This window comes from Sciurus vulgaris (genome assembly GCF_902686455.1).
Source record: "Sciurus vulgaris genome assembly, chromosome: 7".
Classification (NCBI taxonomy): Eukaryota; Metazoa; Chordata; class Mammalia; order Rodentia; family Sciuridae; genus Sciurus; species Sciurus vulgaris.
The window spans coordinates 120,051,767-120,163,140 of NC_136467.1; the positions used below are offsets into that span (position 1 = coordinate 120,051,767).

Here is a 111,374-nt window from a genome sequence, read left to right on the forward strand (position 1 = left end):
AGGCTGGGCCTGCCACCCAGGCGCCCAGAAGGGGAGTCAGCTGCAGAGGAGCTGGAAGGAGAGCTCTCAGCCCCTCCTGGCTTCTCTCTCTGCTGTTCCTTACCAAGCTCCATGCCAGGAAGCAGGACAGGCAGCCACAAACACGAGCCCCCTGAGCCTCTGAGCCCTGCCACAGGCCGCTTTCAGGCCCTGGCTCCCCTTCAGGCCCCAGCTGTGGTGGCCCAGGCTGGAACCTGGGGGAATGCGCTGGTAGAGAAGGGGACGCGTGCCTGCTCCCTCGTCCTTGGGGACCTCAGAACTGGCTGTGGCTGGCTCTTCAGCTTCCAGCCCTGTAGCTTCAGGCAGCTTCCCGCGTTGCTCTGGGCCACCACTGTGTCCTCATCTGGAAAATGGCAGTAAATGCACCCCCCCCCCCCCCCCCAGGGCTCTTGGAGGAGCACATGCAACAGCAGTGTGAAAGCAGATGTCCCTCACCAGAGGAAACAGAGGATGGTGGGCAAGTGCCACTATCCGGGAAACTCAAAAGGAAAACTTGTCTTGAAATGTGTCTGGTGGAAACGACAAGACCTTCCCCTCGCTGTCAGGGCTTCCCAAGGGGCTCCGTGGGCCTCTGCCCACGTGCAACTGGCAGGCAGACAGGTGGCTGCAGATGGGACAAGGGAGACGGGAGGCTGCCACCAGGCAGCCCTCATTCTCTGGCTGCAGGAAACAGTGCAGTGTGCAGAAATTCCCAGAAAGGGACACAGGACCGGAGGCAGGGAGTGTGGCTGCGCAGGACTAGAAGGTCAGAATTCCAGGAGGGAGTGTTATGGGCTAGTAGGGGGTGTCCCCCAAATGGTCACGTGTGAGGTAATGCAGGACAGTTTAGAGGTGAAATGACTGGGCGTGAGAGCCTTAGGCTACCCGTGCATTGGTCCCGTTTAGGGGTGAACCGGGTGGCAACTGTAGGCAGGTAGGTTGCTGCTGGAGGAGGTGGGTGGCTGGGGCTCGCCTTTGGGGTTTAAATGTTATTCCTGGTGAGTGGAGCGCTCTCTCTCTCTCTCTCTCTCTCTCTCTCTCTCTCTCTCTCTCTCTCTCTCTCTCTCTGCTTCCTGACTGCCTGACCCTGGGCGCTTTCCTCAGACACACCCTTCTGCCATGATTCTGGGCCAAGGAGAGGTTCTGCCTAACCTTAGGCCCTGAGCAATGGACTCAGGTCTTTCAGTCACAGCAATGAAAAAGCTGACTAAAATGGGGTGATTCAGATAAAAGGGGGAGCCTGGGATAGGAATCTCACCCGGGAGGGGGCCAGGCTTCTCTGTGCTGGGGAGAGCTGGTGGGAAGGGCTGGCTTGGATCATAGAGTCGGGCTTTTTTTTTTTTGTACCGGGGATTGAACCCAGGGGCACTTAACCACTGAGTCACATCCCCAGCTGTTTTTTGTATTTTATTTTATCTCGCGGAGTTGCTTAGGGCCTCACTACTTTGCTGAGGCTGGCTTTGAACTTGTGATCCTCCTGTTCCAGCCTCCCAGCTATTGGGATTACAAGTGTGGGCCCACCACCGCACCCAGAAGAGCCGTGCTCTTAAACACCATGGTATCTTGCTAAGCATGGACATGGAGACCGTACCCCCGGGAGCCCCTTGGAGCCTTGCCCCTCTAGTGGACTCTCTTTTCCCTGCTGAGCACAACCCCATGCCTGAACCAGCCTGGCCACCTGCTCTTCTTCTCTAGGCTACTGAGATCAGTGAGAGAAAAATGACAGTTTCCTGTTGAGTCTGGTGTGCCTACAAATTCATTCATTCATTCAACAAATACTTAGTGAACATTTACTATTCTCATCCGCTAGCCTAGGCCCTGGGGATACATCAGTGAATGAAGTGGAGCTACATTCTAGTACAGGGAGACAATAAACAAATAAGCAAAATATATTGTAAATGCTGTTGAGGAAAGGAAGGAGGATAAGGGAAGTTCAGGGGGGATTCAATTTAAAGAGAGAGCGGCTCTGAAGAAGGCAGCTTTTAAGTAAAGGAGATGAGGGAGGGAGTCAGGTAGGCATACGAAGGGAGAGTAGGCCCAGATGCGGGGGCCCTGAAGTGGGAGAGAGCCTGGCTTGTCTGAGCAGCAGCCAAAGATCAGCATAGCTGGTGGAGGGAGCAAGGGAGGGCAATGGAGGGTGACAACAGAGATGAAGAAGGGGACCTGGTTGGGCAGGGCCTCACAGGCTATAGGTTCTAATCCTTAACAGGGCCCTAAACACTGCATTTGGTTTCTCTCTTTCAAGTCACATTTTAATTATTTCAAAAGTTCAACTCATTAGAGTGCTTTCGGCTATAACCAAAAAACCAATTAGTCATAGCCTAAACCAGAAGGACATATATTATGTATTGGACAAATGTCCAAATGTAGTGGGTCTCAGAGTAAGTTTAACAGGTCACCAAAATCATCAAGGGCCTGGGCTCTTCCTGTCTTTTAATTCCACCATCTTCAGTGTGTCTCCTCACGGTGACAATATGGTTGCCGCAGCTCCAACCAAGCTTTATACCCCTTCCCAACTGCTTCCCAAGTAGAAATGAAGGGATCAGGAAGAAAAAAACGTGTGGGCAGAATAAGGAAATGGGAAGAATTTCTCCTCACATGTCTCTCTTATGGAGGAAAGACCTTCCCATAAGACCCAGCAGATTATCTCTATGTATTGTTGTCCGGAATGGGGCCCCATGTCTGCTCCCAAGCCCATCACTGGCAGAGCGAATGGATCAGTATAAGTGACTTGTACCAATGGTTCATCTTGGGGTTGAGTACATTGACCCCTGAAGGAAACCAGAGCTCTCCTGGCAAGGGAGAAGGAATGTCTCGGGGTATAAAATGCACAGTGTCTGCCACACTCCTCCCCTTCTGGAGCACGCATACCTTCAGGACAGAGCTCTCTAAACTGCATTCCCACCCACCTACCTTCCCATCCCATCTCTGCTGACTCCAGATGCAGCTGGAACCCTCGTTCAGATTGTCTTCTACAGCGTAACAAACCAGCCACCCTTAGCACAAAGCAACAGCCATTGCATTGCTCACAGAGTTGAGGAGGTTCCAGCAAAGATGACTGTTTTCTGCTCCACAGCGCCAGGGTCTTCAGTTCAGAAGACTAGACAGTCTGGAAGTGACTCGAATGGTCAGGCCCGGAGTCTGCTGGAGGCTTCCTCTTCCCCACGTTGGATGTCTAAGCAGAGAGATCTCAAAGGCCGTGCTCACTGGGATCGGCACCCAAGTGCCCCCTCATGGCCCGTCCGCTGGCTTGGTTTTCGCAGCCTGGCACCGGGGCTCCAGGAAGTGCCCTGAGACCAAGCCCCTGGTGGAGGGACCCCAGGGATCCAGGAGAAAGCCAGATGGCTCTTTCCAGCCCAGCAGAAAGGCCTCACTTCGTCACCTTCTATCATCTCCAAGTGGGTCATAAACCTGGACAAAGCTGGGGGAGGGGACTCAGGTGCCTCCTCTACCTAAGGAAAAGGGGACATCACATTGGAAGGACAAGTGGGATGGGAGATTAATCTTGCAGCTACTCTCAAAAAAATGCAAATTGCTTACCTCTGTAGACCATGCCTTCAGCCTCTCTCTTTATTACCATCTCCTCCTCAACAGGAAACCAAATTAAATCTTTCCTGCTCAGATCCCTCTGTACCTGAAGCCCTTCTCAGACTCACGCATGCCCCTGAGCAATGGTCTTCTCGCTTTCATTTCTTTCAGGGCCAGACTTCAGAGCCAGACTCCTGGAACAAATGGTTCGTGCTTGCAACCAGCATTTCTTTCCCTGCCTCCGGGCCTCTGGCTCCCTCCTCTCGGTGGCTGATCTTGCCCCCGCCCCTGGAGTCCTCCTCCTTGGGGTCAAGATGCCTGGGCCTGGTACAGCTCTGACTCCCGGGACGTCTGCTGCAGATGACCCTGGCCACCACTGCCTTCCTAGAACTCTGAGCTGTGGGTTTCCCAGAGCTTCTGGTTGCCCTCCCAGCTCTCTGGCTCCTCCAACACCCTCCTGCTGGGATCCAGCGAGCCTGCAGCCAGCCACCACTCACCTGCAGCAGGAAGCTGGGCGGCTTTCTAGATGCTTCCTCTCCTCCCGAATCACCTCTGCATCCCTGAAGCCACCCCCTCCTTTTCATACCCACTGTGCCAGCTCAGCTCCAGCCCTGGACCAATGCCTCAGCCTCTTAACCTGGTCTCTGCCTCAGGTTCACCTGCTTTCCTACCAGGGCTGGGAGGAGGGTGACCTCCAGGGACAAATTTAGGAGGTATCCTCTCTTGGGCTCTGGTTTCAGTCCTTCTCCCCACCATCCGGCCTGCTGCAGCGAGTCTGGCCCTCCTGAAACACACAGCTAATCACAAATCTGGCCACCTGAGCTCAGGCCTTGCAGGGGCTCCCCCTGTCCCCGCCCCACCTTCATATAAACCAAACTCCTCAGAATGTTCCACAGACCCCACTTGTCACCCGGCCTCTTCCCATCTCTCCCTCCATCCACCTCTCATGCCTCAGCCATTCTAGTCCACCAAGGCTGCGCTTGCCCGTGCCTCCATTCATGCCTGGGGACACCTGGGCCCACCTCCTTGCCCTATCTTATTATTTTTCTATCATGAAATATTTAGGACCCGCCTAAAAGATATAAATTTGCAGTGAAATCAACACCCATGGACCAGCACCATCCATCCCACCCAAGAATTAAAATCCTACCTATGTGGAAGAAGCTGCCGGGCACCTGACCCCAGTCACATCCATCTCCCCAGTTACTGACCTCGATGCTGTCCTGTTTCTCGTGTGGACCCCTCCCACACCAGATGTTGGAGTAGCGCGGCAGGTTCTGATATTGCTCCCAGTATTTTGAATGTTCTCAAATTTTAGGTAAATGACGTCATCCCGTTCACCTTTCTCTACAGCTTGTTTTTCATGCAACATTATGTTTCTGAGATGTATCCCTGTTGCTAGGTGTAGCTGTCGATCAGAAGTCAGCAAACTTCTGAAAAGGGACACAGAATAAATATTTGAAATATTTGAAGCTTCGTAGGCCCAGCGGTCTGTGAAACTCTTCCATTCTGTCATTTAGAGCAAAAGTGGATACAGGACATCAATGAGTATGGTTGTGTTCCAATGCAACTTTGTTTACAAAGTTAGCTTTGGACTTGGCCCACAGAGATGGCGGGCTGATCTAGACCATTCAGTTTCATTGATGTGCAATGTTTCATTGTATAACTGTGACAAAACTTATTGATCTATTCTTTATTAGTGCTATGGTTGACTGAATTTCATTCCCAACTCTCTCTCTCTCTCTCTTCTGGGGATTGAACCCAGGAGTGCTTAAATACTAAAGTACATCCCCAGCCCTATTTATATTTTATTTAGAGACAGGGTCTCATTAAATTACTTAGGGCCTGGCTAAGTTGCTGAGGTTGGTTTTGAACTTGTGATCCTCTTGCCTCAGCTTCCCAAGTTGGCAGGATTACAGGTGTTTGCCACCACACCCAGCATCGTTCATGACTATATTCTGAGACTATACATTTCCCAACCCTTTGACATATGGAGTACTTGGAAAATATATCCCTGCCCCATTAACTTGGGTTTGGCCTACAGGAATAAAACCAACCAAATGGTAGAGAATGTGACACAAACATAGTTTTAAATGCACTTGTATGGTTTAGCTTGGCCTCCTGCTGACCTCCCACTTGCTATGGGATGCACATGCTCCCATCACCTGAGTTCCCAAATGAGAGTAGCTTAGCGTCAACGTGCAGAAACACTCTGATTCACTTGCCATCTGGTGAGCAAGCACTAAATGTTGTTGTAAACCACCGAGATTTTTAGGATTATTTGTTACACAGCATTATTGTGCAGTAACTAACTAATACAACAGACATTTGTGTTATACTTTGTTGCAATAGCAAAGAACTAGAAATATGTTTATACATGTCAACTGATGTCCAAGTACATCTTCAACTTTTTAATACTGATTTGTTTTCCAAATTTTTTTTTTTTTTACCAATTTACACTCCACCAGCAATGCCTCAGATTTTTCAAGGCTCCACATCCTTGTCAACACTTGGCTTTGTCAGATGTCTGTGATCTGATGGGTGTGAAATTACATTGCCGGTCTAACTCTCACTCCTGTTTCTCTTCCTCTGGGCTTCCTTCCCTGATGCCCCAATCTGAACGAGGTCCACGTACTCACTGCTCCATAGCCCCTGTGTTTCTTCTCTCATAAAAACCTAGCGTAGAATTTATCTATGAGACTCTCAATGTACAGGGAGCCCCTGTCTCCCGGCCCCAGTACAGAGCTCAGCACATAGTACACACTTAGTAAATAATTGCTGAAGGAAGGTGTGATCAGAAACTTCAATGGGGCTGGTCAGCCTGCCCTAGAGGAGCGTGGCAGCTGAGACAATGCCGCATCAAAGGCACAACACACAGATCAAGGTTTGTCAAAGGGCAGAGACTGGCTTTTCATGTGGCTGCTCCACTAGACTTTGAATGCAACTTGTTTTTATGCTAAAAATGTGATCAGTCCATGGTGATTCTCAGGGGAATTGAATTGGCTAGAGAGATGTGAGGGAAAGCTAAACCCTAAGGGTCTGGGCAGCTTGTGCTGGCAAATTTCATCTTTAAAAAAAGCAGGTTACTCACACAGCAAATTGTCTCACACTGTTCTAAGCACTTCATTCATACAGGAAGCCTCTAACAGCCCTATGGGGTAAATATCAGAAGAGGAGACTAAGGAAAGTGCCCGGGTACACAGCTGGTGGTGGAGGACCTGTAATGACAGGAAGCCCGCAACTCTGCATCAGGGCCATCATCCCCTGGTGTTTTCTAGAAACCATCACACACACCCTTGAAACGATTGGTTGAGAAGTCAAGAAACTTGGCACCTCCCAGAGATCTCCTCCCTTTGGATGACACGGGTACGTTTGATGCATCCTAGGTCATAACCCAGAGTCAGAGTTCTAAGAGATCCTGGGGAGGCCATCTTTGCTGCCTGTCAGCATGGTGGGAAGACGTGGGCCTTGGAGTCTGGGCACCTGGGTTTCAATCCAAGTTCCATCATGGTCTTAACTTAGATTATTTCCGTTGCAAGAAAAACAATTAATAACTTCAAAACCCCCAAAATGAAGAGGAGAGCTGAATTGTAAGGGATGGGTGGTGCTGGTGGGACACCCAAGGGTTGGAACCAAGAGAGGGATCATCAGTGGAACTAGACAGTCCTTCTGTCTCCTTCCTCTCTGAGCGAAAACCTGCATCTCGTTCCAGGTTCAAATTCCAGGCATGTGAACTCTGATTGGCCCAGTCAGATGCTTTCCTCTGGTCCAATCAGCTGTCAACAGGAAGGTGAGCTCACATGTGCCTGAAGAAAGGGAGGCCATTTTAAGGGAGACAAATGCTGTCTAGCAGGTGCCTAACAAAGTTACTAGTTCACCGTAGCATTTAGGGAGGGAGGCCATCTTCCTTCCTGGACTTGCTTTTACAAATGAGAGATTTGATATGTGTCTGTTTCACCATTATATTTACTATGCCTGGCACACAGTAGGTGCTTAATAAATGCGTGTCGAATGGATGAGTGGACTAGAATGATCTCTATATTAGCTTCTGATTCTGACAGCCTTTTTTCTAGAATTCTTCTAGGTGAGATTGGTGAGTTCTGGGAGTTGGAAGAAGGAAGAAGGAGGGTGGATAGATACTGGCCGGGGGGTGCCCAGGACGCCAGCTTAAGCAGTCTTTGCTTTGGGCATCTTTCCAGTGCTCATCCTCTGTCTTCACCGAGCAGCCTTCTGGCCAGAATTTGACTTCTCTAATGGACTCTGTCCCTGGAGGAATAGTGCCCTTTATAAGCTGTTAAATTGGCTTCCTTGCAAAAGTCAGCACAGTGTCATTTGGGAAATATAGTCCACAGGAGAGGACCTGGGATTTGATTCTAATGTCCCAAATCCAGGCTCTTCCACTTATTATGTGATTTGGGTGGGTCACTTAACCCTGCTAAACATCACTGTTTTCTTTGGCCAAATAGAGATGAGAACATTTGTTCTGCCTTATTCTTAGGCGTGTTTGAGGGATATTGCACATAAAATTATTCAAATAATTGACCAGTACATGTGGTATACTCACCAGGTGCCAGGTGCAACACTACGTGCTGAAATCAATTATTTTGCATGATCCTAACGTGAACCTTATGAAGCAACTACTATTATTACTCCCATTTTACAGATGAGGAAACCAAGGCTCAGAGTTTAACTAACTTGCCCAAGGTCACATGGTTGATGAGCAATAGAGTCAGATGCCACACTCTGAACCACTGAGCTCTGCTGCCTTTATTTACAGTCCAGTTCTAGACAGACATATTATTATTTTCCAAAGCCTAAGCCATCCTGGATAAGCTGAAGACTGAGGTTCCAGACTCATGAAGCTCAGAGACCAAAACCTGGACTCCAGAGACACATAATTGCTGGGTTTACTCCTTCTGAAAAACAAAACAAACCAAAAAATCCTCAGTCTAAAAACGATACGAATCAAGAAGTCTCCGGGCTGCTAATGAAGGAGACCCAACTCAAATTAGCTTACTCAAAAAAGGGGATTTATTGGCCTGCACTCTAGGTGGGGCAGCAGTGAGACTCAGGCACTGGAACTCAAGTTTCGATCACCACCAGGGCACTCTCTCTCATCATTTGGCACAGCTACTGCCCTGGGCATGCTGCCTGTCCTCTCACAAGCTGTGTCACAGACGGAAACACAGCTGCCAGAAGTTCCCAGATCACGTCTCAGCAGCTCTGCAACCAAAGCAGAGGGAGGATTTCATGTCCCAACTACAGATGGAAAAATCTCAGGGAAGGACTCTTATTGGCCTGGGTCCTCCGTCCTCCCCTCTGAACCAATCATGACGGCCAGGAGCCTGTGGTTCTATGATTGGCTGTCAGCTTGTGTCACGGTGTCACCCATGTAACCCGTGGGGGTGCGTCTGTTATCAGAAAAGCAGGGGAGGAGATGTCAGTGCAGATGTGGACCCTAGGGGACTCTCTGAAGCCAAGGTCACCCCAATTTGTGCCTTCTTCAACTGGCAACACCAAACTTGCTTCCCTCTTTCCTCAACCAACATCTACCTACCAATGATAAGTCCCCTACAGCCCGTTAGTTTAGCATTCTTTTTCTTCAGAAGGGTCCACATGGTCTTCCATATAGAAGGAGGGGTGGGGTCTATCATTTTTTCGCAAGTCACTTTACTCATGGACATGCCTCAACTTCCTCGTCTGCAAAATGGGATGACCAAGCCTCCTCTACCTTCCTCACAGAGGTCTGTGGAGACCCACAGGGCTAATGGATACAGAAATCACTTTAGAAAGAACAAAGTGCCATAATTACAAACACAGGATGTATTTATTGATTTATTTATGTTCCTTTGTGTTCCAAAAAAAGGATTTGAGGTCGCTTACAAAAATGCACACAATACAGCAGGACAAAAATAGGTAGAAGTGATCCCACCAAAGGAAAAACAGGGGTGGGAAAATCAAATAAAGCCAGGAAAACGCTGGTACATGGAAACTTAGGCTCCCTATCCCTGAACAAGTTCAGAGTGAGCTTCCTCAGGAACAAAGGAAAGTGGGAAATATGATCAGTTATAAAAGGTATATTGGCCATAAGATAAAAGCATATCGCAGGTCAGAAAAGGCCACAGGGTTTACTTTGTCACCAACGTCTAAAAGAAAGTTTCTTCTGATTAAGAGAATTCTGTGGAATCCAGTGTCTGCATTTTCAACAATATTTCGATCCCTGCTCTTCTGTTTTTATCCTATCACTTGACATCTACTTCATGGTCTCACCTGGCTTCCTTGTTTATTTGATTTCCTTTCACTGAAAACTGGACACTGAATAGCAAGCAAAGACATTCATTTCACCTATCTTGTTTTCTTTTTTGTTTATATGGTAAAGCAAGGTTGGATGCAAGGTATATGAGTTTTCCCCAGCGAAGTACGTGGACAAAAAAGTTCTAGCATCTTGGCTTAGCTGAAACATAAAAATCACTAAGACATAAAACTGATCCAAGCAGGCCATAAAGACACCGCTGCCTTTGCCTCAGAACTTGGGCTATAATCTGCTGCCCTGGAACAAAATTCAAACATAAATCAGCTTCCACTGTATTTTTAACCACCTAGGAAATTCTTCATTTCCTGCCTGAAATGCTTCTGACAGTGAACGATGCCACTCTCCCTCACCCCTGCTCTGAAAAGGCCCCTTGGGGCAGTGGTGAGGACCTGAGTCTGGATCCCACAGTTCAAGCAAGCACAGGCTCATAAGGGACAGAAGAAATGGTCTCCAGGACAAATATTCCCCGGGCGGGGCCTCGCCTATGCAGAGCTTTTGTGCAAAGTGGAAAAGCATGCCCCCTCTCCGCAAGAGGAAGCCCTTGGGTTCCTCCCTGGGATGCCCCTTCCCTCCGCCCACACTGTCTCCTCTGGCCTCCTCAGTTGCCACAAGGCCACACCCCTGCACCCCCAGCATTCTCTTCTCTTTTTTTCTTTTTTAATTTGTTCTTGTTAGTTATACATGACAGTAGAATGTATTTTGACATATTATACGTATAAGGCGTGTAATTTCCCATTCTTCTGGTTGTACATGTTGCACAGCATTCTCTTCTGAGTTTCAAATGCATCCACAGTAAGTAGCAGACAGCTGGCATTTAATTATATGAGGTCTGGCATTCGGTATTTTTTGTTGTCAGTCTGTCTTTCTAACTAGATTAAGGATATCTTGAGGACAGTGATTAGTTCTTACTTTATGTGTCTACCTTACAGCTAACAAGTGTACCTTATGTCTGGCATCTTACAAATAATAGGGTCATAAAAAACAGAACCCTGGAGTGTCTGAGATGCCTAGTTTTCCTTGCTGTGCCCATTTTGCAGACAAGGAAGTTTAGAACCAAAGAGGAGCCTTGATCTGCCCAAGGTCGTGTAATGAAAACCTGGCCAGGAACGACCCCAGGACTCCTCTTAAACACTTAGCTCTAAAACCCACAAAATAGATAGCTTAGAATCATGGCTCACTGGGGAACAAAGACAGACACACAGACAGCTGGCCCACAGCGATCCATCTGCTTGTGGGCAGAATTTTCAGCACGGAGCCCGCCAAGCTGCAGGAAGACTCCGCAAACAGCCCCATGGGAATCGAACCAGGTCTTTGTAAGAGCCAAGGGGAGGGAAGGACCTCGGTGGGCTCCCTGAGGTGCCTGCATCCTCCAGCACACTCTGGAGGTCACCGCTGTGGGTACGGATTGATGGACAAGTAGGGAGGTGGCAAGGTGTTGTCCCTCTGTGGAGAGATGCCTGTGGCCGCTGGGACTGCCCTCTGCAGTGAACCACAGTGAGAGCAGGAAACCACCCATGTATTCACCCCAAACTCAACAAAAAATACAGTCATGTTAAAGCCAAGAGACACCAGTATCCAAACACCAAAAATATAAACAGCAACAATCGCTAAGCAAAACCCTGTAATGAAAAGCTGGCAGCAGACTCATCAGTCCTGCTGTCTCTCTTGGTCTCTCTCAAGACGCAGCTCCGACGTCTTCACAATGACCCTGCAACTCCTGCCATGGTGAGTTCATTGTATAGGTGTGGAGCAGGGCGTGGTGGCGTACACCTGTAATCCTAGCAGCTCAGGAGGCTGAGGCAGGAGGATCACAAGCTTGGGGCCAGTCTCAGCAACTTAGCAAGGCCCTAAGCAACTCAGTGACACTCTGTCTCTAAATATTAAAAAGGGCTGGGGATGTGGCTTGGTGGTTAAGCAACCCAGGTTTCAATCCCTGGTACCCCCCACCCCCCACAAAAGATGCGTGGAAACTGAGGCTTAGCAAGCTGGACTATCTTGCACCACCCCACATGGCTGCTAAGTGGCAGAGCTGGGATTGGAATTCAGGTCAGACTCACTCAAAGAGTGCTCCCCACCCCACCATCCACCACAACCCACAGACACACCTCCTGTTCTAGCTCCATGTCAAGTACTTTGTCCCATCCTCAGGCCCATGGGACAAGATTTGGTTGGAAAAATGCAAAGCTCTAGTGGGAGAACAGCTTGCCCATTAGGGAAATGGGAGAAGGAGACGGGACTGGCAGGAGGCACACCCAGATCTCTGTGGTTTTTTCTTGGTGCCAAACAAATGCAGAAGGAGCCACTTCTAAAAGAACACAGTGTTTTTCCTCCTCTTCTCACCTCCCCTGGGTCGGTGCCTGTGATAATTGGGAAGCACAGAGTCTGGTTTTTCTGGGACTGGAACCAATGCTGTGAAGAGTGTTCTGACAATAAATGTTGTTGATTGACAGTTGATGGACAGTGTTCTTGAGTATGTTTTTCCTGTGCTGAGCATTAAGCTGAGAACCACACTCAACAACTGCTCAACAGCCGGTAGCCTGCTCGGACAGAATTTATTGCACTTTCCCTCTGTGGCCAGCAGCCAGGCGGCCAAGCGAGATGATATCTCAGGTTCTTCCAGCTCCATCATTCGAGAGCTCTGTCAAGGGGACAACACAGATCTGAAAATGTTTTTCCCCCCAAACACTGAGTTGAGGTTATTATTCATACAAAGAAACCCAGACTCCAAAGGAGAGATAACTGGTCAGAAAATAAGGTACTCTGATTCTGGCCTCATTATATTTGACCCACTAATTCCACTTTTGTGAATTTATCTTAAAGAATACAGAAGGACTGAGCTCTGTGTACAAATATGCTTGCTTAAACACTGTCTGGAGATTCTGACCTATACAATAATGTCCAATACAGGAATGCTATGGGGCTGTGGGTGTCGCTCAGTGGTGGAGCACTTGCCTAGCATGGGTGCAGTGCTGGGTTCAATCCCCAGCACTTAAAAAAAAAAAAAAAAGGAGGAAGGGGCATGTATTCATCTGGTGGCATCATCCAAATGATGATTTTGAAGATGTGGAAAAATGTCTATGTCAGTGTTCTTCGTATTGTACTTTGCCCTCCATTAGTGGGTACCAACTTGTTAAATTTCCTGCTACTAATTTTTTTCCAAAATCAAATAGACTGGGGCTGGGGATATAGCTCAGTTGGTAGAGTGCTTGCCTTGCACACACAAGGCCCTGGGTTCAATCCCCAGCACTGCAAAATAAAAAATAAAAAAAAAAAAGAAAATCAAATAGACTATAATAGAAAATATTACAGTGCATCACAGATGGTAAAGATACTAATTGTGAAACTTTGACTTCTGTTATAGGGTAACTGGACCATATATGAAATATATATTTTTTATGGAAGGGGTCACAGTTACAACATTTCAAGGGCCACAGGTCTACAGTGTGCTGTACAATAGGATTTCAACAGTATAAAACGCTATACGTGAGTTCTAGCCTTGAAGGGAACACACTGAAACAAAGGTGGAAGCTGCTTAGATTGACAGAATAAAGGATGCTGCTTCTCATTTACAAGTTTTCTGTGATGTTTGTAAACTGTTCTTGTCCTACAATGAAAAGAAAGAGCGAAATGAGTAAGAATAACAAGACAAAAAGGAGGACTAGCAATAGAAGCTCATTATCAGATTCTAATGCAGAAAGGTTCAAAGTAGGGGGTTCAGGAAGGAAGAGTGCTACCGGTTGGGCCTTAATTTGAATGGAAGCGGAAAGGTTGGCCTAAAACTGGGTAGGGTGCTCGCTAAAGGATGAAGGGTACAGAAGGTGAGGTTTAAAACAACGGCTCTCAGCCTGGCGCGGTGGGCATGCCTGTAATCCCAGCAACTCGGGAGGCTGAGGCAGGAGGACTGCAAGTTGGAGATCAGCCGGGGCAACCTAGCTGTGACCCTGTCTCTAAATAAAAAATAAAAAGGGCGTATGTAGCTCAGTGGTAAAGAGCCCATGGTTCAATCCCCAGTACCAAACAAAGAAAAAGGATTAAAAAGGCGCTCAGTGATGGGCCACTGCTCCTCCCTAGGCCTTATCCTCTCCCTATCCTTAAACTGAGGCTTCAAACAGGACGCTGCCCCTCATAAATATGGCTGCGCCAAGGGTGACGCGCCCCTCAACAAGATGGCGACTGCAGTAGTCCCGCCTTCCGCTGCCTCGGGGACCAATGAAAGGGAAGCACGCGGACGTGCGCGTGCGTGGTGCGCCCTAGTGAGCGTGTCCAGTGATGACTGGGGGATCCCAGCAAGCAACATGACTAAAAAGAAGCGGGAGAATCTGGGCGTCGCTCTCGAGGTGAGGGGAGAGATGAGAGTTGGGTCACATCGTTAGTTGCCTTCTCCCGGCTGCAGGGTAATGGGTCGGTCTGGTGGCAAGTTTGGAGGGTGGGCCAAAGGGAGGAAGCAGGGGTGGGAGGACCCGACGCCGTGCTGGAGGTGAGGAGGCCCAGAGGTAAGGGGGCACGCCGCGGGCACCTTAGGAAGGCCTGGGGGCGGGGACGTGCAGAGGGGAAGAGACCTGGGAGTGAAAGGGAACCCCAAGGAGGGTGGGGCGCAGAAAAGAGGGGACACGGGATTAAGGAGGACCAGAGGGAGACATGTAAATCAAAAGGGACCCAAAGGGCCTGGCGGACGCCAAAGGCGTGGACGCCTGTGGTTGAGGGGAACCCCCAAAGACTTGGACCCAAGGAAGAGTTGTTCGGGGTATTATTAGTGGCTTAATATCCCCGCTGAAGATGGGAAAACGTTCCTGCAGAGCTCCGAAGCTTGTCGCTTGGAAAGTATTTGGAGAGTCTTTGGGAGTTTATAAAGAGAATTCTGGAAGTGGTAACATGTGAAAAGAAAACCAGCGGATGCAGAGTAAGTAGTATATGCTCCTTTCACCTGCACTCTCCGTGGTTCCTCACTGCATGCCTGAGAGGTGTGTGCAGAGGAGGTTCAGGCGAAACCCAGATAGATGTAGCGGAGGTGATGGAGCCAAGAATCCAGCACAGGTGGTCTTTCAGAAAGTGCAGCGTGTTTCAGTTCCCTTTGAGCCCCCTCCCAGAGGTTGTGAGAGAGGTAAGGTCTTCTTTGGGCTTAATACCTAGTTCAGTGATTGTCATATTTAAGAATGCATACAGTCTTCTGTAGAGCTTGTTAAAAAGGGAGAATCGAAGTCTTTCCCCCGTCCCTAATCACTCAGTGGGACATTAATAGAAATTTTTGACAAGGACTCTGCATTTTTAATAAGCCATATACATCCACACTGATAAAGGCCGTATTAGTAACATGCCTTGAGAAATATTGGCGTGCTTGGTACAAAAAAGTTGTTTGAAATGTGATTCATCTTCTAAAAAAGAGTATGAATGGCAAAATGAGACGGCCCCTAGTGGCAGAAATGACATAGCCTGTATTAGAGCACAATAGGCTGCTATAACAGAGAAATTCCAAAACTTAGGGACTTCAGGAGCAAGAAAGTTTGTCATTTTCTTTAACAGGCTAGAGCAGGGGTCAACAGACCTGGTCTGTAAAGGCTTTGCAGACTATATGGTCTCTGGAGTAACTACAATTGATACTTATTATTCACCGATTTCATATTTGCAAATTTGCCTATTTACTCAAAGGTATTTGTAGCCCCCAAATCAGTACTCTTTTGCATCATTCACAGGCAAATAAAAGGCAGCATAAAAAAAAAATTGAGTCTCCTGAAATTCACATTTCCAGCTAAGGTCAAAAAAGGAATGTTCTGCCTTTGTTTGAGCTACTGTAGTGCAAACAAATGTTCTTTTTTTATGGTCTGTATAGTGTCCTTTTTTTTTTTTTTTGTATTTTTGTGTTTTTTATTGATGATTTAGCTGTTTCAGATGACCTCCCAAGCTTAATGCTAAAGTGTTGTCTGGTGTTTGAAGGCTGTGATGTGCTTTATAGAGCAAAATGGGCTAGTTAAACTTTTTTTTCAGACATGTTGTAACTCAGCATTATAAGGTGCTGTTGGTCATGAGTTCAATGTTAATGAATCAACTGTATATTAAATAAGAGCCATTTAAGCAGAAGCACAAAAGTTGTGTGTAAGTCAGTTGATGAAAACATTGTTGCCAGAGGCTTACAGGAACCTCATTCAGTATTTGCTAATTCAGTGTTGGCGTTTACTTAATTTTTAAACATATAGTTTTGCAGGACTAGGGATTGAACCCAGGAGCACTCTACCACTGAGCTACATCCCCATCCTTTTTTATTTCTTAATTTGAGACTGGCCTCAAAGTTGCCATCCTCCTGCTCTGGCCCCCTGAGTAGCTGGGATTATAATCATGTACCACCATGCTTTAATTTTACTTTTTATTTGTTTGGACAGTACTTGAAATTGAACCCAGACCCTCACACATGCTTGGCAAGTGTTCTACCACTGAGCCATATCCCAGCCCTTGGTAGTGTTTTATAGGATATAATTACTATGAATAACAAGAAGCACCTGTACACATATAGGCTATTGTAACACAGAAGCAGCCACCAGCTCTTTGTAAGTGAGCAAGTGTAGCATTATTCCAGTAAAACTTTTTTTTTTTTTTTTTAAATACAAAAACAGGAAGTAGACCATCTTTGGTCCCCCAGACTGTCATCTGTCAACCCACAATCTAAAGAAGGTGGTGGTTCTGCCAGATTCCCATTACTTTGTGGCTTGCCATCTCCTTGAGTCTTGTTATCACCTTATCGATGAAACCAGGACACCCTCCATTGATGTTTCCACTGCCAGGGAAAGAGAAAATGGAAGAAGCACCCACTGTCTTAAGGATCCTGGTCCCAAACTGCATTTTCCATTGTTGGGAGCCAAGATGCAATGGGGACTGGGAAATGTACTCACCAGCCGGGAGCCCCATGCCCAGCTACAGCTCCATTAGTGTAGAGGAAGGGGCTAGTGTGTTTTGGCAGACAGGCTGCCATCTTCACTGCAGTTAGCCCCTCACCTCAGGGTGTGGTTTGAGGATTAAATGAGACAGTGTGTAAAGTGCCTAGCATATGCCTGGCACAGGGTGGGTAATTGATAAACAGCAACTCTTTCTTATTCTCACCCTTTGCAGTCCTTTTGCATGGCTGGTCAACCCCCTTGTTTGGGGTTTAGTTTCATCATCTATAACACAGCAGACTTGAGCTTCACCAGTTGTTATAAATTCACTGTGTCCAAATAAAGATCACAATGTCTTATTTGGCTTTTGAGTTTCGACACAGTGTTTTTGATAGGCCATTTATTCTAGTGTCTTTTACTGAGGCAGATTCACTCTTTTGAACCCTTTTTGTATCTCTATATACCCACACATTTTATATAGATTTTTAAAAACATGTATATAGATGTATGAAGATCAACATAAATATATAGATATTTTCCATACTGGTATCTAAAGTTACTTTTTGCTTGGATAGTCAAGAATTTGAAAATTGTAACTCTGTGCCTTGGAAAAATCCTGGCATCTGGCTGCCTCCCCTCCTCGCTCCTCTGTTACCCCCAGCGGGTCTGAGTATTGAATGTGCACTGATGCTCAGTAGCAGTAGATATTGTCCTCTTATTAAAAGTCGTGTGCTCAGAGCCAATGAAGTGGTGATTTAATCAAAAATGTTTGTTAATCTGACGAGTGCAATAAAACCCCCACAAGTGAGTGATCTCAGCACCTGCAAACAGTCTCCACTTGTTGTAATGAAGCAATTACCAAGCAGGCAGCTCTCACCCTCAGGTCGGGCGCAGGCCAGCTGTACTGGGCAGTCACCTCTTAGGACAACCAAGGCACCTTCTAACCTCTCCCACTTGTGGTTCTTTGGGAGATCTTTTTATCTGATTCATTTGCCACCTTGTGAGATCTCAGAGTTGGGGGAAGGGGACACAAAATTGGCTATGAGTTTTAGCTTTGGAGAGTTTATTCTGAATAACAAGAGAAAATTATAGTTCAGGTGAGAATCACCAACCTGATACTGATTTAAACATGTGGGAGGAGGGAAAGGATGCATTTCAGTCTAAACTTATAGGAAGATTGTGACTGATGTCAAACTTATTTGTGTTTTTCAGTCTCCGATAGTAATGAGCTACTATTTGGTCGTCATACTTTTGCAGCCAGACTGTTCATTCTCATTTCATTGGACAGTTGATCTTAATTTAACAGATGTTTTGGTGTCTTTGTACTAGGGGATCCCTAGTACAGAAATCTGGAAAACTTTTTAGTTACAAGTTACAGAAAACTGACCTTAGTGACTAAGCAAATAGGATTCTACTGTTTTTTCTCCCATTGAAATATATAGGTAGGTGGCTACTGGCATTGATTCAAAAACTCAGCTATGTCACGGCTAGTATTTCTTTATTCCCTTAGCTATTCCCTCATGGTCACAAAATAGCTGCCACAGCTCCAGTCATGTTCAGCTTTAAGTCAGGAAGGAGAAAGGAGTGCCAACACTATTTGTCACTTTCATTAGCAAAATATAAGCTCTCCCAGGATTCTCCCAGCTGACTTCTGGAACATTTCATCATGACCAACCGTAGTGGCAGTCAGGCTAGGAAAGTATCTGTTACACTTTTCCATATTCTGTAGTGGAGGTGAGCAAAGGAGGAAGGGTTGGGAATGGGAGCTAATTCAGCCAACTAACAGTATCTGCTGTAAGAAGGAAAAGTTTTCAAATAAAATCATTAAAGCTTTCTATGAGGAGGAAAGGAATCTTGACACTTGTAATGATTTGTTTGATGTCAGCTCCTGCCATAAGCTCGCTGAGGGCAGGAAGGGGCAGAAGCAGCAAGTGTGAATGAAGACTGTCTCAGTTGTTCTGGGACAGGCAGGGCACAGGGCAGTTTTTTAGAAACAGCTTAGTGGATCATCAGTAGATATTTGCTGAATTGGCTTGAGTGACAGGAGGAGCCACTTGAACCTTCCACCTTGACATATGGGCCTAGCCGAGTGGTTCAGTGGGCAGAGATTAGGAGGCTGCAGCAGAACCCACAGTTAGAGCCACCTTCCTGGGGAGGAAAGGCGTGCAGAGAATGTTCAGGGCCCACTGACCAGTAAATGAGCCTCACCTGCTGCCAGGCAAAATCGACAGGTCGCCATTGGGCAGGTGATTTCTCTCAGCAGCCTGTGTCTGGCTCTGCTCCACTTGACGGGGGTCAGGAGACTAAAACCTCATTACCTGACGCGGCTGGATGTCAGCGTGTGTGAAGTGGCTGTTTGCCAGCATCTTAATTAATGAATTCATAAGGCACGGGGTGGATGCCAGTTCTTGAAAAGTGCTTTGAGTCTTTCAGTGATGAAGAAGCTTTTGCTAATTTATCAAACATATATATTTGGGGAGAGAAGAGAAAACAAACCCCAAACAACATTTTGGCCCAAGGACAGCTGAAGGCTTGAGGCAAGGATGGACTTGTGGCTCCACTTCCAAAGCCGCTCTGCCTCCGTCTCCAACTCCAGCCTCAGAGCTCTTGCGGACCACAGCAGGGCCCCTCACCTTCCTGCCCTGGGGTTGGATGAGTGTCCAGAGATGGCAAGCCCTTTAGCTCATTCCCCTCTTCCTGAAAATTGATCACTGATTAAAATCTGGGAAGGCTTGCTGTCTTCATCTGCTCAGCCTGGGCGAGAAGCTGCTGCTTGGGGCCTCCAGGCTGGGGACTCCTAAGTTTGTTTTCTGCCCTCAAAGAGCCTTGCAAGCCTCCTTCACAGAAAAGCATCCATTAGGTGGTGTCAGGGGAATGGGCCCTTTGAGGTTTGAGCCTGGTCACCTGGAAAATTGAGGCCTGTGACCCTCATGTGACTTGGCTGTGTGGCCTGGAGGCCCCAGATGGAAAGCCCCAGTGCTTCTGCCAGGGACCATCTGGGCAGGTCCTCTGGCTCCTTTACTCATTATAATAAACGTCCTGGGGCTTCCTTACGTGTGAAAATGAGTGGATTTCTAGAAACCCAGTTCCGAGACTGCTGGGCCTGGAGAAGAAACAGCTGATGCCATTCTTCAGGCTGTGGGTTAAGAAGAGGAAGGCTTGGTGCCCTTGGGGCTGGAAGGGCTTATGCCCAGTTAGCCCAGCTTTTCCTTCTTGAAACTGGATCTTTTGTGTGGGTTTTGGAGCATGAACTGACATTTGGGTGATTTGGGGGCTGGTGCCTGGGATTCTGTGAAGCAGGGAGTCAGCGCAGCGTGAGGGGCTCCTGGCCCCTGTGTTGCAAAGCACGTAGATTCCAATGAGGCCCTTCCCTTGCAGCACATCTGTTGTGTGGACTGAGACCAAACGAAGCCCTGCCAAGGTCATTCAGGGTAGAGGATCTGTTGAGGCCAGGTCAGCATGCTCAGATGAGCTTCAGCTGAGGCATGGAGTGACCATTCCCAGAACCCTTTGCTTTGGATATTTCCATGAGATATTGGAGAGCCTAAGCCCAAGACCAGAGAAACCCAGACTCAGGTCCCAGTCCTTCCACTTCCCAGATACACAGCGGGTTGCTGCTAGTCTGTGCTGGAAAATTGTGCCTTGTACAGTGGGGACAGCCTCTTCCTTGCAGGGTGGATACAAACATGGAATAGCATACATGCAGCTGCCCACAGATTGCCTGGCCCAGAGCATAAAGTGTCAGGTCATGCCCTGGCACTAGGAGTCACCAGGAGCCCATTTTTCTCTGCTTTCTAGTTATGGGGTGGTGATTTAAGGGCACAGACTTGGTCCACCTAGCTTCCCCTGTGTGGAACTACACAAGTTACTTCAGTTGCATCATTTCTTCATCTGTAAAATGCAGATGCGAAGACTTACCCCGCTGCCAGCCCCCCTTTCTGTTGCAAGCCAAATGTGAGTTGATACATGTGCGGCGCCTGGAGCAGCATGTGGCATCTGGGGCATGCTGCAGAAGTATTGGTGGCTACTGTCATGGTGGTTTAGTCTTGCATAGACTTTTGGTTTCCAGAAACTGCTTTGACTCATGCTGTGTCATCCAAACACATGAGACTGCATGACTTGAGCTCAGCTCAGGTGCCCGGCACCATGCTCTTTATTAGAAGTTCTCAATGCCAGCAAGACCTGGCCAGGCAGGTACAGGGTACATCCTGTGGCCACTACCTGAGCCTGGAGGCAAACCTGGTCCCAGCCCCCTCTGTCACTCACTGGCCAGAGAGCCCAGGAGCAAGACTCAGCAAGACAGGAAGCCACTTTCTAAACCAGAAATCCCAGCCGGTTGTATGGCCCAGAGCTGGGCCCTGAGGGTGACTTCTGTGCTGACCCTGGACCATAGTTCATTAGGGGTTGGGCAGAGGGCCACCTCCTAGGCTGTCTAAAATGCCTTGGGGGAGGGCTGGGGAGATAGCTCAGTCCATAGAGTGCTTGCCTTGCAAGCACAAGGCCCTGGGTTCGATCCCCAGCACCACCAAAAAAAAAAAAAAAAAAATGCCCTGGGGGAGCATCATTCAGTGCCCCACCCCACCCTCAATAGGAAAATGGAGCAAAGGACAGCCCAGGGCTTTTGCTGACTCTTGCTTGTGGGCAGAATAAAAGCTGCTCTGAACCTCTCCCCTGAACCCCTCCCTGCAGCCATACCTGGAGCTGGCACCCTGCAGGGCCTGCCCTGACCAGTGCGCTCAGACAATCTGTGGAGCGGAGCAAGGTCCCCTACCTCCAAAGAGCCTTATTCGGGGCTTTGATTCCTGGAGGCTCCACACTCCTGAAAAGATGCCTCATGGGGATTTCAGGTGAATTTTACAGTTTCTCTTAACACAGTGGTTTTATGGCATATAGGACCCCAGGGAGACTTCCCTAAAGCTCCAAGAGTGAGGTGATATTCCCCAAGTCTGTACAGCAGAGGGGATTGTGTTTATCTGGCCTGGGGCTGCTGAACCGCCAGCTGAGGCCACGGAGCAGAGGGGCTCAGAGGCACACAGGCAGGGCGCTCAAGGAAGCTGCAGGAAGTCTTTTTCCCAGTGACTGGAAGGAAGAAGTCTTTCCCTGGCACCTGCCAGGAGGAGCAAAGGCCCTGCTTGGCTGGAGCCCTGTCCGTAGTGCCCCTCAGGCCCACCCCGTGGCTCCCACCAACCTCACTGCCAGGCTGCCCTCAGGTCTTCCTGCTCTTCTGTAGGGAGCCTCCCTCCTCTGTGGAGGCTCCTTGGCCTCACACTGAGTCTGCTGCCTTTCCCGCTGTTCCAAGCCACCCACCAGGTTTCGATTCCCAAGTCAAATCCGTGCTTGGATGAGGAAGGGCAGCTGGGCTTATTCCCACTGCGCTGGCTTTCCTGGAGCTTTTCTGTTAAAGTGCAGACAGAATTGGGTCCCCAGCCCCAGCGCCCCTCCCCAGAAACTTCAACTTCCATCTTCTTAAGGGATGCTCCTCCACCCCAACCCACACCCCTCTCTACCTCTTTCCCGCTTTCTTTCCATGCTTCCCCTGCCTTGGCCGACTCCCAGCAGGTCCTGCAGACAGGTTTTAGCCACGGCTGGTCTCTAGGTCAAGAACAGAGCTCCTAAAGAACACTCTGTGTGCTCATCCACCCGTCTCACTGCCCCCAAACGGCTTGCACAAAACCCACCAAGTCCTTAGTCCCTGAGGTGCCACAAGGCACTGTTTTCTAACTTAGAGGGAACTCTTATCACCACCTTTATTTCCTGGGGTCCCTTTGCCAACCTGCAGACTATAGCCCTGTTTTACCTGCTGGTTCATCCCAAGGACTTGGACACAGTGCTTTTTTTTTCCCCTTTGAAATAACTGACCTTGATTTTCTGAGTGTAAATATAACCCAGATGCTTCATAGTGTTATTGTCCACACTTGGCCTGAATGAGGTACCCACTTTCACTGTTTCCAGTTTGTCAGTGACAGTCATGACCCCCAGTGCTGCCCCCCAGAGCTCCAGGCAAGTCCCAACTGCAAATCTTCCTGCCACTTTCCAGCCTGCCAGGCAGGGGTCCTGGGGGGCTTGATGGCTTTCAGAGTGTAACCTTCCCTTCCCACTGGAGTTGGTCCAATAACCTCCAGTTGGGCCTCTTCTCTGTGGTCCCTGGGCCTCACATGTCTGCTTCTTAGCTGGAGACACGGTCCCTGGAGCCATGGTGCAAGTGAACCCCAGGTCTGGCTGTCAGGCTTCTGCCATGCCCCACGCCCTCAGATGCTCAGCCCTCTGCTCTGCCTACAACACTACCTAGCTCTTTTATCCTTAGTGCAATGAGCCCCGGCTTCAGAACCTGGCCCATCTCCATCCCCGGGCAGAACACACAGGTTCCCAGTGTGCCATGTCCTGAGCTAGCTGGCGGGCTGGCCAGTGGAGGTGCTGCTGTCCTCACGGGCCACCCTGTAGGTCTCCTGCTGTGAAGCCCTAGATAGGCTGAGAAATGGTCAGATCTGAGCCGGAGGCACTCCTGCCTCTGCTGCTGCCAGCAACCCAGGGAGTCCTCTTCCCCTGTGCTGCAGAGAGAACCTCTCTTACTCTTGCCACCAGTAACTTGGTTTTTATTCCCCAAAGACCCAGTGAAAACCATTCTCTGCTGGTAGTGAACACTTACTGTGTGAGGCTCTGTCATCAGCACCATATTGCATCACATCATCCTCACGCTCTGCGATGCGAAACATGATGATTCTGTTTTTACATGAGTCACCCGAGGCATGGAACTAGGGAACTCAACAGTCACACGAACATGAATGACTGCCAGGATGCTGATCGTGGCCCAAGTCCTACCAGTACACTTAACACGGAACCATGATTTCAGGCTTTTGGGCACTTGGCCTCCCAGCTGCTTGCCCAACTCTGACCTTTACACTTCTAGAATACTCCTGACATTTTCCTCCTTATTCTGGTTCTAACCCCCTTGTTTTCGAGTCCTGGATATCTTGTTCTGTGTTGCCTATAGTCTGCAAAGTGCATAATTCATATGGTATAGTTGAGAGCTGAGAGAACACTCAGCTTGGGACTTCCTTTAAGGCCCATTTCCCAGGTCCTTTCCCACCTTTCTGGACCCATCTTGCTTGGTCAGCTCTGTAGCCACCATTCCTGATTCAGTCACAACCAAAAGAAGTATCCTGACCCTCCCTTCCTGCCTCCTCTGCAGCCAGGTCCCCCAGAGTCTCTTTCCCCATTATTCCAACTGCTGAGAGCTGGCTTCTGCTTCACAGTGCTACAGGGTGTTTGGTTGCCAGCTTCCTGAGCCAGGCCCAGAGCTGAGGACCCAGCAGGGTCACCTTCTGAGGATGTGTCTGTGGCCTGCTGAAGAGCCTCTGACAGGCTCAGCCTTGCCTCTCTCAGCCCACATCAGGCAGCTGGGTTGTAAAGAAGGGGATCTCACTATTTAGAAGAAAATCAGAGAGAGCTGTCAGCAGGACATAAATATTCATAGAGGGAGGTTAGAACTTGAGTCCCTAAACCTTGATTTGTGTTTGCCCGCTTAAGCCTCATTAAAAAGTGGCAAATGAAAGTGGAGATATTCAATGGAACTGCAAATAAATGGGGCTTGTTCAGATAAAGGCCCCCAACTGCCAGCTTCTCAGGCCCTGTCCAGAGCATAATGACAGATTGGCTTGGCTACTTAGGGTTTGCCAACCTCAATTTTGCCTAGCATGAATTCCTGGCCTTGCTCTGAGACGATTAACACTTGTCTGGGCACCTGGTAGCCTTCCAGAGGTGTTTGGGGATGGAAAGTCCCAATCTGTGCCTTCCCTAGGATGACAAACCAGGGCCTGGCTGAAGAGGCCACAGGAAGGGCTCTAATCTAGGACTCGGACTGCACCAGGCAATCCACAAAGCATCACAGCAAGTGGGGTGTGTGCATGTATGGTTAGTTGTCCCTGGAAGCTGGGCCATGTGTCAGGGAGTGTTCCATAAAGGGTGGTGCCTGAAACATTAGCATCTGCTGTTGCCCTGTAAGCCTGACTCCTAAGCCTGTTCCCTTCCCTGCATCTCCTAGCTGGGGCTGTTCCCAAGACAGCCCTCCCTTTGGGTGCCCATAAGCTGAGAAATAGCACAATTAACCAGGCAGTTAACTCAAGGCTCTGCATTTGGTCCCTCCCACAGGACCCTGCTTAACCAAGCTGACTTTGCAGTGGTGGGGGCTAAGGGGAGGTGGTGAGTGGTGTGTCATTTGGGCCAAGCCTCAGGAAGAGGAAAAGTGACTGAGATGGATGCTGGCCAGGGAGGGTGCAGAGGTCCACAGATTTCAAATGCAACTCTCCTGGCACCCAGTCCCAGGATGCCTGCCTGGGAGGCCAGGTTCTTCCTTGCAGGAGGCAACTCCAAAAAGGAGTGTTGCCCAGAGCTGGCAGTGACTGAGAAGGGGGCGCTGCTGACTCCTCAGAAAAGTCAGTTCATTTGGGGAGCCAGGTGCTCCCATTTGTGAAATAGAGGTCGTGCTCGCTGTCCCTCCCAGGGATGTGGTGAGAATGAGCCAAGTCAGAGATGAAAAACGGAATGCTGTGGGGCTCCAAGCACTGTGCAGTCAGCCGCTGTGCAGGACACAGCCCCAGGAACCCTGCCACCAAAATAAAGACTCCTGCTACCAGGGCTGATGTGGAGCGAGCAGGCCCAGACCTAGAAAGACAGCCGATCCAGTAGAGTAGAGGCTCAGGTCAGAGGCAGATGGTGGGGGGACGGGCTTTCACTGTCATGTGATTCTAGGACCCAGGCTTGCACAACCTGCTCTGGTATTTCACAAAGCAGTTTTCCCACAACTCAAATATTTTCCCAAGAACACACCTCTGGAACTATGGAGGGAAAAGGATATGTCTGGCAACCAGCCTTTCAGGAGTTTAGCTATTTTGCCACACAAGTTACAGCTACCTTGATGATGGCACTGTTTTTGCACAAGAACCAAGTCAGAAAGAAATAGAAGTGGTGTTGAGTTACACTTCTTTCCTGCTAATTTTCATTGATTCTTATAGGAAGCGTCTGTTCTTACAACTTGGACTAAGATATTAAGATGAAGCATGTCAGTTAGAAAATCCTCTGCATTTTGCCCAGGGATTGAACAACCCTGCAGGTGGAGCACTTGGGAGCCTCGAGCCTTCGGTTGCAGGACATGCCTGTGGGGCCGCTGTCTGCCCCTGTCGGGGCTCTGCTTGCTGCTATTTGCTGGGGTGACAGCTGACCAAGGGGCTGCTCCTCTCTGCCCTGAACCTGTGCTTAGTCCAGCAGGTGAAGACGGCTCTGAGATTCCCGAGCAACACCCACTGCCCTGTTCCCAGTGGACTCAGGCTGGAGCTCAGAGCTGAAGCATGAAGTGGTGGAGGATGACAAAACAAAGACACCCTAGGGACCAGTGCCTGGGTGCCCTGCCAAGTGGAAGTTAATATGGCCTAGGACAGGAGTGGGTTTGAGACTTGCCCAATTCCAGCATTTTGAAAGCTGTGGAGCTCTGCAACCTGTCTCCATCTGCCATGTATTTCAGATCGATGGGCTAGAGGAAAAGTTGTCCCAGTGTCGCAGAGCCCTGGAGGCTGTGAACTCCAGACTCTACAGGGCAGAGCTGAGCCCAGAAGACAGGTAATGCTCCTGCCTAGCCACCCCTGCCCTCCTCTTCCCTGCCCGTGTCTGTCCTGAGTCCCCAGAGTGAATTAGGCTTGAGGCAGAGGGTTTGGGTCCCTTGCTTCTGACTTCAACTCCTGAGACCTAGGTACTTGTCCCCTTTGCTTACTGTCCTATGTGCTGGCTGCCCCAGGTGGGATAGAAGGAAAGGGCTTGAGCCATGAATCTCCTTCCCCTCACAGGCGGTCTCTGGAGAAGGAGAAAAACAGCCTAATGAGCAGAGCCTCCAACTACGGTAAGAGAGTTCCCTTCGGATGCCAGCCTTGACCTCCAGTCCCCGGGGCTGGGAGGGGTCAGACAGCCCAGAGAACCTAACCAGGTGGCTGAGAGCCAGCCCCAGGAAGCAGAAGGAACCCGCAGTGTGGGAGAGCTGATCTGTTCTTTGTTCCAAGGGAAGAAGGATGACCTAAGGCTCTGTCTTCTCTCTGGGATGAAGGGGTGGGGCGTAGCCAGGTCCCCTGCCTCCCTCCCCCCACTGCCACCACAACCCCCTCCTCACCAGGAACACCCTGTGACTGGAGTGGGACTAAGGTGACAGATAGCCCCCGACCTGGGTGCAGGAAGAGCTTCTGTGGGTGGAGCAATGCTGCCACCTTCTGGGCACGCAGCTGGAGTGTGGCTGGCTGATAGCCCCAGATCCCTGAGAGCAGAAGGAAAATGATCTGTAGCAGCCTCTTCAGATTTGTCCCGTTCGATCTCCCCTGGAGGACCAGGCCTGGCAGGGGAACAATACAGAAAGACCGATCTGAACCAAAACATGGTTGGCCTGGGGTGCCCTGGGCCTGGGCTCAGTCTGGCTTGCCTAGAGCTGGCCTGCTCTCCCTTCCCTCCCTTGCACATGCTGATGGGTGGGGCCCCAGCTTAGCAGTTTCACAGTCTCAAAGCATCACCACTCAGGTTAGCCTTCGTGGAGTACCAGCCACCTGCGTGTCATGTGGAGGGGCCCATATGGTATGGGTATGACTACAGAAGAGCAGGACTGGCTTCCTCAGTGAGAATGACTGCCTCCTGTCAGCACCCCTAGATTCTGCTTAGCTGGGCACCCAGCAGAGGGCAGGATCTCAAGAAACATGGTGCCACCTGGCCACCCAGTGTCTGGCTCAAGGAGGTCCCCACTGTCCTCTAAGTTTCTAGTTGGTTGGATGAGACTCCTGGGAGGATGAGCACCAGAGTCCACTGACAGGTGAGGACTCACCTGATGTTACACCCTCTCATAACTTGGCTTTCAGGTGTGGCTTCTTTGGTGACCCTTCACATCCTGTCCTCAACCTGGTTGGACAACCTTGGCATCAGGACTGTTATGAGGGCAAAATCTGTAGCTAAAAGGTCATGGAGATTGGGGCAGGTCAAGGACAGGGTAATTTTATGCATAAGAAAGAGACTGGAGGGAGACGGCTCTAGCTGCAGTGGTGTGTATCCAGTTTGGAAATGGAGAACCCTGATGGGCCTCCACTCCCTGTCCCAACCCAAGTACCCTTTTATCTCCCAGAGAAGGAACTAAAGTTGCTTCGGCAAGAGAACCAGAAGAACATGCTGCTCTCGGTGGCCATCTTCATCCTCCTGGCCCTCATCTATGCCCACTGGACCATGTGAGTCAGCAATGCCCCACAGCCACTGCAGGCTTCCCCTCGGCTCCTTAGTCAGAACCAAGCAGGCCTGTCAAGTCTCAAGAGGACCAAATTGCAGGGGCACTTCCCCCACTCAGGCCTTGGAGTGAGGCCTCTTGATGTGTCGCCCACCCCCCACCTGCAGGCTCCCCCCGGAGCCAAGGGAGAGGCAATAAAGAACACCAGGCTGCTCCTGTCTGCTGAGTAAATGTCATGGTCTGACTGTAGCTGAGGGGCAGCAGGAGAGTCACTCAGGAATCAAGGAGGGAGAGATGTTCAAAAGTTCACAGCACAGCATTCAGAAGGGAGAGTGAAGGGGTAGCTGGGAAGGCAGGCAGACATTGTGCCACCTGCCTGCCCACTACCTAACATTACAAGCCCTCCAGCCAGTGCCATCACCTCCGATAGTGGCAGAAAAAATGTAGTGAGGGGCAACTTGGACTTGAAGTGATCGTGTGGAGGTCCTGTTGGAGTGCAGTTAATCCCTCCTCAGGAGGCAGGCAGGGCTGGGAGGCCTGAAGAACCATAGTAAAGACCAGACTCCTGGTGACAGTGGTCAGTAAGTCAAGTGGGGTTTGCAGTGAGAGGTGGGGGGTTGATCACACCCCCAAATCCACTCCCAGTGTGAGGCCAGGAGGAAAGAGGGCTGGGTGCTGCGGCCAGCAGAGGGAGACGGGCTGGGAGGGCTAAGAACCCACTGTCACAGTGGGACCCCCAGAGCAGGGTAAGGAGCCTAGGAAAGTGCAGGCATTAGGGGAAATCCTGTACCCATGTGACAAGGAGAATGGGGTGCCTCTGTGCACCCTCTGCCCTAAAGCAGAAGCACAGCCCCCACTGGGAGCAAGAGGAGGCTTGGCTGCCTTGGGGAGAAGGCTGGCCAGGGTCAGCAAAACCTTTTCTCCTTCCTTCTTAATCCCTGGTCTAGTGACACTAATTGGTCTGACGCCTCTGTTATTTTAGTCACAGACTGATCCTGGATTGTCACAGTGCCACCACAGAGTGAGCTATGTGATTTATGTAGAGAAGGAAGGTGCCTTGCTGCCCTCCTGGGGCTGTAGTTCATTCGGTCCCCTGTCCCTACTTCTAACAGGAGCTGCATGATTTCCTGGTTTCTTGGGCTCCCTCTCTAGCAGCAGTCCTGCAAGCCCCAGGGGGCCCGGGTGCTTGGACAGACTCCGATGAAACAAACCTCCTTTTCTCCTCTCTTCTTTGAGGAGAGCTTCCTCTCCCTTCACCTCTGGCCCAAGCTGCTTCATCCAAGCCAGTCCCAGATCACAAAGTACTGAGGACAAATAGCAACAGCCCCAGCACAGAGCCACACAGGCATTAAAAATATGTTTATCTTTAATGATCCAAGATTCTGCAAGACACACTAATAGACCCAGAATTGGGTGGAAATACAGCATCTCAGTGGTGCTGCCGCCAGCCTGGGGGGTGGGAGGCTGGATGCTGGCTGAAGGACCCCCATGGTGGAGTCAATTCCAACCTGCCGAGAGCCTCAGTGCCCTATCTCCATGGAAACCAGCCTGGCACTGGGATGGGGCCCTAGGGAGCCCGCATGAACATCTCTGAGAGGTATTTTCCTATTAAAAAACAACCATAGATGCCCTCCCCCACCCAAAGCTGCTGCCCAGCTTCCCCTCCTCCCTCTGCCAAGATAGAGGAAATGGAGTGACCACACAGAGACAAACAAAAGCAGATTGTACCTCCAGACTGGAAGGAAGAACAAAGGAAAGGGTGGCTACCTCCAGCTCAGAACTCTGCCAAGGCCCTAGAGTGGTTAGGGCAGAGGCAGTGTGTGATTTCCAGAGGGCCAGTGCTATACTGACCCTGGAGGTACCTGCTACTGGTGGGGTCACTGCTACTAGGGGAGAGGTGAAGGCAGGTCTTCAAGGCTACTTCCCACCCTCTGAGCTGCTCAATGTTTGGATCAAAATAGGTGGCCCAGGAAGGTTCTAGAACCCCAGGAGACAGCTGCACCAGTACCAAAGACAGCACAGTCTGAACTTCAATATGGTGTCAGTGACGTTGGGCCCACACTCCTCCTTCCCGGCCTGCCGGGACTATCAGAGGTCTGGGCTGGGAAGAACGCCAGGATGGGTATGGGGAAGAGACAAGAAAGTCTTTTCCAACTTGGCATCAAAACAGCAAGTTCAAAGAAACAAAACTTTGATTTGTACAACAGCTGCTCCTGGCCAGCTCATGACAGTGGGCTGCCACCTACCCAGGATTGGCCCAATAAAAGTTGGGCAAAGCAGGGGCTGAGCCACCCTAAGAGGCAGTGCATGGAACTCAGAAAAATGAGTCTACAGGACTCTGGAGAGAAGAGCAGAACCCAAAGCCTGCTACTCTCTTAACACGTTCTCCACCAGCCCCACGTGCCCTGGGCACTGACTGCAAACCTGCCTCAGGAGCAGCTTCCTTCAGGTTGAGTCCTGGTAGGGGAAACAATTCCCAGGCAGAGGGTGTCCCAAAAGGAACATGTGTCTCCGAAAGGCCCTGACTGAGCTGCTCAAGGAGAGAGGTGGCCAACCTGCTCCCAAGGCCAGGCTTAGCTCTTCCCAGACCTTTTCCAAGAGGCAAGAAAGAACCAGTGCTGGGAGCCCCAGGTGCAGAGTGTCCCATCTTGGAGAATGACAGGGCATTCTGTAGGGGGGAGCTCCCAAGGCCCTCAGGCGCTGTGCGTCTGGATGAAGGAAAGGACGTCCTCCTTGGACAGCTTGTCTGGGTCCTGGGGCTTCTGGGAGTCATGCACACGGATGCCATCCCCCCACTCCCAGAAGAGCCGGCCATAGTAGCAGATGCTGGGAAAGAGGAGAGGGGAGAGGTCAGAGGGCTGTACCTGAGTGACCCAGGACCAAGAGATCACCAGCCCACCCCTAGCAACAGTGACTAGGGATAGGTATTCTTAAGGAGGCGGGGGAAGGGAGTCTAGTCAATGACTTCAGTTGAGGGTCTTCTCTCTGATAACCAAAAGGTACCCAGTAGGCACCAGTTCCTCCTGTGCCTCCCAGAACCAACTCTTCAACAAATAGCTGCTGCTTACTGCATCCAACTGAACTCCTAGAATTACTGCTGTTCCTGGGTTATCTGTCTGTGCTTCTCTAGTGGGACAGTATGAGGAGACAGAAACAAATGTCAGTGGCTAGTTTTAGGCAATAGGGCTGCTGTCAAAACCTATGACCAGGGGCTGGGGTTGTGGCTCAGTGGAAGAGCACTTGCCTAGTATATGTGAGGCGCCAGGTTCGATTCTCAGCACCACATATAAATAAATGAATAAAATAAAGGTCCATCAACAATTTAAAAAAAAAATTTTTTTAAACACTGTGACTAACAGCCTAGCAAAAGGATGCTGGGTCCTAATGAGGGACACCTGGGACCTTGAGTCCCAAGGCACAAGGTTGCAGGGGGCCTTCAGGATGTTCCCCCCACCAGGTTCTCTCCTAGCATTAGGCCAGTGTCAGAATGTCATGCAAGCTGTCACTGCTCCATGGGCCAGTGCCCTGCCCATATAGGCCCTTCACACCCAGACCCCACCATCATGGCAGGTCCAGGTACTGCTCCTCACTGAGCTTACCGGCCAGGCTCAGCTATACTTGGGTATTCCTAACAGGGACAGAACCCAGCCCAGGCTCACTGGAGCCCTGGTGTGGCACTGCTCAGTCTCAGGCCTCAAGGTGTGCCCTGGGAGGGCTGGCCCCTCACAGGAGGACTTGGGGCTGCAGAAAAGGCAGCCTAAAAGGAGGTTACTCACTGAAATGGGGCAATGGCATCAGTAGGGAGATCATAGGTGGAGTTCCTGGTTTTCTTGTTGTAGAAGAATTTCCTCTTGAAGCTTTTGCTGAATGCCATAGTCCAGGGCTCTGATAGGAGGAAGAGGGGAAGGAGCTCAGAAAGGACATAGTACCCATGTGGATGGGTCAGCAGTAGATGGGCATGCCTGTTTGTCCTTCCCTTCTCCCTCCAGGAGCAGGCAGGGAACAGCTTGAGTATGCTGCCTCCATCACCAGCCTGGAAGGCTCCAGGAGGAGGATTAATGATTATTTCTCAACAAACACACCTGTCCTGTCAACCTACCATGAGGGGTAACATCATCCCACAGGGGACATATGCACAGCCCAGCTCGCCATGCATGCATCTACAAGCCAGCCTCTTACCACCCCCAACCCAACCCCCCGGCCCACCAAAGAACAGAAGAGGCTTAGGACACACAGTCCCCTAACATATACCTCAGGGAAGTGCCAGCCTGGCTTCCATCCACCCCACCGTCACAGGGAGCCCTCAGCTAGCTCTGACTCAGGTAGAGTGTGCAAAGGAGGCAGGAAACCATCACCCACCATTCACGGTCCTGACGATGTACAGGCCTGTGGGCACAAAGTGTCTGTCATCCCGCCCTGTGTAGCTGAGCTTCGGAGTGCCGCTGGATCCCTTGATGATCTTCATTTCTAACCTGATTCCAAGTAAGTGTACAAACAGAGTGTGAGTGTGTGTGAGAGAGAAAACCCTAACATCAGTCACACCAATTTGCATTCTGTGCTGCTTCAACCTAAGAAACAACTGAGGCACAGAGCCTTAAGTGAATTGCTCCAGGCACACAGCGATGTGGGTAGTGCTGGGTTTAGATCTCAAGCAACAGAAGCACAGGAGTGACAAATGACCCTGCCCAGCAACTGCTGCTCAGGGGTGGGTGCCTCCAGGGTGATTCCAGCAAGACTGAAATCTTCAGTCCTGACTGAGTCTTCAGCCCTCCACCCATGTCATCACTGTGGCCACTAGAGAGTTAACAGTAACTGCCTCCCCAAGAGCACCGAGACACAGCCCAGCTCCCATACTGAGAATAAGATCTGCAAGCACCATGCACCCCACACACTGAAGATTACAAGGGAGCATTTATGCCCCCCTGGTCCCCTCCAGGCTCAATCTCTCAGCACTGGGAGCTGGGATTTATAGTGTTCCAAGCAGCTTGCTGCTCTGCCCCTCGCAGGAACAATCGTAACTATTACAGCATCAATGAGCCCATATTTCTGCCTGACACATGTCCGCCCTGCTCCCCTCCTGACAGGGTGCTGAGTCAGCTGGGGAGGGGGGTGCAGGCTGCAGCAGAGCCACATAGGCGGTGAGCAGGGGGTGGGAGTGCACCAGGGCTACCTCCCCACCCTACCCACAACCTGTCTCTACGAAAAAAGGGAAGGAATCCTCAACTTGACTCAAATTCCAAACTGCACTGGGTTGAGTCACTCACCTGACAAAAATCTTCTCCATCTCCTCCAGCCTGTATACCTCCTTCACTCTGCGGGGGGGGGGGGGGGGGGGGGGGGGGGGTGGAGGATAAGGCTTCTGGGGACGCAGGAGGCTGTGCCTGCCCTTGCCCTCTGCCTTGGCTCTCCCTGCAACCACTCAGTTCACCAAGAATGAGGACACCCAGCCTGGGGCACTGCTGTCCCACAAAGACACAGCTAGGACTCAAAGCTGGCAAGCAGCTCTCGTATTACCCCAGGCAACTAGGGGTGCAGCTATGGTTATTGGAGGATAGGAGGGAGAAAAGGGGGGCAAAGTTCTCTGCCATCACTCCTGTCCTCGAGCCATCACCACAGGAGGCCAGAAGTCACATGCCTTTGGAACTGCTACTGTGTCAAGCACCCAGACCCAGCAACCAGACTTCAAGCAAAGGACACCCTGGAAGCTACCCTTCAAAGCATAGACATTTATAAAAGGCATTCTCAAACATGGGTTTAATTTTAACTAAATAAATTTACATTCAAATGAACAATAAAACTGGTTTTGGTACAGACATCTCCGTCTCTAGTCCCATGCAGTCCATGCAGCTGGGCTCAGCAGTGCCCTTCAGACCTAGGGAGGTCTGTCCTCCTCCCTGACTATCCTTTCCCTCTCTGCCCCTGACAGCAAACCCTGGCCTACTTCCTCAAGCCTTCCTCTTCGTATTCAAAATCCCCGCTGTCTTAGTATCCATTTCTTACCTGAAAAAATGCTCATGACCCTCTAGCGTTCATGAGGTGTGTCAGCACTCTCAGAAGCAAGTGCACCTTAAGTGAGGACACCTTAACCCCTAGAATGAGTCTACTGTGGAGGCTGGCTCGCTGCCAGGCAGGCCAGGGCAACACTCCGGGCTGAGAGCCACCTACCTAGCGCCCCCAGACAAACCACTCAGCAAGGCCGTCATCTCTAACACTAGCCTTGCCTGGCACTCTCCACTGAGCCCTCCTGTCCCTCAATGGATGGAGAAGCAGGCAGTGGCCAAAGGAAACAACCAAGAGGGGACTGGAAAAGAGGGAGAGCATGTGCTCACCTGATGGGGTTCATGTCAGGCCGACTGGGCTTGGAAACAGCCTTCACAAATTTCTCCGCAAGCTGAATTCTACAATCCAAACAGTTGCTCAGAGCCAAGTCAGACCACCCCTGCCAGCACCCCTGCCCCAGGGCAACTTCACAGCACCAACGGGAGAACTTGAATCTATAGCACAACTGCCAAGAGGAAGCATCGGTGTCCCCCCAGAAGCCCGCCCTGCCCTTTGCACTGCCATCCTCACTCCTGCCCTCCCCCTCGGGTTCTGACCTCTAATTCCACTACATCCTGGCTGGCTTTTCTCAAGTGAGCCTTCAGCTGTGCTCAGTCATCTCCACTAGAACTTCAAGTGTCATCTTTATTGGAGGTGTCTACCCTATCACCCCAAACCAGGGACACCAACTCAAATAGGACCACCCAAGCACTGGACATGTTTTTCAGAGGAGACCCTCCCTCTTCCAATAAGGTCACCCTCTTGCTCAACCTTAACACAAATATCACCTCAATCTGAGCAGCTATGGCACGAGTGTGCTGGGAGTGACAACCAAGGCCCAAACTCTGAAGTGTCAACACCAATTTCTTACCCTGCCCTTGGGACAGCCAATGAGCAGAAGAGGGAAACTCTGAGGATGTCCATAAGCAGAGGACAGGGTGAGGGGCAAGCCTCAGGAGGCTACTGCCCAGAGAGCTGCCCAGGCCCACGCCCACCCTCACCCTCCCTACCCTGGGGCCCAGGTCAGACCGCTGATTGAAGTGCTGTTCCCGAACATCGCTGCCATTCAGCACAAGGACGTCAAGGATGTGGATCGCACTAATCTTCCGCTGGGCCTTCCCCTAAAAGTACAAGTACACCGCCCATTCTGCCCCTGTGACATGGTTGGGCCTGCCACCTACTGCTTGGGGGAAGGAGGATTCTAAACACAGGCCAGGGCCAGCTTCCCACCCTTTGCCCACTGTTCCCACTGATGGTTCTGAATGTCATCCCTAAGGTTATTTGACTCAAAGGTCCCAGGAAATGACAGGTCTCTTCTTTCCCAGGGGATTTTAGGTCAAAAACTAAACTGGCTGCTAGCCAAAACAAAAACAAAAACGAAAAAACCCCACCCCAAAGGGCTTGTCAGGGCTCTGGATGTACAATGATGACTAAGGTCTCCTCTGACACATGGAGACTGTTCATTCCTGCCTGAATCTCATGGTTTAGGGCAACTGCTCCCAGAGAAGGAATCATTACCAAACCTTCCCCCAGCCCTGGTCCCTGTCACTCATCACACAATGTAACTGAATTAAACCAAGGCAAATGGTCCAGCTCTGGTGTCCCAGTCCCCTAGCCACAGGGCCAACACACAAGCGGAATCATATCTGACCTCCCCTTTGAGTTCATGTACAATTTCCACAGAGAGCAGAGTATCCCGGGGCAGCTCTGTCTTCAGATCCAGCTTGACCCAGCGGTCTGACTGGCGGCCATCCCATGTGTAGATCTGGGACTTCTATAGGTAGAGAGCAAGGGCAGTGTGGAGACCGAGGAATGAGAGACTTGGTTCTCAAAGGGCTTTTATTTGCTAGCTACAAGCTGATGGGGTGGGGAAACATCAGAAATGTCTAGGAGCGATGAAGTTTACACATTTGTCCTCCATTGCCTCCGCAGAAGAGAGGTGGAGAGGGGACTTAGTCCTGCTGGATGGGAATGGGTGGGCTCAGGGCACCTTCAAATGACCTTAGTTCACAATTATTGGCTCTCAAGAAAAATACAGGTAAACGCATGTTGGTGCAGGAGTCCAGGGAAAGAAAAAGGAGAAAAAGACAAAGTATGAGAGAACACAAAAGAGGTGACTGGATCATATGGAATCTAATTCCACAAATTACATGGAAAGACAGAACTGAAAGAAAAAGCACTAGCTTCATCCAGTTAAGAAGGTACAAAACTCACCAAGGCTTTCCTCACATCACCTCAGTGGGCCCAGGGAAGGAAAGGGTTATCTTTGCAAAATAGGAAATGGCCTGGAGTGGGTGCTGCTGCAGAGAACCAGCTACATGGGCTCAAGCCTGCAGACCATGCTGCCAGCCTGGGGAGCCCTGACCCCGAGAGAAGCAGCACTGTGCCCTTCAGCAAGGCAGAGCTGAAGAAACAAACGCATGACTGACACCTGGTGAACCCAGAGGAAGGAAGGAAATGAAGTTTTAAGAAATACTTCCTCTAGGGCCAAACCACAACTCCTTGGAGCCAAGAGAACATGCACCAAGTGTAGCTGCCAGCTGTCCACACTCCCACAGATGGGGCACTGCCACCACCCCGAGCTGGTAGGAAGCCAGCTGCAGACTTACCCCCAGGCCAAGGAGGAACTTCTGCTGGCTGCCAGACACCATGCAGCGGTAGTCGAGCACAGGGCGGATTTTCTCCAGGGTTTTGGAGGTAAGCAGCGTGGGCTTGTAACTGAAGATGTCAATCTCAGTGCCCTGTAGCCATGGATCAGAGAAAACAGTGCTGGGCTGGAGAAGGCATGGACAGTACTGGTGCCTGAATGGTCTAGAGTAAGCCGGGAGAGGCAAGGCACAGGAAGCACTTGCTCTCAGAAAAATGCTCCCCTGCTCCTCCTTCCCTACCTAACCATGCACTAAATGGGATCTATTTCCATCTGCCTGGAGTGTTCCTTTAGGACCTATTAGAAGAGGCTGGGAAAGGAAAGAACACCAAGTCCCTGAGTACAGATCGATTTACCACAGCTATAAGGAAATGTCACCAGAATATAAAAGCTGTCCCTTCAATAACATAAAGCAAGGATTCTCCACAGTTGGTTTGAGAGCAGTGAAGGAATCCCTCTACTCCATTCAGAAAAATGTACACATTATTCTTCTGGGGCCATCCTGAACCTATTCTCCTTTCCGTGACCCCCATGAAACCAGCCAGATGGCCCACAATCTAAGCCAGATTTAAGTGAGGTCTGCAGGAAAAGCCAGAGGTTGGGTAATAGGAAAACCAGAGAGAAGAACCCCGAGAACCAGCTTACCAGAATCAGGACAGGCAACCTGGGGTTAGGCCAGGCCTGTGAACTTCACTGGCAGCTACCATGGCCTTCTGCCCAGCTCCCCTGCCTAAGGTAATCCCACACTCCATGTCTCTCCTGCAGGCAAAGGCCACAGGACCTTGCACTTGCCAGGATGTGACAGTAGCACCTCCCTTGGGTGGCAGGAATGCCAGGTACAAGCACATCTCGAGACCAGAATCTTGCTGTCCTGATATGCTCTTGGGGAACTCCACATCCTACAGCAGAGGCTCTGTACTGTGCAGGTTCAGTCCAGTCCCTCGGGCCCAGGAGCAGTGCCTGCACAGGCCTTCTGGAGGCCAGGCACAGGGGGCCTTGGTGACACCTTCCACACCCAGAGTATGGCCTGCAACTTTTTATTTCCATCACAGAAACCATATTTACCTGGATGAGCTCGAAGAACTTAGATTTTGGGTCTGAGGAAGATGGAGCAACTCTAGCCTGGTCGGGGATCTGAAGTGAGAGAGCAAACAGCTTTGATTTTCAAGTTGCCCTGTTGACCAAGGCCATGTATGACTGTGCACAGGCATGCACACTGGAAAGAGGAAATGGCACATGAGCAGAGGAGAGGGTGGAAGAGGCGAGGTGGAGGGCACACTGCTCTCTGACCATGGCAGCACACCCCGGAAGTTACTCCTTTTCTCTGGGGCTCTGCTGGTCATTGTTGCAAATAGGGCTACCAGTAGCAAAATGAAGCCCATCCGTCCACCTCTCCACCCTTGCTTTTTCTTTTTCTTTTTTGGGGGCCAGGGTGTTAACCACAGAGTCACATTCCCAGCCCATCTGACATTTTCAGACAGGGTCTCGCTGAGTTGCTTAGAGCCTTGCTAAATTGCCAAGGCTGGCTTTGAACTCGAGATCCACCTGTCTCAGCCTCCCAAGCTGCTGGGATTATAGGCCTGCGCCACCATGACCAGCACCACATCCTATCTGTCCCATCTGCAGGAACAAACCGAAGTTAAAGAGCCCAGTAAATAACTCCCAACAGTGCTGAGATGGCCAGCCATGGGATGCTGGGGGTAGAAGATACTTTCAAGTAGGGGAGACCCTAAGGTGACATTTCCATTGTTCTCTATAGTGTCCCTGCCCCAAGTGACAATGGGTTGGGGGAGAAGCTCACCCCCCAGAGTCGGAGGCACTCTTTTCGGATCTCTGCCTGCCGAGGCTCACTCAGGGTCCTAGGGAAACAAAGTCAGCAAGTGATTAAAACCCTGAAGAGGCACAGCAGGGGCAGGCAGGAGCTCGGGTTCCCAGACGGGATCACCTCCCCTTCCCACCCAAGGGAAGGGAGAGACTATCCTCATGACCACCTGGACGACAGGGTTCCCCACGCGCCCTTCTTCTAAACACCTATCACACTGTATGCCTCTCTGGCATCCTTTAGAGACCACAGCGGAATATGAGACGCAAACATGTTTTTAAATGATTATTGAAATTAAATAAACAGAGAGCTTGGGGAGGAGAAAAGCAAGCTCTTCCCTTGAAATAGGTGAATTCTGAGAAGTGCGTAGCACTCACGTGTCTTGAACGAAGGCATGGATTTTGGCCAGAGCTTTGATCTGCAGACTACAGTGACTGGGAGATGAAAAAAAAAGATATCAGAAGGGTACCAAAACAGACAGCCAAGTGACAAGCACAGAGAAGCTGAGCTACAGCAGTAGCCATCTGTTTTTGTAAAGGGACTGGAGAGTTGAAAGGACCACCCCCACACTAGGTGCAGTCACATGGGCCCACTGAAGGCTGAGGGCAGAGCAGAACTAGTCAAGTCCTCTAGACACTTAGGTCCCAAATCCTGCTAAAAGGAAAGTCCTCAAGCCACCCTTAAATAATTGAAAGTAGTGGTAAACTAATTCTAAATAAATCAACAGCAAAGCCGAGACCCAGTTAAATTACAGACCACACTGACAACCCATCTACACGGACAGTCACCCTTTTTACTTTAGTCTTCACTCCTCTTTAAACACACCATACATATCTGGTATTTTTTAAATTATTTGTCTTTTGTACCAGGGATTGAACCCAGGGGCACTTTACCACTGAGCTACATCCCCAGTTCTTTTTATTTTGAGGCAGGGTCTCACTAAGTTACTGAGTGTCTTACTAACTTGCTGAGGCTGGCCTTGAATTTGAGATCTTCCTGCTTCTACCTCCCAAGTCACTGGGATTACAGGTGTGCACCACCATGCCCAGCCAATGTCTGATATTTAATAAATAATTTTCACGTAAGTGATGAAGCAAGAAATGTGACTCACTGACAAGAGGGAAAACAGTCCAACAGAACAAGACCCAGAAGTAGCCCAAATTTGTAACTGTCAGATAGGACCTTTAACTGATAAACACTAAATAATCTAGTGGAAAAGTAGACAACATGAATAGAGAGAATAGAGAATTTCAGCAAAGATATAGAAACTATATATTTAAAAGGCAAATAAATTTTTTTAATTTTTTTTTTTAGTTGTTGATGGACCTTTTATTTAATTAATTTATTTATTTATATGCGGTGCTGAGAATCGAACCCAGTGCCTCACACATGCTAGGCAAGTACTCTACCACTGAGCCACAACCCCAGCCCAGCAAATAAATTTTTGAGGAATGAAAAATGTATTAGAACAATTATTTTGATGGTTATCAGCAAACTGAACATAATTAGTGAACTTGAGGACAGACAGGTCAATAGAAATCCAAACTGAAACACGAAGAAAAAAGTAAAACATAAAAATTAATCAGACCATCTTGAGGTCTATGGGACAACAGCACTTTGTTTAACATAAATACAACTGGAATCCCAGGAGCAGAGGGGAAAAGTAGAATAAAAAAATATGTATGTTGACAAGATAATGGCCAAGAAATTTCCAAATTGAATGAAATCAATCCATAGATCCAAGGTCACTTAATTCCAAATAAATACAAAGAAAATCACAGAAAAATGTTTCAGGGCCAACCTGCTAAAAATATAAAAGAAAAATCTTTTTTTTTTTTTTTTTTTTTGTACCAGGGACTGTACTCAGGAGCACTTGGCCACAGAGCCACATCCCCAGCCCTATTTTGTATTTTATTTAGAGACAGAGTCTCACAGAGTTGCTTAGCACCTCGCTTTTCCTGAGGCTGGCTTTGAACCTGTGATCCTCCTGCCTCAGCCTCTCAAGCCACTGGGATTACAGGCATGCACCACCATGACCAGCACTAAAAGGAAAATCTTGAAAGTTGCCAAAAGGAAAACAGACACATGACATGCAGGGAACAATGGCTTACTTCTCATCAGAAACACAGGGCAAAAAATATGGAATAATATGTTTAAAGTGCTGAAAGAATAAGAATGATCAACCTCAAATTCCATATCCAGTGCAAATATCCTTCAAAATGAAAGGGAAACAAATACATTTTTAAATAGACAAAAGCTGAAGGAATTAGTCTATAGCAGGCTTACACTACAAAAATAGGATGAAACATAATTATTTCAAGTAGAAATGTGGTTCTCCAAGAAGGCATGAAGAATACCAGAGAGGCTAACTATGTCAGTAAATACCAAGAACATTAAAAAATTATATGTGTAGGTGCATATATCTTTAAAAGCACAATTTATTTAAAGTAAAAACAATAATATAGAGTTTATATAAAAACAAGAACACAAAGGTGGCAGGACAATAATTGCATGTATACTATTATGAGGTTCCTACATTGCAGCAGAATATTTTTGGAAGGGAGGCTATGATAAATTAAAAATGCATACCGTAATCTCTACAGCAACAACTAAAACATAACACAAAAAGGCACATTAAAAAAAAAAAGAAAGAAAAAGGAGTACTAAAAATACTCAATTATTCTCCCAAAAAAGGAAAAAAAGAAAGGAATAGAGAAACAAGAACAAACAGGGTAAAAAGAAACCAACCAACCAAGATAGGGGATTTAAACTCAAACATACTAATAATTAAACTCAATATAAATGTCGAATGTACGAACTACCCCAATTAAAAGGCAGAGTCTTTCATATAGGTCAGACTGGACAAAAAGGTAAGACTCAACCATGTTCACAAGAAATACATTTAATCATAAAAACAAAGGTTGAAAACAAAAGGACAGAAAAAAAACCATGCAAGCACTAGGCTACAAAGGCTGATGTAGCAGAATAGACTTCAAAATAAAGAGTATTACTAGAGATAAATATTTTATAATGACAAAAGCTCAGCTAATCAAGAGGACAAGACACTCTTCAATGTGCATGTGCCTAATAACAAATATCCCAAACAGCTGAAGTAAACACTGACAAAACTAAGGGGAGAGGCCAGGTGCAGCAGCACACACCTGTAAGCCCAGCTACTCAGGAGGTAGAGGCGTGGATCACAAGCTCCAGGCCAGCCTTGGCAACTTATTGAGACTCCCATCTCAAGATAGAAAATAAAAAGAGCTAGGGACGTAGCTCGGTTGTAAAGCACCCCAGAGTTCAATCCTAGTAAAAAAAAAAAAAAAAAAATTATTAGACAAACTACATAACCTGAAGGATAAAGTGACATTATGAATACCTATGCCAATAAATTAAACACCTTGAATGAAATGAACAATAAATTAAAAAATAAGGCCAGGCACAGTGGTACATGCTTGTAATCCCAGCAACTCAGGAGGCTGAAGTAGGAGGATTAGGACTTCACAGCCAGCCTCAGCAAAAGCGAGGTGGCTAAGCAACTCAGTGAGACCCTGTCTCTAAATAAAATACAAAATAGGGCTGGGGATATGACTCAGTGGTAGAGTGACCCTGAGTTCAATCCCCAGTACCTACCCCCCCACAAAATTACTGAAAACAACCAAAAAACCCCAAAGAATCTGAAAAACCCTGTATCTATTTAAAAAACTGACCTTTAAAATGTCCTAGAAAGCAAACTCAAATAGCTCCACCAGCTAACCTTATCAATAGATTTTAAAAAGAAAAAATAACCAATGTTACATAAATTATTCCAAAAAATACAAAGGAGGAATCATTTCCAAAGTCATGTTAAGAAACTAACATAGAGGGGGAAAGTGCTAGGAAGTGATATTGGCCAAATTATATTGTTATATTGTGGGCATGTATGAATATGTAACAACAAATCTCATCATTATTTACAACTATACTGTACCAATAAAAAAAAATGTGGGGAAAAAAAGACCAACAAAACCCTGATACTAAAATCAGGCAAAGAATACAGAATTAGAGACTAATGTCCCTCATGAATAAAATGTTATTACATCAAATATAACAATATATAAAGTAGTGATACATCATGATCAACTAGAGGTTATCCATTAGCCATTTGAAAATTACCCAATGTAATTAATTGTATTACTAGTACAAAGAAGAAAAATCATGTAATAATTTCTTCAAATAAAGAAAAAGTATCTGACAAAATTAAACATTCACCCATGGTGAAAAACTCTCAGCAAATGAGAAACAGAAGAAACTTTATCAACCTAATGAAGGACATATTTAAAAACATCCAGCTAACATCATACATAATGACGTTAAACACTTTCTGGACAAAGCAAGGACATGTGCCTCATGACCTCATTCAACATCACACAAGAGGAACCAGTCAGTGCAATGAGCAAGAAAAAATTAAAAAGCATACAGATTGAAAAGGAGAGTAAAACTATCTGAAGACATGATTTTGTAAATAAAAATAACCTTAAGGAACCTGCCAATATCTATTAGCACTATTAAGTAAATTCTACTCACAGGATGCAGTCAATATACCAAGAAAAAAAAAAAAAATACTAGCAATCAATAATAAGGAAGTAAAATTTTTAAAAATATTTTGTAAACTCAAAACATTCTTGGGAATAAACAACAAAAGATATTGTACAACCTCTACATTGAAAACTACAAAACACTGCTGAAGCTTTTTGGATAAATTGAAAGCTGATTCCAAAACTTATATGTAAATGCAAAAATCCTAAACTAGCCAAAATAATCTTGAAAAAAAGAACAAAGCTGGGAAACATACTATTTGCAAGATTTCTTTTGTCAAGATAAGTATGGTACTGACAAAAGAATGAACAAATGGAATGGAACAGAGCCCTGAAGTCACACATACACAAATAATTTATGAAAAGAGTAAAATCTTTAAAAAGAAGATAATTTTTTTAAAAAAATTAAATGGGAAAAAGTATTTTCAACAAGTAGTGAACAACTGGATATCTATAAGAAAAAAGAAGACCCTTGACCCCTGTCACACAATACACAAAAATTAATTTCAGATATACCACAAACATAAAGGATAAAGGAAAAAAGTTTTCATGAAAATAGGGTAATATTTTCATGACTTGCGAAGGCAGACATTTTAGAGAGAAAACAAATCAATACTGAAAGAAAAAGTGATAAATTATATTTCATCTTCAAAATTTTAAACTTCTCGATATCCAAGTTAGAAAGCAGGAAGTTAAATTATCTTACTTCACAGATGACATGGTCTTACAATAGAAAAAGATTCCACACCAAACCAAACCAAACAACAACAACAACAAAACTATATAGTCACTGTTATAACTAATAAGTGACTTTGGGCAACTTGCAGGATACAAAATCAAACTACAACATAAAAATCAGTCACTTCTACATACTAACAATGAATAGTCCCGAAAGGAAATTAAGAAAACAATTCAATATATAATAGTATCAAAAAGAATAAAATACTTAGGAATAAATTAAGGATGTAAAAACTTGTACACTGAAAGCAACAAAACACTGCCAAAAGAAATTAAAGAAGACATAAATAAATGGATACATGTTCATGGATTAGAAGACTTGTTACTATTAAAATGACAATGCTATCCAAAATAACCGACAGGTTCAATGCAATGCCTATCAAAATCCTAATGGCAGTTTTTGCAGAAAGAGAATATCCCATCCTAAAATTCATATACAGCCAGGAATAGTAACATGTGCCTACAGTCCCAGCTCTTCAGGAAGTTGAGAGGAGGATCTTTTGAGCCAGGGAGTTTGGAGACCAACTTCAGTAACATAACAAGACCCTGTCTCAAAAAAAAAGAGTGGGGAAGTACTGATAATGTAGCTCAGTGGTACAGCACTTGCCTAGCATGCACATGAGTCCCCGAGTTTGATCCCCAGCCCCATCAAAAAAAGAAAAAAAAAAAAAAAATGCAACAACAATGGGGGAAAAAAAGGTCATATATAATTTCAAAGAACACCAAGGACCTAAAATAATCTTGAAAATGACAAGTTGGGAGAATGCACATGTCGTAATTTCAAAACTACTACAAAAGCTAATCAAAACATTGTAATACCAGCATAAGACAGACACTTAGAACAAAGTCCAGAAATAAAGTCTCACATATATGGTCAAAAGATTTTTGAGGAGTGTGCTAAGACTATTCAATGGAGAAAAGACAGTGTTTTCAACAAATGGGGTTGGGGAAATGATATCCACAAAAGAAGGAAGCTGGACACTTATCTAATGCTACATACAAATGGACCAAAGACCTAAACATATGGGCTAAAACTATAAAACTTTGACAAGAAAACAGAGCAAAAAGCTTCATGATGCTGAAATTAGCAATGATTTCCTGTATATAGTAATAAAAGAGAAATAGGCAAACTGAGCTGCATTAATATTAAAAACTTCTATGCATCAAAAAACAAGCAGTAAGCCAGGCACTGTGGCACACACCTGTAATCCCAGTGACTTAGGAGGCTGAGGCAGGAGGATCGAGAGTTCAAAGCCAGCCTCAGCAAAAGCGAGGTGCCAGGCAACTCAGTGAGACTGTCTCTAAATAAATACAAAATAGAGCTGGGGATGTGGCTCAGTGGTCAAGTACTGAGTTCAGTCCCAGGACCTCTGCACCACCACCACCACCACCAAAAAAAAAAAAAAAAAAAAAAAAAAAACAAGCAGTAGAGTGAACAACCCACAGAATGGGAGATAATATTTTCAAATAAAATCTGATAAGAGATTAATATCTAGAATATATAAAAAATGATACAAACCCAATTTTAAAAAATGGGGAAAGGATGCAAATAGGTATTTTTCTAAAGAAGATAAACACATGAAAAGATACTCAAACATCACTAGCCATTAGGGAAAAGAAAAATCAACCAATTAGGTACCACTGCACATACATTAAGAAATCTTAGCAGAAAAATGGGAAATAACAAGTACTGGTAAGGGTATGGAGAAATGGGAGCCTTCATGCTTTGCTGATGGGAATGTAAAATGGTGTAGCCACTGTAGAAAAGAGGATGACAATTTTTCAAAACAAACACCTTCTGATCCAGCAGTTCCACTTGTAGGTGTATCTCAAAAGAACTGAAAGCAACAACACAACTAGATCCTGGCCACCTATATTCATAGCACTATTGTGCACAACAGCTAAAAGGTGGTAACAGCCCCAAAGTCTACCAACAGAAGAATGGATACAGAAAATATGGTATATACATATAAAAAGGAATGAAATTCTACCACATGATGAATTCTGCAACATGATGAATCTTAAAAACACTATGTAAAGTAAAATAAGTCAGAACAAAAGGATAAATATTGTATGATTCTATTATAGGAGATACCTAGAATAGGCAACTTCACAGACACAGGAAGTGTATATAATAAAGGTAACCAGGGATTTGGAGAGGGGAAAATTAGGGGTAATTGTTAAATGAATACAGAGTTGCCGTTTAAGATGATGGAAATGTTCTGGAAATGTATTAGTGGTGATGGCTGCACCATGATTTTAATTTCATTTTATGTTATAAATATTTTGCCACAATAAAAAAATAAAAAAAAAAAGGAAATATCTGCTTATCAAAAGATACCATTCTGAAAATGAACAGGCATCCAGGCACAGTGGTACATGCCTATAATCCCAGCAATTTGGGAGGCTGAGGCAGGAGAATTACAAATTCAAGTCTAGCCTGGGTAACTTAGCAAGACCTTGTCTCAAAATAAAAAATAAAAAGGGTTAGGGATATGGCTCAGTGATACAGCACCCATGGATTCAATCCCTAGCACAGAAAAAAGGAAAGAAATAGAAAATTAATAGGCAAATTAGCCTAGTACAGTGGCACAGGGGAGGCTGAGACAGGAGGATTACAAGTTTGAGGCTAGCCTGGGCAATTTGACAAGATGCTGTCAAAAAATAAAATAAGAAGGGGAGTGGCTCAGGGTAGAGCCCCTGGGTTCAACCTCCAATACCAAAAAAAGGGGGGCAAGCAAATCAAAGATTGGGAGAATATATTCACCAACACATATGTGACACAGTACTTGCACCCAAAATACACAATTAATCCTACAACTTAATAAAAAGACAAATTTTTTTTAATGGTGAAAAGACTTCAAAAGAGGGGCTAGGGGCTAGCTCACAGTGCTTGCCTAGAATGTCCAGGGCCCTATGCTTCATCCTTAGCACACACATTAAAAAAACACATAAAAAAGGGTTCAATCTCATTATTCACCACAGAAATACACATTAAACCACAATGATATAACAAGACATCCACTAGAATGGTTAAAATTAAAAAGACTGACAATACCAAATACTGACAAGGATGCAGAACAATCAGAACTTCAAACATTGCTGAAAGGAGCATAAAACAGTACAGCCACATTAGAGAACTACAAGGCATTTTAAAATCTACCCTGCTGTCTCAGAATTTCTACTCTTGGGCATTTATCCAAGAGCAATGAAAACATGTGTCCCCCAAAAGCCATGAACAATAATGTCTGTAGCAGCTACATTCATAATAGCCCCTAAATGGAAATATCTCAAGTAAGCCATTAACAGAAGAATAGATAAATTATGGTATATCCACATATTAGAATATTACTCAGCAATAAAAAGGAACAAATTAACACATGAGTATATCTCAAAAACAATAAAATAAGAAAAAAAAAAAACAGATTCAAAAGTGTATACTCTGATTCCATTTATTCAGTTGTAGAACAGATAAAACTAACCTGTGGTGACAAAAATTAGAAGAGACCGAGTTTGGATTCAATTCAGGAGGGGGAACAAAGAAATCTCCTGAGGCAATGGAAATATTATCTTAATAGGGATGTAGACTACGTGTATGCATTTTTCAAAACTGATTGAAGTGTATACTTAAAATTTGCATTTCAATTACAAAATCGTATCTCAAATTATTTAAAAAAAAAAAGAAAAGTGGTTGCTTACAGGGTTGCTTAAACACTATTGGAAGCAGATAGCAATACAGTTTAGCAGAAAAAAAAAAAAGTTACAGAGCCTGAGAGTTACACAATGCTACTTTACTGATGTTTCCTGGGTCTGTTTCCCCAACTACAACATGCTGAAGTTTAGTGTCTGCTCTACTGTGGTGCCTAGCATTACTATGAAAATTAAAGGGCTTATGTGGTACTGTGGAGAGTTAAAATACAGGTTGATGCAGAAGAAATAACAAAGAGCAGGATAAAGACTTCCTTCCCTCTGTGACTCTCCAGGGTCATCTATACCTATCTTCTCCAGAAGACGTGGAATCAGACACTTAGATAAGACCTTTCCAACACCTGCTTGTCACCCAGGAGAGCACTTGCTACTGAATCACTATTATATAACCCTCCAACCTACCTCAAAATATATTTTTTCTAAGGACTGTCCATTCTGAGAACTGAGCCAACTATCACGATTTTAAATTATTATCACTGACAGGAAGGGGGAAGAATTAGGGATAATTAAAGAAGGCTTAAAAAAAACATTCAAACCATACATCTATGGAACTCATGACTGGACCAAGTTTTGACACTTCCAAAGCACGCCGTACACTTGCTTTCCACCCAGTTCCTGCCTTTAAGCAGGGAACTTCTCAATGCAACAACCATGATGGTCTTTTACAAATAAAAGGGAATTAAAGGGACATTACTCTTGCCTCTGAAGAGACAGACTGCTTCCTGCTGGGTTTCACTATCAGACTCAGTCTCCAGCAGGCAGGTATATACCAGTCAGGTACCACCCATCACCTCTGGAACAAGACATGGGAAGAGGACAAGGATTCCCAAGGTAATCAAAGTCCTAGGGTGACCTGGAGCCAGCAGAGCAAACCCAGATGACAAGGAGATACCAATCACCAGTCATCAGTCCCTCAATCTCTGGTGTTCCTTAAGACTCCAGTGATGCCAGCAAAAACGCTCAATTGGCTTACCTCTCATTAGACCGTATCATGTAGTCCGTAAATTCATGGTCTCCCTTGATCACCATCAAAGGGACCACAAGGTTGACATCAGAATCAGTGTTCCGCAGCTGGTTGAGTTTGATATTCACCGAGAAGAGGTAATCCCGCACGTCATCTATGCCCACTTTCAGTCCTTTGCACACGACATACCTGGCAGAAGACACTCTGTCACTCCACAGAGCAAGTTTCCTCCCATACATTCCTTACCCCGTAAACCCTTGCAGAATCACAAAGCTAAACAGTTTCTCTGTTCAACCTTAAGTCTATAATCAAAGAACAACACAGACTCTGTGCACAAATGTTCACCTCACATCCTTCCCTTTCATGTAAGGCTATATTTCCATCTCTGGTGATGGATTCCAACTGCCTTGCAGTAGATAGGATGCATCGCCATCATCTCAGGAGTCTGTTAAATTACAGACCTAATGAATAAGACTCTCCAAGGACAGGGCCTAGAAATCTGTATTTTTAACAAGTCACCTATTGTGACTGGCTGTGTTTGCTTTCCCTCATGTGTGGACACTGGGTCCCACCTGGGATTCAAGTGGCGCCTCTGGATGGCAGCCCTCTTGCCTCTTCTCAGCTCACATCACTCTTCAAGTGTCCCTGTTATGGTCACCCTCTCATGGACCAAGCCAAGAAGTTCCCACATTAGCATGGAGAATAAGACTTGTGCAGAAGGAGGTAGAGGCTAAACTGGCACAGTTCAGGACCCCTCAGCTCCAAGAACCCTGGCTCCTTGTGGTGCCAGTCATGTCTCTAAAGTCAAGGTTTTAACAAAACTTAAAGAGGTCCTGCCAGAGAGGTATACCAGCATGTGCTGCTCTGACTTCTAGCCAGTAAGTCTGGCTAACATACAGGAAGGCCTCACCGCTCTGAGTTGGCAGGACGGCTGGTAACGGGTTTGAAGAGACACACTCGTTCAAAGCAGCAGTAGAGCAGGTAAATGAGCCCCACACTGAATGGTGTGAAGAGGTCAAAGGTTTTGCAAATGAAGTGGCCTCCTGAAACACAAAGGACACACCAATGGCTGTGGGTGTGTCTATCTAAGGAGATAGGTGAGTAGTTGCAGGCAATCAAGATGACTAAGAAATGACTCAGATGACTAAGTACCTGGGACCATAAAAAGGCAGAGACAATTTATGAAAAATCAGCATTAGAGGGAACTTTGGGAATTCTATTGCCTTTTCTTCCCTAAATTCCTTATTTAGCCACCTGTCACCTGATATAAAGTCATTGGTTTTTTTGTTTTTTTTTTTGTAAACTTCCCAATCAAACCCTGTACATGCTTTAGTGGATGCTGGAGTGAGGAGACAGCTGAAGAAGTGTCACCTGTCCGAACAACAGACAGCGCCATGAGGAACTGACATAGCAGCAGTTGCTTGCTGAGGATCTCCTGCAGATTCTCTTGCCCCTCCACTGAGAAGCCCTGAAACAAGAGCACAGGGATCAGGGTGGGAAGAGACGACAGGGACTGAGAACAACACCCTACCTCATCTTCATGGAGACTGTTTTCAGTGATCTCCACCATCTGACTGATAAAGATGCAGCTCAGCATTTAAGTTCTTTTGGCAAGGTCACAGAGTACTGGGACCCAGGCCTGACAATTGAACCAGTATCACTTTCCTGCCCTATCATTCCCAAAGGACAGGACCAAGTCTGCTTTCCCAAGGAAATGGAAAATTTCTAAACCCACACGGGAATCCAGGGAAGAGTAAGGCAGAATGGAGGCAAAACACTAGCTAGTCATTGGTTAACCACAAGATGGGAAACAGAATGCCCTGATGAGTCCTAATAAGACCCAGAGATACTCTGCTTGGGCTCACTAAGCTATTGTGTTGAACACTGAACAGGCCCTGGTCTAGTAAAAGGATAAAGGTTAGCACAATTCTTATAGTCACAGTGATCTTTCTCTCTGTGTACTAACCAAGGACTTACTGATAATACCCCCCATCCTGTCCTAAGACCATGGAGCTTCTTCCCTCCAACTAGCGTTCTCTGGCTAGGGAGATTTCTCAAAGGCTATGTGTTGCTATTCCTAGAGTAGTTCCCTTTCTTGCGAGATTCCAGGAGCTGAGTCAAGACCCAAGCCCACACAGCCACACAGAAGAAAAGAAGGCCAGAGGATGGGGAGAGAGGGAAAAGGGGAGTTGTTCAATGGGTACAGAGTTTTAGTTTTGCAAAATGAAAATGTTCTGGATATCTGTTGCACAACAATATGAACATACTTAATACTATTGAACTGTACACTTAAAAATGGTTAAGATGGCAAATTTTATTTTAGTTGTATTTTACAATTAGAAAAAAATAACAAAGATGTTGGCCTCCATTAAGCTGGTCCCAGCTAGATGAGGTGTCCCTGGCTCAGACTGACAACAGTAACAGCTAAATGAATCAGAATCAAAAATGCTTATCTAGACTTATGGATGCTTCTCGAAATGCATTTCTATGGACTGGGGGTTGTAGCTCAGCGGTACAGTGCTTGCCTAGCAAGTGCAAGGCCCTGATTTTGATCCCCACCACCACCAAAAAAAAAAAAGGCATGCTTGTTTATAGGGACAATTAAAAAAAAAAAAAATCCAGTTACCACAGCACAATGGTTGCCTCACAAGCATTATCAGACCCCACATCCCCCCCCCACCGCCAGCCCAAGTCCCATCTACCCACTGTTCCCTGCTGTGCACAATGCTTTGGAGAGCCATGCATCTTCAGATCCCTTACCGACACCCTGCCTCCCTTCCTTCACCTCCCACCTCACCTCCAGCACAGCTACTATTCGAGAGGCAACCCAAATCGCTGCACAGCCTCTTCTCAACTCTAGCCATGTGACCCTGAAGCAACTGCCACATTGTCTATTGTTCCAACAGAGTAAGCGATGGCTCACTCTAGAAAGAACTACCTGTGGAATTGGGTCACTGGGTGAGACCCCTCTGCCCCTCAAGCAGATATTCACAGACAAAGCCCCTGAATACTCACTTTAGCCCAGTCACTAACAGAGCCTCTGTGGATTCTTCTGAGTGGCTGCCTTTAGTTATATGGTTAACTATCAGCTTATGAGAGGCTCAGGAGTGGCTCTCCCAGAAGCAACACCAAGGTGACAAGTGATGGCAGCATGCTTCCCATTCAGTTGATTTTTTTTTTTCCTGGTACATGACTTACCAGGTCTTACAACCAACCAAGGCTCTTTAACAAAGTGATATAGGAAGTCCACCTTGCTCCAAGCAAAGGTGTCAACATTAGCCCTTACAAAATTATGGACAGTATGTACAAAAGAAATAAAAATGCACATCCCTATTATCTGAATAATGAGCTACCACCCTACCATCTCTGGTAGCAGCTTAAGAACCAAAACAAACAAAAATAATTGTCGAATATCTAAATTAACAAATCTCTAACGGATCACTCCATGGAAAGAAGGTCACCTACCCCATCAGCCATCAGAAAGTGAACACCCTTGCGATCTGTGTTATCCAGGACAAAATTCCGAAAAGCACTGATGTTCTCTGGGCGGGTGATATCTCCATCTCCATCAATCCCTCCCTCACCTGGCAGGACACAAGAGTCACAATGAGTTCATCTGCCCTGGAACATTCTACAAGCTGGGATATGAGCTCTCTGGGACAGTGAACACAGGTACCAGGTTAAGTCTTGAGATCCAAGGCCTATCCTGCAAGGTTGTCTTACAATGATGGACAAAAGGAAGAACCAATCCCTGCTATAATAAACCAGAGATCAAAAGAAGCTGTCCAGCCAAGAGTAGTCATATCAAACAGAGGTCCTTTCTCTTTAAGACCCCCAAGATGTAGTTAAAGCACTCATGCTTGAAACCAATATCAACTTTTTATAAAGGACTGCTGTGGTCTGCTGAGCTGAGCATTCCACACCTTGAACCCAGGCCCAGAGATAGGTATGCAGTTTGTGTTTGCTAATAACCTTGTCAGTTTTCAGTTTTAAGCAGTTTCATTATTTCCTGTCACCACAAGAGAACAGTGCTCCTGCAAGGAGAAATTAATATGGCTTTGGTGAGAGTTCACCTAGCAGAGTGTTTAACCTGTGTTTTACCAACTGGAAACAATTCAGAGGGCACCAAGACCCTCATTACAAGGACTGTGAACCCCAGGCTAAGCCATCTAGGAAAGAACACATTGCGTGCAGATAACAATTGCTCTGGTCTATAGCACCGCATGTGGGCTGCCCCTCATACCTCCTAGCACCCTCCCTGCTCAGTGTCCCTACCATAGTAGGGCTCGAAGAGCTCACTGGAGGCCGAGTAGAAGTCCTCCAGCTTGAAGTCGTTAGGGCCCTTCAGAGTCATCCCAAAGCCCTTTGCATGCCACTTCTTCCTCCACAGCACATACTCTGAGAAGCCGCCCGGGCCTGCGCAGACATCAGCAAAGTACAGAAGCTCAGCTTCCCGATCCTTCACCAGTGGCCTCTGCAAAGGGAAGTGAAGGACAAGGAGAAAGGAAAAAAGATGGCTCACTGAGGAACAGAAAAAATACCCAGGGGAATAAAATAAGCCTTTAGCCAAAGCTTCCTCCAGGGCCACACATCCAGGATGTGTATCCTCTGTAATTATCACCATCTGGAGTGACCCAGCCCACTCTCAAAATATCCCAATGCCTTTTACCACTCTAGCTCAACCTAATAAAAACATCTCTGTGCATATCTGGGAGGCATTTTTATTTCTCAGGGTCTTTTCCTCACCATATCCTGCCTTTCATGAGTCCTACTGAATAGAAATATTCTGCCAAGTTAGTGCAGAGTTCTTGTATTTCACCCGGTTGCCAGTTTTGTTAACACCTCATATACCCATGATACATATGATGAAACAAAGAAACCCCCATTGGTACATTACTATTAAAAATAAAGTTGGTAGAGTGCTTGCCTCGCAAGCACAAGGCCCTGGGTTCAATCCCCAGCACTGTAAAAAATAAAATAAAATAAACTCGAGGGCTGGGGATGTAACTCAGTGGTAAAGCAACTGCCTCTCATGTGCAAGGCCCTAGGTTCCATCCCAGCGTGGCAAAGGAAAAGAAAAGTAAACTCTAAACTTTATTTGGATTTCACTAGAATCCTCTATCTGTTCCACAAACTAACACAAGACACCACATCACACTTGTCTTCTGTCTTTCTCCACTTCTTTCTCCTGCCTTTGCTCAGAGCACTGCGCCACAGGGAGCTGGCAAGGTAGACAGCTGGCTCAGCAAGAGCAGCTTCCAGCAGCCCGAGCACCCTCTACCTCACGAGTGACTAACCACAATCATCATTTAAATTTTTATTTGACTACATTTTTGGCCCTTCAAGTACCCTTCTCTCTTAACTTCAAATTGATGCTGAATCCATTACTCTCCTACACTGTGTGTTTATATTTCTCTTTTACACAAATGCCATGGAAGCTCTTATTGACCTTTGAGCCCTAGATAATGAATTCCACTGGCTCTCCACAAGAGGGGATGGAATGCACTGGTGACAAGCTCAAGGAATGGGTGGCCAAGAGGGCTATGATTGGTTTAGGGAGGGGTCTGGGGACCTCAGCCTTCCTCCCACAGACTGGGCATGGCCAAGCACTTGTCCAGAGTTCTGCAACTGCCAGATAAAGATCAGACAGCCTTAGGGAAAAAGTCATAAGAAAGAGATATACTAATGTTCAGTCGCTTCTAGATGACAAGGGCCTTGCCTCTGATGATAGCTATCTAGCTTTATCAAAACAGTGGAAAAGTCTCTGGAGAAATGACTTTGGCTAAAAATAAACTTCGTCACAAGTGACAAGCCCACCCTGGGCATGCTGGGACATATCAGTTCTTTCCCTTATTCCTCCCTACTCTTCCCAGTGTTCTTTGTTCCTGAGCCATTAATTATTCATATTTTTGGATTATATTCATTTGCACACACAAAAAAAGACTTAATGGCATTTACAGAGAACATCCTGTAGCACCTTCCAGTCGTGATGAGGCAGAGGTCACATGTTTAAGCCCTGCCCATACTGCAAAGGTGGAAAACAATGCTCCTCACCATCAGCTGTGCCTCAGCCCAGGCTCCAGCCTCTCTGGGTGAACCGCTGGGCCAAAGACTGGGGGCAGGAAGGGCAATGACTCGATAAGAGCATCTCAACTCTTACAAGGTGTCCTAAACACGATCTCACTCTATGATCTCAAAACAAGTGGCCCTTGCAACCACGGCCGGGAATCTGTGCGTAGAAAGGACAGCTGGGGGTCTCAGCTCTACTTATTGGCTATAAAGTCAGAGCAAGCACACAAATTAAACCACTAAACTCAAGCTTCCTCAACTGCAAATCAAGATTAATGCAGGCATTTCTAAGGCTGCTGTAGGTTAAATAAATCATTGGCAAAGACTTTCTCAAACTGTAGTCAACAAAAGATGACACTATACTCCACAAGATCAACTTCTTTGGAGTCAAGTCTTGTCTTTTTCTCTTTCCTATGCCAAGTGCAGTGTTCTAATTTCCTCTAAGACAGGACCGAAACATTTTTGTTTTCTGTTACATGTCAGAGACAATTGTTTTCTACCCTCAACATCTTCATCACAAGAATCCCTCACATAATAGTTTATAACATGCTTCCATGTACTCCAAGGGTCTAAATTTCCCTCTTTCCCTTGTTTCTTCCAATTCTTATTTACAATTCTATTTCTCCTCTAGTCCCCTTTCTCCTTTTACCATAACCTGTAGCACCAGAGACCTATTTAAAAACCTCAGTCCTTCCCCCACCTCCCACCCTCTCCATACTCCCTAAGCATCAAGCTCTCTGATTCTTAGTCTGTAACTACCTGATCCAAGAGCCACAAAGCAAGCCCCTAGCAAGCCTGGGTGTGTGCTGGGCTTCATGCCACTCCCACCTCTGCTGGGGACTGCTCTGGTATCTCTGGCTGCTTGAAAAACAACCAAGCCTGTTGGGCTTGGCTGTCACTCTGGTCCTTAGGGAAAACAGAGATGAAAAGAGAGAAGAAAACACTAGGGGCTCAAGAAAAATCACTTTTTATATTGGAGTGTAGAGAACATCTCTGAAAGGGCAATTCTCCATGGCCGCTAACAATCAATTCAGGTCAAGAAGCTGCCTGAAGCATTGCAAACACGGCTGTCTCTTCCCATATAACCACCATCTCCACCCTGAACCTGAATGGTACAATCCTGGTGCCTACTTCATTTTCATGACAGCAAAAGACAATAACCAGATACCAGCTGCTGGAGGCGTTTCCATTCAAAAGCCCAAAATGATGCTGTGACTTCCCATCAGCTTAACAGAGCTCCTCTGCCAGGCAGGGGTTTAAAGGAAATCATTGGTAGCTCAGAAAACTAAATCAACATTATATCAACCTAATTTTCTCAAGATGCTAATTCCAAGAGCCCATTTGTGCTGCCTGCCAGTCCTGGAAAATGGCGGTGGAAGCCCTGGGACAGAAAAATGAGTAAAAGCTAGAGGGGTCTACATGCCAGCTCTGACAGCATGAAGGAAGTTGTTAGGCAGGTGGAGCGGAGACATTAAAGAACTTGAAATAAGTTTATTTAGCCCCTGGGTAATAAGGGGGTCTAGTAGAATGAGGCTAAGTGAAGCAGAAACAGGTTTGGGGGCAGCTGGCTCCTAGCCCTGTCACTGTCAAAGAAAACTAACTTTCTAGGACCAGGAAAAAATGTTTTGAAACCCTGAAGGGAATTCTAGACTAAAATTTACTTTTTTGTTTTCTCTATCATTATAGAGTGGCAACATTCAGAGAAATGAGATGTAGCAGAGGAGAAAATCATTTTGTTCAACCACTTCTTAAGAAGGGCCAAAACCTCATAATTATGATCCCGCACAAAGCTTGTTCAGAGAGGCAGAAAGTGGCCCTGCTGAAATTACAGATCTTGGTGCGGGAACAGATTTTAAGAGCCTTCTGGTATATTGGGGCACTCCTGGGACCACAGAAGCACTAAGGGACTCTATCTGGGGAGTTCAAAGCAAAACACGTCTGTATTACACAGCAGGAATACTCTCCTAACATTGAACAAATGGTAATTTTTGAGTCACTGAAGCTTAAGTCCACTTAATACTATGAATTCTCACCCCATAAGAGTCCCGGGGATTTGTAAACATGCGATCAAACACGAAATCCATGTTAGCCATCTTCATCGCTGCCCTGTAACAAAAGCAAGATAGAAAAGTGCAACTCAGTTCCAGATGTATGGAGAACTGAGGCTCAAATGAAAGGTGGAGCAGGGCCTGTCACGGGAGGTGGGGGAAAGGTCAGCAAACCTGTTAAGGAAGAAAACTCCTCGGATCATCTCGTAGGGATTGGCCCGGGTCCGAGCTCGCCGCATCTCTTCCCCATCCAGGACATCAAACACACTCTGCCCAAAGACAATCGAAACCTCCAGTAAGTGTCATCTTGGCCCCTCCAGGATAGAACAGTGGCTGACTCACAGCCCTCCCAGGAGCTAGGCTGCTGCTGTATCTTAGCTCTGAAATGACCAACTGTGTGGCCCTAAACAAGTTGCTCAATTTCTCTTACCCTCAACTACCTCACCTGTAAATGGCAAAAAACAAAATGAAGCTGGCACCTGACACGTGCTGAGTGGTTAAAAAGCAGTATGGGTGGCTACACACAAAGCCACCTCTTGGCACTGCTAATCTGCACAGCAAATTGCTTCCCCACACCAGCAGCAACCTTTCAGGGAACCGAAGTTCTGATATTCAGGCTCACCTGACGGGGGCTCACTTAGGAGGGAAACAAATCAAGAGCAGCGTTTTGTGAGGGCACCTGCCCCACAGCAGAGATCCCTTTGCCCTGCTAGCTCCCCTCTGTGATCTCCTTTCTGGAAACAGACATCCTTACTTCATTTGCAGCCCAGTCACCTTACAAATATAGTTCCATCTCTAGGCATAAGCTGTGTGGCCTTTGTCCTTCTCCAACCCATTTCCTCCTCAGTTTCCCTGCCTCATTCTGCCCGAGGGACATGCTTCCTGGTTCCCAATCCCAAAAAGCATTTACCTGGGTGCCTCACACCCACTGTTTCATTTAGCTCTCATAAACACCCAGAGAAGTATTTTCTACCCAGTTTATGGATGAGGACATCAGAAAGACACTGAGGCAAATGGCCCAATATTACAGAGCAAAAAAAGTTATACAATTAGGATTTGAATACAGGCTTATCTGACGCTATAAAATGATCCGAAACCTTTTGCTATACGAGGCCTCCTTGGGATTACAATAAACTGATCGGCTAAAGTCAAGTGACTTCTTTCCCAGCTCCTGGCCACAGGGACACTATTCCAAGGCAAGATAGTCACTAGAAAAAAAGACACTTTGGAGATATGTACCAAGCTACACATCTGATCTCCTGGAAAAACTTTAACTTCAGTCCCTGACATCCGACTAAAAAGAAAACTGAAAAGTCCAGCCAATAACCTCACAGAAGGCTTTCACATTTGGCTCTAGACATAAGGTCTTACCTTACACTGCAACACACTGTGAAGCAGCTCTTCCCCACAAAACTCCGTTTCATCTTCAATAATCATTTTTCTCTATAGGGAGAAGAAACAATAAATAATGACCAAGTATGGGGGAGGGATGGGTGAATGGAGAAATTAGGGTTCCAAGTAAGTAGAGCAAGAAGGGGTTTGAGTCCCTGCCAAGAAACATCAATCCCAGAGGATGGGAAAGACACAATCCTAAATCCCTCTGGCTATATTCCAGATGGCTGTGAGATGAAGCAGTCCCCTGGGAGCTCTGAGTGGAGCGCCATATGGATACGAGATTCACGAATGCTGAGGCTGGGAAAGCAAACAGGAAGGAGACAGGCAAGCTGCCTTATCCTCGAGCAAAGGTAGAAGGATGGGGAGGGCCCCAAGTGATATAAGCCCGTCTTTCAACCAGGAAGCCTCTCACTCTCAGGTCAGTAAAACTGCTTGATCCCAGGCCCCTCGCCCAGTAGCATTAGAGAAAATAAAGGCTCAGGGCTACAGGTGGAGTTCAGGGGTAGAGTGCTTACTAGCATGTGCGAGGTCCTTGGTTTGATCCCAGCAACACAAAATCATTTTTAAAAAAATCATTAAGGACTTAGAAAAATCATTAAGGATTTTTTAAAAAATCATTAAGAGTTTTGTTTATGTGAGTTAGATAGATATTAATGTTTATTAACAGAAATTAAAACAAAAATTTTTGATGCTTAATTCAATGTAAAAGAACAGTACATTAACATAAATTATTTTTATGAAAAATAAACAGATTTCAAAAATAATTTAGCAAGGAGGATAGTTCTATTTTTCAGTTTTGTAAATCTCTTCAACATCTGGCTTAATAGAAGAAAGTTAAGTTCTCTTCCCTGATTTTGCCTTTCAATCATTTATTGTCCAATAGATTGTAATATCACATGTCGTAGTTTCTATAAAACTCCACTGGTCACCTGTGGATCTATGAAAGTAAAAGGGCAAATAACTTTTCAATATCATTATGAAGATAATTTTGACCTCGTGGACCCCCTGAAAGGGTCTTAGAGATCCCCAGGAGCCTGTCTACACTTAGAGAACTGCTCTCTAGATCACACTGATTTGGTAGCCACCTTTATTCTTAAGATTTTCTACAACAGGATTAAACAAATTCTTTCTGTATCAATTCCCTGATTACTATCTGAGGACAGGGACAGTATCTTTTCATTTACCTGGAACAGTCCCCAGCAGTGACCTGAATATACAAATACACAATAAACCACTCCAAAAGGCATCCATAAGGAAGGGATAGAGGTTACACATTTTGTCTGCCTGTTAAGTTCAATGAGTAGGAAAACAAACAAACCTGCCACACCTCCTAGGCACAGGTTTATAAAGCCCTTTATACACCTTCTTAACAGTTTCATTCCTGCCATAATGGTCACATTTTTCTTAAACTATGGGTATACATATAACAAGACTCAAGAAGGAGAAAAGTTAGGAGAGGTCAAGAAATTCAGGTACATTTTCCTGACATCTTACCTTTCCCACAACCATCCAATCACTCATTTCTTGAGTGTCAGGAATTTCAGTGGTACATTCTGGAAACCATGACACCTGCTCACAGGCACTAGGCTATGAACAAAAGAGAGGCAAATGTCAGGTAAGACAGACCTTGGGCCTCCACCCCAACTCTCTAGGGCTTCCACAAAACAATCCAGAGGGACTCAGACTGATAAGGATCCAAGTAGCTGAAGCCAAATGCAGTGGTCAAACATGAGAAGTAAAGCCAAAATTCTGAAGTTCAACTTCTGAAGGTCAGCTCTCATTCTATTTTGCATCTTTAGAACCTTCCCAAATCTTCAAGGTTTCTTTCATTTGTTCCAATGTTTTTTTTTTTTTTTTTTCCCCATGTCAGCCTTAAGTCCAAACCTTCTTCTTTAATGCATTTTTATTACTATTAAAGCTGAAATTTCAGCTCCCCTTTGGCTCACTGCTGTGCTTAAATTGAATCAGCAAGAATTCCACCAGCATAGAATCTGGGATTCTTTCTTTTGTTTGTTTGTTTTTGGTTTTGTTTTGTTTTTTTTTTTTAATTGTAAACAAATGGGATACATGTTGTTTCTCTGTTTTGTTCCAATGTTATTTGACGAATACCTACTATGTGCTAAGTCTTCAGAATACAGAGTTAAATAAGACGGGACCTTGTCCAAAGGAGTTTAAAATCAGAGTGGTGAGGGCACAGAGAAGTCAATAAGTGTTTGTCACATGTGAGATATATAGATATAGACATATTTTTTGTACTGAGGATTGAATCCAGGGACATTTAACCACTGAACCATATCCACAGTCCATTTTTTTATTTTGAGACAAGGTCTCACTAAGTTTCTGAGGCTGATCTCAAACTTGCAATCCTCCTGCCTCAGCCTCCCAAGGTGCTGGAATTACAGACATGTGCCACTACACCCAGCATTTTTTATATTTATATATATATACATATTTATGAAAAGTTAATTTCATCAAGACTTAGTGGCATGCGACTCACCTTCTGATGTTTTCACAGTGTTATTCACAAAATAACCCAGAAACTGGTTATTTAACCCAGAAACAATACAGCAGAAAATGGTATCTCTAAAGGATGCTTCCTCTTAATTTTCTATTACTTTCCTTAACAGGCAAAAACAGTGGTTCTCACTCCAACTGTACATTAGGATCTCCTGCAGAGATTTTCAATAAAATTTCTGATGCCCAGGTCCTACCTCCACAGTACATGAAGTACATGATTCTGCTGGTCTGAGATGGGGACTGGACATATGTTTTAAAAAGTCCCCAGACGATTCTACCGTATATCCAGGACTAAGTACCACTGGGCTAGAGAAACATGAATTATAAAACCTAACCAGGTGGCTAACCTGCATGGCAGCTTCACAGATTGCCTCCCAAGCAAGTGTGGAGAAGAGATTCACCATTGCAAATTGAAGCAATGTGATTAAAGGTAATATTACATGCTCTGAAAGCCATAAAATGGTATCATAATGCAAGGTCTTGAGGGCAAGCAAACTGTCATCAACAGAAAAAGTTGAAAAAAAATTTACTGAAACCTTTTGTCCATGAATCTGGCAATGTAACATGTTTTTTTCCTCCTGGTCAAATCTATCACCTTTAGGCATAAATTTAAATTATCAACTTTAGAGGAAAAAAAGTTCATATATGCTTTGGATGTTCCTTTATCAAGCAAAAGCAAACTCAGCCTCTCCATGAAAGTCTATACATTAAGGTTACCTGCAAAGTGGACTTTGTCCAATGGCTCAAACCTTGTATCTATACTCCTAAGCTTTAGTAGTCACTGACCATTCTCCTTACAGTGACCCCAGGATGGGATATTTCCTCATGACCCCCAGACTCATCTGTCTTAAAGAAATGGCTACCAATTGATAGTTGAGCCAACTCTGACTTACTTATCAGGCATACTTTCTAAGAGAAAAACTGAATAATGGCAAATGATAACTGGGACAGTCTCACCCCAAAAAGGAATTTTGATAGCCTATCTCCATTAAAAACAGATCTCACAGGCAAATTTCAGATTTCTAGTTTGACAAGGTTCATTTAAATTCTGTGCCACTGAAAGGATCAAAACTGTGTACTTGTTTATACACAAATAAGGATGTGTAAAGCACTAGGTATTTCTCAGGAAAAGCCTCTATCTAGTAACCTATCACAGTCTTTACCCTATTCAAGGAGGCAGTAGTGATTCAATGATAGAATTCTCACCACCTCTATGCCAGTCTTTACCCTACTTTGCACTGTCTCCTCTGCTGTTCTGCTGTACACTTTATAATGACAAGGCAACACAGCAAGAGCACCCCAGAATCTGTCAGAATCTCACTCTGAAGCCTTATTAGACTTTTATTATGAGCACGTTCACAGACATTCTTTCTTGAAGACAAAAATCTGGGAGACAAATAATATAGCAGTTTTCCAGCTAGTTCAGAGACATATCTGAAGCTCAACTACATCAACTATGTAGAAGACTAGACATTTGTATTCTATTTTCTCTAATCTCACCATTGTTTTTAGATGTTTTTGTTATTCTTACTTCAAATCCTTTGTGGAATAAAATAGGATATAAATAAATGAAAAAAAATCTCAACATTACCTGTGCAATAATAAGTTTCTTTTTGTCTTACAACAAACTGGTACTCAGGGCAACAAATTAAGTTCACAGTAGAAAAGCAATACGGCATCAACGAACACCTGTTTAACTTGTGGAGACAGAAGGACCTTAGGGGGCACCTAATCCAATCACTCACACAATGGACAGTGGGTGGGAAGGGAAGGGAAGGGAAGGGAATGCCACTTGAATCCCTTCAACAGAGGGTGTCCACACCGTTCTTATTACACTAGTGGCAAGCTGTACCTATTTACTAAAAAAGTTTCCTTATGAAGCCAAACTCTGCCTTCCAGCATCTTTTACCTACTGATCTTAGACAATCCTAGAAAGCAACAGGACACAAATCAACATCCTATCAGATCTCCCCCAGTCTTCTATTTTCCACTCTGGACATCCCCAGTACCTCCCATATAAGAAACTAAACCCAACTGACCACCCTATCAATTTCTGCCACATAGATTTCTGTTTGTTAATAAGGTTTCACAAAGCCACACATCCAAAACCATAAGGGTTTCCTCCTCTCTCACTAGTTACCTCTGGTTCATCTCTCCAGTCCACATTCAGCTCCTGATCAAAACCCCTCAGGGTCAGACCCAAGCCTCTTCGGCCTTTCTGATTAGAAGCCTCAACAATGTCCTTCCGACCTTGGCTGTATTTACCCAATCCTTCACCTTCCTTGAAGCCCATTTTGGCCTGAAAAAGAAAGGTGATAGAGCACAATTAATTCAATCCAACAAACATTTATTTAGCCCCTATAATATGCCAGACACTGTGTTAAGCCCTGGGAAATATAGATGATTAAGGCCTAAAGTCTATCTTCTAGCCTAATGAAGAAAAGAAGCATAAATAAATAACTACAGTAACCGTGGACCCAGTGACCATCTATTCTGAAGGTAAAAGTCTACAGCAACTAGAAGTTGAATAAATGAGGAGAGACCACATAGCTATAATTAAAAGCACTAAGAGTACATAATGAATCTCACTGAACATTTGCACGACTTACCCTTCCAGCTCATTTGTCTGATTAAGTGAAAAGTAGATCCAGAGTAGAGTTGATAAAGAGAACATAATTTTAAATGGGACAGCTTTGAGTAGTAACTTGTACCTTATCCATAATCAGTCAAATAGCCTTACTCTGCAAGAATAATGAGGTCTTGTAGGAACCTATTTAATCAAGAGTTTAAACTCACTTCAGGTAAGCTTCAGATAAAATTCAGGTATGGAAGGTCCTGGGACAAAAATGCTTTTTCAAATGTCACAACCATCTATAAGTTTACCCTATACTCTAGAATTACTGGGTCCAGGAGCATATCCCAAAGAGAAAAGACCCAAATCCCAAATCCCATAGGCTCTTACCTGATAAAAGAATTCCAATCCTGAGAAATTCTAATTCTCCCTGAACATCTATATTCCTGTTGAAAGCACTTACTCAAGAGCTGGATGGAATCCCTACAGTAGACACAAATCTTCCCACACCTGCCCCTCAAAGAGCTGACTGTTATAAGCCTCCCATCTTCCCCCCCAAAGCTGAAGGCCCCCAAACAAATATCCTGACCTACGACTTCAGCAGGGGCATTTCTCATTCTTAAATGAATCCAACAAGAAATGCAGAAGTTGGCTGTGATACTCCTGAAGTCAGACAGATGAGAAACTTGGACTTCCATCATCTTTGCACATATACTAAATTTTGGTGAGAAAAGTTAAGCACTCTCCCTATTCACCTTCCTTCTTGAAACATATCAGTAGGTATGAAATTGGGAACAGGAATGGGACTTTCTTTGGAAAAAGAATACCACACTACTGCCATTTATTTAGGCACCTAGGAGTGAAAAGGAGTTCAGTCATTTCTCCTGAGATTACTCGCTAGAATAAAAATTCCCAGCATGAAGTCTTCTTATTCACTGACACACACCCATTTTTAGGCAAGTATATGCACACATGCTTATAATAAGAATTAATTAGAAAAGATACCAAAAGGTGAACCAGTTCTGGACAGAACAGGAGGAAACAGGTATATGTAGTCACTTTCCACAAATTAGTCCAATGTGATAGATACTTCTATAGAAAAGGGGCCACACTCGCTCTACTAAATTTCAGCGGCTAGAAAGCAGAGAAAAAAATCCATGCCCTACCTTTTCTTTTTCTCATATAAATACAAACTGCCCTTCTCTCACTCTGTGGGGGCAGCTTTAGAAATCCAACCTAAGCACCGACATACCATAAGCTTCTGGGAGACACTATTATACATGGAGTAACGAGAAGATGTTCCCTCCACAAGAGAGTCTGCTTTGAATGCATCATCAAAACAGTCAGAGCTGCGTGTCTTCCCCTCTGTCTCACTGTCAGACTCACTCAGGCTTGTAGAAGATGCTGGAAAAGAAAAAGGAAATCAATGAGCTGAATTTATGGCACAAAATAGCTTCGAGATGGTCAGATTTCATTTATTCAAGAAGTGTTCCATATATGCACTGCATACAGGAAGTTCATTTAATGACCCAGGGTCGAATCTATTTTCTACCTCTGTAGTCCCGGGCAAGTCACTTAAAAGTTGCTAATGGTACTTGACACAATGGGAGCTCAAAAATAATAGTTTTCAGCTGAACGCAGTGGCGCACGCCTAGCAGCTTAGGAGGCTGAGACAGGAGGATTGCGAGTTTAAAGCTAGCCTCAGCAATGGTGAGATGCTAAGCAACTCAGTGAGACTCTGTCTCTAAATAAAATACAAAATAGGGCTGGGGATGTGGTTCAGTGCTAAAGTGCCTCTGAGTTCAATCCCCAGTACAAAAAAAAAAAAAAAAAAAGAAATAGTTTTCCTTCCCCAACCTTTAAATTTCCCCCACTACAAAACTGGGATGGTAATATCTAACTCACAGGTTGTTTAAAGATTAAATGAAATAACATGTGAAAGCATACTGTCAAATACAAAGTGTACTGATTGAAGATACATTATTTCTACTGCTATTGTTTATTTAAACATCAATTTCTAAAGACTGATGCCTGGTTCCATTTTCAACAATTCCATCAGCAGACTAACAGGTTTCTAATTGTTTAATCTTCTAGCTAGTTCTCCTTGCTTACAAAGTCCTTTAAACTTACTGGCAAGAGAGAAGGTCCAGAGTCTGGGGTTGTACCTCAGTGGTAGAGTGCTTGCCTAGCATGTGTGAGGCACTGGGTTCAATCTTCAGCACCACATAAAATAAATAAATAAAATGAAGGTATTGTGTCAATCTACAACTAAAAAAATATATATTTGAAAAAAGAGAGAGAGCATGTGAGTACTGAGCACGGTGGCACACGTCTATAATCCCAGCAGCTCAGGAGGCTGTGGTAGGAGGATCTTGAGTTCAAAGTCAGCCTCAGCAAAAAACTCAGTGAAAGCCTGTCTCTAAATAAAATACAAAATAGGGCTAGGGATATGGCTCAGTGGTTGAATGCCCCTTGAGTTCAGTCCCCAGTACCACCCCACAAAAGAGAGAGAGAGAGAGAGAGAGAGAGAGACAGAGAGAGAGGAGGGTACACAATGCAGCTCTAGAGAAAAGCAGGCTCACAGGGAGAAGTCAGACAAGAACAAGAACAGAGGTGAGAATGGGGAGGAGGAGAGGAAAGAAGGAAGGTAAAAGAGAAAAAGAAAAACAGGGGAAGGGGCAGAAGCTCTGATGGAATCGCCAACTTAGGTGGAGAGGAGCAGAGATAGAGCTCTAGGAGGAAGCTAGCAGCTTGGAAGAGCTAAACCATCATCTTCACTATCAATGATTTTGTTAAAGAACATCAATTAAGAGTACCTCTGCAGCTGCAAAAGTGCTGGGCTCCCTATACCACAGCCAAAGTGGACAATAATTGTAACTATCTCTTCCCCTCCCGTATGCAGAACTATGCATCTAGTAACCCGATGTAATTTTATTCAGGGAGTCTCTCAAATCCACCTAAATTTGGAAACATATTGTATCTCAAAAGTTTGGTCAAGGTCGGATATGGTGGCACAAGCCTATAAACCCAGCAGCTGAGGCTGAGGCAGAAGGATTGCAAGTTTAAAGCCAGCCTCAGCAACTTGGCAAAGCCCTAAGAAATTCAATGAGACCCTGTCTCTAAATAAAATACAAAAAAGGGCTGGGGATGTGCTCAGTGATCAAGTGCCCCTGGTTCAATCCCCAGTACCAAAAAAAAAAAAAAAAGTAACTGTGGTTATTTAAAGATAAAATGAAAAAAAAATTATTTCAATTTATGTGAATTGTTCTTTCAAATGTTTTTATTAGTTGTTAGGATATAAAGACTTGTTACTAGTCAAGTACAGTGCCATCTGCCTGGAACTGTAGCAACTAGAGAGGTGGAGGCAGGAGATCACAAATTTGAGGCCACCTTCAGCAACTTAGTGAGGCCTTAAGCAACCTAAAAAGACCCTGTCCCAAAATAAAAAATAAGAGGATGTAGTTCAGTGGTAGCATTCCCGTGGGTTCAGTCCCCAGTACCAAAAAATTAAAATAAAATAAAAGCTTGTTATTTAGATTTCCATAAATACTTAATAACCTGAACTATTAGGTATTTATTTTGACCTAGGGACATGGTAAACAAAAGTAAGAGCAACACTAAGAGTGCCAAGAAACAAGAAAGCCTGCTGATGCAATGAAAACAGATCACCAAGACACACTGCTATAAAAATAACAAGAGCCAAGCCACATTCATGAGCATGACATCCTGACTTTTGTATAATAAAGAGGGAAAACACAACTCTATATTTCTTGTAATTGCATTATAATTGAGCTTTGAAAGAAAAGAGATACAAGACCAATAAATATAATAAATATCCCAATAAATATACCCAAAGGACTTAAAACCAGCATACTACAGTGATGCAGCCACATCAATGTTCATAGCAGCTCAGTTCACAATAGCTAGATTGTGGAACCAACCTAGATGCCCTTCAACTGACGAATGAATAAAGAAACTGTGGTATATACACACGATGGAATATTACTCAGCCAAAAAGAAGAATAAAATTATGGCATTTGCTAGTAAATGGATGAAGTTGGAAAATATCATGCTAAGTGAAATGGGCCAAGCCTAAAATAACCAAAGGCTAAATGTTTTCTCTGGTTAAGTGCATGACAATATATAATGAGGGGGGATTGCGAGGGGAAGAGAAGAATGAAGGAACTTTGGATGGTGTAGAGGAAAAAGGGGTGGGAGGGGGTGGGGGACAGAAAGATAGTAGAATGAAACAGATAGTATTACCCTATGTATATGTATGATTACATGAATGGTGTGAATCTACATTGGGTACAACCATAGAAATGAAAAGTTGTACCCCATTTGTGTACAATGAATCAAACTGCAGTCTGTAAAAATAAAAAAGATTTTAATTTAAAAAAAGTGGGATTATGCACACACACAGGGGTTAGGGCACAGAGACAGAATTTTAAAAATAACGATTACTTAGAATAAATGAAAGCAAAAGAAAAGAAACTTGATTTTACAATCATATCACCAAGAGTTTACACTGCCTATCTTTTTAAATTTTTGAATTATGAACCATGTGAATATTTTACCTATCTAAATTTAAAATGAATATGAAAAAACTGAGCAATGTAGCACAATTCCTTTGAGGGAGAAGGGAAGTCGTTGAGAAAGCTTGGCTACCTGGGGAGGTGCTGAGAGAAGGTGCTGAGGGCAGCCATGTAAAACAATTTTTTTTTTTTTTTTTTGGTAATTGGTTAAAACAATTCTTTATAGAACTGAAATGGCAACTATTCAGTCTTCCTAATTTGAAGATTACTTCATAATTCTAAAGCCTACCTGTACTGATTCCATTTATTTCCCTGCCAGAACACAAACTTGCCGAGGGGTGACACTGGAGAAGAACACCTTCCACTATGGCCCAGGAGCACTGTACTCACACAGTCATCGAAGCACTCAACATGTTGCCTTTGAGACAGTTACCATTTGCCACATGCCACCCCCACTGGACAGGGGCACTCCTAGACAGCAGAACTTTGTCAAAATCAACTTTATATCCCCATCACCTGGACCTAGAATTTCCATTTGATAGAAGTTAATTAAATGTCTAGCATACTGAATTTAAAGATGCATCAGCCAGGTGTCACCCTTCCTGAGGACCTACAGAGTGTGTGACTCCTTACGATATTTCATTGTACAAGTAATGCAAATGTTCAGGCTTCGAAAATTTAAGAATGAGGATGGAATATCTATATCCTCACAGAGAACTGGGCTCACCTTAAGCTATGATTTACGTCCCAGGAGGTTGAAATATATGTCAGAGTTCAGAATACTGATTCTGTTTAGTACATCAGACAACTACTTTGGTTCAAGATTTGTTCTATAAAATGTCCATGCTACATACAATAGAGTACTATGCAAAAGTAACAACTCTCAGACAACCTAAAACACCTAATAGCTAGATAAATATGCATTTTTTTAAAAGAACGTAACATTTTGTGGGCTGGGGATGTGGCTCAGTGGTTAAGCACATTTGGGTTCAATCCTTAGTACCCCCCCCCAAAAAAAGACCAACCCAGAATATAACATTTTGCAAAAGAAAGAAAAGGCAGGTGAATGTGGGGAAGGTGGGCGAGGAGAAACAGAATAAACCCAGAACCAAACTTCTGACTTCTAATGAGTTAGCAAGTTGGAATTTTGGTTGAGAATGTTCTTACACAAGAGGCATAAAATCTGCCCCTTCCTGTTAAGGTAGATCCAATTCTGTTAATAAGGAGCTGTCTTGCTTACATGGACCAATGCAGCACATGTCAGGAGTGCCACTCAGAAGGAAAGACCCAGAACATTAACAATGAGTAACCATGGAAACTGAGAGGTGAAGTGATTTTTATTTTCTGTTTTGCACTTTTCTGCATTTGTGAGAAACAAGAATATGTTAGTTTGAAAATTAGGGGAAAAAATAAACCTATAAAGAATTACCATTCCAAGCCATAGGAAAAGATTAGTTCCCCTCCAGAGAAATCTTCAGAGAACAGCAGATCTGGAGGGTCAAGGCCTCTAGAGTGGCTCAAGACTATCCGTAGCCTGCTCATCTATTATCTCCCATGTGGAGGAGAGAGATACATTCTACAAAGAGTGTCCACATGCTAAAGAATTGTATTTACAAAGATTCAGATTTCAATTCTCTCAGTTGGTTCTGAGACTTCAACCTGCACTGCTCAGTACATAAAGAGTTGATACCAGGAATGTGGACAGCTCCCCGAGTACAGTCCTGAAGTTTCTTCTGGGCCGCCCAGGGATCCAAGGTCCTGACTCATCAGAAGCTACAATGTTAAATCAGGTACTATTCCCTTCACCAACTATATGGACATAAATAGGCCTAACAATGAAAAGGCTGAAAAACTTGGTATCCTTCTCAAAGGAGAGTATGCCCTGGTCTAGCTCTAGGAAGTTGCAGGGTGTTAAGATTTGCTTGAAGAGCCAACAATGAGCAATGGAATGGTATGAATTTCATTCCTGGGCATGCAGGGTTTCTGTCACTTTTGAATTTGAGAGCAATCTCATTTCCTTTTAACATCTTCATACATCTTTGAGCAAAAATAACAGAGAACCAAATTTGGGTAGAAAGCTCACTAAGCAAATCAGTGGTGACTCGTGGAAAATTCCAGCATCAGACTCTAGCACAAGATCTTTCTCCACCATTCCTCCACCCAAGGTGCTGGTTATGCTACTCCGTCCTTTCCAGGTTCTCAGAGTGAGGATGAGGGCAGCTAAAGTATCTCCTATCAGGTAATTACCTGCAAGATCAAGAAGTGTGCTAGAAAAGAAAAAGGAACCTCATTTCTCCCTCTTATTCATGTGACAAACAAAACCAGTTCTCAGGGCTGGGGATGAAGCTCAGTGAGTGAGCATGTACCTAACATGTACACAGGCCCTGGGTTCAATCCACAGTACCACAGTCCAAAACAAACAACGACAACAAAGCCAATTAGCTTGACATGATTTGAAAGAAAGTCTGGGGCTGTGGTGGTAGCTCAGTAGTAGAGCGCTTGCCTAGCATGTGTGAGGCATGGGGTTCTGTCCTCACCACATAAAATGAATAAATAAATAAAATAAAGATATTAAAGAGAGAGAGAGAAAGTAAGTCTGTAGATTAGCCCTAATTTCCACAGACTGCCACAGTCACTATTTATTTTTACCCCTGGGCCCTTGGGACCACTCTTATCAGATGAAAAGGAAACAACTGTCAAGGCTGCCGTAGAATTCAAGAGGAGGTCTAGTTTCCCAAGACTAGAAAGAATTTAGCAAACACTGAGCCGACAATTTTGTAATGAGGACATAAATTAAAAGGAGTAATAAGGTCAGTCTATTAAAATCATTAGTTTCATTAAGAACTTGCCAAAGCTGGGTGACATTTCCATTTACCTCCCTAGGAGTTCCCCTTCTAAAACCTACCAGAGTCCAAAACATTATTTAGGGTTTTCATTTAAGATTTCTTCTCTACCTGATAGAAATCATTATTAAGTCATTTCAGAGAAGAAATGTTCACTTTACAGAGGAACCAGAGGTTTCAGCTGTTGGCAAAATTGTTCACATGGCAATAGAGAAGGGCAAACATGCCACGATTAAAAATGACAAGGCAGCTCCAAGCACCAGTGGCAAAGGTGAGCACCATACAGATACAGAAGAATAAATTATGAATTTTAATACACATCCTGCCTAAAAATTGCTAAAGAATACAGTCATTCTTGTTTAAAGACTCAATTTCTCCTTCATTCCAAACAAATGGTAACTCGTTAGAGCAATTTAAACAGACACCGATAAAGAAGTTTTTGATTAAGGTCATGAATCTGGGCTGACAGGAAAGCGATGGTGTCTCAGGGCAAATAGCCTATTTAGGAAAGAATTAAACCTGGTGGAGGGGAAGCAGCTTTGCAACTCCCAAAAAAACTTGCTGCAAGAGAACCAAGAGCCCTCTGGGTGCTATGGCACACACCTGTAATCCCAGCAGCTCCAGAGGCTGAGGCAGGAGGATCTCAAGTTCAAAGCCAGCCTCAGCAACTTAGCAAGACCCTCCGGCCACTCAGTGAGACCCTGTCTCTAAAATTAAAAAAAAAAAAAAAAAAAAAAAAAAGGCTGTGATATGACTCAGTGGTTAAACACCCATAGGTTCAATTCCCAGCACCAAAAAAAAAAAAAAAACCCCAAAAACAAAACCAGGAGCCCACACTAGATGCACAGCTAAGAACAGAAGGAAATTTTGAGGGGCTCTAGACCACAGTTTCCTATAAGAAACAAACAAAAAGAACAAAATGGCCTCATTGGCCTCCCCTTACTTTAAAAGGTCATTTGACTGCAAATTTCCAATTTATTTACACTTGAAAATGCCTTCAAACTCCTCTTAGAATACTCAAAAGAACTTGATGCCATAGTGTGCATGACAACATAAACCTTCTTTTTCTTTACACTAGTCAAATGTCAAGTCACTGAGCTGGCAACACAGCTAACTTGTGAATAATGAAAAACAAACACACTGATTAAACTAATAGATGTACTCATCATTAATGATTAATGATCAAATTGATCTAGCAAAGGAAGAATAAAACAAGGCCCAGATGGACAGAAATACTAAATACTAGTTTTTTGTTTTTCTAATTGTCCTCCCTAAAAAACATTTTTCAATCATCTATTTGAATAGGACGTGCAGGTAGAAGTGGATGGAGCAAAGGGAAATGCCCCTGCTTTAACCAATGACTTGAATAGAAAAGCTGCACATACATCTCAGCATAGATGTCATTTCTGGTGAGACAGCAAACTACCAGGGGCACTCTCCAGAGAAGCTGATACGGAACACAGATGATATAAATGCAAAGTGCTTAGAGAAATGCTCTGCAAACTGGAGGAGAGACAGGCAAAATGAAAGATGTGAAGAATTTTAAGCTTCTTGAAAGAGATATATTCAGTAAACATTTACTTAGCATTTACTTTATGCCAGGCATGACAGAGAGGAGCATAAAAACAGCAATTTTGCTAACTCTAGTGCTAAATACACACACACACACACACACACACACACACACATCTTGTTGGTGCATTATGATCATACAAAATAATGGGACTGTGACATATTCTCACATACAATAATTTGATTAATTTCATTCCCCAGTACATCCCTTTTCCCTCCTTTCCTAGTCCTAAGTTTTTGTGTCAATTTGGAGCTACCCCTACTTAATGTAAGTTAACCTGGGGAAATCTGCCTCTGCCTCCTGCCTCATTTTCTGCAAATGAAAAAGACTAAGTGGCCTATGATCAGACACGTACAATGGACTGGCCACCTCTGAATTTCATTCTGAGCACATAACAGCAATAGGCAATGCTAACTGTGTCATATGGTGCCGGTTCCAAAAAAGGTTAAAGCTATTTGATAAAATTAAAGGGAGCATATATGTGTATGGTGGGTGAGATCTTAATTCACAGTCACATTTCTTAAAGGCTTAAAATTTATATCAGACTAGCAGATGAATTTCCTTAAAAGGATTTTAAACACTAACACTTACTTTCCTTTACCTGGAAGTTCTCTCCTTACTTCAAGGCATGTTACTTGAGAGAAAATGTCTCCCAAGATCCATTTAGAACTAGACACCTCCACTACCTTAATATCACTTATTCCTTAGACACACTCTCCTTTTTTCCCTTGTAGGCTCTCTCCCAATACCAGAGAGGCCTACCTTCACCAAGTTGCTCAAATCCCGGGCAGGAAGCAAAATTCCCTTCCCTCAATAGTTTTGAAAAACAATGTCCTCAATATGCTTTTGTCTTCCCACTTAAGAACCCCAATTACAGACTTTCTCACCTACCTTGGAATTCACCATTACTATTACTTCTTCCTTTTTTTTTTTTTTTAAAATAGGACTTCACTATATAGCCCAGGTTGGTCTTGATATCACAAGCTCAAGTGATCCTTCTGCCTCAGCCTCTAAAAGTAGCCAGGACTACAGGCATGCACTACAACACCCAGCTCTACTGTGACTTTAAAGGCACACACCTCCACACATAATGTTTATAAGTGTCTCTTATCCAAACTGGATAATAGTGGCACCAAAAGTTCCATGAGCAGTACCACCTGTCAAGCCTTTCTCTGAACCAGCTCCCTAGCAACAGCTGATAAGTAACTGCCCTCCAATGAGCTTACCACTTGTGAATAAACTATTTCCTACCACCCTCAAAGGAAGTTTCACACCCTTTCAGTCACCAGTCTTGTTACCCAGTTTCATTCCAGTTTGCCAGTGATCCAACAGAGGATGCAAAATGCAAGCCTGCTGGTGTATGGGGTTGAATATTGTGTCACCCAGAGCCTGTGAATGTGACCTTATTTGGAAACAGGGTCTCTGCAGATGCAATCAAGTTAAATGAAATAAACTAGATAGGGCAGGTCCTAATCCAATGACTGATTCATAAGAAAAGGAAAATTTAAAAAAAGAAGAGGAGGAGGAAGAGGGAAATTTGCCTGCACAGCACACGCCTATATTCCCGTCTACCTAGGAGAATAAGGATGATGACAAGTTTGAGGTCAGACTCAGCAACTTAGGCCCTGTCTCAAAAAAATAAAAAGGGCTGGGGAGGTACCTTAGTGATACAGTGTCCCTGAGTTCAATTCCTAGTACTGAAGAAAAAAAAAAAAAAAAGGAAGGAGGAGGAAAAGAAGAGAAAGAGGGAAATTTATACACAGACACAGACACAGAGGGAAGGAAGAGGCTGAAACTGGAGTTAAGCTGCCACCCAAGCTGAGAAACACTAAGGATTCCAAGTGACCATCAAAAACAACAAGAGGGAAAAAGGGTCTTCCCAAGACCCTTCCAAGGGCTCATGTGGCCCTGTTGACACCTTGATTTGACATCTAGTTTCCCCACAACTGTGGAAAAATAAATTTCTGTTGTTTTAAGCAACTCAGTGTATGTTGCTTTGTTATAACAATCTCAAGAAACAAATACAGCTGGTAAGTCACAGTTTATGTGAATGGAGCTACTTCTAATTGTCTGGTATTTGAAACAAACTCCTAGACACTTCATGATTTCTGAGACAGCATCTGTGGAAACTGTTAATGTCTATAACCCTAAAAAGCAGGCAAAGGAAAATGATAATTTCAATCAGACCTGTGAAATCCTTTGAGTTTAATGTCAACAGCAAACATACTGATGTTCCACTATCACTGGGTGCTTCTGACTGCAACTGCTGAAGAAATTGAGAAAACTGTGTGCAAAAGCCTAATAATTAGGCCAGACAGCTGCACCAAAGAGCCCCTCCTCTACAAAAGAGCCCCAGGATCATTAATAGCTATTAAAAACACATAGCACTTAATGCTCACCACTTCTGACTGGTTTAAAGCAGCAAAAGAGTGCCACCTATTGAAGGACCAGCATCAAAACTAAGGAACTTCTGGGGGAAAAAAAACCCAATTTTTAATTTAAAACAAGCTTCTCTTCTCTTAGTAGAAGAATGGCAGAATGGAAGAGACTCTATGACCAATATCTCTCTCAAGAATTTTTCTGATTTTCCCCAAAGGATAGTGGACTACATTCTGCTCAATCCAAGCACAAGGGATTCAAAAAACCAGATGGCCAGTGGCCTCAGACCATTATAGGCATACCTTTTGCTGCATGATTGACGGAGGGAGGTTCATCATCTGATGTGGAGCTGAGGTTAAGGGCAAGCTCTGCAACTCTTTTTTTCTGTTTCTTGATGGGGGCAGTGCATTCTGGGTCAGTTCTCTTCATTGTTACTGCAACCATAAATACAGTCAGTCAGCTGCCCTTGGATTAGAGCCACTGGAATCAGAACAAGGATTCCAAAGTATAAATCATCAATGAGATGAGATATGGCAATTCCAAATATCCTCCAGTGCCAGCACTTGAATAACTTCTTCCTCAGTATGCAGTCTAGGAAGGATGCTAGCCAAGCTCTGGTTTTCAATAATATTTATTAGTTTTACTGGAAAAAGTTGTGTTCACAGATGCATAAGCAACTGGACCACTGGTATCAAATACCAAAAAGTCATGAATCAATCCATGAAACACAGGGGGGAAAGGCCTTGGGCAACTGTTATTCTACACTTTCAATACAACATTGGCTATCCATGGCAATGTACACTGGAGATGAATTATAACTAATCATCAACCAAAATTCCAGGGTGATGGAATATCCCATAATATTTCATAATCATTATCATTTTACCAGAACAAGTATGAGATTACATAACATGATACAAATACTGGATTTTGGTTTATTTCATGTTTGGAAAAAAATGAAAGAACTGGGAAATTTTTTAACCAAAGTAAGGAATGGGAGCAATCATTGGCTTAGGATGGAGGAAACAGACATGGGAGATACTGGGACTGGAGGTGCTGTATTATTGGAGTGAGGTACAAAAATAATAATTTTAAAAATAGGAACCCATCTCCCCCAAAAAAGAATGGAAAGAAGCAAGCACCATGTCACCATCTTCTATGCCATGGGTACATGAGAGGTAAGCATGAGGGGGGGAAATGGGATTGAATGAAATGCTTATGAGACTGAAATCTTAAGGAAAAGTAGTGAATACTGTATGAGTTACAACTGATTGATTGAACTTGGAAAAGAGAAAAAACTCAAAACAGGAGCAAACAGGGTAGATAACCAGTGGGGCTACAAGCCTTGGGGAAGGGGAGTTGCAAGAGTACAAGACTGGGCTTATAGCATGGGTCACAGTGGCCACAGCAAGAAAGCAATGAAATTCTGAAGTGCCACTCCATCACTCCAGCAACTTCGCCCACCAACCTCACAAAAACCTGGATAACATGTTTCCCTTCTCTTCAAGGATGAGTCAGTCAACCCAAAGCACAATCACATCCTTCCTAAGGTAGTAGCCTTTTAACCGGTATAGACAAAGCCTATCCTGGGGAAGCAAGAACAGCAGTATAGGCAAACAGAAAGTAAGCCCAGGCTGTGACACATTTCGTTTTAAACCACTCTTTCATCCTTCTACAAAGGCCCACAAGGTGAGCTACAGGAAAGCCCATCACAGGGCCTGCTACTAGTCACAGCAAATGCAAAAAGACTCCTATGGTTCTAAAATCATTTTAGGGGAAGATGGGGCAGCACGGAAAACTCAATGTGCCGTGTTGGGGTGGGTGCAAGAAAAAGAGAAGAAACTGTGTGAAAGGCAACAGAGGCTGATGTCCCTCCTCAAATCATATCACCTTAGATTTGGGCTTTCCAAGTCACCTAATCCAACCCACTCATTTTCCACTGGAAAAGACTGAGACCCGAAAGGAGGCAGCCACATATCTAACTCGTGCCCAGTTCAAGTAACCTACACATCCCTGAAAAATGTGCTCTGGTCAGGAACTTCTAACTGGATGCAGGAGACTTGCTTCTACCTGCTGCTTCCCCCACCGAAGGGGTTCAAATCCCCCCTGTGGTCTTCTCTCCCAGGGCCTCGGTTTCGCACTGTCACCCCTATTCACAGAGGAAAGCGCTGAGCTCCCATCTCCCCGGGCAGTCTTTCCATTTGGTGAAAATAACGTGGAGTACGTAAATATGTGCGCAGAGACTTGTCAGTGGCACGCGGGCTCCAGGAGGTTGCTGGGGAGGAGGGGAGGAGAGAGAAGCGGCCAGAAGGCTGAGAGTCACAACCGCGCGGGTAGGGGCCGAGGCGGCAGTGGAGAGAAGGATGCTGAACCCGCGCGCCCGCCCGCTCGCTCCCCCCGGGCCGCGCGACGGCACTCACGCAGAGGGGAGAGGGCGAGCTGCCAGGGAGCGGAGAGCGGGGATCAGGCCGACGTATCGCCGCCGCCGCTGCCGCCGGGCCTGGACCTGCCACAGCCAGAGCCTCCACCTCCTCCCTCAGTTTCGTTTCCCCACAAGCCAGCCCGGGTCCGCCGGCCGCGCGGTCGCGCTCGGGTCCCGCCCTGCGGGCCGCGCAGCTTAATGACGTCACGGGACAGCCGGCCCCCCGCCCCCCCCGCAACAGGCCCCTTCTTGGCCTTGCGAAAGGCCGCTCGGGTTCGGGCCCGCCCCGCCCCGCCCCGCCCCCAGCCTGGGTTCTGGGCGCCTGCGCAGGAGAGCCGACTGGGAAGGCCCGGAGAGAAACCAATGCAAAACTAGGGGTGCCCTAGGGTGACTGCACATTTCCTAATCTCACTTAATCTCATTATTATCTTCACTTTACAGATGAAGAGCAAAGTCAGAGGCTGTAAACTGATTGAGGGCAAGAATCCAGTGTTCCTGTCCAGAGTGTGGTACTTGAACCCACATCCAGAGTGTGGGACACGCTGAATGAAGGGCAGGGGGCTGGGCTGTGGCTCAGTGGGCGGGTGCTTGCCTAGGATGCACGAGGCCCTGGGTGGTGGTGGAGGAGGAGGGAAGAAATGCCGTCTAGAGCATCGTACTGTATGGACACAGATGGCTCTCATCCCAAAACCACTTTTCCCATTTTTAGACTAACATAACCCAAAGGCTGTTGGACATTCTCAGTCAGCTCATCATCCTAAACCTCGTAAATTCAAATTTCACCTCACGTTCTTTTCCCATATGTCTGCTCTTTTACCAGTGACTCGCATTACCACCTTGTTCATTCAACCAGAAATCTGAGGCGTCTCGCTCTTCCTCATTCCCTAGAGCCTACAATACACTTAATTGAGTTTACCTACTAATTGTCTCTCAAATTTATCTGTCCTCTCCTTCTCCAGCACCACAATTCATGTACTCACTCTCAGAATTTTTACAGTAATCTCCAATTCATCATGTCTGTTGCCAGTTGTGATCCTCCTAATGCATTCTCCACAAAACCAAAGTGACACACACACACACACACACACACATATATATATATATATATGACAGTGATTAAATCTTGTCAGTGACTCCCCACTGCTATTAAGATAGAGCTAATATCCTGAGGATGGCCTATAAAATCCTCCAGTTTAATAGAAGGGTCTGCAGTTGTACATTGTACTTCTGCGTGATCCCATCCTGGTCTTCTTGCAGTTTCTCAATTAGATCATGTTTTCTATGAGTTCATTTCTCTACCTGGATCACTACTTTTCCCCTCATTGCCTGGCTAATGTCCACTTATCCCTCAGGTTTCAGCTTAGTGTCCTTCTCTCTGGAAACCGTTCCTGACTCCACATGTCTAATTCAGGAGCACCGCCTCTCAGCTTCTATAGCACTCTGTCCTTCCACCATCCAGACTCTTACCATAGTGTTATATAATAGGGTTCGCTCATCCACCTTTCCCATTTTGTTGTAAAGGGCACAGGAAAGGTTATGTTTATCTGTAATAGATCATCAAGGGTTAAAACAGTGGCTGATGATAGGTGTAATAGATATTTATTGAATCTGAGTTTGGAAAATGAATGATGTACCCAAGGTCAAAGAACTGGGAAGTAGGAAGCAAGCAACCCTTTAATCCAGGTATCCGTGGTTCTAAATCTGAATGTCTTTACATCTGGCCAGCAGTTCTTAATACCCGTTGTGGCATGGATGCCTTTGGTTGTCTTTCTACGGGCCCATCATCAAAATACTAATCTGAAGGGCAGAAGATAAAAGATAAAAGGGATAGGATTACAAAGGAATGAAGAATTATATTGAAAAAGTTAACATACTTAATAAATTTAGTGATTTGTTTGAATTTTAGTGTATCGTATTGAATATTAAGAGAATGCAATCAAAATATAAGCAGGGTAAAATGACACTTCATTTTTTAATATATATGAGTGTAAGGCTGGGGTTGTGGCTCAGTGGTAGAGCACCTGCCTGGCAGGTATGAGGCACTGGGTTCTATCCTCAGCACCACATAAAAATAAATAAAATAGAGATATCGTGTCCATCTACAACTAAAATTTTTAAATAATATGTATAAATATTTAAAATATAATATCTAACCAAATAGTTTTAGAACAACCAGATAAATATGTAGGGAAACATGAACCTTTATTCTTACCTTATTCCATATGCAAAATTAAATTAAGATTGACCTAAACATAAAACCTAAAATGGGACTAGGCATGTATCTCAGTAGTAAAGAACTTTCCTAGCATGCATAAAGCCCTGGGTTTGATCCGTAGCCTCACAAAACAAAAACAGAGACTCAAAATGATAAAGCATATAAAGGAAGCATAACAACGTATCTTTGCAGGCTTAGGACAAAGTTTGTGTTTGTGTTTTTTGTTGTTGTTGTTTTTATGTAGGTAAGTCCTAGAGAGTAAATCAGAAGGGAAAAAAATGATAAAATGGATTTGACAAAATAAAATTCATCTCTGCTCATCAAAAGGCACTGTTAGGAAATTGAACAGCAAACCATAGAAAAACATTCACAACACAAATATTTAACAAATATTTGTCACATATGACAAACAACATATTTCCAAAAATATATGTAATACCCAAAAAGAAAAAGAAACTTCTGTAGAAGTTTCCAATTCCTGTCAAAATGGAGCAGGCACACTCTCTCCTGGTTCTCCCACTGAATGTAATTTAAAATCTCAGAATGAAAGGAACAGATTTCTGAGGATGCTGAATAGTAAATGGCAGCAAGATTATGGGGGAAGGAAATCAGAAGTTGAAAAACCATCAAATCAGGGATGAATTTCCCAGTGTTCCCTGCTCCGTTGTCTCCCATCCTGCACTGAAAGACAGCTGGAGATGTATGTATTTGGTACAACAATGTGAATATAGTTAATACTATTGAACTGTTTATTTAAAACTGTGATGGGGTGTAGCTCTAGCCTATGATGTGCAAAGTCCTGGGTTTAATCCCCATTACTCAGAAAACAAAAAAGGTGAAGATGGTAAATTTTAGACATTTTATAAGAATTAAAAGAACCACTATAGAAAATCTAGAGAAGTGATAAATGAATTTCTGGATGGATATGACCTACGAAAATTGAGCCAAGAGGATATTTTAAAAAAAAAACAAAATAGATCGATAACAGGTAATGAGATTGAAGCAGAAACAAAAACTCTTCCAACAAAGAAAAGCCCAGGACTGGATGGAATTATGCTGAATTTTACCAGATATTTAAAGAACTAACATCAAACTCCTCAAACTATTCCAAAAAATAGAATAGGAAGTAGCCCTCCCAAACTCATTCTAGGAAGCCAGTATTAGCCTGTTACCAAACCAAGTACAGACTCGACAAAAAATGAATACTATATTCCAGAAGAACATAGATGCAAAAATTCTCAATAAAATACTTGCAAATTAAATTTAACAGCACATTAAAAAAAAAATAACACACCATGATCAGGTTGGTTTCATCGAAAGGAGGCAAGGATGATTCAGCATACTCAAATCAATAAATGTAATATAGCACATAAATAGAATCAAGAAAAAAATCACATGATCATCTCAATAGATGAAGAAAAAAACAAAGCTGAAAAAATTCAACATCCCTTCATAATAAAAGCCCTGAATAAAACCGGGCATAGTGGTGCACACCTGTAATCCCAGCTACTTAAGGAAGGAGGCTGACACATTAAGATCTAAAGTTCAAGGCCAGTTTGAGCAACTCAGGGAGACCCCCCCATGTCAAAATAAAATAAAAATGGCTGGGATATAACTCAGGCCTTCCAAAATAAAAATAAAAAGCCTGAATAAATTAGGTGTAGAAGGATAATACCTCAACATAATAAAGGCTACATATGAATATTCAGCAAATTCATAGGCAACATCATAGTGAATAGGAAAAAACTGAAAGCATTTCTTCTAAGATCAGAAATAAGACAAGGGTGACCACTCTTACTACTCTTATTAAATATAATAGAGCCAAGTGCAGTGGTGCACACCTGTAATCCCAGCGACTCAGGAGGCTGAGGCAGAAGGATCCTGAGTTCAAAGCCAGCCTCAGCAAAAGCAAAGTTCTAAGCAATTTAGAGACCCTGTCTCTAAAAAATACAAAATAGGACTGGGGATATGGCTTAGGGATCGAGTGGCCCTGAGTTCAATCCTGAGTATCCCTCCTATCCCCGCCCCCCCCACCCGACAAAAAATGCTGAGGATGTGGCTCAGTGGTTAAGCACCTCTGGGTTCAAAACCTGGTACCAATAATAATAATAATAGAAATTTTAGCCAGAACATTAGGCAAAAGAAACAAAACAGAAGGAATACAAATAGGAAAGGAGGAAGTCAAAAAATCCCTGTTATTGACATGATTCTACATGTAGAAAACCCTAAAGAATATAACAAAAGAACCGAAAGGCAGTTCTTTTGAGCATAAATTAGAAAACAAATTTAGTGATCAGCATGTAAAATCAACATATGAGCATCAGTATATTTTCTGTAAACTAATAACAGAAAGAAATCAAGAAGCAATTCCATTCACAATAGCCTCCACAACAAACCCTAGGAATAACCTAACTCGGGTGAAAGACCTCCACAACAAAAATATCAAAACACTGAAAAAGTAAAATGAAGAAGGCACTAGAAGGTGCAAAGACCTCTCTTGTTCATGGATTGGGCAATTAATATCACTCAAATGCCCCACCACCCAAAGAAATCCACAGACTTGGTATGGTCCCTATCAAAGTACCAATGACTTTCTTCACAGAACGAGGGGGGGGGGTGTCATAAAATTCATATGGAAAAACAAAAGTCCCTTAAGAGCCAAATCAGTCCTGCACAAAAATAGCAATGCTGGGGGCATCACAATATCTGATTTCAGAACGTACTACAGAGCCTTGTAACAAAAGTAGCATGGCGTTGGATAAAAATGAACGTGTAGACCAAAGGAATAGAAATAAATCCACAGGTTTCCAGCCAGCTGATTCTCAAAAAAGGCACAAAAAACATACATTGGAGAAGAGACACCTTTTCCACAAATGGTGCTGGGCCAACTGGATATCCACATGTAGAAGATTGAAACTAGATTCTTCTCATCCTGTACAAAAATCAACTTGAAGTGGATCAAAGACCTACTTAAGACCTGAAACTTTCAAACGAGTGGAGGAAAACAGGGGAAGCACTCCAAGACACTGGCATAGGCAACCATTTCCTGAGTAGGACTCCAAAGACTCAGGAAACAAAAGCAAGAATTGGCAAATGGATTATATCAGATTAAAAGTTTCTCGACACCAAAGGAAACAATCAACAGAGTGAAGAGACAGCTACAAAATGGGAGAGAATCTTTGCCAGCTATTCATCTGACAGAGGATTGATATTCAGAATACAGAAAGAACTCAAAAAACTTAACAAAAGAACAAGTAATCCAATCAAAATGGGCAAATGAGCTGGGTGCAGTGGTGCACACTTGTAGTCCCAGCAACTCAGGGAGCTGAGGCAGGAGGATCTCAAGTTCAAAGCCAGCCTCAGCAACTTAGTGAGACCCTGTCTCAAAATAAAAAAATAAAAAGTGCTGGGGATGTGGCTCAGTGGTTAAGCTTTCCTTGATTCAATCCGTGGTGCCAAAAAAGAGAAAAAAAATGGGCAAATTATCTGACAGTTACTTCTCAAAAAAAGACACAAATGGTCAAAAAATAGATGAAAAATGCTCAATATCATTAGCCATCAGAAAAATACAAATCAGTTACACTGATATTCCATCTCACCTCAGTCAGAATGGGTATTATCAAAAAGAATAACAAAAATTAAAAATATGATGAGGATATGGAGAAAAAGGAACCCTTATACAACGTGCATGGGAATGTAAATTAACACAACTACTATGATAACACAGAATGAAGGTTCCTCAAAAAAAAAACTAAAAATAGAACTACCATGTGATCCAGTTACACCACACCTGGGTATTTATCTGAAGGAAATGAAGTGAGTATACAAAAGAGGTAACTGCATACTCATGATTGTTGCAATACGATTCACAATAACTAAGATTCAGAATCAGCCTAGGTGCACATCAACAGATAAATAGATAAAGGAAATATGGTGTATATAAACAATGGAGTATTATTCAGCCATGAAGTAGGATGAGCCTCTGGGCATGGTGGCACCGCCTGTAATCCCAGCAGCTCGGGAGGCTGAGGCAGGAGCACCATGAATTCAAAGCCAGCCTCAGCAAAAAGCAAGGCGCTAAGCAACTCAGTGAGACCCTGGCTCTAAATAAAATACAAAATAGGGCTGGGGAAGTGGCTCAGTGGTCAAGTGCCCCTGGGTTCTATCCCCAGTACCAAAAAAAAAAAAAAAAAAAAAAACACAAAAAAAACAAAAAAAGAAGAAGAAGAAGGAAGAGCCACGCAAAGTGGTACATGTTTTCTCTATTATGTAGAAAAAATTTTAAAAGAGGGTGGATGTGGTTAATGCACAATATATGTCTAGATGGAGATGTCACAGTGGAACCAACTAATTTGTATAATTAATGTGTTAGCATGTAACTGGATCATGTGGTAGTTCTATTTTCAGTTTTTTGAGGGACCTTCACACTGTTTTTTCATAGTAGCTGTATTAATTTACATTCCCATGTGTTCTTTTAAAAAAGAACAGCTATTATAACCATGATCTAAAGTATAGGAGTGAAGACTTTTAAAATGAATAAAAAGCTAGTAAGTCTCAGCAGAGAATAGAAGACATTAAAAAAGACCAAATGAGAATTTTATCATTAGAAGATAGAGTAACAGAAAAAAATTTTTCACTAAATAGGCTCAATAGCAGGACGGAGATAGTAGAGGGAGAGTCACAAAACTTGAAGATAGATCAATGAAACGTATTGTCGAAAAAACCTGAGATGAGTCAATTGAATGAAGTTTTAATTAAGCAATAGAAGATTCAAGAAAGAGAGAGCATTCCAGACATAAGACAGTTCAGGATACCTCCACCAACGTGAGAAGCTACATTTATAACCAGAAAAACAGAAAATGACATACCAAAGTTACCCAACTGGGGAAATTCCAAGTTTGTCTTATAGGCATGGTTGGTAACCTTCATCCTGTGATTGCTGAGATTCAGTTGCTTAGTTCCCATGACAAACTTTCAGGTTTGGTTAAGGTTTTTACGCCTCAAGATAGGTGTGGTGGGCTACAGTATACCCCCTTGCTATGTTTGGAGCCAGCTTTACACCAAACTTTATGACCCAGTACAGACACAAGGTTAGATGAAACCTAATTCATCTGAACACTACACAACCTGAAAAATAAAGAGAAAAATATGAGGAAAAAAATATAGGACCTCAGAAAACCAAGGAACAATACCAGAAGAAACACTTATTGTCATCAGAGTCCCACAAGAGAAGGAGAAAGAAAAAACTATTTGGTGTAGGAAACGGTTTGAAAAAATAATGGCTGAAAACGTCCCCCAAATAGCAAAAAACATAAACATACAGAATCAAGAAGCTCACCAAGCCCCAAACAGCAAACACAAAGAACCTACTCCCAATGCATCATAATCAAACTGCTGAAAATTAAAGGGAAAAAAAATTCAAAAATAGAGAAAGCTGTGCATCACAGAGAGAAAAAACAGTTGGCATAACTGTAGCCTTCACATCAGAAACCGTGGAGGCCAAAACAGTAGTGGAACAAAAAATATAAAGTCATGAAAGAAAAGAACAGTGAACCTGGAATTCTATATCCAGGGGAAATACCCCTCAGAAATGAGAGAAAACTAAAGACATCCACAGAGGAAGGAAAACAAGGAAAATTCATCATCTGCACACATTTTGCGAAGTAAAGACTAAAGAAAGTTATCCAGGCTGAAGAGTAACGATAACAGAGAAAAACTAGGAAAGTCATGAATGAAAGAAAATTGAACAAACAGTAAATAGCTATATGTATATTCATTATATATGTGTATTATATATATATAGATAGATAGATAGATAGATATAGATAGTCTTTTAAGCTCTTAAAAACATACATGAGCACAGCATTGCCTGATGGGGTTTTCAGTATATGAAAATGTAAGAACCACAACTACAACTTCAATGGGGAAAGACAAATGGACAAGTGGTCAGGTTTCTACATTCCACTGAAAGTGAAAAACATTAATACTAAATGTAATATAAAAAGTTAAGTATGTACATTATAGTTTCCTGAACAATCTCTTAAAAAAAAAAAAAAACTCTTCAGGAGCTGGGCACAGTAGTGCATACCTGTCATCCCAGCTACTAAAGAGGCTAAGGCAGGATCATAGCAAATTCAAACCCAGCCTGGGCAACTTAACAAGACCCTGTCTCAAATTGTTTTAAAAAGGGGGAGGTGGGACTGGGGATGCCCAAGGTCTTAGAGCACTTGCCTCGCCCATTTGAAGCCCTGGGTTCCATCCCCACTACTACAAACCAAACAAATAAAGCAAAAAACATTCAGGAACTGCAATTTGGGGAATGGCAGAGTAAGGACCTCTGAAAATATAGTCCCCATGAAAGCAAGGAGAACACTAGCAAAACTACCAAAAGAGAGGAGAGGATTCTGGGAAGATAGCCCAGCAGAAGCTCCCCACCTGGACAACAATTGGACTGCCAGAATTTGCCTGATGGAACTATCATGGGAGTCTGGAGTCTACTGGGGGCCTTCAACAAGTAGGAGCCAGCTGGAACCATGAATGTTTTATTTTGGTCAATTTCAGCTCTTCGGCAACTCCCCACCCCCCACCACTCAGCCAAGCTGGAGACAGCTGTGCTCATGTTCCTGAGCAGCTTGCAAACAGCTTGCAGGAGCCAGGGTAGCCAAAAAGGAACCCCTTCTCCAAATACAGAGCATCTGCGCTCTGATCATTGTAAGATTAATGTTCTCTTTCTGTCAAAGTTAAACCTGGAATCTGAGCTTCCTAATATGTAACAAAAATGCGTTTGCTGTCGTCTAAAACCTAAATTTTCTAGTGTGTAGGTAAATAGAGCTATTTTTAAGTTATGAAACCATGTGGTGGCCATTTTGAGCCCCCCAACATATCTCCCTTTGTCCTCAGTCTTCCCATAATAATGCCTATAGGATAACAGGTGATCAGTCATAACTATAGCCCCACCCAAGCCCTCCCCTATTTTAAATTAGTTGTGTAGATTGTGACCCCAAACTCCTCCTATCAGAGCAAGGGGCAGTGCTGTGTTGGGGATAAAAGCCTGGGCAGGCTTCCCACCCACTGTGCTTGCTTGCCAGAGTTTTTTGGTAGCACACCCTTCTGCAGAAGTGTGCCTTGCTAAGTAACTTTTGAGAACGTGTCTGATCTCTCGAGGCACCTTGATATTGCCAACATCGTTGACTGCTGTTTCTGATAACAGAGGGGCAGACAAGAAGGAGAACAGCCATTGTTTGTTCCAAGTCTCTTCCACTCTCACTGAAGTGACTTCCAGGGAACTTAAAGGACTAGTGCTTTTTTTATTTTCCCATTTTTGCCTAGTGTGGGAACCAAACATTAAAGACTAGGGAATTCTGGCCAGGCGTGATGGTGCACGCCTATAATCCCAGAGGCTCAGGAGACTGAGGCAGGAGCATAGTGAGTTCAAAGTCAGCCTCAGCAACTTAGTGATTTTATAAAAATTTTATATTTATAAAATATAAAAAACGGACTGGGAATGTAGCTCACTGGTTAAGCACCCCTGGGTTCAATCCTCAGTACCAAAAAAAAAAAAAAAATGACTAGGGAATTCTGTAGGTGGGTAGTGAAAGCCTATAATTCTCAGCTTTTCTGGAGGCTGAGGTAGGCGGACCACAAGTTCAAGGCCAGTTGAGCAACTTTAGACCAAGTCTCAAAATAAAATAAAAGGAACTGGACATGTTGCCTCAGTGGTAGAACACTTGCCTAGCATGGGTGAGACCCTCAGTTTGAGTTCCAGTACCAAAAAAATTAGAAAAATAGACTAAGAAATTAAAAAATAATTGCTTACATGGAAAACATTAAAAATGACCAGGGAAAGGTTCAGAAAAGACCTGATAACACCTCAGAATGATCATTAGCACAGAGATAGACTATAATTTAAAAAATAAGAACAATTACCACAGACAGCAAACCCTGGCGTAGAAGGAGAATCTGCTTTCCAGAGTTCAAACGTCAAATTTTCAACAAAAATTCATACAAATGAACAGGAAAGCATGCAAAGGAAAAAATTCAATACAAATTGTTCCTTCAAGACCTGATAACAGATGTACTAGACAAAGGCTTTAAACAAGTGCCTTACAGACGGTAAAAGAACTAAAGGAAGATATAGACAACATCAAGAAAATGATGTATGAATAAAATGGAAATATCAATAATGAGATAGAGAACCTAAAAAAAGAAAGAAAGAAATTCTGGAGTTAAAAATACAGTAACAAATGAAAATTTGACTACAGGGGTTCACGCATAGATTTGGCAGAAAGGAGTATCAATGAACTTGAAGATAGGACAGTGGAAATTATTGAGTCCAAGGCACAGAAAAGAAACAGATTGAAGAAAAGTGAATAGAGCCCAAGGGACCCATGGGACCCCATTAAGCAGACTGATATGCGCATGTGGGAATGACAGAAGAGCGAGAGAATACTAGAAGAAACAGGCTGAAAACTTCTGCCATTTGATGAATATGAACATCCAAGAAGCTTGAGAAAACCCCAAATAAGATGAACTCAGAGATCCATGCTGAGACACATTATAATCAAACTTCTGAAAGACGTTTGAAGTTTTTTGAGACGGGGCAAGGTGGGTCTCACTATTTAGGCCTCAAGTAATCCTTCTGCCTCAGTCTTCCCAGAAGCTGGGACTCCAGGAACACATTCCCATGCTTCTCTCCTTCTTTTGTTTTCAGTGCCCAGCACTGACTTCAGGGCCTCTGCATGCTAGGAAAGCACTCCACCACTGAGCTACAACCCCTTCCCACCAGAAAGGATCTTGAAAGCTGCAAGAAAGAAGTGACACATCTCATGCAAGGGAAACTCAATAAGTCCATCAGATTTCGCATCAGAATCTTTGGAGGCCAGAAGGTAGTGAGCTGATATATTTAAAATGCTAAAGAAAAAAAATAGCATCAGCTGGGAAAACTGCCCTGCAAAACTAAGGGTTAAAGCAAGACCTTTCCAGATGAGTAAAAGCTGAGGGAATGCGTTACCACTAGATCTGCCCTTCAAGGCGTGCTCAAGGGAGGCCTGCAAGGCAAAATGGAAAGACACTAGACAGTGGCTTGAAGCCATATGAAGAATAAAGATCTTGATAAAGATGAATACATGGAGCCAGGCATAGTGACACATGCCTGTAAACCCAGCTACTCTGGAGGCTGAGGCAAGAGGATCTCAAGCTCAAGATCAGCCTGGGCCACACAGCAAGACTGTCTCAAAAGATAAAAAGGACTGGGGGGAGGCTGGGGTTGTAGCTCAGAGGTAGAGCACTTGCCTGGCATGTGTGAGGCACTGGGTTCGATTCTCAGCACCACATAAGAATAAATGAATAAAAATAAAGGTCTATCAACATCTAAAAAATATTAAAAAAAAAAAAAAAAAAAAAGGACTGGGAATGTTACTTATGTTACTTAGTGGTAGACTGTCCCTGGGTTTAATCACTGGTACAAAAAAAAAAAAGGCAAATACATGGACAATTATAAAAGCTAATATAATTTTAAAAACAGTTTATAACCTCACTTTTTGTTTTCTACATGATTTAAGAGACAAATACCTTAAATAGACATATTGGACTGGGGTTGTGGCTCAGTGGTAGAACACTTGCCTAGCACGTGTGAGGCACTGGGTTCAATCCTCAGCACTACATAAAAATGAATAAATAAATTAAAGGTTAAAAAAAGAATGCTTTAAAAAACAATTATTAACCTATAAGCTACTATTTTTTAACTTTGATTTATAACTCCAGATTTTGTTTTTGCTATGATTTAAGAGACTAATGCAATTCAAATAATTATTAATGTATGTTTTGGGACACACAGTGTACAAAAATATAATTTGATGACATCAACAGAATGCGTGGGAACAAAGCTGTAACGGAACAAAGGTTTTTGTATGTTATTGAAATAAAGCTGGTATAAATTCAAGTTAGAATATTAATTTTAGGATGTTAAATATAATACATGGTAACCACAAAGAAAATAGCTAAAGAATACACACAAAAGCAAATGAGAAAGGAGTTTCAATACAAAAAAAAAAAAAAAATATATATATATATATATATATATATAGTAACAGAGTAAGTAAAGGACAAAAAGTCATAAGGAATATATAAATCACAAACAAAAATGAAAAAAAAATCCCTCCTTACCAGTAATTATTTTAAATGTAAATGAATTAAACTCTCCAATCAAAAGATAAAGATTAGCAGAATGGATTAAAATATGTGATCCAACCTGGCACCCTGGCACATGCCTATAATCCCAGTGGCTCCAGAGGCTGAGGCAGGAGGATTGTGAGTTCAAAGCCAGTCTTAGCAAAAGTGAGGCACTAAGCAACTCAGAGAGACCCTATCTCTAAATAAAATACAAAATAGGGCTGGGGATGTGGCTCAGTGGTCAAGTGCCCCTGAGTTCAATCCCCAGTATCAAAAAAAAAAAAAAAAAAAAAAAAATGTGATACTACTATATGCTTCTATAAGAGATGCACTTTAGGTCCAAAAACACAAATAGATTGAATAGGGAAGAATGGAAAAAGATATACTATCAAAACAGTAACCAGAAGAAATAGGAGTGACTCTGCTAGTATTAGATAATATATATTTTAAATTTAAAAAGTTGTAAGAGACAAGGGACAGTAAATATGTAAGATTCAACACAGCAATATATAATAATCATAAACATTTATATACCTAATGACAGGTGACTGATATATATGCAGCAAAAATGACAGAATTGGAAGGCAAAACACTTCTACAATAATAGGTGTTGACTATAGCACAGACTTCAGTACCCCACTGTCAATAACAGAGTCAGGCATGGCGTCATCCACCTATAATCCCAGCTCCTGGGGAGGATGAGACAGGAGGATCACAAGTCAAGGCCAGCCTCAGCAACTTAGTGAGATCCTGTCTTGAATTTAAAATATAGAAAGGACTAGTGATGTAGTTCAGTGGTAGAGCCCCTAGGTTCAATTCCCAGCAAAACACACGCACACACACACACACATTCACACATGAGAGAGAAAGAGAGAGAGAGAGAGAGAAAGAGAGAGAGAGAGAGAGAGAGAGAGAGAGAGAGAAAGAAATAGAACACAATAGAATTTCAACAGCACAATGAGCCAACTAGATCTAACAGTCACACATAGACACTCAACAACTGCAACGTACACATTCTTCTCAAGTGCACATGGGACATCTTCCAGGATAGACCATATGTTAGGCCACAAATTATGTTCCAATAGTTGTAGAAAGGTAGAGATGAAAGAATCAAAATTATCTTCTCTAACCACTGTGGGATACAGTTAAAACTCAATAACAGAAGTAAAATCAGAAATTTCATAAATTTGCAAGTAATTATACAATATACTTAAAAATATTCAATGAGTCAAAAAATAGAAAGGAAATTAGAAAATACTTAGAGACTAATGAAAATAAAACCACAACATACCAAAATTTATGTAACACAGTGCTAAGAGGGAAATCATGGCTACAAACATTTCTATTAAAACTTTTAAAAAGATCTGGGTTGGGCGTGGTGACACATGCCTGCAATCCCAGTGGCTTGGAAGGCTGAGGCAGCCTTCAAAGTCAGCCTCAGCAACTTACCATGGCCCTAAGCAACTTAGCAAGACCCTGTCTCAAAATAAAAAAATAAAAGAGACCGGAGATGTGGCTCAGTGGTTAAGTGCCCCTGGGTTCAATCCCTGGTACCAAAAAAAAGAAGAAGAAGACATTATAAAGCTAGAGTAATCAAGGCAATGTAGTACTGGTAATATAATAGACATAATCAGTGGCACAATATGGAATCCAGAAATAGACCAAACACTGCTAATTGCTTTTTGACAAAAGTTGAAAGGCATATTGGTAAAGATTGTCTTTTCAACAAATGGTGTTGGAACACCAATTGAATAGCCATATGAGCACAAAGACACACACACAAATCTTGAACTAAATTGAAACACTCCACAAAAATTAAACCAAAATAAAACACAGACATAAACTTGAATTCTAAAACTATAAAACTTTTAGAAGAAAACAGGAGACAATCTTCGTGACCCTGAAATGATTCATGTTGTGGAGCATCTTTTCAAGTACTTATTTGCCATCCATGCCTTTCCTTTGGTAAACTATCTGTTCATATCTTTTGCCCATTTAAACAATTAGGCCAAGCACGGAGGTACTCACCTGTATTCCCAGCTACTTCAGAGGCTGAGGCAGGAAAATCCTAAATTTGAGTTCAGTCTCATCAACTTAGCAAGACACTCTCAAAATAAAAAATAGAAAGGGCTGGGGACATAGCTTAGAGGTAGGGCACCTCTGGCTTCAATCCCCAGTACAGGGGGAAAATTGGGTTGGGTTATTTTCTCACTGTTAAATATTGAAGAGTTCTTTGTATATTCTGGATACAAGTTCATTCTGGGATAAATGATTTGCAGATATTTTCTCTCAGTGTGTAGCTTCTCTTTTCATTTTCTTATCTGTCTTCTACAAAGCAATAGTTTTCAATTTTGTTGCAATTCAATTGACTGATGTATTCTTTTATGGATCATGATTTTGGTATCATATTAAGAAATTAAATTGTAAGATAGTCTTTGACAAGCATGTGTTGCTGATATTCAATTCATTTAAATTTTTTTGTTTCAATGGTCTAAGTATTGCAAATCTCCATTTGTACATTTAAAAATAAGTACTACTGCAAAATAAAGTCTCTAGAGTTTTATTTTATTTGTTTATTTTTGTTCTTGTGGTGCTGGGTAAAGTTCTATTTTTTTTTTTTAATGGAAGCCAAAATAATCCTTTCTCAAGGCATAGAATAATTCTCCAAGGTTCTCTGAGTTAAACTTAATTTGTTTTTTGTTTGTTTTTGTGGTACTGGAGATGGAACCTGCAGCATTTTACCTCTGAGCTACATCCCAGCCCTTTTTGATTTTGAGACAGGAGCTCACAAAGTTGCCAAGGCTGGCCTTGAACTTGTGATCCTCCTGAGGAGCTGCAATTACAAGCATGCACCTCCATGTGTGGCTCCATTGTATTTTCTGTTGTACTAAAATCAAGAACTCATCTTCAGTTAGGTGAACATCTTAACAACTTTGATTCAGTTTATTTAAAAAAGAAATGATCGCATATCTGTGATTCAACTTAGAAGCCATCAAGATGACAACAGCTTTTGGAAGATTTCTGAGATGTTCCAGAAATTTATATAGAATTCTCTTGTCTAAAAAAAAAAAAAAAAGTATTAGAACTCCCTGTTAGAAAAGCATATCCTCCAGCTTCTTTTTTATTGACCACTTAAACCAGGAATATTTTAAAACTTTCAGTAGCATCCATAATATTGACTTCATAGCAGTGAATTGAAAGGTTAGAATCATTCACATGGTTAAAATGTCTGCCAGCTAAGCCAGCAACACATCAATAAAATTCCTTTTCTCATAACGTCTCAGGAGTGGATTTTCTTTTCTTTTGTTTTTGTTTTATTTCAGTTAGAATAAAATTTCTGCCCTTAGTGGGAAAGAGTACTTCAAGGCATATATCTTCATGAAGGCCAGCAAACTTCTGTGTGGTAGAAAACCAATTCATGTTTTGCTTTCATATCTTGATGAAAAAAAATTTAAATATCTTTGACTCAATGATCTACCTTGTTTTTTTTTTTGTTTGTTTTTTTTTTAATCTACCTTGTTGATGATATTCATGGCAAAATGTCTTTTTCAGGTTTCTTAGAGGAATCTTTGTTGTCAGTACATGTCTGCGTTAAAAAAAAAATAAAGATACCAGTGTGAAAAGTTTGCTTTCTCATTAAAATAGCAAAACTAGATGCATCACCAAGCATTGCAGGAGCTCCATCTGTGCAGAGTAGGAAGTTTTCTTTCCAAAGTTTTATTTGGCAAAAAAAAAATCCTTTTACCATTTCCAAAATGTTCAGTCTCAGTCATTTAAAAAAGGACTCACAAAATAAGAATTCTTCTTTGATGGCATCAGCATACATACAGGAAAGAAAAAAAGGGAGTTGGTACTATGGTTTAGACATAGAAACACGCCCCCACCCCTCAACCCCTCCCACTCGGCCGCCCCCCTCCATCCCCCACCTCATCTCCTCCAAAGAAAAAAACAGCTCATGTGCTAGGCAATGCTACAATGTTCAGAGGTGAAAACACTGGATTATGAGAGCTGAAACCTCATCGGTGGATTAATCCACTTGATGGTTAAGAATTTGGATGAGGGGCTGGGGTTGTGGCTCAGTAGTAGAGCCCTCGCCCAGCATGCATGAGGCCCTGGGTTCGATCCTCAGCACCACATAAAAATAAAATAACAGTATTGTGTCCATCTACAACTAAAAAATATGTATTAAAAAAAAGAATTTGAATGAACCTCTGGGTGGTAACTGTAGGCAGGTGGTGAATGACTGGAAGAGACAGTCACTGGGGGCATGGCCTGGACTATGCCCTCGGCTCCTCTCTCTCTCTTTCCCTGTTTCCCAGCAGCTGGCGTTGAGCAGCTTTTGTTCACCATGATGTTCTGCCTCGCTTCAGGCCCAGAGCAAAGGAGTCAGCTGACCATGGACTGAGACCTCTGGAACCATGAGCCAAAATAAACTTTTCCCCCTCTAAGTTCTTTACGATGGGTATTTTGGTCACAGCAATGGAAAACTGACTAACACAACTGGCTACAAGAAGAGATGTCCGTTGGGGGACGAATATTAGGATGCCCCTTCAGGCTGGGCAGCTGTGAACTGTCCCTTCAGCTTTGCTGTTACCATACTTCAGTTCACATTAATTTTCACCGGCACGTGCCACCTAGGTTTTTGTTGTAAGATCAGATGCTGGCTAAAAAGGATTCTAAACACAGCTTTATTGGGATCAGCTCTTGGGCGAGATTCACCAGTCCAAGGTAAAGGGCCGGGAATGTGGCGCTGGAGCTCCAACGAGGCAGCGTTTTTTGCACTCTGGGGTAGGCGGGGTAGGCTCAGGGGTGGATGTCTTCCTTCGGTTGGCCAGAGACCCTGCTGGGACCTATGTCCTTCTGGGATTGGCTGGGGATCCCACTGAGTGACAGGCGGGTGCTTGATGCCATTAGGGTTTATCTGTGGCTTCCGTGGGTTCCTTGATGCCCTGCCCCCATCCAACTACCTTAGACCGCCCTAACATTTGTGTCCTATAACATTTAACAATAGAAGTAGAACAACATAATACAAGATTTCATCGTCCATTCTTTTCTTTGACATTTCATTCTAAATTGGGTTTGTGAAAAAAAATGCAAAATGAAGCTAAACAAAGCATTTAATTAAATTTACTTATTTTAATTGGGGGGGTGGGTACTGGGGATTGAACTCAGGCATTCTTAACCACTGAGCCACATCCCCAGCCCTTTTTATTTTTTTATTTTGAGATAGGATCTCACTAAGTTGCTGAGGCTGGCTTTGAATTTGGGATCCTCCTGCTTCAGCCTCCTGAGTCACTAGGATTACAGGCATGCAGCACCATGCCTGGCTCATTTTAACTTTTTTATTTTGAAATAATTTCAGATTTAGAGAAAAGTTGCAAGAATAATACAAAGAATTTTCATATACCCTTGACCTAGATTCCTCAACTGCTAATATTTTGCCACATTTACTTTATCATTTTCTTTATGTATAAAATCATGTTCATCTCTTTGTATATAGTTTTCTCTATTATCTTTTTATATACACATATTTTCATCTCTATTATGTTTATGAAACATTTGGAAGTAAATTGCAGACATAATGCTTTTATCCCAAAATACTAAAGTGTTTGTCATAAAAACAAGAATATTCTCTTACTTAACCACAGTATATTTATCAAAATGAGGAGGTTAACACTAATATGATACTCTAATCTACAGATCTCATTATATTTTACCAGTTGTCTCATAATTTCCTTTGTAGAAAATAACTTTTTCTGATTCCAGGGACCAATCCAGAAACATATATCAAATTATATGCAGTCTTTAGTATCAGTCAATCCTGAACTGTTCCTGAGTCTATGTTTATCTTTCATAAACTTGACTCTGAAAAAAAACTTTATTTAAAAGTTATTTGTTGACAAGAACTCAATTGAATTTGTTTAATATTTCTTTTTTTAAAAGATTTTTTTAGTTGTCAAAAAAACTATGTGGTGCCAAGAATCCAACCCAGTGCCTCACATATGCTAGGCAAGTGCTCTTCCACCGAGCCACAATCCCAGCCCTGAATTCATTTAATGTTTCTCGATGATTAAATTGGACTCATGCTTTTGGCAACAATACCATAGAAAAGACACTGTGTCCTTCCCATCAGGAGGGGCATAATGTCAATTTGTACCATCACACTTAATGTTAATGTCGAACACCTGGTTGTGTCTGTCTAGTTTCTCAACCTTAAAGTTACCATTTCCTGCTTTGCAATTAAAATATATTTTGAAACTATGCAGTTTTTCCATCCAACCTTCGCCACATAGTTTTAGCATCCTCTTGATTAAAACCATTTTTATTGTGATATCTGCTAAATGGTAGCTTTCTAGTCCCACCATTCCTGTCTTCTGTTGGTTGGCATTTTATTGTAAGAACATTTCCTTCTATGTAATAAATGCAAGTGCTTAGCATAGTCTTAGGTTATGATCAATTACTATTGTTATTTATTTTAACGCTTTAGGTGATATTTTGAAACACAACTTTCATAAGTCTTTTAAGTAAATTGTTGTCATGACTTAATGAGAAATAAGTATAGACATCCTTTGGTATCCACTGAGCATTGACTCCAGGGCCCCCAAGGATACCAAAATCTGAGAACACTCAAATCCTTTATTTTAAACAATGGCATAGTATTTGCATATAACTTGTACACATCTCCCCCCACCGCACGTACTTTGTCATCTGTATGTGACTTATGACACCCAATACCATGTAAATACTATGTAAAGAATTGTTAAACTGCATTGTTTAAGGAACAGTGGCAAGAAAAAGTCTTTACATGGGCAATACAGACAGCATTTTTTAAAATACTATTTTCCATCTCTGGTTTGTTGGATCTGGGATGCTGAGTCAGTGGACACAGAGGGCCAATTGTAGTCTGTACTTTGAAGTGGTATTCAAGAAATGTGTATAACAAGTTATAAAAAAGGCAAGTTTTATATTTTATCTGAAGCATTATCATCTTTATTGACTTTAATCCTCACATAGACACATAGCTATGAGAATTGTACAGCAGCAGAAGGTCTTGAATTGTGTCCCTAGCCAGGTGTGGCAGCACACACCTGTAATCCCAGCGGATCGGGAGGTTGAGGCAGAAGGATCACAAGTTCAAAGCCAGCCTCAGCAACTTAGTGAGGCCCTAAGCAACTCAGTGAGATCCTGTCTCTAAATAAAATATTAAAAAGGGCTGGTGATGTGGCTCAGTGGTTAAGTGCCCTGGGTTCAATTCCCAGTACAAAAATGATAATAATAATTGTGTCCCTTCCTAATTAGAACAAGTTGTACTCCATGTATGTATAGTATGTCAGAACACATTCTACTTCGGGCTGGGGTTGAGGCCTAGCATGAGTGAGGCACTGGGTTTGATTCTCAGCACTGCATATAAATAAAGGTCTATGAATAACTTTCTTAAAAAAAATACATTCTACTCCCAAGTATATCTTAAAAGGACAACAAAAAAATTGTCTAAAAAAATTGTGTCCTAAGAACTGACTATTGTAGCCTCTGATGTTAAGCTGCCTCCAAGAGATGATAGTTCTTGTTTTGTTACATTATTCAGAGATTTTTATTGTCATATATATATTACATCACACAATAATAGTGCTCTAATTATTAATATATTCAATCTCATCTAGTGGGGAGTGCTAGAAATTGAACCCAGGAGTGCTTTATCACTGAGCTACATCCCTAGTCTTTTTATTTTCTCATTTTGAACAAGGTCTCACTAGATGTCTGAAAGTCTTGTTAAGTTGCTGAGGCTGGCCTTGAACTTGTGATCCTCCTGCCTCAGCCTCCCGAGTTCCGGGGATTACAGAGGTGCACCACCACACCTGGCTACAATTTATGTTCTTAAAGTTGTTAGGAAATTAGAAAAATAGAGTGTTTCCTACTACCCTGTATATTTTATCATTTCTAGCACACCTCATCTTTTCGTGTGGATTTGAGTCATTTTCTGGTGTCATTTCCTTTCAGTCTAAATGACTTCTTTAGCATGTCTCGCAGGGCTATTCTGCCAGCGCTGATTTAGCAATGTCTTTATTTTACCTTCGTTTTTGAAGAGCAGTTTTGCTGGATATAGAATCTTTCCTTCAGCATATCAAGTACATTGTTCCACTGTTTTCCAGCCTCCCTTGTGTCTGAGGAGATGTCCGGCACGATCGTACTGATGCTCCTTCTCTGAGAGGAGTCATTTTACTCCTGCTTCTTTCAAGAGTTTCTCCCCTGTAGGGTTGGTGAGGTGGTTCAGTGGTGGGAGCACTTGCCTAGCATGTGTGAGGCCCTGGGTTTGATCTCCAGCACCACAGAATTTTTTTTCTCATTGTCTTTTTTTCTTTTAAATGTTTTTTCAGTTGTAGATGGACTCTAATACCTTTATTTTATTTATTCACTTTTACATGCTGCTGAGAATTGAACCCAGGGCCTTACATATGCCAGGCAAGCGCTCCACCACTGAGCCACAACCCTGTTATGGGGCGCAACTTAAGAACAGACCAGTCACCACTGAGAAGTCCAAATTCGAGAGTCTTTACTAAGCCGGCCAGCTGACTGTCTCACACAATGCCCCAAAAAATGGCTATTGGGAGAACAGCCCCAACCACAGGGTTGTAAGGGTTCTTATACCAAAAATCACATCAATCATAAATGTCTGTTGCTATGATCCGAAATTACAAACTAACATCGTGAGATCATCAACAGAGGGAGAAGGGGGTCAAAATGATCCTTACCTAGGTACAAACTAAAGAGTGATTACTAACGTCCACACAATTACCGTTCACATGGTACATAGTTTAGGAGCAATAGGAATCAAAAGAGAGCAATTTTTCTTTACATAGGAATTATCATTTTGTATTGTTAAACTTGTCACACTAAGTAACAGATGGGTGGGGTGTTCCCATGGGAGCAGCTTATTTCCTACGTAACATGGAGTCTCAGAGCAAAATGGAGTCTGTTTAGTCATTTCCCTTAGAGTCTGGCCTATAACATTCTCATGGAGCCATATCTGTCAGTCCATCACAAACCCCAGTCCTCATTATCTTCTTTTTTTTTTTTGATTCATTGTACACAAATGGGGTACAAATTTCGTTTCTCTGTTTGTGCACAAAGTACAGTCACACTGTTTGCATAATCATGTGTACAAAGGATAATGATGTTTATCTCATTCTATTATTTTCCTCCCCCCCACCGCCTCCCTCCCCTCATTTTCCTCTATACTATCCATCCTTCCTCCATTCTTGCTTCCCCCACACCCCCTCATTGTCTTTTAACAGCCTACAATGAGTCTAGGTGTGAATCACTTTGTATTAATCCTACTTGAAGTTTTTCATTTTCTTACATGTATGGATTCATGTTTTCATCACACTTGGGAGGTTTTTGATCATTGTTTCCTTAAAAAAAGAACCTGCCCTTTTCTCTCCTCCTCTCCTTTGTGTACTCCCATTAGACCTAAGCTGGTGTACTTGATGTTGTCTGACAGGTCTCTGAGCATTGCTTACTTTTCTTCAAGTTTTTTTTCCTCTTATGTTCTTTGTATTGGATAATTTCTATTGATCTATATTTAAGTTTGCTAATTTTTTCCCCTGCATTCTAGAATCTGTTACTAAGTCCCTTGAATGAATTTCTCATTTAGTCATAGTGCTAATGCGTGTGTGTGTGTGTGTGTGTGTGTTACTGGGGATTGAACTCAGGGTCTTCATATGCTAGGCCAACACTCTACCACTGAGCTCTATCCCCAGTCTAAAATTTACCATTTTAATGATTTTTAACTGTACAATTCAGTGACGTTAAGTACACTGATGTTGGGCAATCATTGTTGTCATCAATCTTCAGAATTTTTTACATCTTCCCATCCTGAAACTGTACCCAGTAAACAATAACTCCCCATAGAGCCTTGGTCCCTGGCAACCACCATTCTGGTTTTTGTCCCTGTGAATTTGCATATTCTGGGAACCTTATATAAAGAGATTCATAGGATATATGCTTTTGTGTGTGTGTGTGTGTTTATGTGTAGCAGAGATCAAATCCAGAGGTGCTTAACCACTGAGTCACATCCTCAGCCCTCTTTTTATATTTTATTTAGAGACAGGGTCTTGCTCAGTTGCTTGGGGCCTTGCTAAGTTGCTGAGGCTGGCTTTGAACTCACAATCCACCTGCCTCAGCCTCCCAACCCACTGGGATTACAGGTGGGTGCCACCATCCCAACCTTGATAAATGCCTTTTTGTGACTGGTTCTTTCACTTAGCATAATTTCTTCAAGGTTCATCCATGTTGAAGCACATCAGAATGTCTTTCCTTTTTAAGGTCAAATCATAATCCACTTTATGTATACACAACACTTTCTTTATCCATTCATTTGTTTATGGGCACTTGAGTTGTTTTCACCTCAGGTTATTGTGAATAATGTTGCTATGATTACACGCATTCATGTTTGTTCATGTCCTTGTTTTTAATTCTTTTGGATATATGCCAAGAATAAGAATTGCTGGATCATATGGTAATTCTGTGTTTAATTTTTTTCTTTTGTACCAGGAGTTGAACCCAGGTGTGCTTAACCACTGAGCCACATCCCCAGCCCTTTTTATTTATTTATTTATTTTTGGGTGCTGGGGATCAAACCCAGGGCCTTGTGCTTACAAGGCCTTTTTATTTTTTAATTGAAACAGGGTCTAAGTTGCTGAGAGTGGTTTTGAACTTGTGATTCTCCTGCCTCAGCCTCCTGAGGTACTGGGATTACAGGCGTGGACCACCATGTCCAGCTATGTTTACTTTTTTGAGAAACCACTATCCTGTTTTCCACATTTTATACCGTTTTACATTTTACATTGCTACTATGCACAAGGGTTCCAATTTCTCTACATATCCTCACCAGCACTTGTTTTTATTTTTATTTTTATTTTTTTGTTTGATTTTTCAGTACTGAAGATTGAACCTAAGGCCTCCCACATACTAAACAAGTATTCTACCACTGAGCTATATGCACCGCCTTGTGTGTGTGTGTGTGTTAGCCAGCTTTTTTGCTGCTATGACTAAAAGACCCGACCCATGGCTTCAGAGTCTCGGTCCATTGACAGCTGGCTCCATTCCTCAGGACACCAGATAAGGCTGAACAACATGGTGGAAGAGTGTGGTGTAGGGGAGCAGCTCACATGATGATCTGGAAGCAGAGAGAAAGACTCCACTCTCCAGATACAAAATATATACTCCATAGCCACGCCCCCAATGAACCGCCTCCTCCAGCCACACCCACCTGCCTCCAGTTACCACTCAGTTAATCCCCTCAGGGATTAATTCAATGATTAGGTTAAGACTATACCCCCCAATCATTTCTTCTCCAAACCTTTCTTTGTCTCACACGTGAGCTTTTGGGGAACACCACATCTAAATCATCACAGTGTGTATGTGTGTGTGAGAGAGACAGGGTGTTGCTAAGTTTCCCAGGCTGGCCTGAAACTTGTGATCCTCCTGCCTCAACCTCCCAAGTAGCTGGGATGACAGGTCTACTCAGCTTGTTTTTGTTTTAGTAATAGTCGTGTTAATGGGTGTAAAGTGGCATCTCATTTGTGGGACTTTTTTTTTCTTTTTGTGGTGTTGGAGATAGAACCTGAGTCATTGTGCATGCTAGGCAAGTGCCCGACCACAAAGCTACATCCCAGTCCCTCAGTGTGGCTTTTATTTGCATTCCCTTAATGATCAGTGATGTTGAGCACTTTTTCTGTGCTTACTAGTCATTAGCATATTTTCTTTGGAGAAATGTCTATTCGAATCCTTCCTTCATTTTTATTTTTCTGCCTTTGTGTGTATGTGTGTATGTGTGTGTGTTATTGGTTGTTGAATACATGGCCTCACACATGTAAGAACATGCTCTCCTGCTGAGCTACATCCCCAGGCCCTTTGCTCAGTTTTAAATTAGTCGTCTGGGTTTGTTTGTTGTTTGTTTTGTTGTTTGGTACTAGGGATTGAATCCAGAGGCACTCAACCACTGAACCTCATCCCCAGCCTTTATTATTATTATTATTTTTTATTTAGAGACAGGGTTTCACTGAGTTACTTAGGACCTCACTAAGTTGCTGAGACTGACTTTGAACTCGCCATCCTCCTGCCTCGGCCTCCTGAACTGCTGGGATTACAGGTGTGCACCACTGCATCTGGTCCTTGTCACCCTCTTGATGGTGTCTGATGCACAAGATTTTCATTTTGGGGCTGGGGTTGTGGCTCAGTGGTAGAGTGCTCGCCTAGCACACATGAGGCCCTGCGATCGATCCTCAGCAACACATAAAAATAAAATAAAGGCATTGAGTCCACCTATAACTAAAATATATATTTAAAAAGTTTTTCATTTTGATGTGGTTTAATTTACCTGGTTTTTCTGTCATGCTTGTGTTTTGGTGTCATATTCAATAAACCACTGCCAACTCCAAGATCACAGAGGTTTTCCCTTAGGTCTGTTTTTCAGTGTTTAGGTCTTTAATCCATCTTGAATTAATTTTTGTATATGCTGTTAGGTAAGGGTCCACCTTCACTCTTTGGCCTATGGATATCCAGTTTTTCCAGCACCATTTGTTTAAAAGACAGTCCTTTTGTCATTTCATGGTTTTGGCACCCTCATGAGGTGACATATGTGTGAGGATTTATTGGTATACCTGTCTGTCATCATGCCAGTACCACATGGTTTTTATCACTGTGACTTTGTAGTAAGTTTTGAAATCAGGAAGTGTGAGATCTCCAACTTTGATTTTGTTTTTTAAGATTTTTTTTTTTTTTTTTGGTTATTCAGGGTCTCTGCAGATTCCATATCAATTGTAGGATGAATGTTTCTATTTCTGAAAAAGGAAAATAAAAAACCATCAGGGCTGGGGATGTAGCTCAGAGGTAGAGCATTTACCTAGCATGTGTGATGCCCTGTGAGTTTCATCTCCAGTATCAAAAAAAAAGATCATTGAGATTTTGATAAGAATAGTATTAAATCTGTAGATCGCCTTGGGTACTTATTATGCTGTTCAACTCTAAAATATTCTTTGGTTCTTTTAAAATTGTTTCTCTTCATTGAGAATCTCTATTTGGTGATTCAATGTCAAATGTTTGTCTTTAAACCTGATTTCCTTAATTCTTCTAAGATAGTGTCTTTGAGTTATTAGTCTACTAAATTCAACATTTGTGGGAATAATTTCTATTAACTTCTTTTCCCCCCTTGAGTGTGGGTCACATTTTCCCATTTGTCTTCTACTTTTGTTGTTGTTGTTGTTGAAAGTTGGACGTTTTAGATACTTGTAGCAACTTTGGATTCAAATGTTTCCCCTCTAAGTTGTTGGTTTTGCCTATTTTTTCTTTGTGGTTTTTCTTCTTAGTAACTTGTTCAGGCTAAAGTCATGGCATTTCTGTCTCCTGTGGTATTCAGCTGTTGATGTCTCTATTCTTTTTAATTCCGCGAGTCTGTGTGTGTGCATGTGTGCATGTATATGCACGAACGTGCAGGGGTAGGTGTGTGGGGCAGGGGGTTGAACCTGCAGCCTCAGATGTGCTAGCCAGGTGCTCTACCACTGAGCTATGCCCCCAGCCCCTAATTCATATTTTAATTTCTGATTTTCTATGGGTTACTCCATGTTTGCATAGATTAGTGCTTAACAACCACAAGATAGTAAGTCTAACTAATTTAACTTTACCCAGAAGTTTTACACCAGGCTTTTTAAAAAAATGCTCAGTATGTTTCAAGGAAAAGTAGCATACAAATACTGCCTTGTAATATACTACATGTTCATGTCTATACTTCAAATTCAAAACATAGGGATTACAGTTTGAATCTGGAGTGTTCCCCAAAGGTCTCGTGTTAAAGGCTTTGTCTCCAGCTCATGGCATTATTGAAAGTTGGTAGAAGCTTTAAGAGGCGGGCCTAGTGGCAGGTGGCAGGTTATTGGGGTATGCCCTCAAAGGGGATTATGGGACCATGGCCTCTTCCACTTTCTCTCTCTCTCTCTTTTTTTTTTTTTTGGTGGTGCTGGAGATTGAACCCAGGGCCTTGTACATGCAAAGCAGGCACTCTACCAACTGAGCCATATCCCCAGCCCCCACTTTCCCTTTTGATTCCCAGTCATGAGGTGAGCAGTCCTCCTCTGATGCCATGTGCTTCTACCATAATGCATTGTGCTGTCACAGGCCCAGAGCAACAGGGTCAATCAGTCAGGGCCTGAGACCTCAAAACCTGTGACCCAAATAAACCCTTTCTCATTTTAAGTAGATGTATCTTGGATATTTGTTACAGTAACAGAAGGTTTATTAACACAATAGATAATGTACAAAAGGGAGTCTAAGGGGAAAAGTTAAAGAAATAATCTCTACTATTTGTAGAACTCATAGCTCTATTTCATGTGCTATCTTAAATGACACCTTGTAATAGTTACTTCAATCATAAGACATGTTTAAAATCACCTGGCCCACATTTGTAGACTGTACACTTGTCTGTGATTGAAAAGGCCAAACAGCTCTATAGATTTAGGAATTCTCATTTGAACAATCTGTTTAATAAAACTTAAATCAGCAAGGGAAACACATATCCCTTGTTGTTTACTAAACAATTTTTGATAGAAATTACTAAAAAACAACAAAGATGTTTGTATTTCCAATTTGAGAAACACACCTTCACCATTGGCAGTTACATAATTACTAGATTCAGAGTTGCCTAATGGCTATATCACACAAATGTAAATTCATGGGTTATCTTGTGGTAGATCTATAATACTGTAGTTCTGGAGTAATGATAGAAATAATATTTTTAAGTATTTATAATTTAGAATAATACAGAAATAGGTATTATTTCTATTGGGCATGGAGTCACAAGTACTATTACTGGAGTTTACTGCCTACTATAGTAGCTATTTATTGCCACATAACAAATTGCCCCAGAATTCAGCAGCTGGAAACAACACTTATTTTCTCACCTGGTTTCTGAGTAATACAGAGCAGGGAGCACTGGCTCTGAGGCTCTTGTGACATTGAAATTGCCATCTTAAGTTTTGACTGGACTGGGGGATCCATTTCCAAGCTCATTCACGTCTGTTAGCAGAAGCGTCCTTTCCTCACTGAACCCATTTCATCTGGCTTGTCCAGCTGAGAGCCAAAAGCCCAGCCTCCCTTGCTGCTAAGTGTGACCATGTTACTATGTTCTGGCCAATGAGTTATAAGTAGAAGATATTGGGTAGAACTTCTGTCTTCTTAAAAGACAGACAGTTGTCCTAGGCTATTAGGCAATCACTGAGGACGGTGATGGAGAAATACAGAGAGACTGAGTCTTCAGTAATAGGTGGACCTTCCCTTCAGCTTCCTTTATGTGTGTGTGTTTGGGGGGGAGGGGTATGGCTTGCTTAAGGCTCTGTATTTAAGCCTGATCTAATTCTTCTTCTTTTTTAGTTGTAGATGGACACAATACCTTTATTTTACGTTTATGTGGTGCTGAGGATCAAACCCAGGGCCTCACGAGTGCTAGGTAAACACTCTACCACCGAGCCACAAACCAGCCCCTAAGCCTGACCTAATTCCAATATGCATACACTAAAATTGCCTGGCCTTCACAAAATCCCTGGTAGGAAAAAGATTATCTTTATTTTATAGAAAAGGAAATCAGAAGATAGATTAGTTGATCAGCTAATACTCATATGAATAGTGAAGCTGCTCTGACCTCAGCCCGTGCTCAAGGCCACTAGACTTACATGGTTGTTTTTCAGAGTGAGCAACAGCAAAAATGGTAAATAGCAATTGCTAACTGTGAGCTCTTGTGATGTACCAGACACCATATACTTACCATTTCATATACTCTCTACAACAATCCACGAAGTTGGGGTTATTATCCCCATTTTACAGACGAGGGAACTGAGGCTTGGGAAATTTAAGTCATTTGCTCATGACTCAAGCAGAGATGTAGGTGACCAAGATACAATCTCATATATACTTTAGAAAGTGGCCTCTGAATAAGGTTTAGAAAATGGGTAGGAGAGGGAAAGAGCAAAGACCAGGGGTTTCCTTAAAGAGCTGTTGAAAGATTTTGAAAACAGCGCTTGCACCCTCTGACCCAGCAACTGTCTTCAGGATGTGATGTGTGTGCTCTGAAAAGCTCCTTGCAAATCGGGGCTTCTGGTGGAGGTGAGGATGTTTGACTACTCTCCCCCTGAACTTTTAGGGAGTTCCCTCCATTCTCTTGCCTCTCACATCCTTAGCCTCCGGGAATGTCCACTGTCCCAGTCTCACCAAAATTTGTAAAGAGAAGAGAATGGATGGAAGAGCAGAGCCCATAAAACCCTTTGCTTTAGAACGCCATGAACTTAAAAGAGAAAGCTCCATGGGTTGGAGAGGGCGGCAGAGGTTGGTGGGGGGCCGGCTGGTACTGTTAGCAAAAGCTTGGTCCTTGTCCCCGATGCCAGTCCAATAACAAGAACACAGTTTTGAGAAAAAGGAAAAAGAAGTTTTATCGCTTTGTTAGCAGAGAAGAAACACAGGGACTCCTGTCCCAGAGGCTGTGACTCTGCCCACCAGCAGAACAGGGGACTTTTAAAGAGGAGACTCAAGGGCTGCACTCCCCGTGTTCTCTGTCTGTCGTTGCCATTCACTCGTTAATTTGGGAGATGGTCCTCTCTGAGACCTTCTGGATTTCTCCATTCCTGTGGTGGGTGTGTGCTCAGGGACAGATGACTCTGCCCAGGGTGGGGAGGAAAGGTCATCGTGTTTCCCTGAGATCAGGGAGGAGCAGGGAGAGAGGAAGAGAAAGAATCATGTAGTTTTTTTAAAAATCAGCTGCAGCAGCAGAGCAGCAGGGCTACATTCAAAGCATGTGGACACGGTTACAATCAGTACCATCAGTAAGCAGCTCAAACCAGCCCTTGTTACTCAGCACAGACCCATGAGGTGGGCCACCCAAATTCTATAACCAGGGTGAGTGGGACTGGATAGTGACCTCTTATCTACTGGAGGAGGTAACTGAGGCCCACAGAGGTTGGGAAACTGGCTGAAGGTCACAGGGTGAGTAAAATGTTGAAACTTGTGTTCTTTTTTACCACGTTTGCCACCTACACCAGCAGTGGAACCTGGAAGCTGCTAATTCAAACCAAAAGAAAATGTTTGGAAGGATGAAGCCTAGCTTGCAGAATCGAGGCAAGGCTATGTCAGTAGCAGAAATGGGCTCTGAGTACATTAATTAGAAAAGGATTATATTGAAAGGATTAAAGGGATATATCTTTGAGAGAGCTAAAGAGGCTTGGCAGCTCTGTGACCAGGAATAATGTCTCAAATCATTCACAGAACCAGTGTGGTGCAGTCACCGCCTCCAGCACCTCAGCACACACATCAAAGCTCCCACAGCAGATAGCCTTGACCTTGGGCAATGCTGTGGGGACCACAGCCATGAAGGCCTCTGGAAATTGTACTTATCAGCCACCATCCTCACAGAACCACAATTCTGCTGATCCTACTTTCTTTGCACTACAAGCTTCCAATTCACAGCTTCAGTGTGTCTAATTAATGGATCCTGGTCATGTATACAACTCTAGGTGCAAGGGATTCTGGGAAAGGATCTGGCTTCTTTGTGTTGGGGAGGGAAGGAGGCTAAGCTTCATAAGGAAAAGAATTAGTTAAACATAAGAAGGTAGTTTGGGTGCTAGAGAGCAAAAAAGGACAGAGTGAGATCATTGCAGGAAAAGGACAGGAACAAAAGATTTTTGTAACAGTATTTTATAAGAAGGATTAATTTGTTCCTGCTGTCCTAGGTGAAGATTAAGGGGGGGAGCAGGAGATTAAGGGGTATAATAAGAATATATCCTTCAAATTGGAGCCTTCCTATGAACATATTATTTAATAATATATTATTATTTTTAATATCTTTAAGAATATAGCTATAAGAGCAGTGTCCTAATTTGGATCTGGAATGTTCCCTGAAGGCCCATCCATGTGTTAAGAGCTTAGTCCGCAGCGGGGTGCTATTGGGGGGGAGTGGAGCCTTTAGGAGGTGAGGCCTCATGGAAGACTTTGGGTCACTGGGAACATGTCCGTGAAGGGGCAACCAGCCCCCACCTTCCTCTTTTTCATGTCCTAACCTAGAGGTAAGTGGCTTGGCTCCACCAAGTGCTCCCACTATAATGTGCTGCACCCCAACACAGGCTTAAAAGCAGTATGTTCGCTCAGTCAGTGACTAGACCCTCCAAAACTGTGAGCCAAAACAAAACTTTTCTCGAACATTTGTTATAGTAACAGAAAGCAGACTAATACAAGTATATTCACACACACACACACACACACACACACACACACACACACCATACTCTGAGCTTCCTTTTGTCTTCAAGCCTTGAATCCAGGTTCCATCCCTTCATCATAACCAAGGCCTCTCTTTTATCACAATCCCAGTCCTGGATCCAACCAGCTTCATTTTCTCCAGACACAGGGGCTAAGCAGGGGAGACCGCACAACAGTGCCCACCATTCCAGAGAAGCCCGTGGCCCCTCACTGCTGTGTCCCCCCAAACAACGACGCAGCCCAGTTACCTCAGGTTCCCCTACCGAGCTCTCCCCTGTTCTCTGCAGTAGCTATTCCGGATCCCCTCCACCTTGTCCCAACCCCCATCCCAACACATCTCCCTCCCTTCACTCACCGCAAGTCCCTTTCCAACTTCACAGGATAAATAGGAACTGCCAGTGGAAAAAATCCCCGGCTTTCCCTCACCATATTTTCAGACTTCTTCCTCCATCTCTATTTCTCGCTCGCTAACGCAGAGTGAATGGCTGCTTTGCCCCTATAGTATATCACTAAAATCGCTCTTCCAATGGCTTTCTGGTTGCTAAATCCAATGATATTTTCATTCATTCACCTTTTTTTTTGTACTGGGGATTAAATTCAGGGGCAGTCTACCACTGCGTTACATCCCCACCCCCTTTTTTTGGAGTTTTTACTTCAAGACTAAGTTGCCCAGGTTGGACTCAAAGTTTCGATCCTACTGCCTCATCCTCTGGAGCTGCTGGGGTTACAGGGGCAGCACAGCACTCAACGTTCACATTTTCTCTCACTTGACCAAACAGCAGCCTTTGGCCCAGCCAGCCACTGCCTTCTTCTGAAACACTGCCTTGCTGTATTAGGTGTTGGTAGACACCAATATGTGTGTGTGTGTGTGTGTGTGTGTGTGTGTGTGTGTGTGTGTGTGTGAGTATACACACACATAGAGATATACAGAGATTTTTTTATAAGGAATTTAGTTCACACAATTATTCAGGTTGATAAGTCACAAGATCTGCTGAAGACCCAGGAGAACTGATGGTGTAGTTCTAGTCCACAGACCTGAGCCTTAAGGCCCAAGAAGAGCTGGTGTTTCTGTTCAAGTTCAAAAGCAGGAAAGGACTAAGGTCCCAGCTCAAGGCAGTCAGGCAGGAAGATATTCCCTCTTATTTGCGGGAGGGTCAGTCATTTGTTCTGATCAGTCCTTCAATTAATAAGAAGGGGCCCACACACATTAGGGAGTGAAATCTGCTTTATTCATTCATTTATTTATTCTGCTAATCCAAGGGTTAATCGCATCCAGAAACACCCTCACAGATCCAGAATATTTGACCAAATGTCTGGATATGCCATATGCCAATCATATTGACAGAAAGTTAACTATTGCACTGGCCCTCTCAGATACATCACCATTATTTCTCCCGACTCTTTCTTTCCACCCAGTTTTGGTCTCTGCAGATTACTCCCCTTGAATGTTGTTATCCTCAGGATTAGGTCTTGTGTAACTTTTCTCTCAGCTTTCTCCTGGGGACTTTACCCTCTCTCATGACCTCCGCCCCATCACTACATCCACAAGCCCCACGTCTGTATTGCAGTCCAGCTCTCCCCACTGAACTCTTCACTATCGACACCATGTCCTCCAATCCAGAGCAGAAGCTGCTTCATGTCCTGATAAGGCAGGATTTTCCAAGGTGACTTTACAGGGGCACTGTGTGTGTGTCACAGACCTCAACCACAACACTTACTTGGGTATTCACCTGTGAATTTGTCCACAACTGGTGAGCAAGGACTTGGAGCAATAGCTCTCCCAGTCAGCAAAATGGATGCAGGCACTCTAATGGGTGACAACTTACCTCTGGGCTTTGAGGAAGACTAATTTTTCAAATCCACCTAAACTAGAATGACTTTAGTAACTAGTAACGGTTACTATGGAAGATAATGTCCAGAAAAGAGGAGGAAAAGCTAAAATCTGTGTGGCTAGTAAAGGGGAACATGCTAATTACCATGCAGACTCTAAAGCTGGTCCAGGCAATTTTCTTTTTTCTGTCTTTAAACTCAGCAAGTCCCAAACAGAACTCATTTGCTCAGCATCTGCCCCCCATTTTCCTCTTCCTATTTTATGTCAGTGAACACTACCGCCAAGACAGCTGTCCAAGGCAGAAACCCACGGTCACCCTAACTTCAGGCTCCCCTTTACACCCAAATCCAATATAAACCATCCTCAGAGAACCTGCTGAGTATGTAGGAAATCCTCCACCTCTCCACCACCATTGCCAGTGACTTATTTCAGGTCACCTAACCTCTTGCACAGATGACGATGGCCTGATGTGTCCCCAGTGCCTTTTATCCTTCCCCTCTAACCCACTCTCCATACAGCACAGAGTGATCATCCTAAAACACAGAAAAATGTCACTTTTCCTCCTTATGACCTTCAGTGACCTTCATCTGTACTTTGGACAAGGTCCAACTCTCATTGCTTCTATTTTCTCATCTGTGAAATGGCGTTACTAACAGGGCTGGACTGAATTCACTCGTCTGAGGTGCTGACAATGTTCAACAGATGTCACTGAGCACTTCTCTCCCTGCACTACCGTCCGGCCATGGAACGCCTTGCATTTCACAGGGGCCTTGCTCTCCCTCTCCCTCACCTCCATGCCTTCCCACCTCTCCACCTAGGACGCTGTTCCTTGTCCCTCCCCAGTCCCACCCTCTCTGCAGCTGTACTCTTGGGGGTCTTAGCTTAGAGGTCACATGCTCCAGGTTCCATGCTTTTTTGGCTCTCAGGACCATCCCTACCTGAAAAATGCATTCTCCTGTGTTCCCCAGAGGACAAGTTTGGGGAGTGCCCACCTTCTTCAATGCTGTAACCCTAGTATCTAGCACAGTGCCTGGCAGGTAGCAGGTGTTCAATAAATATTTGGGGAACAAATGTATGATGAGAACTCTTTCTCCAGGGGTTCAAAAGCTAAGGGCTTCTGAGAAGAGGCTGGTAACTCCAAAAGGGAAAGGGAAGGTGGGCAGTCTTGTCCCCTCGCATTTGAGCATCTGAAGGGGAGGTAGGGGGAACTCAATTCATTCCTTGAACTTCAGGACCTGGGCCACAGGATAAGGAGGCTTTTTTGGTTTTGGTACCAGGAATTGAACCCAGGGATGCTTTACCACTGAGCCACATACCCAGCCCTTATTTTTTTTATCTTGAGACAGCGTCTCACTAAGTTGCTTAGGGCCTCTCTACGCTGCTGAGGTTGGCTTCTGAACTTGTGATCCTCCTGCCTCAGCCGTGGAGCCACAGGGATTACAGGTGTGCACCACAGCTACTGTTAGGGCTGCACGTTTGGAAACAATGACCAGGTACAATGATTAGGTAAATTCGCAAGGTTGGCCCTCAAGCCCCATATTATGACCTTTGAGTCAAGGGCAGCTGCTAGCTTCCAGGTCATAGCAGGGTCATCTAAGCCTTCCTCAGAGGCCTCCTAGATGTCTGCCTGCACAGGACTGTGATGTGTAGTGCTTTAGAGCCCATTCTTCTTGCGGTGGGCATAAATTTGCCAGAGGTGCCCGTGAAGGACCCTGACGAGAGCTAGGTAGACGCCCAGGAGAGCTGGATCTCTCGGGACTGGTCCCTACAACCTGAGGGGAAATAAAAGTGGAGGACTGAAGAGGTTCGGACTATCCTGGCCCCTCAGGAGTAAAATGCCAACTTTGGACACGAGATGGGCTCAGAGTGGCCTGCAGGCTCTGCTGCCTGGAGTTTGAAGAAAAGTGAAGAAATAGTCCTTCTCTTAATTTCTATGTCAAACAGAGCTGATCATAGATTTCCTCAGAGATCAGGCGGAATGTGTGTCAGATAAACACACCTGGAGCACCCCAGGTTTCCAGGTTATCCTTAGGTATGGGGTAGAGAGATTCCAGC

At 43.8% G+C, this 111,374-nt stretch overlaps 2 protein-coding genes across 3 annotated transcripts; one reads left to right on the forward strand and one right to left on the reverse strand.

Annotated features, from left to right (window-relative positions):
- Nucleotides 1-14,102: 14,102 nt before the first annotated feature.
- Nucleotides 14,103-28,192, forward strand: CCDC167 (coiled-coil domain containing 167). The gene is made up of 4 exons (XM_079148368.1): nt 14,103-14,196; nt 26,240-26,334; nt 26,559-26,611; nt 27,866-28,192. Exons 1-4 carry the CDS (start codon nt 14,155-14,157, stop codon nt 27,967-27,969), a joined length of 294 nt encoding a protein of 97 aa, XP_079004494.1. The 5' UTR covers nt 14,103-14,154; the 3' UTR covers nt 27,970-28,192.
- Nucleotides 28,193-29,309: 1,117 nt separating this feature from the next.
- On the reverse strand, nt 29,310-76,987 carry CMTR1 (cap methyltransferase 1; the record flags this gene model as incomplete). Of its 2 annotated transcripts, XM_079148337.1 has the most annotated exons (24): nt 29,310-30,787; nt 31,738-31,846; nt 32,321-32,433; nt 33,226-33,273; nt 34,291-34,359; nt 35,030-35,121; nt 35,652-35,774; nt 36,610-36,741; nt 37,713-37,781; nt 38,449-38,506; nt 38,847-38,903; nt 48,466-48,645; nt 49,367-49,499; nt 49,828-49,924; nt 51,922-52,040; nt 52,732-52,930; nt 56,559-56,631; nt 56,748-56,842; nt 57,945-58,016; nt 59,463-59,555; nt 62,626-62,784; nt 64,310-64,461; nt 74,690-74,821; nt 76,808-76,987. In XM_079148337.1, 23 exons carry the CDS (start codon nt 74,814-74,816, stop codon nt 30,655-30,657), a joined length of 2,502 nt encoding a protein of 833 aa, XP_079004463.1. In that variant the 3' UTR covers nt 29,310-30,654. The 2 variants fall into 2 exon arrangements, with proteins under 2 accessions (XP_079004463.1, XP_079004462.1); XM_079148336.1 differs by lacking the exon at nt 76,808-76,987 and having other exon boundaries at nt 74,690-74,831.
- Nucleotides 76,988-111,374: the final 34,387 nt, after the last annotated feature.

Coding starts and splice junctions, on each gene's coding strand:
- CCDC167 (XM_079148368.1), top strand. CDS start 14,155: ATGACTAAAAAGAAGCGGGAGAATCTGGGCGTCGCTCTCGAG. Junction 14,197..26,239: donor ATCTGGGCGTCGCTCTCGAG/GTGAGGGGAGAG, acceptor CATGTATTTCAG/ATCGATGGGCTAGAGGAAAA. Junction 26,612..27,865: donor GAGCAGAGCCTCCAACTACG/GTAAGAGAGTTC, acceptor TTTATCTCCCAG/AGAAGGAACTAAAGTTGCTT.